General features: G+C 43.9%; 4 protein-coding genes and 1 long non-coding RNA gene across 12 annotated transcripts; 3 read left to right on the top strand and 2 right to left on the bottom strand.

The window, feature by feature from the left end:
* Positions 1-40,858: 40,858 nt before the first annotated feature.
* Positions 40,859-54,754, top strand: LOC125448929 (probable G-protein coupled receptor 142). Its single transcript, XM_059641724.1, has 5 exons — positions 40,859-40,927; positions 44,242-44,380; positions 47,917-48,605; positions 50,261-50,413; positions 54,617-54,754. The coding sequence occupies exons 1-5, from the start codon at positions 40,859-40,861 to the stop codon at positions 54,752-54,754; spliced, it is 1,188 nt and encodes a 395-aa protein (XP_059497707.1).
* An 8,841-nt stretch (positions 54,755-63,595) lies between these two features.
* LOC125449124 (uncharacterized) lies at positions 63,596-66,412 on the top strand. The gene is made up of 2 exons (XR_007246837.2): positions 63,596-63,683; positions 66,247-66,412. It is a non-coding gene; the product is annotated as an uncharacterized LOC125449124 (long non-coding RNA).
* On the bottom strand, positions 66,243-72,618 carry LOC125449093 (zinc finger protein 420-like). 3 transcript variants are annotated; one of them, XM_048524711.2, is made up of 3 exons: positions 72,115-72,571; positions 71,079-71,290; positions 66,243-68,450 (listed from the first exon to the last, which is right to left on the bottom strand). In XM_048524711.2, the coding sequence occupies exons 2-3, from the start codon at positions 71,216-71,218 to the stop codon at positions 66,785-66,787; spliced, it is 1,806 nt and encodes a 601-aa protein (XP_048380668.1). In that variant the 5' UTR covers positions 71,219-71,290; positions 72,115-72,571; the 3' UTR covers positions 66,243-66,784. The 3 variants fall into 3 exon arrangements, with proteins under 3 accessions (XP_048380668.1, XP_048380670.1, XP_048380669.1); XM_048524713.2 differs by lacking the exons at positions 71,079-71,290; positions 72,115-72,571 and adding an exon at positions 72,578-72,618; XM_048524712.2 differs by lacking the exon at positions 71,079-71,290.
* A 5,872-nt stretch (positions 72,619-78,490) lies between these two features.
* Positions 78,491-105,365, top strand: LOC125449100 (oocyte zinc finger protein XlCOF7.1-like). 6 transcript variants are annotated; one of them, XM_048524737.1, is made up of 3 exons: positions 98,877-99,203; positions 100,978-101,092; positions 103,572-105,365. In XM_048524737.1, exon 3 carries the CDS (start codon positions 103,601-103,603, stop codon positions 105,017-105,019), a length of 1,419 nt encoding a protein of 472 aa, XP_048380694.1. In that variant the 5' UTR covers positions 98,877-99,203; positions 100,978-101,092; positions 103,572-103,600; the 3' UTR covers positions 105,020-105,365. The 6 variants fall into 6 exon arrangements, with proteins under 6 accessions (XP_048380692.1, XP_048380694.1, XP_048380693.1 ...); XM_048524736.1 differs by having other exon boundaries at positions 103,547-105,365; XM_048524734.1 differs by having other exon boundaries at positions 103,494-105,365.
* On the bottom strand, positions 96,437-99,127 carry LOC125449102 (gastrula zinc finger protein XlCGF8.2DB-like). Its single transcript, XM_048524742.2, has 2 exons — positions 99,053-99,127; positions 96,437-97,982 (listed from the first exon to the last, which is right to left on the bottom strand). The coding sequence occupies exon 2, from the start codon at positions 97,664-97,666 to the stop codon at positions 96,518-96,520; it is 1,149 nt and encodes a 382-aa protein (XP_048380699.1). The 5' UTR covers positions 97,667-97,982; positions 99,053-99,127; the 3' UTR covers positions 96,437-96,517.
* Positions 105,366-125,563: the final 20,198 nt, after the last annotated feature.

The following is a 125,563-nucleotide window of genomic DNA, read 5'->3' as shown; positions in this document are numbered from 1 at the left end:
GTGACTTCTTCCAGCGATGGCGCTGTAGCTGTGAGAACTCGTGGCTGGCCCACTGGACCCATGGTCCATGGTGGAACACTTAACAAAAAGGAATGCAAAGTTGAGACGTTATCTTTATTTCTATATTGTCCTGCCTTGGCGTTGTATGTTTTGGTTTATTTTTTCTTCGTTTTGAAACGATGCCAGAGAGTGGCTAAACTGTATAACAATTCTCATTGCATTTTATAACAAAATACACGTGACAATAAGTAAATGCGATCAAAATATAGAAAGAAACATCCCCTACACCATTCAATATTCACTCAATATTAGTGATTTTCTTTTTTACACTTTGCACCCTCATCTAATGCATCATCCCACACGTCTTTGGGTTGAATTCTATTTGCCACTATTCTGCTCATCTGACCAATCTATTTGCACCTTTCTGCAGTTGATGCCTAGCCTCTCCTATTAATCATTTGACCGAGTTTTGTGAAATTTGCAAACCTCTTGATCAAACTCCTTACGTTTACATCTACCTTCTCAATGTACACCATAAAAAGCTAAGATGCCAGTGTGAATCCTGCAGAACACTGTAGGAAACAGCCTTCCAGTTAAAAAAAACCTATCAATACTGGATTTTGTTTCCGGATGCTTTGAATCAATTTAGAATGCAGTGTTCTTATTTCCTCGGATCTCTGTAAATTTTATTTTTTGACCCATTCGCCCATGCTGTGACCTTATCGGGAACCTTGTTAAAATCCACAAAGACCACATCAGCTGAATTATCTCCTTCATTCCACTTTGTTAGTTCCAATAAACTCAATAAAATTCGTCAGAGATTGTTTTTCCTTGAAAAAAAAATCCGTGGTGACTATCCTTGATTGATCCATCCTCACAGTTGCAGTAGACCCTGTCTCCCAACATTGGAAAACGACAGCCAGGCCTTTCATTATTTCATCCCTGTTTTATTCTTCACAACTGGAGGTTCATTTTATGCATCCATGGTGATTCCTACTTTTGCAAGGGGGCTAATCCAATTATAAAATGATCTCTCCCTACATATAAAATGTCATAAAGCAGACCTCTCCTCCTTACAATAGTATTACAGGAGGAGTTGAATTCCCATAACTGTTTCTTCAGTAACGAAAGAATTCATTGTTGTAAGACAAGGAATCTATGGATCATACAAATCACTCCGACAAAATAGTATTTCGTTTTCAGTTCATTAATTCACTCACCCACAAGGAAAAGTTCGTTAGATTCACCCTGACCAGTTTCCAGATAGTCAGAGCAACATAACTGTCGAGAAGTCATTGAAAAAACAAAACGTGATGCAAAATCTCAAACTTCCCGATTACAACACCAACTGTAACTGGTCCTTCAAGTCAATCGTCATCCTAACTTGGAACTATATGACAATTCCATCAGTGAACCTAGCTCAAAATCTCTTAACTCCCTTCCTCACAATATTCCGGGTTTCCCTGCATCCCAAGGACAGCAGATGTGCATGAAGGCTACTCATAGCCATTTTCTCCAGGATTGTTAGGATTGGCAATAACTGCCGGCACAGCCAGCGATCCCCACATCCTGTAATAAAATTATTAAAGCATGGACGCAGCTATAATTCTTGTGATCTATTTAAAACAGGGCCGTTTTCCCTTTAACACTGTGGCCCAACTCGGGGTGTTTCTATAGGTAAATCACGCTCTGCCACTCTAACAGCACGACTGGGACGCAAGGCGGTGAGGTGGAGCATCGATCGTGAGGCACAGCTGCAGATTATTGAGAATGCGGTGTAGAATCAGCATCTTCAAATATCCACCTTCCTTTTACAGAGTGGGGGCAGGACAATGCTGCTTATTGAGTTCTGGGTTGTGCGGGGAGCATTTCTAATGAGTAATTGTCGAATAAGCATATTCCATCGTTTCTTTCGTTTCCCGAACATCGTTTGAATCTGACTTTGAAATATCCATCGCTCTGGTCTTTTTTTTCCCCTTTTTGATCATGTTCTTCACTTCTGGGTCATGAAGATTCTGTCACTCAGGCGCTGTCTTCAGATGTTCAGACAGAAGGATGAGCGGTGAATTTAAACATTTCCTTTACCCCATCTGCAGCGACAGTTGCTGATTCTGGTACCCGCAAAGCTCAGACTCACAGCCTGAGTTTATTCTGCTGCAACACTCGAGCGTTTCTCAATACAAAGAAGATCTTGCTGGAAGCTGTTGCTCTGTCGAGCTCCAGTCAGTAAATCAATTCAGCATTGCGCTGTTTTGGGTACTGAAGGTGACGGACTGCCCAGTGAGTTACTGAGCTCTCAGATTTACAGTGATGGACAGCAGATTGAGCTGAGAGCACAAACTGTTTAAGTCTCAAATTCTAATGTACTGTGTCCATTGAAGATGAATCACAAGAGGGCAGGTCTCGGTTTACGTCACGCTGGATCCCGTCTAATACATAATTGCATTCTCCCCTCCCAGGTGTATTACCTTCTCGGCCCCTTGTTATGTCAGGAAGACTGGGTTTATGTTACTCAAATTATCTATTACACTGCAGATCATATTGCGTAGTCATGATGTAGAAATGCCGGTGTTGAACTGGGCTGGGCAAAGTCAGAAGTCACACGACACCAGATTATAGAATACCTCATTTGACGAAGCAGCAGTGCTTCGAAAGCTTCAAGTAAGCCTGTTGGACTATAGCCTGGTGTCGTATGATGCATGGGAGCATGCTTTTTGTAGGTACAGTTCCAGACCTTCTCTTTGGTCGTATGGCTCTCGTTTCTGTCTCTGATTATGTCAAGCTACACTCAATTGCTGGTCATATTAACGCTCCTTCGCCCAATGGTTAAAGCATAGCCCTTAGAAACCAGGAGTCGTAAGTTCGAGCTCTCACTGAGTCCTTTGAGGGCTTTCTTAATCCTTCTGTTTTCAACAAGAAAGTAGTTCTTATGAAACAATCTTTACATGGTTCAATTGCTTCCTTATTGTTTCTTCTTCCACGACACTCGAGCAGACAAGAAGCAGCTGAGGTGAACAATGTTCAAGTTTGGCAGGAGGACCAATATGTGGCAGAATAAGCGACTCAGTAACAGGGAAGCGGTGAGGGAGTAACAAGGACGGGAGAGCGGCCGAATGCTTCCTTTCTTTGTTGTAATCAGGTTGTGGCTTTGTACACAGAATGCCGCATGATGTAGGGAGCTGCAAATGTGGCCTAGCGGTGAAGGCGAGGTGTCTCCCTGCGCGGGTTCTCACTCCACCAACTCAGTTAATATCGTTCCTGATTTGAACCGGCCCGAAGCGTCAGCTTTTGTGCTCCTAAGATGCTGCTTGGCCTGCTGTGTTCATCCAGCTCCACACTTTGTTATCTGAGTGAAACCCTTGCTTTCTGGGGATGGCCTCTGTCAGTCTCGGGGAAATGTTTCTGTGTGTTTGCCTCTCAGGGTCGAAATGAGCTTCAGCTCCTCGAGGAGGATGTGAACATAAATTTACCACCCCGAGCTTCAGTCACATTTTGTTGTGTCATTTGAAATTAAGACATCAGCGAGAAAAATATCAGATGCAAGAGGAGATTTTCTCTCATTCGCTTTTCACCTACAGAGGAAATTACATGGAATATGAAATGTAACATCCCAAGTGCTTCAGGGAAACATTCCAGAACAAAGCCTGACCCTGAGCCACACATTAGCCAAAGTGAGAATCAGCTGGAAGAAAGAGTTCGGGACTTCAGAATTGTCTTTAAAGAGCAAAGTATGGATTTCTTGTTCCAGTGAACAGCAGTGTTTCATATCATTGGTTGAATGCGCTTTCTGTCATACAATGAAACCCTCAAGACATCGAAGAACTATTGAGATGAGCGCCAGAAACATCAGAGCACGCAAAAGTATGGGGCAAGTGCTGGAAACTAGATTTGGACTCGATGTGGGTTTGATGACGGGCATCGATAAATACGTCGAAGAGGTTCTTTCTGTGCTGTAAAAACCTGATGACTCGATCTTTTTGGATGAGACGTCATCTCCAGTGAAAATAGTTGGACTTTAAAATAAAACATTTGTTATGTCATTAAGTGTGATGCAGCCCTATCCTCCCGTCTTCCCTGGCTGTCCCATGGTTAGCATTGGGTGCTCTCAACGCTGCGGACAGGGTCATATTCCTGGTCAAGGAAAGAGAATTTTTGCTCATGTCTAAACTGTTAAAATTATCAGACGTTCTTCGCAGCGACAACAGGAAAAACAGAGAAGCTCTGCCAGAATTATTAGGGTTTTACCATAAGACCATACGACATAGGAGTGGAAGTAAGGCCATTCGGCCCATCGAGTCCACTCTGCCATTTAATCATGGCTGATGGGCATTTCGACTCCACTTACCCGCACTCTCCCTGTAGCCCTTAATTCCTTGCGAGATCAAGAATTTATCAATCTCTGCCTTAAAGACATTTAACATCCCGGCCTCCACTGCGCTCTGTGGCAATGAATTCCACAGGCCCACCACTCTGGCTGGAGAAATGTCTCCTCATTTCTGTTCTAAATTGACCCCCTCTAATTCTACGGCTGTGTCCACGGCTCCGAGTCTCCCCGCCTAATGGAAACAACTTCCCAGTGTCCACCCTTTCCAAGCCATGCATTATCTTGTAAGTTTCTATTAGATCTCCCTCAACCTTCTAAACTCTGATCAATACAATCCCAGGATCCTCAGCCGTTCATCGTATGTTAGGCCTACCATTCCAGGGACCATCCGTGTGAATGTGTTTTACATCCGAGATTAAAGCATTCCACAGGTACAGGAATAATTCGCATACAAGGTTGCCCCTAAATTCTGGCTGCAGTGCTTCATAAACTCTGTTCTTCAGTGAAACACACAAGATTCTTAGCGGGTTTGGCAGCTTGGGTGTGCACAAATTGTTTCCCCTTCCAGGACTTTCTTAGACCAATGGGCAGAATCTCAGAATAGGGATCGCATGTTTAAGACAGAGATGAGGAGGAATTTCTTCTCTCTAAGAGTTGTGAATCTGTGGAATTCTTTACCACAGAAAGCTGTCGAAACTGAATCATTATGAGTGTGTACAAGGATGTGATACATAGGTTTTTAATCAGTCAAGCGCTACAGAGTAATGGAGAACGACATAAAAATGGAATTGAGGATTATCAGCTCAGCCAAGATCCAATTGAATGGACCATGACTTAAAACAAGAAAATACATTTCACTGGACTGGATCTTAAAGTAATAGAGTGAACGTGAATAAAATGATAGGAAGTTTTAGCAGAGGCAGAGGCGTTAGAGAAACAAACACGCAAGGACAAATGTGCTTCCTTTGCCAATGAAATTCACCACTTCTCAAAGCAGACACCAATGAATTAAAGTCGTGACGGTGATTATCTTCGCTGATTGTACACGTTGTGAATGTTACCTTTCTCGTCCACATACCTGTGCACAACATTTGCAGTGCCTAGGGCTGTGGGCAGACAGTATTACAATGTACAAATGCCCCTGACTTCGGATTGGAAAATTGTAAATTTGACTCCTGCCTGTGTTGAGCTCGATTCTCAGCTGAACAGAAGGGCATCAGAGACAACGTCCCGCCATCAGAAAAGAGGGGGATGTTTTCTCGTCTATTTCTGTTCAGTCTAGTAAGTTACCTTTGATTCTGGTCCCTGAAGAGTTTCTGAAGATTCATCGAGTTGGAAATTGAATTTTCTGTTTTGCTCCTTTCACACTCTCAGGAACCACAGTGCCTGGATTTGTAAGTTTAGGAAATTAAAAGCTGCACATGAACAGATTATTGGACTGCTTCACCTGGTGCTTGTATAATAACATTGAGAAATTGCCTACGAAGTTCTCGGAGACGTTTACTGACCTATGATATCTTCCTGCATGAACGGAATTCGAGTCTCATCTCGGCTTCAAGACTTATACAAATGATTTGAACGAGACCACAGATGCCATGATTAGTAAGTTAATGGATGACACCAAACATTGGTGGCGTAGTCGACAATGAATAGAGTTTGCTAATATTGCAGAAGGATCTTGATGAATTGTGTCACTGGGCTAAAAAAAATGGCAGACGGCGTTCAATCTGGATTAGTGCGACATACTGTATTTTGGTACAGCAAACAAAGGTAGGGCCTATACAATTAATAGTAGGGCCTTGAATAGTGATGGAGAACAGAGGGACCAATGAGTTCGCGTAGATAATTCTTGCAAGTTTGTGTCACGTCGAGACAGGATGGTCAAGAAGGAGTATGGCACGCTTCCTTCATTGCTCAGTGCCTTGAATATTGGAGTTGCTACGTCATGTTGAGGCTGTACGGGACATTGGTGAGGCCTCTTCTGGAGTACTCTGTTCAGTTCTGGGCGTCGATTTATAAGTAGGATAATATAAAACTGGAGAGGTTTCAGAAGGGATTTACCAGGACTTTGCTGATGTGGAAGTTGTCAGTTCTAAAGAAACGTCGTATTGCTGCGGCATTTTTCACCGGCGTGTCAGAAGTTTAGAGGGGACCTTATAGAAGTTTATAAAATAGTGAAGGGTATAGATAGGATTAATGGTATTTGGACTTTCCCTAGAATGGGCGATTTCAAGACTCGGGGGATTATTTTGAAGGTGGGGAACGATATTTTTAAAATACATGAAGGGAATTCTCTTCCAGAGAGTGTGGCTCGTGTGTGGATTTCTAATGAAGTGGTGCATGTGGCTATAATTACAACGTTTCTTTTTTTAAAAAAATCATTTGGATAAGTATGTGAATAGGAAATGCTTGAACGGAAATGGGCCAGGAGCGGGCGGGAGGTGAATTTTGTTTAGTTTTTCATTATGTTCACCATGACTGAAGGTCTGTTTCCGTGCTGTATGACTCTGTGATTCTAGGAAAAATGATCGATCTCAATTTGGAAGTGTGGAAAGGTCGAAACTTGCACTCAAACCCGGTAGGACTGGAACCTAGAATCTCCTGATTCGTAGTCTATCAAGTCATCGTCCGATGTCTGGAATGAGATGACTTCCTTGTCGACACCCTTTCACTGCATAACAGGCCCCCATTCGTATCAGCCTCTTTGCAACCTTCCTGCAACACGTCTGCTGAACAACATCAGGTTATCGCAGTTCCGCTTGGTTCACATTGAAACCTGTGATGACAAAATGAACACTTTTGATGCTCAGAGAAGGCAACGTTTCTGTTGAAGGTAGTTCTGAAGTGAAGAGCCGGCACAAGTCATCTGACAAGGCTTTCTGTCAGCATCACTGGCTTTACATTGGTTAGGACTCAACGCTTGCATCACCCAGGGCCTAGGTGAAATATCCAGTCATGAAAGCTGCCTGGCCTGCTGTGTTCCTTTAGCTCCACACCGTGTTGTTTCTGACTCCAGCATCAGAAGTTCTCAGTATCTCTGAGTGATTTGCATTTCTTGAAAATGCCAGTGTGAATGTAATGAGTTTGCTTCCACCCAGAAGGAAAATCGCAGCAGTTTAGAGTAAACTGCCGCTTGCAAATCACAGTTGGAAATATATCACTGTTCTATCAGTGTTGCTGAACGCTCGGAAATAAACGTTCAAAAGTAAACATAACCGCTTAACTGGAAATGCCCAGGTCGAACAAAATTCATTAATCTGGACAATTTTGCATGGGAAACAATTAGAAAAGAAAAACTGTGCTTTTGAGCATCAGAAGAGATGTACTAAGCCTATCTTGCTGAGCACTAAGTTCATTGCGCTTAAGCAGATGTACTCTACCAACAAGATGCAGAAACACGGTTTCACATGTTGATAGCAAGACTGAATAATTGTTAGGAGTGAGATTTTGCCTGGACGTTCTTTTCAGGCCGGACCATCTCTGCCGTCTTAATGTCGGTGCCGACACAATGTATATGTGTCTTTTGCGGCTTCAAGCAGAGATTCGGCGTATACAGCGATCAATTCTGAGTTTGCGAGTGACTACATCTCTTGTCATTCATTGGTCAATATTTTAGCGGGATGTGTCAATTACAGTTTGAAACAACGTCGGAATGCCCGGCATAATTTCCAAGCCATTGTTACATAAACTCGTCCAACAACATCATCGGTTTGTTTCAAATATATAATGAAGGTGTAGGATCAGCTGTTTAATTGTTTCCCTGGACTATGACATAAGACATTAATGTACAATTCATTCAACATAGTGCAGAGCTTGCTCTCAGCTACACAAGAAATACACGGAGCAGTAGACGGTCGGTTTTTGGCATTTACCACACAGCCCGTGCAGTTATCAGAGTTTCGGAGAGGATTGCCGTTAACAGTTAGATAAATCATAGTTCAATCTCTTCTCTAATTTTCTTAAATCTCTTTCGTACTCTGCTAATTTACCGGGATATTCATTTATGTATTGATGTTCGGTGGCACTTTAACAAGATGGGCAACGTCTTATCGAGAAACAGTGATAATGGGAACTGCAGATGCTGGAGAATCCAAGATAACGAAATGTGAGGCTGGATGAACACAGCAGGCCCAGCAGCATCTCCTGAGATGCTGCTGGGCCTGCTGTGTTCATCCAGCCTCACATTTCGTTATCTTATCGAGAAACATCTCACTTCTTTTACCTCGTCTGATATACCCACTGTACAATATATTTTTAAACTGTATGAATATTTTTATCATTATAAATGCAATTAACGCAATTAGCAACCTTGCTCACTAATGCCTGTGCAGATTATATTTTTAAGTGTTGATTCTCCCATTGACCAGCCTACTCCACGCTCATTGCCATGAAAATTTTCACTCTCTAAGAGTGCACTATTTCTGTACGGTCATTGAAATCTAATGCCTTTGTTTGTAAAATAAAACTCAAATTCAGTCACTGTACATTGTATCATGTACGCTGTCAACCTGCATTTTAAACGTAATTTCATTTCTTTAATTGAGCTGTTAATCGCTCGGTTATTGCTGCATAAAATTGTTGCTTCGAGCGGTTTCTGCTGACAACGTTGCTGAACTATTCAAAAGCAAATGTGGTTACGTTCTGTTATTCATACTACTATTTGACTTTTATTACTCCTGCTTGTTGCCTCTTGTGCTAAAATGTAAGCAGCACATAACTGTAAATTTGTTTTGAAATTGTATACAAATATTGTATTAGTCCTGAATTTATGGTTCATAAAAAAGCTGATATGCAAGCGAAAACAATATTAAATAAGTTCGGACGTCCTCCAAATGAGCATGAACTGACATCCTTCAAACTCAGCAGTGAAAATGCTGCCAACTGAAGAGCAGCTTAATCTGTGTCCTTGTGTTTTAGTTTGCTCTCCTCAGTGAATTGTGCTTACTGCAGTCAGGCATCAGGCTGCAGTGCCAGGTCATGCTGTTTTCACGCAAATTACTTTCCTTCCTTGAGTAGCCGTCTATTTTTCAAGATTCCTGTCCCCGCGTGAATTATTTTATGTTGTTGTACAATGAACGTCATTGATAATTTCCTGGCGATTTATATTTGATGATTATCAATTTTGTATTGCATTTCCTCCTCACTCACCATTGATTTTATTAATGTGAATGAGTCACAAAGTATGAGGTTCAATATGGCTCTGATCTTATTGTCTTCTGAGCCATACAATTACAGAAACGAAAGTTGTTTTTATTGTTTGTTTCTCCTGGAAAATAGAGATTATTAACTAGTTATGGTGCAACTTCTCTGCCTGACCTGAGAACAACCTGCACATTTTATGTATGTATTCTGTTGGCGCCATCATGTATTGACTGGCTGCATTTATTTGATACTGCTAGTGTGGCTGTTGTTGCGATATAGTTTTGAGGAGAATACGGCCTCAACAAATGTGTTACTTACTACCTGATGCCCATGACGATGACGGATTTTCGGGTCATTATTTCAGCTGCGATATTGAAAGGCATTGTTGGGTCTTATTTCCCAGTCAGTTTGCTGGCTATCATTCCAGTTTTTACTGGCAACCTCATGCTTGTATATAATAAAAAAAAACAGACGTTGCTGGAAAAGTTTAGCAGATCTGGCAGCATCCGAGAAGAAGAAAAGAAAAAATCAGAGTTAACGCTTCGGGTCCGGTGACCCTTCCTCTGATTATAATTCTTGAGTTTCTGAGGGGAGGAGTGGGGGTGTGGTGGGCGGGGAGGAAGGGCTCGGTCACTTTCGCCTGGTTTAGCCTACTTGGAACTCCAGGCCAACAAAAACATAGCTGACTGCTAATCAGGCCCTGAATTGCATTAGCAAACAGTTATTCAAACAAAATTAAAGTTCGATGGGATTGCTGACATCGAACTTCTCATCTGTCATAATACCCGAGACACTACACGTGTCTCCCACCCTTTCAACTCCTCTAACCTAATAATAAAGACTAAGTGTGGTGAGCAGGTAAAGTATTTGCAATTTTTTTTCTCATCTCTGTTATCTTTCGGGGAGGTCACCTAGACGCCAAATTCTTTGGGAGCCATTCGGAAGGCAAAACTGTTTGAGTATACGATTGAGTGAAGTTACTGGTGCAGAGAACACTTAAAGAGGGAACACTGCGAATCTAAAATAAAGCTAAATAATTTTAAACAGTTAACGAAGTAGAAATGGCGGGTCAGGTGATGTGTTGTATCTGTATGATGTGGGAGCTCGCTAATCCCATTGAGAACGGCAGTGACCACATCTGCTGCAAATGCTGGCTGCTTGAGGAGCTCCGCTCAAAGCTGATGAGCTGGAACCCCAACTCCAAACACCGCAGCACATCCGGGAGTGGGAGAGATGACTGAATGCTGTGTTCAGGGAGGCAGTCACCCCTAACAGATTGACTAATACTAATTCGATCAGGGATCAGGGACAGCCGTGTGTGACTGCGAGTGAGGCATGTAGAGGGATCCTGCAGACGGGAACACGGGAGCCGCAGCCCTTGACATCGTCCCACAGGCATTTCCCTGCGTGAAAGAGGAACAGGGTTGCAGGAAGGACGCGTCAACTGACCATGGCACCATGGTTCAGGAGGCCGTTCAAGAGGAGGGAGCTAAAGGACAGGTTGCAGTTGTAGGGGATTCCATCATTGGGGGATAGACAGTATCCTTTGCAAGCAGGATAGAGGCTCCCATATGGTGAGTTGCCTGCCGGGTGCCAGGGTGCGAGCGGCTTGATAGGGCACTAGAGAGCAAGGGATTGGATCCAGTTGTTGTGGGCACGTAGGTACAAACAGAAACAGGACGAGGAAAAAAAACTGTTTCGAGATTATGAAAGCTAGGAACAAAATTAAAAAAAAAACAATAGGTCTTCAAGGGTCACAATCTCTGTATTGCTGCCCAAGCCACGTGCAAATTGGGAAGCGAGGATGAGGGAAGTAAACACATGGCTAAAAGAGTGATACGAGAAAGAAAGTTTCCTTTTCGTGGGGCACTGGCATCAGTTCTGGGGCAGGAGGGATCTATTCCGCCGGGATGGACTCCACCTGAACATAGCCGGGTCCGGTGTTCTAGTGAAAAGGGTAAATAGGGTGGTAAGTGGGGGGAAGGGAGGAGTGAGCTTACAGGGAGTATAATAATTGATGTAAGGCAGAGCAGCAGGTTAGCAGGTGACGAGGAAGCTTCACCTCCATTGAAAATTAGGAGAAAAGCTAAAGGGAGGAGACTCAAGAGCTGTTAGTAACGGAGTTGACAGGGCTCAAAAAAGAAGGTGCAGAAACTGGCATAAGGGCACTTTATCTGAATGCTTGGAGCATTCGAAACAAGATGGATGATTTGGCAGCGCAAATCATGGCAAATGGGTATGATTTAGTGGCCATTACAGAGACATGGTTGCGGGATGGTCATGACTGGGACTTAAATATCCAAGGATATTAAGCTGTTCGGAAGAACAGACAGCAAGGTAAGGGGCGTGGTGTCGCTCTGATTTTTAAGGATGATATCAGGGTGGTAGTGAGAGATGATGTAGGTTCTACTGAACAAAAGGTTGAACCCATTTGGGTGGAAATTAGGAATAGCAGGGAGAAGAGGTCACTGATGGATGTGGTCTATAGGCCACCAAATAATGACGTCGTGGTGGGGTGGGTAATGAGCATAGAAATAGCCAATGCATGTAAAAATGGTACAGCAATTATCATGGGGGACTTTAATTTACTTATCGATTTGTCAAACCATGTCAGTAATGGCAGCCTTGAGGAGAGGCTCGTAGAATGCATCCACGATAATTCCCTTGAACAATATGCAATGGAACCTATGAGGGAGCAAGCTATCCTAAATCTAGTCCTGTGCAATGAGACAGGAATAAATAATGATCTCACAGTTAGGGATCCTCTCAGGAGGAGTGATCATAGCATGGTCGAATTTAAAATACAGATGGAGCGTGAGAGGCTTACATCCAGTACCAATTCCCTGTGCTTAAACAAAGGAGACTATGATGGAATGAGGGATGAGTTAACCAAGGTAGAATGGGAGCAGAAACTTTATGGTGGATCAATTGAGGAACAGTGGAGGCCTTTCAAAACGATTTTTTTACAGTGCTCAGCAGAAGTATATTCCAGTGATAAGGAAGGACTGTAGGAAAAGCGATATTCAGCCATGAATGTCTAAGGAAATAAAGGAAAGCTAAAAGAAGTACAAAAAGCGAAGAGTAGTGGGTAACTAGTAGACTGGGAAATCTTTAAAGGCCCACAGAAAGCCACGAAAAAATTATAAAGGAAAGAAAAATGGATTATGAGAGTAAACTAGCCCAGAAGATAAAAAAAAGGCAGCTAAAGTTTCTATAAATATGTGTGTCGTAAATGAGTAGCGAAGGTAAACATTGATCCTTTAGAGGATGAGAAGGCCAATTTAATAACTGGGAATAAGGAAATAGTCAAGACATTAAACAGTTATTTTGTGTCGGTTCAAACAGTGGAAGACATTAATAACATGCCAAAAACTGAAGGCAAGAAGGTTATAACAGGTGAGGGCCTAGAAACTATCATCATTAAGGAGGCAGTGCTGGGCAAGCTAATGGCGCTAAAGGTAGACAAGCCTCCTGTCCCTGATGAAATGCATTCCAGGGTACTTAAAGAGGCGATGGAGGAAATAGCAAATGCATGAGTAATTATTTATCAAAATTCACTAGACTCTGGGGTGGTTCCCACAGATTGGAAAACAGCCAATGTGATGCCACTATTTAAAAAAAGGAAGTAGAGAAAAAGCAGGCAACTATAATCCAGTTAGCTTAACTTCGATATCTCGAATCTATCATTAAGGAAGAAACAGCAAGACATCTGGATATAAATTTTCCCACTTGGAAGACCCAGCATAAGTTCATGAAGGGTAAGTCATGTTCAACTAATTTGAATTCTTTGAGGACATTACTTGCATGGTGGACAATGGGGAACCTGTGGCTGTGGTGTATCTGGATTTCCAGAAGGCATTTGACAAAGTGCCACAGCAAAGGCTGCTACATAAGATAAAGTTGCACGGCAATACAGATAATGTATTGACATGGATAGAGGATTGGTTGACCAGTAGAAAGGAAAGAGTAGGGGTAAATGGGTAATAAAATGTGAGGCTGGATGAACACAGCAGGCCAAGCAGCATCTGAGGAGCACAAAAGCTGACGTTTCGGGCCTAGACCCTTCATCAGAGAGGGGGATGGGGAGAGGGAGCTGGAATAAATAGGGAGAGAGGGGGAGGCGGACCGAAGATGGAGAGTAAATAAGATAGGTGGAGAGTATAGGTGGGGAGGTAGGGAGGGGATAGGTCAGTCCAGGGAAGACGGACAGGTCAAGGAGGTGGGATGAGGTTAGTAGGTAGATGGGGGTGCGGCTTGGTGTGGGAGGAAGGGATGGGTGAGAGGAAGAACCGGTTAGGGAGGCAGAGACAGGTTGGACTGGTTTTGGGATGCAGAGGGTGGGGGGGAAGAGCTGGGCTGGTTGTGTGGTGCAGTGGGGGGAGGGGACGAACTAGGCTGCTTTAGGGATGCAGTAGGGGAAGGGGAGATTTTGAAACTGGTGAAGTCCACATTGATACCATTGGGCTGCAGGGTTCCCAGGCGGAATATGAGTTGCTGTTCCTGCAACCTTCGGGTGGCATCATTGTGGCAGTGCAGGAGGCCCATGATGGACATGCCATCTAAAGAATGGGAGGGGGAGTGGAAATGGTTTGCGACTGGGAGGTGCAGTTGTTTGTTGCGAACTGAGTGGAGGTGTTCTGCAAAGCAGTCTCCAAGCCTCCGCTTGGTTTCCCCAATGTAGAGGAAGGGTAAATGGGTGTTTTTCTGGTTGGCTGTCAGTGGTTTGTGGTGTGCCTCAGGGATCAGCGTTGGGGCTGCTATTGTTTACAAATTACATCGATGGTTTGGAGTTGGGGACTAAGTGTGGTGTGTCAAAATTTGCATGTGACACTAAGATGAGTGGTAGAGCAAACCGTGCAGAAGACACTGAAAGTCTGCAGAGCGAAGTGAGTGGCAAAGATCTGACAGATGGAGTTCAATGTTGATAAGTAAGAGGTCAATTTTGGTAGGAATAACAGAAAAATGTATTATAATTTAAGAGGTAAAAAATTGCTGTACGCTTCTGTGCACAGGGACTTGCGTGCCCTTGTGCATGAATGACTAGAAGTAGGATTGCCAGTGCAGCAGGTAATTAAAAAGGCAAATGGAATTTTGTCTGTCTTTGCTAGAAGGATGGATTTTAAAAATGAGGAGGCTATGCTACAGTTGTATAGGGTCCTGGCAAGACCATATCTGGAGTAGTGGGTGCAGTTTTGGTCTCCTTACTTGAGAAGGGATACACTAACACTGGAGAGGGCACAGAGGAGATTCATTTGGTTGATTTCAGAGTTGAGAGGGTCGGATTATGAGAACAGACTGAATAGGCTGGGATTGTATTCACTGACATTCAGAAGAATGAGGGGCGATCTTATAGAAACATATAAGATTATGAAGGGAATAGATAAGGTGGAGGCAGGGAGGTTGTTTCCGCTAGCAGGTGAAACTAGGACTAGAGGGCAGAGCCTCAATGTAAAGGGAAGCAGATGTAGGACTGAGGACAGGAGGAACTTCTGCACCCAAAGGGTTGTGAATCTATGGATTTCCCTGCCCAGTAACGTGGTTGAAGCTACCTCACTGAATGTTTTTAAGGCAAGGCTGGATAAATTTTTGAACAGTGAAGGAATTAAGGGCTATGGTGAGCAGGCAGGTAAGTGGAGCTGGGTCTCAAAAAGATCAGCCATTACCTTATTGAATGGCGAGGCAGACTCTAGGTGCCAGACGGCCTTCTCCTGTTCCTAGTTGTCGTGTTCTTATGTTCTTATAATCAATGAGCGCTCAGCTGATTGAGTGAACCATGCAAAGTCTTCACTAGCCACATCCAGGAAATTAAGTTCTGGTCCACAAACTGATAAAACACCCGCTTTATTGTTCGTTGTACCATACCATTCACGGAAGGGTCCATATTGTTCCATCACCAGTGCTGAAAAAAGTTCTGTCCTTCCAGTAAAAAAGAGCAAAATTTGAAATGTAATGTTGACTACAATCGGATATCAAGTACATGAGCCAAGCTGGCCCAATGACAATTTGAATATCTTCATAGCGTCAACATTGCAATGGCATTAACAAGTTATCACACTGAAGTAGCATGTACTGAATCGCACATCAAAACATCATTAAGCAAAATAGCAACGCTAAAGTTCACAGCATGATTACCACTCCAGTTCAGTATACTGATGTATTTCAATCAAAATATTGCATTTATTCCACTCATTAATGTACTGTAGTAAATTTCAGTTTTCTGCTGTAAGATGTTGCATCAGAACGGTTATATTTGAACCAGAAATTAAGCTGATGAAACAAGCCCAGAAGCAGAACTGTTAGTAAAAATAGTTAAAAAAAAGTAACAGTACGAAAATGCTGCAATGATTTACTAACGCTGTGAACTGCAGCGCACGTGTTGTCTAGACACCTGACAAATAATATGCTAACTTAGAGCAGACAACTCTCCTCTTCCTGGAGGTAATCGTCCTTACGAACAGAATAGCAAACACATTGCAATAGCCTGTGAATTCCGTAGAAAGTATGTAAAATTAAAAGACAAAATAACATTTAAGACTGTGTTACTTCTCGGGATTCTCACAACATGTTCCAAACAAGCCTGCTAATATTAACATGCGGATGTTCAGCAAATGTTCCCTGAAGACAGCAGATTGTTCCTTTTATCACAGACAATTCTTGTTGCGTTTTCCTGGGTTGCGGTGACTACTTTCAAGGAAAAGTGATCCTTATTTATGATCAGAAATTGGGGCTTCTTTTTAAAAAATGGGTAGAGACCATTCAACGCTTGACATTGCAAGATAGCTGAATTCTGGATATTGTGGTTGTTATATTAGAAGCTCGCGATTAGATATTGATAAGGAGCAATGAATAATATTGATAATATTTATCATTGTGAGCAGCATCGGCATCAGCAATAATGACTGCCAATTTTAAAGACGTAAGGATGGATCTCAAAAATAAGATGAACAGGAATCAAGCATAATTCTTCAAGTATCGTCAGTTAACAAACGAACGTGTTAAATAAATAAATTCACAAATAAATACATGGTTAGAGAGACATGCAGACATTAGTTCCGATGCAGCATGGTTCCATTTCAGAATTGAAGAAAGATCGAGAGCTATTCAATGGAAGTCCATTTAGATACTTCTTTGATTGAGAACAGGTACATGGCATAATTAAGAAGGGGGTCGAATATGGATAGTTCACCCAGATCCCGACGAAGCAAAGAAGAGAAGAATTATGGTGGATTAGGCATGAAGATAATAGGGAATCGAAAACCTTCTGTGTGTGTGTGTGTGTGTGTGTGTGTGTGTGTGTGTGTGTGTGTGTGTGTGTGCGTGTGTGTGTGTGTTTGTGTGAGAGAGAGACAAACGGGGGGAGGTTGGTAAGACGACAGTGAAGTTAATTTGGAACAAACCAAGATACATTCTTTTCAGTAATTCAAGATTCACAGCGAATATGTGAAATGAATACTTTGTAAATGTCTTCGACGAAGAAAAATTTACATTTTACATCATGAAATAGGAAGTACCTCAGACTCTTAAAGCGTTAGTATTTTAAAGAATAATGTAGTGCATAAGCTACCTGGATACACACTTGTTCATTCAGTAGTACTGGGCATGCGTTTACGAAAACATAACTGTGGAATATAAAGATGGAACATGCCAAGACATTAGCTTTATCGTTGCAATATATCTTGCATTCATATTTGATGGTGGGTGATTGAAGAACTTGGTTTAGTAACTTGAACGCATTTGAATGAAACCACTACAGAATAGCCAAGTTCACGTCGCTGGCTGTCAAGATTTCGGAAACGAATTACTTCAAAAGATGATAGTCACTGTTTAATTCCAGCCAGTTATTTCAGCATGCATCTTCCGAGGGGGAGGGGGTGAGGTGCGGGGGTGCCCGGCGGAATTACCTTGACTGAGTTTTACGTAATGTTAGCAGGGACATGTAATGATTGTACTGTGTTGGTAGATTGGACATGAATTTCAAACAAAAAACTTATGGGTTATTGTATCCCAGAACAGCCTTATTGCCAGAGTCAGGGATAATGCAATAAAAACAAAATTGGTAATATGCTTACTAAACTTTCTGGTTGTCGTAAATGACGAACATTAGCTCACCAATGCTTTCATATCAGTGAAGTTTTATGCTGTATTTAACAAGTGGTAAGTTTTAGGAATGTTGCACTTCCTCATAGATATTGACAACCTACAGATTATTACGAAGAGACTGATTTTAAAATTATGTATGACTGGACAGTTGGAGTTGCTGTGATAAATGAGGAAATTGGTGTAGAGCTACAAAGAAAATTTACAGAGCTGTGGAATGGGTGAACAAATTATATTACGTTCAGTGCACCGAGCTAAAATGAAATGGCATTTGAGAAAAAGTAAATGGAGACGCAATAACATGAAAGGATAAAGCAACTGAGAGATAAGTATCTGTACGATCTTTAAAAAAGTGCATAACAGGGTTTTTCAATTGTGAACTAAAGCCCAAAACGAAGCACGCTACATCAAACATGTATGACCTGCCATCAAATGCTCCATATAGAACATTTTACAGCTCAGTACAGGCCCTTCGACCCTCGATGTTGTGCCGACCTGTCATACCGATCTGAAGCCCATCTAACCTACACTATTCCATGTACGTCCATATGATTATCCAATGACGACTTAAATGTACCTAAAGTTGGCTCCAGTTCGACATTCTTTAATAAGAATGTGATTTCATTTAATGGTATATCAAAACGCTCCATGAGAATGTTTTCAGGGATAAAACAATTAAGGTGCACAGATCGGAAAGGACCGGGCTGTTATCCTTGCAATCCTCGGAATGTTCAGACGAGATATGACAGAGATTTGCAAAATTAAAAGTGTTCTGGGCAAGTAGAACCCATTGACATTCGTGAAGTATCAAAATAGAGAGAGTAAATAATTGAAAAAAATCTTGCAAATTAGGCAAAGACAACATCAGGAAAAAAAGTACTGCGCACAGTGAATTGGAAAATCCTGGAATGCACTGCCTGTGATAGCGGTATAGGCAGAGCTAAATGCAATTCTGAAAGAGCTTTGGTGATCAATTGCAACACCAAAGGACAAGCCGCACAGGATCACAGGACAAAGGCAAATGAGTCGCACAAGACAGATTTCTCATACAAACAGCTGTTACTGAGGAAATGTGTTGAATGGGGCTTTCTAGGTATAACACATTTCTAATTTCACTTGGCCATGAGGAGTCTCAGGCTTGATTAATGCATTCGGCTTCCACAATCATCATTGACTTCCATTGCAACATTCTGGCTGATAAGAAAGAAGAATGATCTGTCGAGATTTCGCAGAAAACTGTCGAGGGCCACAAATTCAGAGATAATGGGAACTGCAGATGCTGGAGAATTCCAAGATAATAAAATGTGAGGCTGGATGAACACAGCAGGCCAAGCAGCATCTCAGGAGCACAAAAGCTGACGTTTCGGCTCTGATGAAGGGTCTAGGCCCGAAACGAGGGCCACAAATTGTTTGATGTCAAGAAGGAGTTGTATTTTATACTTTAGGCCGGACGGATGAAACTGTATGAGGGAAGTCGGAACCAGGCTATTGAATTCATCAGTCTTGATCGTAACGAAGGATAGAGCAGGCTAGAATGGACTAGATAGCCAATGGCTTCTTCTATTTCGCATGTTTGCAAGCTGCCAACTTTTAAAAGCAATTGCGATCACTGTTGAAAACAGGGAAAGTTATTCAGAAGAGATGGGCTTCACTTGCGCAGCAATTAAACGAATCAGTTGGCTCGGGGAGCAAATCGTGCTTATGGGATGGATTTAAACTAGTATGGCAGGTTTGACTATTGGATCTAGCTTTTGAATTACAAGAGAGGCAGGAGAGAAGGTGCAGGACAGGGCAAAAAAAGAGGCAAAGGAAGTTTTGGCAGTAAACAGAGAAATTTTCGCCTTACAATACCCACACAAGAGATACCTGTATGGTTAAATTTTGGAAATGCAAATCGCAGGGCGTCCTGAACAAGATTGGGGAACTGGAAGCAGCGATTGTTCTTGGGGAAATTACACAGCAGCATTGACAGAAACGTAGCTCAAGCCAGAACAGGAGTGATGCATCACGTTGTGTGTTACAACGCTTTTAGTTAAAACATGGTAGGTGATAAGGGAAGAGGTAAACCATTTTGACCAGAAGAGGAACATCTTTTCTCTTGAGCGAAACGCAGTTCGTGAATTAGAACTTATTCGATCGGAGCTGAGAAACGGGAAGGAAGCAGTGACCTCATGAATCATTTATTAGAGACGTCCAAATAATGGAGACGAAGTAGAAAAGAGCACTTGAAGGCAGATTACGGAAATCTTCTCAACAAGTAGGGCTGCGATAGTTGGCGATATCAATAATTCTAGCGTAGTATGGGAAAAGAATGTAGAGTTAGCGAGTTTTGAGAAGATTTGTAGCTCAGGTTGAGGTTCTGGATGGGAGTTTGCTCGCTGAGCTGGAAGGTTCGTTTTCAGACGTTTCGTCGCCATTCTAGGTAACATCATCAGTGAGCCTCCGACGAAGCGCTGGTGTTATGTCCCGCTTTCTATTTATCTGTTAGGTTTCCTTGGGTTGGTGATTTCGTGATTTCAAAGAACTCCACTATACCCCAGTGCAAGAAATCCAGACCAGAAATGGTCTTGTCTATTCTTGGTACTGTGCGGATCCGCCAGTGTGGACCAGACCTAGTCCCGATAACCCCTGCCCTAATTATTCTGCTCTGAGCCTGCTGCTCATTGTTATGTTACGTTTATTTTGCTAAGTAATTGACTCTGTGTTAATCGATTGCCTGAACTCTTTTGGAGAATGTAATGCGCGGCAATGATCTAATTTGATAATGATGACAGATAGTGAAATTTATTGTGTGTTAAATGTCGCTTAGTCAGAGGGAGTTGGTTACAGTTTGAAAAGAAATTAATAATCACGCAGTTGGAAATTAAAAAAAAACAGAAATTGCGGGAAACCCTTAGCAGGTCTGGCAACATGCGTGGAGAGAAATCAAAGTTAATGATTCGGGGTCCGGTGAGGTACATTGAACCAAATAAAGTATTTTTTTGTGCACATCTTCCGGTCGCATTATAACAATTACACAGAAGAATTCGAAATCAGAAAATACCGAGTAGAATCTTCAGAATGGCAATTAAAAATGGAATCTTATCTCTCACGTTTTTAAACATCTTTTTATTATCTTTGATAGAGACATCAATTAGTCTTATTGGTCAGGATTGAAGTAATATGCAATTTAATTACGATTATTGTCAGGTGTTATCCACCCAAATATTGATCAGCCATCGGGATTGACTGCCAGAATCATTCTCGCCACTCTGTGGAAGATGTAGCTCGTCAGAGGCCATTCATGGAGAGATCTTGTGCAAGAGCACATCTGTCGAATATAAAGAAATTGTACCTTGGATCTGAGGCAGTATGAGACAGCAAAAGTGGAACTTTAAAGTTCAGTGTTAGAAATAGGTTGCACTTTCAAATTCTTTTGAGTTTAGTTAAAGTAACAAGTAAGGTCAGTGGATATTTGACTCCATTCATTAACTCGCCTCTAAATTTACTCTGGATCCCAGTATAAATAAAGGGATTGATACCGGAACTCAAAAACTGAAGCATATACCCAGCTTCTTCAAGTATATATGATGACTTATTGAAATCAGAACCTGAGAAATAAGTCACCTTTGCAATTCGAACATAAAGGATTGTAACAAAAAATAACGAATATAACAGGATAAAACTGCCTGAAATAGCAAAGAGTAAAATAATCGACTTCCTCCGCTTTTCCATCTCTTGGTCCCTCTGATTCTCTCCATTACTTTGTGTCTGGAGTCTCCTGCGGGCTTTGTTGGCCATTAGAATATGCCTGACGGTGAGGGCATTGAGTAGTAAAATCAGGATGAATGGGAGTAGAGGAGTTAAAATAGAACGAATCAAATCATATGCAGCCCAAGCAGGTGATGTATAAGTTATTAATTTTGGGACACAGAACCAAGGTATGTTGTTAGTTACATGCAGAGGTTCAAATATAAAATACAAGAAAACATTTTTTAGACAGCTCAGTATAAAGATGATTCCCATAACGCGCGCTGCTGTCCTCTTCGTGCAATATTTTATCTTCAGCTTCTGAGAACAAATGGCCACAAATCGATCAAAAGTGAAAGCGACTGTTAACCAGGCCGAGCTGTCTATGGCTGTGTAGATTAGGACAATGCGAAGGCTGCATATTGGTGTAATGGACAGGAAAGTGAATGGGAAGTAAATGCCAGCAATCCGGTTTAATATCACAGTGGTGCTAATGACCAGGAGATCTGCCACTGCCATGGAAACTACATAGCAGATGATACATCCTGAGAGACCACATTGTTTTCGACACAGTATAACAATCACTGCCAAGTTGGCTGTGGTAGAGAGAAGAAATATACAACGGTTAGAACTCATTTGTATCAGAGTAATCGATAGCTGGAAACTTATTTGTCTGAATGACACCAAACTTATTAGTTTTAACAAATTCTACGTCCAATGTACATCCGTGATATCTTGAGAAGGAATCTCTACCTTGTGTGAGGACAAATATTATTGTCCAATTTAAAATGTTAAATAATGTATGCATATGAAAACAGTTAATTCTCAGCTGGATGACACTAAACTACCTCAGACCCCAGCTATCATTCGTGAGATTGGTTTGCATTTCCATTCTGCTGAACTCTTATCTTTCTTAAATTAGCAGACTGAAGCTATAAACAATACAATACACGGGGTCTCGCCAACATCCTATGCAGCTGGGAAATCACCCTAACGTTATATTCTATTCCTCACGCAACAAGTCAAATCATGCTGTTTATTTTCCTAATCGCATGCTACATTTGCTAGTTAACTTCACATGATTCATTTGTTTGAACGCCCAGATCCATCTGTACTTCAGGGCTGTTCAATCTCTGTCCGTTCAAAGAAGCATGTATTGAATTATTATTCTTCCTACCAAAGTGAGCAATTCATATTTTCCCAACATTATACCCTTGCTTTGAGATTTTACCCACCGATTTCACCTGTATATGGCCCAAAGCAATCTTATTTTATGTCTTTACAGTTGCCTTTGAACCTGTCAATGCATCAACAGACAAAAAGGAGCAATACTTTCATTTCTTCTTTCCACGGCATGATTATAAATAGGTAACAGTTGAGGTGGCAGCACGGATCTCTGAGATAAATGAATTGCCATATCTTGTCATCTTCATTGGCCCAGTATCCAAACGTTTTGTTTCCTATTCTATAACCAATCCTCCGACTTAAAAGAAATTCGGGTTAATCACATGGGGTATGCAATAACATAATTAACTACTTTGGAGAAGAAGAAGGCATCAGAGAAGAACATGGAAGTAAACATAATGATATCACGAATAAAATGACATGATGGAAAATATTTGTAGAAAACATTCAATATGGCAGAAGAAACAATGAACATCGGCTCGAACTACAATAAGAATTGTAGAATTGTTGCAGTCCAGAAGGGAGTTCTTTGTATCGTCTTGTCTGCGTGTCCTCACTGAGCTCTTTAACTTATTGCAAATATCCTGCCTTAGGTTCTCGATCCTCCTTAACACTGTATGTTCTATCGGGATGTAGAGAGCTGTCTAATGCCATCTTGTATCAGCCAGCTGTGCCTACCACCAACCATTTCCAGGCAGGGCTAATCACACGCTAAACATTAGATGATGAAAGTCTTTTTATTTCTCACCTCACAATTGATTCACAATTGCAAACATGGTACGCGTGCGTCCTTTAGCTCCCAGTTCTTTTTAACGAGCACAAACAATTTATCCTTTTCTGCTTTACGGACAAGTTATGATTTTCACAACATTTATCAAATCTGAACCTTGTGCTCTGCAAGTATAACAATTCCAGCTTTTCAGCCCTGGATCCATTCAAACTTTGTCTTCTTTCAAACGCTGGTAAGGGATGTTGAGGAAGTTTAAGGGAGACCGAGAAAGACGTAAGGGCAGTCGAATGGAATGCCTGCCTTGTCACATTTGGGGATTCACAGACTCTACCGGCGTCCAGGATGACCACTTGTGCAGGAAGTTTTCCCAACTGCTTAAATTTGAGCTTTGGATTTCGGAGCTCGAGTGGGGCCTGGAGATATTTTGGCGTGTCCCTGAGGCTGAGGGGTGAATGTTACATTTAGAGGGGCGCTAACAACTCGGCTAAAGGAACTGAAGGAATGAAGTGAATGGGTGACCACCAGGCAGGTAGTCCCCGATGGTCCCAAGCACATGCCAGCTTTTCATTTCAGAAGGTGATGAGGGTGCTGACACAGATAGAGCCATGCTTTGGGTATCACGGGCTGCCTGACTGTACAGGTAGAGAGAAAGAAGATCAAAGAAAATTTAGCGATAGATGATCCATTAATTAGGGGAAAGAGACTGGTATTTCTGTGACTGCAGACGTGACTTCAGGATGGTAAGTTGCTTCCCTGGTGACAAGGTCAGGGATGTTACTGAGCAGCTGAATGGGAAGAGCGAGAAAACAAATGTTATGGAACATATTGGCAACAATTATTTTGATGGAAAGAGGGATGAGGTCTTGCATTAAGAGTTCACGCAACAGCTTAGGAAGTGGGAAATAGAAGTTGTAATGTTGGGACCTCGCCTAGTGCCCCGGGCTAGCGACAACAAAACTACCAGGTTATAACGGGTGAATACGTGGTCCAATGTTTGGCGCAGGAGGTAGGTGCTTGCAACATTTCTGGGAAGGTGGGACTTCTACAAGTGGACCCGTCTGCCGCTGAACCAGAAAAGATATAATATCATTGCGGGAGAGTTTGCTGGTATGTTTGTGCGGAATTTAAACGAGTTCAGCAGGAGCAAGGTCCACAGTGCCTTAGTTCAACAGCAACAGTGAACAAATTACAAAAAGAACCAGGCAAAGCGAATTCAGTCATTTGACTTCTCCACAGAGTAATGTGAAACTGGACGGTCTTTAATGCCAGGTGTAAGAGAGGTAAGACAGATGAGTTATGGGTATGGAATAATAAGTGGAATGTGGCTGCCACCGATACATGGTTTAAGTAGACAAGACTGACGACCTGACATCCCGTGGCACTTACTCTTCAGAAAGGATAGAGGAGGGTGCAAAAGTAGAGGTGGTGTCGCCTTATAGTTTAGGGAGTCGGTTACAGCAGTGAGGAAGGATGCTATTTCGGGAATATCGTCAATTGAGGCTTTGTGAGCAGAAGTGAGAAATTAAAAGTAGGAGTCTATTAAAGACCCCAATCAACAGGCAATTGAAGTACAAGTATGCAGTCACTTCCGTAAGGCGTGTAAAAATAAATATCTGGCATTTTATTTTACGGAAGTTTAACGATCTCAATATTAATTTTGACTGTAGGGGGCAGATTTTTTGAAGTGTATGGAGGGCATTATTTCAACACGGCGTGGTCCTACACGGGAGCGTGCAATGCTGGAAATAATAATGGGGAATGAAGTTGAACAGGTGTTCGATGTGACAGTGGTTGAAGATTTTCTTGATGGCGGGCACAACAACATACAAAGCAGTGGAAACATTCAAAAAGGTAGTCGGAGAGTACAGACCAAACATACCCTCTTTTGTTGAAATGCAGGATCAACAAGCTCTGGGAACTATAGATATCTAGAAATATTCTGGACCCAATAAAAAGGAAAAGGGACAAAATAATGGACGCCTGAAAGGAGTATAGTAAGTGCAAGAAGTGCTCTCAAAAATGCTGTCTTGAATTAAACCGTGCATGACAAATCGCTTCCAAGGTCAGGCAGAATCTCACGGCATTCAACAAACATTTCTGGGTAAAACAATAAAGATGGGAAGATTAGGGCCAATGAGACAGCAAGGGATGGTGGGGGCAGGTGGCGAGGGGAAGCGGGGTTTACGTGTGAACAGAGACGGCATTGATAGAGAATTAAATGAATATTTCCCATCTGCCTTTACTCGGGTCAAGAAGCATGTAAGTGCAGAATTCGAGAAGATGGACAACAAGATTTTTGAGCAGTCTGATATAAGAAGAGAGATAGCAATGGGGGTTTTGGAAAATTTAAAACTGAGCAATTTCCATGTTCCGATCAGATGTATCGCAGGCTGCTGTGGGAGGCGGAGAAAGTTAACCATGCCGTGAGTCAAATTTTCATACCATTGCTTGCAACAGGGGAGGTACCTGAGGACTGGAGTACAGCTAATGCATTTCCAGATTATACGAAGGATCGTAGAGATAGACCAGGAATCTTTAGAAGAGTAAATGCAACATTAGTGTTAGGGAAACAGTTGCAGAAAATAATGGAAGAGAAACTTAATTTCCATTTATGGAGACAGAGATTAATCTGGGACAGTCAGCATGGCTTTGTCAGAGGGAGATTGTGCTGAACAAATCTGGAGGACATTTTGAACGTGACCCATTGCTAGATTGAGGTAAGGACAATTGGTGAACTTTATGCAGGCTTCAACAAAACCTTTGACAATGTCCCACAGGGAAAACCGTTAAAGAACATAAAATCTCCCAGGATCGTGGCAACTGGGCAAGTTGCATCCAGCATTTCGTTAATGACAGGAGACAAAGGATGGGGTAGAAGTTTATTTGTGAGGCTGGAGACTGTTCTGCTGTGGTATACCAGAGGAACCAGTGCTCGGCCCCTTATTGTTTCTGATATTCGTAAACTATATACATGAGAAGGTTGGGGGTGGAGGGTGAGCGAGATAACGATAAGTAAGATAACAAAGTATGCAGCTGGATGAACACAGCAGGCCAAGCAGCATCTCAGGAGCACAAAAGCTGACGTTTTGGGCCGAGACCCTTCATCAGAGAGGGGAAAGGGGTGAGGGTTCTGGAATAAATAGGGAGAGAGGGGGAGGCGGACCGAAGATGGAGAGAAAAGAAGATAGGTGGAGAGGAGAGTACAGGTGGGGAGGTAGGGAGGGGATAGGTCAGTCCAGGGAAGACGGACAGGTCAAGGCGGCGGGATGAGGTTAGTAGGTAGGAGATGGAGGTGCGGCTTGAGGTGGGAGGAAGGGATGGGTGAGAGGAAGAACAGATTAGGGAGGCGGGGACAGGCTGGGCTGGATTTGGGATGCAGTGGGGGAAGGGGAGATTTTGAAGCTTGTGTAGTCCACATTGAAGCTTGTGAAATCCACATTAGGCTGCAGGGTTCCCAAGCAGAATATGAGTTGCTGTTCCTGCAACCTTCGGGTGGCATCACTGTGGCACTGCAGGAGGCCCATGATGGACATGTCATCTGAGAAATGGGAGGCGGAGTTAAAATGGTTCGCGACTGGACCGCAACTTTCCCCCCGCAGTGGTTGGGAACGCCCTTGACCGCGTCTCCCGCATTTCCTGCAACACATCCCTCACACCCCACCCCCACCACAACCGCCCAAAGAGGACCCCCCTCGTTCTCACATACCACCCCACCAACCTCCGGATACAACGCATCATCCTCTGACACTTCCACCATCTACAATCTCACCCCACCACCCAAGACATTTTTCCATGCCCACCCTTGTCTGCTTTCCAGAGAGACCACTATCTCCGTGACTCCCTTGTCCGCTCCACACTCACCTGCAACCCCTCACACCGGGCACGTTCCCCTGCAACCACAGGAAGTGCTACACCTGCCCCCACACCTCCTCCCTCACCCCCATCCCAGGCCCCAAGATGACTTTCCATATCAAGCAGATGTTCACCTGTGCATCTGCCAATGTGGTATACTGTATCCACTGTACCCGGTGTGGCTTCCTGTACATTGGGGAAACCAAGCGGAGGCTTGGGGACCGCTTTGTAGAACACCTCCACTTGGTTCGCAACAAACAACTGCACCTCCCAGTCGAAGGTTGAAGGATCAGCAACTCATATTCCACTTGGGAACCCTGCAGCCCAGTGGTATCAATGTGTACTTCACAAGCTTCAAAGCCTCCCCTCCCTCTACCGCATCCCAAGACCAGCCCAGCCTGTCCCCGCCTCCCCTCTAACCTATTCTTCCTCTCACCTATCCCTTCCTCCCACCTCAAGCTGCACCTCAATTTCCTACGTACTGACCTCATCCCACCTCCTTGACCTGTCCGTCTTCCCTGGACTGACCTATCCCCTCCCTACCTCCCCACCTATACTCTCTCCACCTATCTTCTTTTCTCTCCATCTTCCATCCGCCTCCCCCCCTCCCTATTTATTCCAGTTCCCTCTCCCCATCCCCCTGTCTGATGAAGGGTCTCGGCCCAAAACGTCAGCTTTTATGCTCCTCAGATGCTGCTTGGCCTGCTGTGTTCATCCAGCTCCACACTTTGTTGTCCTGGTAGTGTAGGGTTTTTCTTTTCAGTCTGGAGGACTGTGATCAGTGTTGTTCTGCCGGGATCAGTGTTATGTTCACTGTTGTACGTTATTTGTGTCAATAATTTGGATAATTTAGGAGGTATGATCCGTAAGTTTGTGGAAGAAATCAAAATTTGTGTGGTACAGTCAACAGCAGAGACAGTGATCTAAGGTTATGAAGGGGTTTTGATCAAATCTGACAATTGGCTGTGAAAGGTGGAGGGGGTTTCATTTGGATAGATGTGCGATATTACATTTTGGTAAAAACCAATGAAGGATCGTAATGACAAAATTACTGGTAGGGCCGTGGGTCGTGTTACTAAAAAGAGAGACCTCGGGGTTTGGGTGCACAATGCTTTCAAAGTTGCTCAGAGGTGGATGTAATGGTAAAGGAGGCGTTTGTCAGGCTTTTCGTCATTGCTCAGACCGTTCCATTTTGGAGTTAGAATCTCAAGCTGAGATTTTACAGGCCACTTTTGGAGTATTGTGCACAGCTTCTGTCGCCCTGCTATAGGAAGGATATTATTAAATTACAGAGCCTTCAGAAAAAAAACGTATAATACCAAGATTTTCCTGTGAAATAGAGAGATTGGCTTATAATGAGAGGCCGGAATTTTTTCCCCTGGAGCGGGATCATCGTGGTTTAATAAACCATCGGGGCAGAGTTACGATAGGGGAGTTGAAAACTAGAGGGCATAGTTCTAAGGTGAGAGGAGAAAGATTTGAAAGAGACCTGAACAGCAACATTTGCACACAGAGGGCAATTTATCTCTTTATAATGAACTGCCGAAGGAAGTGGCAGCTGCGGTTAAAAACAAAAATTAAAAGTCGTTTGGTCAGGTACATGAGCAGGAAAAGTGTCGAGGGATATTGCCCAAACGCAGGCAAGGGGGATTCATTTCGTTCGGGAAACTCAGTCAGCTTAGACGAGCTGGAATGAAGGGATCAGTCTCCGTGCTGTCTGATTCTGTGACTCGATAAGTCATTTGTGTGACATTATATCAAAAGCCTTTTGGTATCTGCCTTTTCCACATCAACAAGCTTGCTATCATCAACTCTCTCATGTGAGAGAGCCCATGAGAGTCCAGCAGTTTAACTGTTCGCGCAAGTCCAGCAGTTTAGTTTTGTTTAAAATAAACAACTCTTCCAAATTAACACAAAATTCTCCATGTATCTATAAGCTGCATTCTCAGTTTCTGGCAGTTTGTCCAGCACCGAAGTCAAACTGAATTCTTTGTAATTGTAGTGACTACCTTCACAACCTTGTTTGCGCTCTTCTTCAGTCCACTGGCCCAACAGCCGGAACGACGAAATTCAAGGCTCATTACCAGTGCCTCAGCAATTTCCACCCTCTCCTCACGTCGGATGTTTGGCTCCTTCCACTCCTTGTTTCCCGTAAAGAAAAACGTATTGCACCTCGAAGGTTGCAGGAACAGCAACTCATATTCCGCCTGGGAACCCTGCAGCCTAATGGTATCAATGTGGACTTCACCAGTTTCAAAATCTCCCCTTCCCCTACTGCATCCCTAAACCAACCCAGTTCGTCCCCCCCCCCACTGCACCACACAACCAGCCCAGCTCTTACCCCCCACCCACTGCATCCCAAAACCAGTCCAACCTGTCTCTGCCTCCCTAACCGGTTCTTCCTCTCACCCATCCCTTCCTCCCACCCCAAGCCGCACCCCCAGCTACCGACTAACCTCATCCCACCTCCTTGACCTGTCCGTCTTCTCTGGGCTGACCTATCCCCTCCCTACCTCCCCACCTACACTCTCTCCACCTATCTTCTTTACTCTCCATCTTCGGTCCACCTCCCCCTCTCTCCCTATTTATTCCAGTTCCCTCACCCCATCCCCCTCTCTGATGAAGGGTCTAGGCCCGAAACGTCAGCTTTTGTGCTCCTGAGATGCTGCTTGGCCTGCTGTGTTCATCCAGCTTCACATTTTATTATCTTGGATTCTCCAGCATCTGCAGTTCCCATTATCTCTTGCACCTCGTCATCCGCAATTAGTCACAACTAATGAATGACCGATCAATCATTCATTCTGACAGAACTTTCTTCCATTTTGATCTAAAACATTCTCAGCAGCGAACGACGACCAGAAAAAGGGCGTTTCTCCAAAAAAAGCTTTGATCACGTCGCCTCTCCAATTTCTTTATCTGTTAATCACTTGGAATCTTCGGATTAGACCTGACCCATTCAACTCATTCATATTCAGATCTCAGTTGATGAGGACTCACCGAAAATGCTCTGTGCCCTCAGTGCTGCAATGCGTTGGCAGGATAGGCAACTGACTGTCTTTTCACGCATGTTTCAAGTCGGAACTTTGCGCTAATCAGAGAAATATCCTCCGTTAGTGAGTCTCAAAAGAATGGAGTTAATCGTGAATTTGGAAAAGGTGCACAGGACTGGCCAACGATAAAAGCAGAAAGAACGACTGAAATTGGCAGTCGGTGATGTAAAGCCATCAGCCGCAGCACTTAATTGGAGGCGGGCAAGTATGGTAAACAAGGAATCCTCTAGATTGAAGGCAATATCAATGATATTCGTCAATTAAAGGCGAAAGTCTATCATTTACCATAGAGAGTAGTTACTTTCGTCAATTACTGTCAATTATTCCGGTCATTTCCAGGGCTCTCCAATGCATTTCTGAATTAAATTCATTAGAAGTTATTCAAAGTTTAAATCCATTCAAACAATTGAGCATTTGTTCGAATTAGTCAGCTGTTTACAATGTCAATAAAATTCTACGTCTAGTCATGCCCTGTGAAAATGGTTCCTGTTTGCAGCAGCAACAGCAGGAAGAAGATGGTAATTCATTTTCCGCAATAATTTATTAACGTGATAACGGTGCAGCTTTAACCAAAGAGAGGATATCCGTAACACTGACAATTGGCAAAAAGTGGAAAGTAGAATAAATAGCCAATGAGTAAGGTAATGATAGTTAAGCATGGTACTTTACCTGGAATTCCGATACCTGCAAGGGCCGGATAGTAAATGGAAAACAACAGACCTTTTGGTGATACGTGCATTTCTATCAGGAACTGTGGCGCTTTGCTCGCTACACTGTACTCACTGGTTTTATATATGATGTCAGGCTCTAGGGATAACACTGACTTTTTTCACATTAATCATGTTTATTGTAACCAATAGGTAGTGTAGCTGATCTGCAGCAGCTGATAGATTTTGATAGAGTGTGGTTCTTTTTCATGACGCAAGTGTGAAATGCCCAGAAATATCCAAGTCTCATTTTTTTATTATTATTCATTGGATGTGGGCGTCGGTAGCTAAGTCAACATTACTATTCGCCCGTTAATCAAACACATTGTTTTGGGCCTAGAGTTGTATTTTGTAAGCATGCTCCTTCCCTAAAAAGGAGATAAATGAAGCATTTAGAACTTTATAACAATTGATAACGTTTACCAGTAAGTTAGGCTTCAATTCCAAATTGTTCAAACATCATCAGCCACCGTGAATGCATTGAAAAGCATGTCCAGGAATATTAAGTTGGGCTTCTGGCCCTGTTACATAACTGCCTTCCTCGCTCTAATAACTATTGCAGCCTAGCCGTTGAGTTCAGACCCGAAACAATGGGGTTAATTTCCTCGTCACACCGAGAGGTCTAAATTTGTCATTTTTTTTTAGTCTGCAATGTGCATTTCAATCTCAACATTATACATTGTCGACCAAACAACGTTTTGATGAAGTCGAAAAACGAGGTGAAATCCAGGGGTAGAACATATCGTTACCTATCAAAAATAATGCAGCTCACATGCCTTTTTAGCTCTTAGCCACCTGTGTATTTTCTAACGGCATAATTTATTTTTTTTTCTAAACAGAATAATGAAAAGTTACTCGTAGAATTGTGAGAGCATTGAAACTGCACTGAACCAGCCATGTACAGACTGAACTCTGCTCAACGGCAGAAGGCAGTCACAAACATGTATGATTGTCCCCCTAGGAAACTGCTCGCGGATGCTATGCGTTCTTGAGTGGCTTATGAGCGCAAGCCTAGGTCCAAATCTCCAACCATACATTTGCCAGGTCTTTCTGGGAGGTGGAAGTGAGTCTTTGGCCTTGAGATCGTTTACATTCCTTTCTCCAGATCCTTTTCCATACGTCCACTTCGCGTCGGGTTTCCCCTAAAAACCGTGCCCCTTAATACAAGAGTTCCTCTCAGTCGGTTCCTCTTGATGAAGCGTCCTCTATCTGTTGACGTCGATGCTATATTTTCTTTTACAGGAAAGCCTTCACGGAGATTTAGAAACATTTCCAACGTCGTCCTCTCATTTGGGTGCCTTCCATGAGCTGGGCCAAGAAGGTTTGCTTTGACATTGGGAACTCAAACATGCTAAGCACGTGCCGTACAAGTAGACTTGGTTTCGGATTGTCATGGTCTCATTGCTCGTGCTGTTTGCCGCCTCAAGGACCCAAAGATTAGTACTGTTGTCTTCCCAGCTGGTGCAGAGAGTCAGCCTTAAACAACATTGATGGTTCTCCTCAAGAGTCTGAGACGATGTCCATATGTCGTCCATGTTTTGGAGCCATAGAAAATAGTCAGAAGCATGACCACCTGCAAATCCAAAGATCTCGACAAGAGGATAGATATCAGTCTTAGTGTAGGCACTTATCCTTGTGTATCCAAAGGCCGTGCTTGCAGATTGCATAAAATATTGAATCTTTGCATCGATGTCAGCCTTAAATATCATGTTTCTTCCCAGTAGGGGAAAGTTCCATTCTTGGGATGATTTATTCGTTGACCTTCATGGAGTGATGGCCTTGAGCTTGCCCTGGGTGCGATGGTAAAGGATTTGAGTCCTAATGAGTTTGATGCTAAGACCAATTCTTTGGAAAGCTTGTGTGAAGCCATTATGCGAGGCTCAAAGATTCTCTTCTAAGAGACCATAGATGTCATCCACATGCAGAAATTCCACAAGTGAGGTCTTTTGTTTTGGTTTTGGATTTCAACCAATAGAAGTTGAAACGTTTTCTAGCTATCTTGCAGACAATGTCCACACCATTGGGAAGCTTATTGTTGACAAGATAAACAGGAGAAAAGCGTGGGCGCTGATATATCCCTGTTTGACCTCAAATATATCTGTCTATAACTATTGATAAGGTCTGTGTGGACAACTGTTCATGGAGGCGAAGGAGAATGTCGATGAATTTCACTGGAGAGCCAACCTTTGGCAAGGTCTTCCGTAGAAATTCCCGGGTGACTAATTCAAAAGTCTTGTTCAGATCCGATTAATGCTTTATAGAGTGCTGGTTTTGTTCCAGGCATTTCTCTTCAATTTCCTGGCCAGAGAAAATCATATCTATAGTTTTGTGGTTTGTTCAGTAGTCACACTGGCTTTCAGGAGTGTTTTCCTCAGACACTGCAGGAAAGAATTTTACTAGGCTTTGGATAATGAACTTCTGAGTGATGCAGAGTACAGAGATTGCTTGCTAACTCCCACAATAACATTTCTTGAAGTCATTGGCAACAGCAACATGCCAAAGATCGGCAGAGATTTCTTCTTTGTCCAAGATTTTCAAGCAGGGTTAATGTGGTCAATGAAAATGTTCTGTTTCTAAAGTTTTGGAAATCTCAGATGGATCCGTGTGTACTCCTACTCCTTATACATTCTTCATGGATGTAATGGCAGCTTTACATCAATCACAGTAGACGGGAGTCCAAGATCAAATTTGTTAGGGATTCAGTGCTTTCCCTCCTCAAACACATCCTCGGTGATCATTATTTCACGGTTTAGGGACTATTTGAAATGTTCCCTCGATCAGAGACTGATGTTTTGTCTATCTCTCCAAAACAATTCCACCCTTACACTGCAGCAATTTGAACGCGTTTCTATATATTTTCCCGGTCGTGCAGAAAAACAAAATGAGTATCTTGCTTTTTGGAAAGGAATTGCAGCTCCTTAGATTTCTGTGTCCACCGTTGGCTCTTGATTCCCCTGGGTCTTTGTAACTGCGCCTTTGCTGTTGCTGAGTTATCCTCCATACCTCACAGGTGATGTTGTTTGCCAGGTACAAAGAGCTTTCTTTTTCTTGTGATGAGGTCTCAGGCGATGCGATCATTCCCGTTGAACTAGTCTCAGAATTTCCTGGTCTTTTGGTTGATATATTCTTCGCAGCATGCGTTGATGGCTTTTTCTAGATTCCCCCATTACATTAAAATGAACTCTTGGAGATTGTGGTGCACAGACGTTTGTAAATTCGCTCGTCTGCTTAGCTGTTGAAGCCTCTCATCTTTTCTGAACGGTGGTTACTTTAGCAGATGCTTCTGGTCACATTTAATAGCCATTGAGAAACTGATACGCGAATGATTTGCCCAGTAATCGATTGACTTGTTATCATTTTGCAATGAGACCATCTGTTTGATTTCAGGGTCGAATGCTGGCACAGCTGGTCGAGTGCCAATGCTTTGATCATGGGTGTCTCTAAGAAGTCTTGAACTTGTATTTTTGGCAGAAGAGTTTGCACGCCATCGAACACTAAAGCAGAAAGTGGTGGACAAATGCATCATGACTGGTAGCAACTGTAGGAAGAAAGCCAAGTCAATATTTCTGATCCAGTCGCTGGAAACTTTGACCCTGCTTTCTGTCTACTAATGCTGCCAGGCCTGCTGAGTTTCACAAATAATTTCTGTTCTTGTTTCAGTTTTTCCACAGTTCTTTGGTTTTGTTTTGTCTATTGATGATGACCGGATGGTGCTCCACACATTTGATGAACAAGATAATCACGTTGAAGCTGCAATTCCTGATTCTCTCCATCTTTACGGGTCCTTTTCCACGATGTGAGTCCTTTCCAAGTATGCTCTTGAAGTCCTTAAGAATGCTAAGTTTATCTTCCTTTTTCATGTTGGCATGGTGGACTGGGCGGAATAAAAACATATTGGGACTCGTGTGTGGCACCAGGTGGTCGTGCATAGACATTCACAACTGTTTTCCGCTGGTTCTCGTCAGGTTGTAGACATAGAGACATGTGGGAGTCAAGAGGCGAGCGTTGATGCCAAACGGGAATTCCCAGATTTAGTTGACGAGTTGGTTCTAGGTGTTGAATCGAGTACCATTCATCCTAGACTTAAACTCCAGATTTCATCTGCACAAGAAAGTGTAAAACCAACCATCTTCCCTCTGCTGCCTGTCTTCCAGTCTCCTGCAAGGCAACGATATCAAAATTGAAATATCTGAGTTCACTAGCAATGAGGACAGCTCTTTACTCCAGGTGACTGTTTAGCTTGTTATTCATGAGGGTTTGCACATGCTAATTCCTGATATCGAGTGTCACTATCGTTTTCAGACCACAGGCAGTTAAGCTCACTGGAGACGATTTTCCAGCTGTGTTATGCTGGACTAGACTGATTTACGGGCATGTTTCTAGCCTCGTCACTGCGTCGGGTGCGTAAAATGGACTCATTCGAGAAAAACGTTGTCTAAATTCTCCGCCTTTTTTCAACCCACGAGTAGATCCTGGTCCGGTGCTAAGCAAATCTCGATGCCCTCCAAAACGGACTAAACCTTCATAGAACATAGAACATAGAACAATACAGAACAGAACAGGCCCTTCGGCCCTCGATGTTGCGCCGACCTGTGAACTAATCTAAGCCCCTCCCCCTACACTATCCCATCATTATCCATCTGCTTATCCAAGGACTGTTTAAATGCCTCTAATGTGGCTGAGTTAACTACATTCGCAGGCAGGGCGTTCCACGCCCTTACCACTCTCTGAGTAAAGAACCTGCCTCTGACATCTGTCTTAAATCTATCACCCCTCAATTTGTATCTATGCCCCCTTGAAAAGCTGAAGTCATCATCCTCGGAAAAAGACTCTCACTGTCCACCCTATCTAATTCTCTGTTCCAATTTACCAAGCACAGGCTTAGATAAATTGCAAGGAGATTATAATCTCATTAAAACTTCAAATCATATTGACACAGTTTCCGAATGAATCAACAATAAAAATTACACACATTCCCACAATAGTTCCTGTGCCAAATTCTTTGGTTTTGTAACTAGGTGACTGCCATGAATTTGAAACTGATCCCCATGACATTTACGTGAGGCAGTGACACGTTTTCTATTGTTTGCCGGACATGTTTATAATTTAGTTCAATGTAGACATTCTACTGGGATTGAGACTGTTCTTAGAAATGGATCAATGTGCGCTGTTACCAGAAGATGGAAGGAGAATAGCACAAGGTGAGCGCCATTCAGAGAGCCATTGCAGTTACAAAGGGCAGAAGGTAACATTCTCCAAATGTGTAATAATTCTATAATTACAAATAATGGTGGAAAGGGAGTAGTGTGGATTTTAGAACTTTTGTTTTTGGAGGTTTTCCATGTGATTTCCCTGTTTCTTCTCGAAGAAAGCAGAAAATTTTCATTGGACATTACATTTTGCACTTCTATAGTCAAAAAGGAAGTCGAAGAAAGGGAGGAGGATAGACGCAGACACATGGAGTTCGTCAGAGCAGCCTGTTCCATGCTGGGGTCCGGACAGGGATCTTCTCAGCAGTGCTTGGAGTTCGGGAGAGTGATCTGTTTCGCGCGTTTGTTGAGGGTTCATCAGCAGCGTCCTCGGTAGCAGTGGAATACCGACGGAGAGCAGGGTTCCTGGATCAGTTATTTTATAAGTCTGAATCCAGGAGTCGGTGGGATCGGCATATGTTCCCTCAGAGCCGGAGAGGGTTGAGCGTTTGCTTAGAATCGCTGCCTGATAGAGGGTCTAAGAGGGACGCTGTTTTGGTGGCTGGGGGTTAAGCTCAGTTTTGGAATTTAAAATTTCAAACTCCTTTATTACTGTTGCATGCATAAACATTAAAACTGCAGGTAAGAGAAGGGTAAACATTTTTAATACAGTTGTATTTCGAGCTACTTCGTGTAATCCTTGCGATATAAAATATAGGTAATAAATTCTAGTGGCGCAGAGCATCAACAGTAACAGTGCTGCACAAACTCTGGATTTGAGCAAAATGAATGCCTTTTTCGGCAATTTTAAGTTAGTTAATGTTTAAGGGTCAAAAGTCGCCGTCAGTGGAGTGGTATGCTCCTCCTGTCCAATGTGGCAGGTTAGTGAGTGTTTGACTGTGCCTGGAGACTATATCACATTGATCGGATTGTACTAAAGCCAACCTCCCCCTACAACCCCCTCCCTCAACGTCCGCAGGAAATTGAGGAACAAATATATCGGGATATCTGAAATTTGTGTAAAAATAATCCGGTTGTAATTGAAAGGGATTTTAACTTTCCAAACATAAATTGGGATTGTGTTAAGGCTTAGATGGAATGAACTTGCTAAATGTGTTTAAGAAAAGAAAAATTCTCAATATGTAACTATACCTACCAGAGAAAAGCAAAACCTGACCTTCTATTGTGAAATAAGGCAGGGAAAGTAACTGAAATGTTAATGGCCGAGCACTTTGAGATGAACAATCAGAGTTCTGTTAGTATTAAAATAGTTATGGGGAAGGATAGCGCTTGCAGAAAAGTTAAAGTCCTATTTTAGAACAAGGCCATTTTTGTCGTAACAAGACAAGAACTTTCAAAAGTTGGTTGAGTGAGGCTGTTCGCAGGTAAATGCTGATAACTGGGAGGCATTCAGATTGAGATAACAAAAGTTCAGAGTATGTTTCTGTTAGAAGCAACTGTAAGGCTTGTAGCAGTAGGGAAACCGTATTAATTGAGATAATGAGGCTCTGATTAAGTATAAGAAGAAGACATCATCATTTACACACAACTGGAATTAAGTGAATCTCTTGAAGAATATAAGGGAAGTAGGGACATTCTCAAGAGGGAAATCAGGGGACCAAAACTGGGGTATGACATAGCCTTAGTAGGAAAGGTTAAGGATAATCCAAAGATATCCCGGAAGTACATTAAGGGCAAAAGAACAATTAGGCAGAGAGAAGGGGCCCTTCAAAATCAAAGAGGCTGTCTCTGTGCAGAACCACAGGAGGCTGGAGACATACTAATATTTCACGTCAGTATTTAAGAAAGAAATTGAAGCTAGATAACTTGGGGAAATAATGGATTTTGTTTTGAAAACAATCCAAATTACAGAAGAAGAGGTTCTGGAGGTTTTAAAAACATGAAGATATCTAGATCTCCCGCACCTGATTATGTGCATCACAGAACATTGTAGGAAGCTCGGGAAGAAATTGTGTAGGCCACAAGTACAGATATTTAAATCTGCAGTGAAGTGTTAGGTGCTGGATGACTGGAGGGTGGCTGTTAGATTTCATTTACTTCAGAAAGTTTGCAAGGAGAAGTCTGGGAGCTGTAGGTCAGCCAGTCTGACGTCAAGGTGGATATATTGTTCGTGGGAATCCTGAGAGATAAAAATTTACATGCATTGGGGGAGGTGAGAACTGATTATGGATCGTCGTGATTGTTTTGTATGTGGGAAAGCATGTCTCAAGAACTTGAGACATGATTTTTTTAAAAGTGTACAACCAAGCTAATAGATGGGGGCTGAGAGATAGACATTGTCTATATGGAGTTTAGCAAGGCCTTTGCAAGGGTTTCACAGGGTGCATGGGCTAGTAAAATGACATCACACGGGACTCAGGGAGCACTTGTCAATTGGCTTCAAAGTTGGCTTGATAGTAGGAGTCAGAGGATGGTGGTGGAAGTTTTTATTTCCCCGACGGAAATTCCGTGATTAGTGTTGATTTGCAGGGATTGGTGCTGTGACCACTCTTGCCTGTCATTCATATCAACGTTTTGGATGAGAATTTATGAATCTTGGTTAGTAAGTCTATGGATCACATCAAAATTGGTGGTACACGAGAGAGTGAAGAAGGTTGTCTAAGTGTACAAGTGGATCTTAACAAATTGGGTTAATGGGTCGAGGAGTGACAGACGGAGCTTAATTTGGATAAATGCGAGATTATGTATATTTTGTTAAGAAGCACAAGGGCAGTTCATGGTTGGGTTCTGGGGATTATTGTAGAACAGGAAGACATGTGGATTCAGGTGAAAAAAGTTCTATGAAAGTTGTGTCACTGTTAGACAGACTGGTTAAAATACTTTACACATTCTTGCCCTCATTGCTCATACCAATGACTACAGGAGTTGGGACATCATGCTGTGGATGTACAGAACGTTGGTTAGGCCATTTCTGGGGTACTGTGGTCGCCTTGTTATAGGGAGGAGATCATTTAATTGGAAAGGGTGCAGAAAAGAATGATCTTATAGAAGGTTATAAAATAACGAGTGGCAAAATAAGGTTTAATTGCAAAGGTCTTTTCCCTAGAGGAGGGGAGCTCAAAATTAGAGGCTATGGTTTTAAGGTGACAGGAGAAAGATTGAGATAGGACCTGACATAACATTTTCGCACCAAGGTTCATATGTGGAATGAACTGCCAGATGAAGTGATAGATGTGATATTTGAAAGACATTTGAACAGGTATATGAATAGAAAAGGTTTACATGAATATAGGCCAAAATCATGCAAATAGAACTGGTTTGGTTGGGAAACCTAGTTAGCATAGATAAGTTGGAATGAAGTGTTTCTTTGCGCGTTGTATGCCTCTATGACTATAAGACCCTGGCGTCAAAAATGCAGGATCGAAGATTAGACAGCACATTACACTCGAGAGGGTTATTAAATGGCAGAATAACTGTTCAGGGTGTCTTAAAACTGCTTCATTACCACCCACATTACACTTTTATGATGACCTTGGTAGATGTTTTGCAATCTGTCACAACACACCTCTCCGCGAGCGCACTTTCTCTCTGGCTTTAGTCCTGATGTCTGATATAAAATTTCCAGTCTTACAATTTCAATTGTATTTTGAAATTAGTAATTGCTAGCAGGGGAAAATAGAACTGCTTTCCTTGGACATTTGGCCCTGGAACACCTATTCCAAACTGAGAATAGAACCCAGACTACATAGTTGAGGGTGCCAATTCTAACAACTAAATCACCAGTAAAGACGATTGGAACGTGCAACTCGTCTATCGACCCACTGAAGCCATTTCTTTTATTCTTCTCTTTTCCTCTACTTTCAGTAGAGAAAGGTTTATACTACAAATCGAGGCACTGAGTTGGAACAGAAGCAACTACCTCAAAGTGTGCAACATTATTGTTGTTCATTGGAGCATTCTTCTCCTTCAGGACAGTTTGCAAAACCTGTACTTTCGGACAGAGCTGTGCCTCGCATTCCCTAAGGATTGCCTCATTGAAAGATTGTGTAACGCAATGCTCCTGGGAAACAGTCTTTGGATGTTTCATCGGTTAAGGGCAGTAAATCATAATGACATGTCTTTATGAGATGTATAGAGGAAATGTCAAAACTTGCCCTTGCATTTTATAACCCTGATTATTTATTGTCCTCTGTCGTATTTTAATACGTATATAAAATGCCCCGTAGTGCAGGTTTAGGTAGCTTAATCATGGTAAATGTGGTGTGCAGGGAATAGTTCGAGGGGTATTGCGCTGGGTTCTGGGTGGAATTCACTTCAGAGGGTTGGTGCAGGCTGTCTATGCCGAATGACTTCTAGCTTCCCGATAGTGGCTCTATGATTATATGAAGACACCCAACTCATGTGATTGAAGATCAAGATGGAAAAAATGATTTCATACCCCCTCAGGGACCCGCGCCTCATTGAAGCCCGCAGACAGAAACTCAGAGCTACGTGCACCAACAGTGAGAGAGGCCTGAGGAAAAATAGACAGACAGAAGGAAGACACCCAGAAAGACAGGATGTCATAAACATGATAATTATCGTCCCATTACCATTTTCTGAATACTTAGAAATTCGGAAATGTGTGTTTGCTTCGACTTGATTTCTTCCACGTAGTCGGTAATATCTTCCATCAGCACGACAGAAAATGTAGGAATGTTGAGGAGAAGCGGGGAGAATTTCATGGGAAAATGTTTACTGATTCAGAGGAGTCAGCCATTCCAGGTGGAATCCCATTGTATGCGCATTTCACAATTCTTGATTTGAACTACATCCCGACAGAATTAATTCCTCTAATGTCGAGATCACAACTCAAAGTTTTTTTTTAAAGAACAGACAAAGTTAATCGGGGCATGAAGATGATGAATAGTCAGATTCTCTTTCCTAGGGTGGAAGTATCAAATTATGGGCGTAGATTTAAGGTGAGCAGGGGCAAATGTAAACGAGCTGTTGGGGGAAAGTTACTTTTCCACAGAAAGTAGCAAGCGCCCATAAGAGAAGCAGATACAATAGGCATTTCTAAAAGGCATTCAGACAGACTTATGAAAATGCAGATAATAAAGGGTGCAAGGAGATGGTAGAACGTTAGAATAGTATCACTGTCAGCAGACATATATGTGCTGACGGATCTCTTCCTGTGCTGTATTGCTCATTGTTCTACATGTGCTTGGCTCTGGGTGAATTAAATTAGTGGTAGCCACTGAGTCAACGTGGCGTCCTACGGTAATGCGGTTCCTAATTTTCTTCCTAGTATTAAACGCATCATGAAAATAAGATGCGGGGAAATTTACTGTCGCAAACAAATGGTTTACATTTGCACCATTAATCTATACGGGATTGGCAATAAAATTCTGGCCCAGCACGCGACATACCGTGAATGAAAAAGAAAAGTTCATTCCCTCAACACCAGAATTGAATGTGTTTATTAATGCAAATAACCAGCTAGTGATAGTCACAAACAGTAACTCATATTAACACGTGCTGCGAAGGATATACGAAGAAACAGAGCGCACTCTCTGCACAGTTGTAACGAGCCGAGTTTTTGTGGGACTGCAGCTGAGCGAGACAAAGACTGAATCACTTTGGATTGACGACTACTGAAAAATGATTCAAAGTAGAAATTGAATACAAGGTGGGGAAGAAATGCTACACCTACGAGTTACTGCAATATGTAAGCGTGTCTGAGCAAGAAGGGAGAGGATAAATGGTTTGGGTCAAAAGGCTTCCCGCCAGCAGAGTAAAGTTATGAATCAGTGTGAAGCGAGTGCTGGGACGCAATGTAATTGAGGAGTGTGACTATTGAAAATTTCCGGTCTTTCAGGTGAAAAAATCACATTGTCATTTTATGCCTTTGCCTCCAATAGTTTTCTCTCCTTTTTGTTAAAATGACTGTTTAAATGCCAACTTGATACTTTTCTTGTCTGTGTCTGAAATGGTAAAAACAAAAGTCAGTACAGTGAAGAGTTTAGGGTATTTAGGTTATAAATTAAATGAAATATGATAGTGATGGCAGAACGGATGATGTTTTGCTGTTCCAACATGTGAAACCTGCTGCAATGTGACCAAGAATGAACGCAACTGCCGAAGATGTTTGCCGCTCGAGGATCTGTGGAACTCGAGTGTGAGCTGCAGACATTTTAACACATCAGGAAGGGGAGAAGTTTCTGAAACTTTTACTCCACAGTGCTTTCAAAAGTTTCAGATCAGGGACAGACCGTCCGTGACTGCAGATGATGAAGGTATGCGGACATGTGAGTCAAAAGTAAGGAGACTCAGCCTTGCAGAGATAATGGGAACTGAGATGCTGGAGAATCTGAGATACCAAAGTATCGAACTAGTGAACACAGCAGGCCAAGCAGCATCTTTGGAGTCTCACAGCTGCCTTGTCCTTGCAAGCTGTGAGGACAAAAATGGGGATGGAATGAACATTGAGCAAACTGACCATGGCAGCGAGGTCAAGAATTGAGGTGAGGAAAAACAAATGGAGTTGTGCGAAATTGTTTAGTATATGGGAAAGGATTCTAGGGTAATAAAGGAAGTGATGTTGAAACACGTCCATTCATTCTCCAGTACTTATTCATCAACAATCGAGGCCCCTGCAGAAATTCCAAAAAATACAACAGCAACGTTTCAAGACCTTGTGAATGTGAAGGAATATTCCATTACCGAGGATTGGTCGGCCAAGATATCTTTGTCTGGCCTCACGATGAACTTTCATCGAAATTGCATCATACAATGCACCTTGTTGTTGTTAATGGAGGATAATGTGAGCAATATATATATATCCGGTTCAAGTATTTGAATCATGGGGCAGAGTATAGTGGAAGGGATAAATGGGTTAATGAACGGAAACTGTACACGAAAAATGGAAGCTAGCTAAACAGTTCCTGTTAAAATGGTATGTTTTACTTTATACCGGACTGAGCCTTTCAAAACTGCATGCACTCGTACTGTACTGTATGTAACAGCATTGCATTATAGAATACAAGGAAATAAGCGACACAAAATTGAAACACCAAAGATACATTCGTGTGCATGAACATCAGTCAGCAGCATTAAGGTGGCATCCACTGCCAGAGTTCCGTCAGTGTTGCTGAGCCAAAATCCTTGAATTCTCTCCCTGAGGAGATTGTGTGTCGACCTAGAGCACATGGGCTGTAGCGGTTCAACAGGAACTCACTACAACCTTCTGAAGGACAACTAGGGCCAGGCATAAATGCTGACCCGCCATCAGTACTCACAGCCCACAAGCGAATATCCTTTTTTTTAAAAAAAAGTCAGGAATCATACTTGGTTCTCCTTCCTACCGCAACTGAAACATGATCATGCTCATGAGTGACGATTTTAGAACATAGAACATAGAACAGTAAAGCACAGAACAGGCCCTTCAGCCCACGATGTTGTGGCTCTCCCTTCAGAATATCTTTGATAATTAAACTTTATTGTAAAACTACTTAATCATTATTATAGTTCTGGATGTGAGTTTGCTCGCTGAGCTGGAAGGTTAGTTTTCAGATGTTTCATCACCATTCTAGGTAACAACATCAGTGAGCCTCCGACGAAGCGCCGGTGTTATGTCCTACTTTTTATTTATCAGGTTCGGTGCCCTTGGGTTGGTGATGTCATTTCCTGCGTTGGTGATGTCATTTCCTGTTCTTTTTCTCAGGGGATGTTAGATTGGCTCCAAATCAATGTGTTTGTTGATGGAGTTCTGGTTGGAATGCCATGCTTCTAGGAATTCTCGTGCATGCCTCTGTTTGGCTTGTCCTGGGATGGATGTGTTGTCCCAATCAAAGTGGTGTCCTTCCTCATCTGTATGCAAGGATACGAGTGATAGTGGGTCATGTCGCTTGGTCGGAGGCTCACTGATGATGTTGCCTCGAATGGTGACGAAACGTCTGAAAACTAACCTTCCAGCTCAGCGAGCAAACTCACATCCAGAACCTCAACCTGAGCTACAAATCTTCTCAAAACTCGCCAGCATTATTATAGTCTTTTCAATCTTCGCGCATCGTTTTCACTGTTACCACGATTGCTAAAGGTTATGAATGTCTGGTTAACATTTCTGTGAAGTACTACTGGTATCACAGTGTAGCTGTTGGGTATTTCACTATCGAGGCGTGTCAGTATGTCTTGAGATACTTAATTCTATCTGCTTGATTGCAGCTCTGTTGAAAGGAACGGTTCAATTAGTATAAAGCAAACTGAAAATAAATTGTCTATTTATTCCCGGAAGACGGACGTCATTTATAAATATTATAACGTTTCAGTGTTGTTCAGAGCACAGCCTGAACTTCTAACAAAAATGCACGGACCTGCAAAAGGATTGGTATTTGCAATTTACTATCCTATTCTTGCGGCTTTTGGTATCCCAGGTAAAGCGTTGTAGTTAGTTAGCTTTACGTGCAATCTGTGAGCTGTATCCCACCGGCGTGCTTTTCACAGTATTATTCTTGTTTCTATCCTTAGAGGGCAAAATGACATTACTCCAATTGGAAATTGTTTTGCGTTCAATTGGTATATTTAATCATGCTTTTAAAGACTCATTTCTTCCGCCTTAACTATATGAAGTCTGAATTATAACAATCCAAATTAACTTCCTCGCTATTAGGTTGCCCCCACCCCCACCCCCGCTTATCAGTGCTATTACAAGTACCTTACACAATCCAGTCTTACTTGAACCATTGAGGGTATTATTTATCTTTTTTTTGGAAACAGCCATGACAGGCTTCACACTGCGTAAGACCTCATATAACTTATGCAATTTCACTGTATGAATGTAGTTCTGTTGTGATCGTGATGCCATCAGAATATAAATTATCAAATAATTATTATTGTATAAATCTATTTCAATTCTTTTTATTCTGCACTGTGGTAATGGGTGGAATTAACACTCCTCATTGCGTTAACGTTGATCTCTCGTATTCTCGACAATGTTACGGAGGGTGGACTCCCGCCCTTCTTGCAGTTTAAATGTGATTTATTTGTATTATCTACAAGGGATGTTTCCTTTCTGCAAAACGAGTCACTACTTTAAAATGAATTAACGCATTCATTCGGAATTTGCAATGTAAATAGATGTAACAGTCTCAATAATTGGCTTTTATTCTTTAATGAGTTAATGCATCGCCGCATGCTGCCATCTGCTCGCTATCATTCATCGTCTTTGAGATGATGGAGGTTTGTTTTCTTCTCGGTCGTTTTCTCGTGTCGGTACCTTGTTGGGAACGCAGTTCCAGAATTCTAACCATCACATTGTGAGGTCGATAGTACAGTTCCAACTCGAAATAGTACGTGGCCTGAAGGATGACTTGGATGGCAATATGAGCGTAATCCCTTGCACGGTAAAAGTGCTAAAGAGTTTTTAGAATAAGGAAATGAGTTAGACGCGGGAATCCATAGCATCTGTCCTATTCTTGGAAACAAAGTTTTTGTTTCAACGCTGGAGTGTTTCAGTCACTGCTCAATGGTAACACCAGAATATTAAAGTTGGGAATTCCTTGGTAGCCATGACATTACATTTCAAGTGGCCGGTGGGAAATAATTAAATTTTCTCTTGTTGGAGCTCGCCATCGCTTGGCGCTGGTATGGCGTGAATGTGCTCCTTTACTTCTTACCTAATGGTTATCCGGACTCTGTTGTTTATGGATATTGGGCTACTTTAGGATCTGATGAGTCGTGAACGGTGCAACCATTAGCGAGCATTTCCATTTCTGAACCTAGTTGCATAATCAAACAGAGGTTAGTATTTCAGAACTCGCTCTTTCACTGCTGCTAACTGCTTTCATCAAATTAAACTGTTGTTGTCATATCTAAAATAACGGCTACTTGGTCTGGGTGTCCCTTCTTCTCCAAACACCGGGCACCTCCCCATTTTGAATGTCAGTGTAGAGTCAATCCCTTGACTTTAGATCTGGAGGTACATGTGGGGCAAACCTGATAGGATGAGCAGATTCTGTCCCCGAAGGACGCTCCTGAGCGTGGTGGAGTTTCAAATAATTCGGTCGCTCCATGAAAATTATTGCTGACACTAACAGTTGCTTTCGGACTTATTGGTTCCTTAATGATGAATTCACCCCACAACACATTTTGGAAGTATGCTTCGAGAGTTCGGGCTTCTGGATTACTAGTCCTATGATAGGGAGTACATAGTGTTCAAAAAAAGAACGCCAGGGTAAATAGCCCGGCGCATTCCTCCTTAAAATAGTTTTGCAAGCCAGAAGTAGGCAACTCGCCATGAATTGTTCACGACAATGTGTACTGATTTACTAGCAACCAACATGTACCAGGGGGTTAAAGAATAAACGTGTGTTTTGTCTGCATTTCATTCTGCAACTTTTAAATCCGTATGTTTATTTTAAATTATACACAGTTTCTAGTGCGAGTCATGGTGCAGGGACGGAGTTTCAAATTAGTGTTGGGGGTATCGATCGAAGCGAGCCATTTCATCGTAGGTGCTACTTTTATAATTTCGGCTGCGAGGAAGCATCAATGTGTAGGAAAAAGATTTTCTACAAAGCGCTTTCATCATCTGAAATGCTGTTGGCTCAGACCACACGAATACTTACGTGTAACTAATAGGAAAAACACTCAATATGTCACTCGTCCTTCACTGCATTGCGTTTACAGTTTAAAACAAAGCATCGGCCGTTCCTTGTTCCTGTTGGAGGATATAGCGACTATTTCGATTAACAATTTTTAACATTAAAAACGATACAGTAATTGTTTTAGTTCGGGCGTTTTCCGTCTTCGGAAGTGTATGATCGGTTTTAAACTCGTTTATTTGTCGAACATTCTTCGGAGTTTTCAAGTTCACTACTGGTTGTTTAATTACTTTCACATTTAAATATCTGCAGATGTGCATGTCATGTTTTACCTGTCTCTGAGCGAACAATGAACCTCAGTGAAAATGAGTGTAGAAGGCACGGAATATTCCTCAACCCAACAAATCCACTCTTTACTTCCCAAAATTATTCCCAAATATAGTAGTAAAGGGAAACCACACTAGTTGCACTTCTGTTAATTTAATACTGCTCTTAACTGAAACTCATTACCCGGGAATGGTCAACTGGTCAGCTTCTGTGCTCCTAAGACGCTGCTTGGCCTGCTGTGTTCATCCAGCTCCACACTTTTTTTTAAATCTCGGATTCTCCAGCATCTGCAGTTCCCATTATTTCTGATACAAGCTAACAAGTTCCCTTGTTTCTTTGTTGTCTCGAGCACGATTATTTTCTGAAGGTCAATAAAGCTTGTGTTTTCAAATAAACCTGTTAGACTATAATCTTCTATCGTGTAATTTCTGTCCCTGTCCATCCCAGTCCAAAACCGAAAAAGCCACATCATTCTCTCGAGATGCGTTGCAGATTTTCAATCCTCTCTGTTTAATTGCCGAGCCTCTTAGCGCCTTCTTCCAATCAGAGACGTCTGTGTCATGTTGCTAAGTGCTGGGTCTTCAATCAAGCATCAGGACTGCATTCCTCCTCCTTATTTGATCCCGGTAGCGGCCATTTGTGTGCGTGAATGTTACCACCTTCACCTTTTGATAATTCTTTAACCTGAGTGACTCGCACTTTCTCCATCAAGCTTTGACCAGTTCTACAACAAATATTATTTTCCTTTTCGATTTCCTGCCCCTATGTCGATTTAACTGTTTTTATTGCTATCATAAGCACTTTTACCTTTTGCTTCACTATTCTACCGGTGTGCCAATGTTGGTCTTAGGTTTGATCATAATTTTTATTACAAACATAGGTGATGGCAACAGCACAAGTGATGTGTTCCAGCTCAGTTTCATGTGCCAGTGGTCAAAAGGCACGTGTAAATGTCATGATTTGTAGCTTCCTTGTCATAGATGTAAAAACAAAACTTCATTTTTCATCAAAATCTCTCGATCTCTCCCTTTCAATTACAGCTAACTTGGCAGTGATTATGATCTTGGCACGAGGAAGATGCGGTCTTTCCAGATGTATTACGTATTATCTGGTATCCATGGCAGTGTCAGATCTCCTGGTGATGATCACGGCAGTGATATTCAATCGGATTTCTGGTATTTATTTCCCAGTCAGCTTCCTGATGATCACACCAGTATGTAGTTTCCGTTCAGTGCTAAACTACGCTATCATAGACAGTTCTGTGTGGTTAACTGTCGCTTTTACCTTCGATCGATTTATAGCCATTTGTTTCCAGCAGCTGCAAATTAAATATTGCACTACAAAGACGGCAGCTCGTGTCATAGCTGCAGCTTGTACACTAAGCTGTGTAAAAAATACATTCTTGTATTTTATATATGAACCTCTGTACACAATTAACAATGTTCCCTGGTTCTGCAACATAAAATCTATATTTTATACATCACCAGCATGGACTGCATATGATTGGATTCATCACATTTTGACTCCTTGTCTCCCATTCGCTTTAATCATACTGCTAAATTCTTTGACTATCAGGCACATTCTAGTGGCCAACAGAGCCCGCAGGAGACTGAGGATCCAGACCAAAGGAAAAGATCAGATTGACTCTGAAATAGAGAACCGGAAGAAATCGATTATTTTACTGTTCTGTGTCTCAGGCAATTTCATCCTGTTATACTTGTTGGTTCTTGTAACGTTTCTCTATGTCAGAATTGCGAGAGTCACTTATTTCTCAGGTACAGATTTTACCAATTCTAATTTTATTCTAGATGAAAGTGGATTCATGCTTCAGTTATTGAGTTCCTGTATCAACCCTTGCATTTATGCAGGCACCCAGAGTAAATTCAGAGAAGAGTTAAAGACTGTGATGAACTATCCATTAAATCACATAGTTAAGTTATTTAAACAATAAAGCAGTACAGCTATTATAGCTACAACCTTTTATATCCAATCTCTTCTCGTTCTTGACCATGTTGCACACAGCCTCTGCTCCCAGAGGCATAGTCACACGAGTTGAAATCTTTACCCACCGTGTGAATGTAATGCTTCATAAATGATTGAGGCAGCAGATTCCAATAGCGACCATTTGCCTGCCTTCACCCTGAAATCCACATTCTGACTGGATAATTCATTCTGAGGAAGGGTCAATGGACCCAAACCGTTAAATGTGATTTCTCTTCACAGATGCTGCCAGACTGGCTGAGTTGTTCCAGCAAATTCTGTTTTCAGTTCAGACTAGATCAAAGGGTCTGACGTCTGGCCTGTGATTGAATATCAACGTTTAATGATTCAATGATGGAATATCATTCTCATTCCCATGTAGGGAAAGTGTGGAATTTTACAGGTAACCTATCTCATGAAATGAAGCTTCTGAACTTTTGAACTTTCTTCTAGTCAATAAAGAACTGAACCTATCCATATTTCTGGTTCGAGAAATATCGAATCAAAGGGAATTATTGAAAAAAAATGACAAAACAACTCTAAGTTGACCTTCTAAGCTTTTCAGTGCAAAATTGCAATACATGGAGGGTTTATATATAGAAAGTAGACATCTGATATAATCCTTGTAATTGGAGTCACAGGTAGATAAGATCATGAAGAAGGCCTTTAATATGCTTGCCGCTTTTGGTCAATGCATTGAATATAGGAGTTGGGAGGTCATCTTCTGACTGTACAGGACACTGATTCGGCCACTTTTGGAATATTGCGTGTAATTCTGTTCTTCCTGCTGGAGTAAGGGTGTTGTAAAACTTGAAAAGGTTCGGAAAAGATATACAAGGGATGTTGCCAGGTTTGGAGGGTTTGAGCTGTATGGAAAGACTGAAAAGGCTGGGGTTATTTTTTCCTGCAATGTCGGAGGTTGAACGGTGACAGTACAGGGACTTACAACATTATGAGAGGCATGGGAAGGTTAAATAGACAAGATATTTTCCGAGGGATGGAAGAGTCCCAAACTAGAGATGACAGAGAGTGGTGCATGCATGGAATGAGCTGCCAGAGGAAGTGGTAGAGTCTGGTGCAATTACAACATTTAAAAACACTAGGATGGATATTTGAATAGAAAGGGTTTAGAGGCTTATGGGCCAAATGCTGTCAAATAGAAGTAAATTTATCTCGGGTATCTGGTCGGAATGGACGAGTTGGAGTGAAGGGTCTGTTCATGCAGTGTGCATCTCTATGACCCTATGACGTTTCTTCCTATTCCATAAATACACGGTGTGTAAAGCAAAGTTGTATATATAAACATGTAAAATTAAATGAGGACATTGCTTTCACTGCCAATAATGAACTCGTACATACTGTATTCTTCTCCATCACTCTGGATCTACTGGAATGATATGACAGCAATCAGTCGCTTCCAGCACTCTACAGCAGACCCAAACATCGATCGAGAAAACCTCAATAATGAAGAGCTCTCTTGAAGAGTTCAAATCATGTCACAGCAATCGCATGCAACGAATTATTCACAAGTTGTATGCCCAGGTGTTACTTCGCAAAGTAAACCTATTTAACATTCATTTGGTAATGAAATTCAAATGCTTGCACACCACATTATGGCTGTTCCATCGATCGACTGATTGGCTGTTGCACTCCCCCTCCCCGCCACCCCCGCCACGTCAATTCCAAGGTGAATACAATTATTACAGCCAGTTCTGTTAAAGTGATCTGCTTATTTATTATAGTTAGTTAGTTTAACACACTCGCATAAAATTGCATCGGGTTACAAATAAAGCTGACTCTGACTCAGTACTAGGACTTATGTATGACCTGCGCCTGTGAATGATAGCTGCCCAGGCTTCAGTCACTCAGCTTTATCCATCTTTCTCCTGTGAACCCGATCTCGGGGCACTGCTCCTGTGACAGATGTTCTCCGGTTATGCTGTCGAGGCCCTAAAAAGACGTGTTTTAAAATGCTTCCTCTTGAAATTTCCAGGAAGTTCCAATCATACCTAACACCATTTTGTAACTTCTCAGATGTTGAAGCAGCCCATATTCAAATGTAATAAGATTTGGACAATACCCAGGCTTGGGTTGACAAGTGGCAAGTGACATTCACGCCACACCAGTACGAGACAATCACTTCCTGACTCCTAAAACCCTGTCTGCCATCTACGAGGCACGAATCAGGAGTGTGATGGAATACTCCCCACTTGCCTGGAGTGCAGCCCCAACAACACTCAAGAAGCTTTACATCATCCAGGGCAAAGCAGCCCGCTTGATTGGCAATACAGCCACAAGCATTTACTCCCTCCATCACCAAAGGTGAGCACCAGCAGTGCATACTATCGACACGATGCACTGCGGAAATTCAACAAAAATACTTGGACAGCACCTTCCAACCCATGAGCACTTCCATCAGAAGGGCAAGGGAATGAGACATAGAGGAACACCATCACCTCCAAGTTCCCCTCCAAGTCAGTCATCATCCTGACTTGAAAGTATATTACTGCTCCTCACCTGTCGCTGGGTCAAAGTCAAGGAATTCGCTCCTTAGTAGCATTTTGGATCAACCCACATCAGGAGGACTTCAGCACTTTGAGAAGGCACATTACCATTACATTCTCAAGGACAACTGGAGGTTGGTAAGAAATGCTGGCCTGCCAGTGACGCCAACATCCCACAAATGAATAGTAGAGAAAGCCCTGCCATTCTGAGATCATCCACCCATGGTCGCTTTGGCAAAATAGGTCAGTCCTCTCTTCTGTCTTCAATTTAGTAGACTTGAAAGCTAACAATTCCACTACCCCATCACCATATTCCTACTAAAGTAGCAGTGCTCGTTTCTGCCTTGCTCAGTAGCCTATTGTTCCTCAGTCACTCTTTCCCCAATATCCTTGTACAAATTCATCTGTTAAAAATGTTGGGACTGTGTAACAATTAAATTGCAGCCTTTCGTGACATATATAAATAATAGAGAAGAAAATGTGCGCGTGTTAGGGGGCGGGGTGGACAGTGGTGAGAAAATTACACTTGTAGATGACACGACGATTGGTCCCTTCATTGACGGTGGGGAAATGTCACAGCCGTATGCGGCATCTGAAAACGAAATCTTGAAGATAGCTAGAAGATTAATGGACTAGTTCAAAATTCGCACAGGCGCGCTGAACTGGACCAGTCCACACAGAATGGAACAGTCAGGAACAATTCCACATTCTCTCAAAATTTTGGCGTGATCTATGCCTTCTGTAATGTGGACTTATTCATCTCATCTCTAATGTACCAGACATAAAATACATTACTCAGCTGCGAAAAATAAATCCAAGAACAAAAGAATTAAAAAGACGAAGTCACCAGAATACGATCAAAATGTTTAATAGAGCCTCTAGCATCCGTGGAAATGGACGCTGCTGTAACTGCTGTAAATGCACAGCATTTGATTCATTTATTTTCGAACAAATATAACCTCAATGATGTGGGAAATCATATTATTTCAACATGGAAAGTTGAACAATGAAAACAATAGTGCCGAAATGATCCTATCACCTTTACAGATTTGTATATGGCAGAGGCATCTTTGAGCAGAATATAACCAGAAGTAATTGGACCCGTTCACAAAGAATCTACAGTTGCACAGTCTCGAGAAGATGTGAGTTTACCTTATTTTTCTTTTGAAGATCACATCGACGCAGTAATGTAAGGAGTGAGACCTTGTCTGCAATTATTCAGGAAAACTTACCTTCTGAGTGTGGCAGGAGTAAAGAGATGAAATACAGGCTACTAGAGTAGGTGGGATTGAGGTTCACAAGGAAGAAGTATTAGAAATCCTTCAGAGGGTGAAGATAGATAAGTTTCCTGGGCCAGATGGGATTTATCCTAGGATCCTCTGGGAAGCCAGGGAGGAGATTGTCGAGCCTTTGGCATTGATCTTTAACTCGTCATTGTCTGCAGGAATAGTGCCAGATGACTGGAGGACAGCAAATGTGGTTCCCCTGTTCAAGAAGGGGCGTAGAGACAACCCTGGTAATTATAGACCAGTGAGCCTTACCTCAGTTGTTGGTAAAGTGTTAGAAAAGGTTACAAGGGATAGGATTTATAATCATCTAGAAAAGAATAAATTGATTAGGGATAGTCAGCACGGTTTTGTGAAGGGAAGGTCGTGCCCCACAAACCTTATTGAGTTCTTTGAGAAGGTGACCAAACAGGTAGATGAGAGTAAACCGGTTGATGTGGTGTATATGGATTTCAGCAAGGCGTTCGATAAGGTTCCCCACAATAGGCTATTGTACAAAATGCAGAGGAATGGGATTGTGGGAGATATAGCAGTTTGGATCGAAAATTGGCTTGCTGAAAGAAGACAGAGGTTGGTAGTTGATGGGAAATGTTCATCCTGGAGACCAGTTACTAGTGGTGTACCGCAAGGGTCAGTGTTGGGTCCACTGCTGTTTGTCATTTTTATAAATGACCTGGATGAGGGCGTAGAAGGATGGGTTAGTAAATTTTCAGACAACACTAAGGTCGGTGGAGTTGTGGATAGTGACGAAGGATGCTGTAGGTTGCAGAGGGACATAGATAAGCTGCAGAGCTGGGCTGAGAGGTGGCAAATGGAGTTTAATGCGGACAAGTGTGAGGTGATGCACTTTGGTAGGAGTAACCGGAAGGCAAAGTACAGGGCTAATGGTAAGATTCTTAGTAGTGTAGATGAGCAGAGAGATCTCAGTGCCCGTGTACACAGATCCTTGAAAGTTGCCACCCAGGCTGACAGGCTGTTAAGAAGGCATACAGTGTTTTAGCTTTTATTAATAGAGGGATCGAGATCCGAAACCAAGAGGTTATGGTGAAGCTGTACAAAACTCTTGTGCGGCCGCACTTGGAGTATTGTGTACAGTTCTGGTCAGCATTATAAGAAGGATGTGGAAGCTTTGGAAAGGGTGCAGAGGAGATTTACTAGGATGTTGCCTGGTATGGACGGAAGGTCTTACGAGGAAAGGCTGAGGGGCTTGAGGCTGTTTTCGTTAGAGAGAAGAAGGTTGAGAGGTGACTTAATTGAAACATATAAAATAATCAGAGGGTTAGATAGGGTGGATAGGGAAAGCCTTTTTCCTAGGATGGTGACGGCGAGCACGAGGGGGCATAGCTTTAAATTGAGGGGTGAAAGATATAGGGCAGATGTCAGAGGTAGTTTCTTTACTCAGAGAGTAGTAAAGGAATAGAACGCTTTGCCTGCAACGTTAGTAGATTCTCCAACTTTAGGTACATTTAAGTCGTCTTTGGATAAGCATATGGATGTACATGGAATAGTGTAGGTTAGATGGGCTTGAGATCCGTATGACAGGTCGGCACAGCATCGAGGACCGAAGGGCCTGTACTGTGCTGTAATGTTCTATGTTCTATGTAAATATCATTGTTTCTGGCAAGAACTTAGTGCCCAATTACTAATGTTATCTTCTTGGGAATAAAAGTCTCAGTCTGAAGTCTCTGGATATCTCATTTTAGTGCTTTGCATTAAAATGCACTTCTTCAGAACATAAAGAACGGAAAAGCATCCGCTGCACTAATATGCACTGATAATGCAAAGATCAGATCTTTTGATTATTTCCTTTTGGAATAAATCTTGTGGAAGTCCTCCCTCTAACATAATTGCATCCCCTCTGCATCTCCACCTCGATGAATTTCGACCATGACATGACGTTGAACTTTTCTTCCAACACCTTCACCTCTGTGCCGATTAACTTGGACAAAGGTCTTCTTCCCGTCCATAAGGCCTCACTAACTGCCTCCAATATTCTCCCTCCACCTGGTCTCCTCTCTCAGGCCTCTTACCGGCACCCGAGCTGTTCATTGAAAACTGTCGATGTGACATCAAACTCCTCAATTGCTCTGCCTTCCTCGCATTTTTGAACCTATGGCCCTTGAACTGACTGAACCCCAAAAAGAGCGGACATAACTATGACCCCAGCTTCTACCAATGGCCACCGCTTTGTTCTGAACAGAGTGAGAGGACTTAAAAGAAGTTATCCAAAGTGAGGGCGAACTCGGCCAGGTGGAGATGGGTGCTCGTGGAGATGTGTGCAATTTCAACAGCCCTGACCAGTGCCTCACGTTCAGTCCATCCTCAACTAGAATTGCAAAATCAATAAAAACCCTGCTGTCTAAGTGCTTCTCTGCACACCCGGCCCCCAAACCGCACCCACTTCACCTGATTAAATCTACTTGTAAGAATCTGCATCTTGGATTTGCGAGTCCTCAGTCAGCAATGGCTGCGGTGGAGCTCGGCCTGATATCTGACAGCTGCAAGGTCCCTTTAAAAACGTATGCTTTCTTGCTGATGAACGTGCCGGAATGGACGACTCCCTGAGGCCCCAGCACTGCTGCAAAACAAGCCTTTGAAAGGGCAGGTGTCTGTTTCTTATTGTACATAATCTTTATTTTAATAATCAGGTTAATCTTGCCTCGATAACCAGCATTGTAGTGCATTAGTAGTCACGATTCAGTTACATTAATAATCAGAATCCTGTTGTATCAATAATGAGGATCCTGTTACATCAATGCTCAAAGTCCAACTACTTGAAAAGTCAGCTTCCTATTACATTCATAATTAGAATCCCATTCGTCTAAGATTCAAGAGACGACCGCATTAACGATTGGGACGCAATCACATTAATAACCTGGTGCCTTTTGTGGCAACAATCAGGATCTTATTGTAGCAATAATCAATGGCCCGTTACATTAAAAATCAGGATTCTGTCATATTAATCATGACCCAATGATTTACACAGCTCCTGTTGCATTCATAATGACATGCTTACTCGATCAATAAATTATTGAACTAATAATCGGGATGCTAACAGAAATCAATTCAAAGTTTTTCTAATTAATAATCAGATTTCTACTCCATCAATAATCAGGATCGTATCATATCAAAGTCTTTCTTGGCTTATAAAATGAATATTTCGGATGTTATTGGATTTAAAATATGTCCAAATACATGAAAAATCTGATAATAACCGCCGCCTGCTTCTACCTCCCCTCACCCATTCTCATACCATCTGCCTCAAAAGCTTATTCTGGGGACATACAAAGTCTAGGACATTGATACAGTGTCACATCAGGAAAAGGTTTTGGGAAGCAATGATTTAGTACAAGCACTCAGGGACTTTAATTCTTCATCTCGCTATTCGCTGTCTAACCTCCGTGAGAGAAGTAATTATCTATGGCGTTCAGGTACTACAGTAGGTTGTTGATTTTGGTGCATGTTTCACTGTTTTCCTTACCTTGAAACTGTCAGACTTAGTGTTGTCAGACTGTACAGTGGTTGTGGTCTTGAAAGGAGCGTGCTATAGAGTTCCAGAGGCCTGCAACAGAGAAAAAGACCTTTAGGTACATCAAGCCTGCACCAATCAAAAATAACCACCTTACCATTCCAATCGCATTTTCCAACACTTGCCCCGTAGCCTGTGTGCCCTGGTATTGCAAACATTCATCGAAACACTTCTTTAATGTTATGAAGGTTTCTGCCTCTGCCATCTGAACAGGCAGCGACGATCAAACGCAAGTGGACAGCCAATTTCCCCCAAAATCTTGTTGAGTTCTGCCCTGCTGATGGTGTTGACTGCTTTAGTAAGACCTACAATAGTAAGATAAGAAACTAAATCCCGGGCCCTACTCTTCTGTCCCATGTTGATCCGCCAGTACAGGGACTGCACTGTGTTCCTGGACATTGCCAGTCTGCAAGGTGGCTGAAGCTATTTTTAACATGATCCACAGGGAAGGCTTTCCTCGTGACACTGAGTGAGATATCGCTGTGGATGTTGTAATCTAATCTGGCAGTTTGGGATTTTGTACATTGGAACAATTTTTGCACCACTCATGTCCTCGGGAATAGCCCCAGCAGAGGTGGAGGAGGTCACAAAGCTGCAGCAGTAATTTTGAATTTCTGTGCTTCTGAAATTCAGGGCAAGTCCTTTCGCACAGGTGGCCTTTCTGATTGTTAAGAAACTAAAGTCCCGTCTAAACTTCAGTTTTCCCCCGCGCAACTTAACCATGACTGGACGCTATAAGAGATAATGGGAAATATCCAATTTCTGAGAACACAGCTCACAATCGTGCTCGTTGCAGTAGGACATCTGTTTGTTTCTACCAGTGAGAACGTCACTGGCCAATTTCCCTAATGACAACTCCCCTAATGGTTGGGCCAAGTGCTCTCTTCACCCCATCACAAACAGCACAAAGATTTTTACTATTATAAGTGGTTTGGATTTCTTGTGTACACAAGTGCATAGGAAATAAGAGCAGGAGTTTCAATTCAGCCACTGGATCCTGCTCTGCTATTTGGTATGATCATGGCTGATTTCATTTCGGCCTCAACTCCATTTTCTGCCCGCTTGACTCTTTGAGAATTAGTAATTAAAAATTTGTCCTGAATCTTGTTTTGGTCCATCCAACCTTTGTTTGCTTAGGATCTCCCTCTCTTTTGCATAACTGTCTTAGGTAGTTTCATGTTGTGCAAAGTGTTATTGCATTCATTTCATATATAAGGCCAGCTTGATTTCTTTTGTTTCAGTGACAGATGAGCAGATCTCAAACCAAACTTTGTAATGGCTTCTGCCTTTCCCAAATGTTGCTGCTCCAGTGTCACACATGATTTGACTCAGTGACTTCTAAACTCTGTCAACATCAATGTTGATTGATGAAGCTTTTATATCTTCTGCCTGCAAAGTAGTTCACTATTCCGGTTTGTGATCCTTGGGAATTGAATTTCAGAATGAAGTTGAGATTGTGATGAATAATGCAAGTAAATAAGAATTGTCAGCTCTGATTAATTTTTCACTGGAGATTTTAATCAGTTAATCTTTTAAAAACTGACTTATAGGTTAAGTTTCAAAGATAAAGATAAAGTTAAGATTGAAGAAAAGGTTTATAGTTTTATTGTAAACAATTTCCTGTTGGCAGTACTTAAATAAAGGTGAAAGTACGTCCAAAAATGGTCATTTCAGCCCTGAACATCTGTGAAAAATCCAGAATATAAACACCAGCCAACAGAAGGGATTTTCATACGAGCAGCGACAAACCAAAAGTTATCAAACTAGCCATCATGGACCTGATCAGCATCAGAATCAAAGTCTACAGACCTCCATGATCTTGCTTATGTTTCATCAGTTCAGACAACTGAATGAATTCCTTCCCACACAGGGAAGCAGGTGAGCGCTGAAAATACAGTGTGAGGGCATTGTTGTTCTGTGAGGAAAGAGAACTTACTAAATCCCGTCGCACAGGTCACTCCCCTGTGTGATCCTGTTTGTCTGCATTGAGGTCAGAAGGAAACCTGAACATCTTTCTACAAGAAGGGGAGTTGAACGTTTCTCCTTGGTGTGGATTTGCTGGTGTGACACGACGGTGGATGGCCAAGTGAATCCTTTTTCACAAATAGAGCAAACGAATGGCCTCTCCCCGGTGTAAAGTCATTCGTGACACAAGGCAGGTTGACTTTGCAAATCCCTTCCCACACATGGAGCACTGAATGTCCTCTCCCAAGGGTGACTGTGTAGATCTATTTCCAGCTGCGATGGAAATAGAATCACTTCCCACAATCCTCACAGTTCCATAATTTCTCCCCGGCGCTGGACTGAACTCGACCGCGCTGAAGGGTTTCCAGTTGGGGCAGAAAATCGAATCCTACCTTGCAGTCGTTACATTTCCATGGTGTCTCCATGGTGATGTGCCCAATATGAGTGCGTTGATATATATCAAACCATGATTGATAATTAAATGGTTTTCTACATAACCCACATTTTCACAGTTTCTCCATGGTGTGGGTGTTTTTGTGCCTTGCCGGATTGGATGATCAATGTAAGCCTTGTCTTTACACAAAACAAATATGTGGCTTATTTGTTCTTTGGAAATATTTTAACAGACTGTGAAAATAGCTCAATCTATTTCCGCAGTCACAACACTAAGACACATTTGGATGTACGTGTGTCTCAATACATTTTCAGTCTCACTAACATTTGAAATGTTTGTCGACAAACAGAATGAACGCCTTCCCTTCCACATCCAAGGAACAACGATATTCAGATTAGAATAGATCAAACAACTTTCAGATCTGGAGATGGAATTCAATTTGAATGTCTCAACTGCAAATTCCCCCTTCAGTAGCCATGCATCGGACAAAACAGAAGTCAACACTATCAAAACAGGATCGAAATTCAGAATTATAGATTGAATAGCTTTTTCCATTCTGTTCCCTAAAATCTGTAAACTCTCGTGCCACACACACTCTCTTTCCTGAGCTGAAATCCAAACTGATCTTCCCACTTCCACTCCCAGCTTGCTCCCTCCCCCTCCACTGTGTGGATTCAGTTCTCCAGCTCCTTTCTACAGACCAATAATCAAATCAATGATTCTGATTCAGAGTTTAGGATCTCCAGTGGCTGTTGGTGAGTCCTCCCTGAACACCTCCCAGGGTTTCCTTCCTGATCATTGCCTTATTCATTTTCAGCCCCCCAGTCGAGAACCACTTATTTATTTTCCCCGCATCTTCCTCTGATGTGAACCATCCTTCGGACGCTGTCCCAGAATGAGGTCCATTCTGCTGGGTCCTGCTCCCAGAGGGAGGGAGCTGCCAATGACAGAAAATTAATTCTAGACATAGCCTCTCTCTCTAGCACTTATCCCTCCTGCGCATCCTCCAACATTCAAATAAAATTTGGACATTGGCATCAACTTGGACAAAGCATTTTTCAGGTCTCAAAGCTTTCCGGTCGATTAAGGCAGGTGCTGGCTAACTGAATGGAGGGGGCGGAGCTGGAGGAACGGGACAATGTGATTGTGAACTAAGTATGAAAATGGGGAAATTGGGGCATGGACGGTTTATTAAGGACAGGGTCAATAGAACAGCAGGAGGGCCTCTTTGAAAAACTGAGCGATGGGAGTATGACAGGGGAGATAGAAGAGGAAGGTTCCATTTCGAGTTTCCTGCAGGAGCAGCTGGAAACATTAGCTTGGTGTCCTGTTTATATTTTCTAATCAGCCTGTTCAGAGATGTTACTACCTACCTCTGTAGAAGATGGGACTTGAACCTGGGCCTCCCGGTCCAGAGGTGAGGACAATACAACTGTGCCACAAGATCCCTGTTGGGCTAGTGGAGAGTGAGAACATTTTCTCAATTTCAGTGACAAGGAAAATCCATGAGCACCTCACACTTGTTGTCTGTCGTGGGGATGGAGGAGTCAGGACAGAAGGGGTGGGGATGGGTAGGAATAACGTTTCAAAAGGACCTCTCATGTTGGAGACATGAACAGGACACCTGGTAAAAACACTGGTAATTAATACAAAGCTGGTGTATTTGAATTTTATACACCTATGACCGGGTGGAAATTTATCAGCATCAACAACGTACAGAGCTAATCACTGATAATCAAGTTCCCATTAGTGCGGTTGCTGGTGAACTTGCTGGCGACTCAACCGGTGGGATGCCTCTGAATTTCTTTCCACACTCAGAGCAGGAGAATGGCCTCTCACCAGCGTGACACCATCTGTGTCTCAGGAGGTGGAATGAACAAATGAGTCCCTTTCCACATTGGGAGCAGGTGGCTGGTCTCTCCCCAGTGTGAGTGTGCTGGTGTCTAAGGAGGGTGTATCACTGATCGAATCTCTTCCCACACTCGGAGCAAGTGAACAGCCTCTCCTCAGTGTGGACTCACTGGTGTGGCAACAGGTTGGATGTGTGACTGAATTGCTTCCCCCAATCAGAGCAGCTGAGTACCATCTCCCTAGTGTGAATCTAGTGGTGGCCCATGAATAAATACAAAGAAATTGAAATCAGTTTCACAAGGTGTAAAGAAAAGGAGCATTTGCAGTTGGGGAAGCTCAAACCAAACATCACATCAGGATCTAATGAATTCGCCCAATCTATTATAGCTAGAATAACTTTAGATTTTGAACATGTAAGGAGAAAGCACCCTGCAGAGCAGAGAGGAACGTGTTCTGCATTTAGAAAAGCTTCAGCTGATCATCTAACCTGTCAGAGCATATATGCAGTCTCAAGATGAAGAAGATTGGGCAATGTGGAAATGTGTTGACTGTGGGAAGGGATTCAATGTTCCAGCTAGGTTGGAAATTCATTGGTGCATTCACATTGGGGAGAAACCATTCACCAATGTGGGAAAGGATCCACTGTCTCCTTCAGGTATTCAGGTTCTGCTGAATCTTGTGACCCTGTAAGATCCTGACTTAATGTTTCATTTGAGATTCCCATCTACCCCTCAATGCCCTCCAAAATGAGATCTCATTTTATACATTGGAAAAAGACTTTCTCAACATCAGTCTCACTATCAGTCAAGGATACATGTTAAAAAGACATCATTCTAGTTTTCGTGGAAAATTCTTCCCCATTTCAATTCTCCAAATATTGTTCAAGCAAATTCGAAGAAAACAAAATCTGCACAAAATGCCCAAGGAAAGTAACAGGAGCCTTTCCAACTAATCCAGAAAGTTATCCCCAGAGTCTATGCTTCAGCAGTGCTCAATGGTTATGAAGGAATTAATCATACTCGTGGACATGGCATGCTCCCTCTCCCAAGCTACTTGGGCTCAGACAAGACCACAGAAAAGACGATAGTTACAAGAGTGAATGCCAGTTTCTTGTTGCACATCTGTTCTAAATTAACACATTGCAACTCCAAGAGAAGTTCCTCTTATTTACCCAGCCCCCTCCCCATTGGGCAGTCAAACATCACAGATGTGGTCCATGGCCCCAGCACCTCTAGAACACCTGATATGATAAATCAATGCTGTTCCAAGTGGCAATGCCTACGATCCATCAATAAATATTTCGAGAAATTTAAGGCCCTCTGCTCAGCAAAGCCTCAATTTTAAAATTTCCATTCTTGTTTTCAAATTTCTCTATGGTCTTTGCTCCCTATTTACACATTTTCCACGTCTGACCCACAGACAGAATTAAACTCAATCCTTCCACAGTCAGGGCCTGATCCCATACACCTTCTGATTGTGCTTGAGCGCTTGTTGCGGTTCTTCTTTGTCAAGAAAATTCACAAACCCTGTGCTCTCACATAACCTAGACGAAAATGAGGCTTTTGAAACTGTTCTCCCTTTCCTCTGATAATAAAGTGTGAAGCTGGATGAACACAGCAGGCCAAGCAGCATCTCAGGAGCACAAAAGCTGACGTTTCGGGCCTAGGACCTTCATCAGAGAGCAAGGGTCTAGGCCCGAAACGTCAGCTTTTGTGCTCCTGAGATGCTGCTTGGCCTGCTGTGTTCATCCAGCTTCACACTTTATTATCTTGGATTCTCCAAAATCTGCAGTTCCTCACTCCCTTTCCTCTATGGGGTTTTGGAGGGGTGCTGTGCAGAGCAGGCGGGGCGGCTGCTGCCAATGCTCGGGCTCGACCTGTCTCTTTCTGGAGCAGCAGTCGGCGCGGAAAGGGGGCGGAGCAGCTCCCCGAGCGGCTTCTCGCTCCGGCCCGAGCCAGCAGCCGGTTGCCCTGGAAACGTTGTTTCCCGGCGACGGAGTGGGTAACAATGGGTGGGGGCGGGGCTCCTGCTTCTGCGCGGCTGGTCTGCAGCCTGGACCAGCGGTTCCTATTGGCTGCTTCAGGGAAGGTCCATCCCCAACGTAACAATGACAAAGTCTTCCAGCGATACGAAAGAGACTCGATCCTCTGCAACATCAGGCAGCAAAGCAATGTCTCCCCCTTTTCATTTTTTTCCTCATATCCTCCGACACTTCCGCCATTTACAATCCGACCCCACCACCCAAGACATTTTTCCATCCCCACCCCTGTCTGCTTTCCGGAGAGACCACTCTCTCCGTGACTCCCTTGTTCGCTCCACACTGCCCTCCAACCCCACCACACCCGGCACCTTCCCCTGCAACCGCAGGAAATGCTACACTTGTCCCCACACCTCCTCCCTCACCCCCATCCCAGGCCCCAAGATGACATTCCACATTAAGCAGAGGTTCACCTGCACATCTGCCAATGTGGTATACTGCATCCACTGTACCCGGTGCGGCTTTCTCTACATTGGGGAAACCAAGCGGAGGCTTGGGGACCGCTTTGCAGAACACCTCCGCTCAGTTCGCAACAAACAACTGCACCTCCCAGTCGCAAACCATTTCCACTCCCCCTCCCATTCTCTTGATGACATGTCCATCATGGGCCTCCTGCACTGCCACCATGATGCCACCCGAAGGTTGCAGGAACAGCAACTCATATTCCGCCTGGGAACCCTGCAGCCATATGGTATCAATGTGGACTTCACCAGTTTCAAAATCTCCCCTTCCCCCACTGCATCCCTCAACCAGCCCAGTTCATCCCCTCCCCCCACTGCACCACACAACCAGCCCAGCTCTTCCCCCCCACCCACTGCATCCCAAAACCAGTCCAACCTGTCTCTGCCTCCCTAACCGGTTCTTCCTCTCACCCATCCCTTCCTCCCACCCCAAGCCGCACCCCCAGCTACCTACTAACCTCATCCCACCTCCTTGACCTGTCCGTCTTCCCTGGACTGACCTATCCCCTCCCTACCTCCCCACCTACACCCTCTCCACCTATCTTCTTTACTCTCCATCTTCGGTCCGCCTCCCCCTCTCTCCCTATTTATTCCAGTTCCCTCCCCCCATCCCCCTCTCTGATGAAGGGTCTAGGCCCGAAACGTCAGCTTTTGTGCTCCTGAGATGCTGCTTGGCCTGCTGTGTTCATCCAGCCTCACATTTTATTATCTAGGAGGGAGAATACTGTTCACTTGCAGCAACGGAAGGGAGAGGAAGTGAATCCAGACAAGGAGCGTACACTGGAAAATCTTGATTCAGGTATGTCTATCAAGTATATTGTCATTGTTTGCTCTCAGCTTCATATATTTATTCGCCTGGCGAAAAGGGTAGTCTCTTTCTTCATCTTCATGATTGCATGTGTTTTTTTCAGAGATGGTCAGGATTTAAGGGGCAATGAATTATTTCGCAATTGGCCTCCAAAATTCCATGTTGTTTCGTAATTTGCAACACCCACACATTAGAAGCTGTCTTTTGAGGCCTCACTGCGTGGCGCGATCAACATTTGGCGAAATTGTCTTTCTGCCAAAATTCCCGTTGACAATCCAGAACGGTGTCATGGGGTATGTTGATGGGCAAAATAAATAGGCTTCCTTTCCTGGCTGGTCTACAAACTACCAACCTTTTGGTTAACAGCTGAATGGAATGATCAGTTATCCTATCCAAATATGTCACTTCTCACTGATCCAGATTAAATTCCATTTATTACTGATCAGCCCATCTGACCAGTCAGTCTATATCCTCCTGTAAGCTAAGGCTATCCTCTTCACTATTTACCAGCCATCACTTTTGCATCATCTGCAAACGAATTGAACAACCCTTCTACATTCAAGTCTAATTCATTTACATAAGCCATTAACAGCAAGGGCCCAACATTGACCACTGTGGGACTCCACTGGACATAGGCTTCCAGTCAGAAAAAGAATCACTCGACAATCACTCTCTGCTTCCTGCCAGTCAGCTGATTGTGGATTCAGTTTGCAAAATTTCAATTGATTCTTCGCTTTATCATCAGTGCCCCATGTGGGACATTATCAAAAGCCTTGTTGACATCCATTGAGGCAACATCAAAAGTATTTCACTCATTGATGCACCTGGACACCTCTTCAAAATATTGAATCTAGTTGGTCGGATATGAAATCCCCTTCAATAAAATGCATGATGACTGTTTTTGATTAATCCCTGACTCTCCAAATACAAATTAATTCTGACCTTCAGAATTACTTTCAATAGTCTCCCCAGCCTCAAGCTGAGGCTGACTGGCTTGCAGATTCTTGGTTTATCTCTTGTTCCCTTTTTGAATAAAAGTTCCACTTTGACTGCTCTTTGTCCTCCAGCACCTTTCCTGTGGTCAGAGAGGAATTGAAGATATTACATGCTATTCATCCCTAGAACTTATTGTTCCAGCAATGTAGGATACATTTCACCTGCTGCTGGAGTTTAATCCACATTTGAGCCTGCCAAACTACTCAAAACCTCCCCTCTCTCTCTATACTAATTTCTTTAAATTCCATCACAGATCTCCTCCCTGATTCACCTCTGTCACTAGTGAACACTGACATAAAGTCTTAATTTACAATTTAGCGTACATCCTATCAATCCACACACAAATCACTGCTGTGGTCCTTAATTGTCCTTTTTTTTGCCTGTTATATTTTAACCATTAATATACCGGTAAAACAACTCAGAATTTTCCTTTATTTTGCCTGGCTGTATCAACTCTTGTTCACCTTTTAGCTCTCAATGTCTCCTCATTTATATTCCCTCTTGCATTTTTATGATAACTGTCTGCAAAATGCTCCACCGTTGATACTTCAACCACGTGTCCCCCTTTGTCACGTAAAGTTAAGCCCAAGACCTCCCCCTTCCTTGTTGGGACTTCTACATACTGGCTTCAAATGCTCTACTGGACCTATTTTAAAAGTTCCTCTGAACATTGCACACCATGATGACCACAGTTAATGTTGGATAATTTGAAATTCTATGCTATCATGCCCCTACTACTTTACACTGCTCTGAAATTTGTCTCCATACTTGCTCGTTTAGTTCTATACAGACAGGTTTGTTCATGGAGTTTTCTAAGATGCCATCTTTCCTTATTGCTGCAATAAATTTCCTGGCCATAATTGTGACACTTACCCTTCTTTTGCCTTCTGTCTCACGTGAATATCGTGCATCCTGGAGTATTCAGCTTCGAATCCTGTCTCTCACTCAACCATGTCTCACTGACAGCAATGTCATCATACCCCATTTTAATTTGTTTCCTCAACTCATCTGCCTTGTTTGTCAAATTGTCGCAATAAAAATCAATGCCATTCAACCTTTTTAAACTCTCTTGGAGCTGAACTGGCCTGTAATGTCGATGCCACAGCAATGAATATCTGGGATTAACAATCTAGTGATGACTATGAATCCATTGTCGATGGTCAGGCAAAACCCATCTGGTTCACTAATGTCTTCAGGGAAGAAAACTGCCATCCTTACCTGGTCTGGTCGACATATGACTCCAGACCCAAACCAATAAGCCTGACTCTTACTGCCCTCTGGGCAATGAGGGATGGGCAATAAATGCTGGACTACCTAACAACGCTTTCATCTGGTGAATGAACAAAAAAAAATTGTTGATTTTTTTTCTTACCATTTTGGACATTGTCCCTGGATTCCAGCATTACAGACTATATCTCACTCTGGATGTGCCGTCACGCAACTGCTCCTGCGAAGGGTACTGATTATTTTATCTTTTAAGACCCTCAGAATGAGACAAAGACTTGATGCAGCATTGCTTTTTTTAAAAACTGATTTGTATTATTTTTATCCCATACAGGTAACTGAACCTGTGCTGTTTACAAACATCAGAGAAAGGCCCAGAATACAAAACTGTTTGGTTATAGAATCAAAATCCAACGGTGACAGTTACTAAGAAACTCATTTTTGTTTAGCCCCTCCTGAGGAACCACAAAATCGCTTTATAAACAGTATGCAGATCTTTACCTATTGTAAAAGTGTTTATGTACAGCACCATTGTGATTATTTCTAAAACCTAGAGGTAAAACATTGATACAGTTGTGTATCTACAATATCAACACCTTTAATACAGCAGGGTTTAATAACATCAAAATAACTGTCCAATGATCAAGGTTCATTCCTTGGTGTGGGTAGTAGTAAAATCCTTCACATTAGGCTCTGTGTGAATTTACTGGGGTGCTAGCAAACAGCAAAGCCTTTCACACAAACACAGCAGGCGAACAGAATCCACCTGGTGTCTTCTTACTGGTGTCCTAACAGTTTGGATGATGGAGTGAATCCCTTCCCATGTACAGAACATGTGAACAGTCTCTCTTTAGGGTGAACAGGTTGCTGTATCAACAGGTGAGTTGACTGAATGAATGTTTCTCCCCAGCGTGAACTCTCTGATGTCTCCGCAGGTTGGATGATTGGGTGAATCCCTTCCCACAGTCGGAGCACGTGTAGGGTCTCTCTCTCCTGTGAATTCGTTGGTGTATGAGCAGGATCGTTGACTGCGCGAATGCTTTCCCACAATCAGAGCAGATGAATGGTTTCTCCCCAGTGTGTACTCGCTGGTGCCTCAGCAGGTTGGATGATTGGGTAAATCCCTTCCCACAAGCGGTGCAGGTGAATGATTTCTCTCTGGTATGAACCTGTTGATGTTCCAGCAGTTTAGATGAGCGAATGAATCCTTTTCCACATTCAGAACAAGTGAATGGTCTCTCCCCGGTGTGAACTCGCTGGTGTTCCAGGAGATTAGATGAGCGAATGAATCCTTTTCCACATTCAGAACAGGTGAATGGTCTCTCCCCTGTGTGAACTCGCTGGTGCTCCAGCAGTTTAGATGAGTGAGTGAATCCTTTCCCACATTCAGAACAGGTGAATGGTCTCTCGCCAGTATGAACGCCCTGGTGTTCCAGTAGTTTAGATGAGTGAATGAATGCTTTTCCACATTCAGAACAGGTGAATGCTCTCTCTCCTGTATGAACTCCTTGGTGTTTCAACAGGCTGGATGACGAAGTGAAACCCTTCCCACAGTCAGAGCAAGTGAATGGTTTCTCCCCAGTATGAACTCGCTGGTGTATCCGAAGGCTGGATGACTGAGTGAATCCCTTCCCACACTGGGAGCAGGTAAACGGTTTCTCCCCAGTGTGAACTCGTTGGTGTATCAGCAGGTTGGATGACTGAGCAAATGCCTTCCCACAATTGGGGCAGGTGAATGGCCTCTCCCCCGTGTGAACTCGCTGGTGTATCTGCAGACTGGATGACCGAGTGAATTTTTTCCCACAAGCAGAGCAGGTGAATGGTCTCTCCCCACTGTGAACTCCCCGGTGTTCCAGCAGTTTAGATGAGTGTGTGAATCCTTTCCCACAATCAGAGCAGGTGAATGGCCTCTCTCCATTGTGAACACGCTGGTGTTGCAGTAGTTTAGATGAGTGAGTGAATCCTTTCCCACATTCAGAACAGGTGAATGGTCTCTCCCCTGTGTGAGCTCCCTGGTGTTCCAACAGTTTAGATGAGTGAGTGAATCCTTTGCCACATTCAGAACAGGTGAATGGTTTCTCTCTCCTGTGAATTCGCTGGTGTATCAGCAGGTTGGATGACTGCGCGAATGCTTTCCCACAAATGGAGCAGGTGAATGGTCTCTCTCCAGTGTGAACCCGCTGGTGTTCCAGCAGTTTGGATGAGTGAGTGAATCCTTTTCCACATTCAGTACAGGTCAATGGCCTCTCCCCTGTGTGAACCCACTGGTGGATCCGCAGGTTGGATGACTGACTGAATCCCATCCCACAATCAGAGCAGGTGAATGGCTTCTCCCCAGTGTGACTGCGTTGATGATTTTCCAGCTGGGATTGGTAAAGAAATCCCTTCCCGCAATTCCCACATTTGAAAAGGCTCTCCCCAGTGTGATTGTGCTGTTGTTTGGACATCTCAGATGAATCTTCATAGACTCTTCTACACACGGACGATATGTGTTTCTCCCCGGTGTGAATGGAGCTATTTCCTTCAATGTTCAAAATCCTGAGAAAATTAGATTTGATAAACAGAGTGACTGTTGGATCTGGAGATGGTTTCACCTGAAGTCTCTAATTACAAATCAACCTTTCAAACAGAAAATAACTGTATCAGGAAAACCAGAACAACACACAGGTTGTGAACCTGACAGCAATTAATCTCTTCAGTTGTGGAAATGACATCGAGGGAAACTGGGATTATCATTAAAACTGAACTGGTTCGTAAAGCTCCTTCTGGGAAAAGAACCAGTCTGTGTTGGCACAAAAAAAACGTCAGAAAGAGATAGAGGTGGAAGACGTACACATGAAGGACTTGAATTTTATAGATTTACAACTCAACCCTGTTCCTGTTTTCTCCCCATACACTACAACCCCTCTCAAGGATGAAGAAGTAGTGCATAGTTCTTTGAAAGTGGAGTTGCAGGTAGACAGGGTGAAGAAGGTCTTTGGTACATTTCCCTCTACTTGTCAGTTCACTGAGTATCAGAGGTGGGAGCTCATGTCATGACTCGATAGGACACTGGTGAGGCCAATTTTAGAATACTGTACTCAATTCTGTCTCCCAGCTGTAGGAAAGATGTTATCAGGGCAGGACTTAGACAGTTAACGGTAAGGTTCTGGGGAGTGTTGCCAAACAAAGACTTTGGAGTGCAGGTTTATGGTTCCTTTACAGTGGAGTCTCGGGTAGATAGGACAGTGAAGGCGGCCTTATTTCTCGGTGAATTAATTATAGGAGTTGTTGTGGCTGTACAAGACATGGGTTAGGCCATTTTTGGAAAACTGCATTCAGTTCTGGTCTCCCTGCTATAGGAAAAATGTTAAACTTGAAAGGGTTAGAAACAAGGACGTTGTCAGGGTTGGAGGTTTGAACTACAGGGAGAGACTTAATGGGTTGAGGCTATTTTCGCTGGAGGCTGAGGGGTGACCTTCTATAAGTTTATAAAAACTTGAGGCACATGGATAGGGTGAATAGTCATGGTCTTTTTCCCAGGCTAGTGGAGTCCAAAACTGGAGGGCCTAGATTTGAGATGAAAGGGGCAAGATTCAAAAGGAAGCTTAGGGACAACCTATTCATGCAGAGGGTGGTGCGTGTATATAATGAGCTGCCAGAGGACGTGGTGGAGGCTGGTACAGTTACAACATTTAAAAGGCATCTGGATGAGTAGGCATCACCTGAGTAGGAAAGCTTTAGAGTGATATGGGCCAAATGCTGTTCAAGGTGACCATATCAGTTCAGGATATCTGGTCAACATGGTTGAGTTGGACCGAAGGGTCTGTTTCTGTGCTCTACAACTTATTACTTTAAGTGCAAAAGCAAAACGGTGGAAATCTGAAATAAAAATAGGAAAATGCTGGAGACATTCACCAGGTCTCACAGCATCAGAAATGGCGACAGATGCAGGAATTCTTCCAACTTTGAAGAAGTGTTTAGATGATCATAAAAGGCACTACAATATAGGTTACACACTGAGTGCCAGAAAATGGAACGGGAGTAAATAGGTGCTTGATGACTAACATGGATACGACGGGGGACATGGTGTGAAACAACTTTATATCTGAGACTGTGACCTCAGTTTGTTCCATGTTTCTCTGTGACTGCTTCTCTTAGGAAGGAAGCAGTGAAGAATGCAAACGATAGTGACAGGATTTGAGTACAGGAACTGGGATATGTTTCTCTCAGGGCTTTGGTGAGACCACACCTGAAGTATTGTGCGCAAATTTGTTCCCGTTTCCCAAGGAAGGATGCCCTGGCCATTGAGAGCGTGTAAACAAGGCTCATCAGGCTGATTCTTGCGAATGTCAGGAGTGATGTATGAAGACAGAATCTATCCTCATTTAATCCTCCATTTTTTTGTCTTTGAGCTGCTGTTTGGATCACTAGCTATTATTCTGCATCTCATGTCCTGATCTAGATCTGACCCATATAAGCCTACACTTTGGTTCTGATTCCCCTGCCATACTAGTTTAAAACCTCACCGAAGGAACTAACAAAAGGCCCCAGAGGAGATCTGTCCCAGCTATGCCCAGGGACAATGGGTCAAGCTTGTGAAGGTCCAACCTTACGCACAAACGGTCTCAATGTCTCAGGAATCTGAACCTTTCTCTGGTACACCATTTCTCCAGCCCCACATTCATCTGGTCTATCCTCTTATTCCTGCTCTCACTAGCACAGGGTACTGGAAGTAATGATGATTTTATTACCTTTGAGGTCCTTCATCTTAACATATCTCCTATCTTCCTATCTTCAGCTTTCAGGTACTGATATCTTTGTCTAGCTATGTCATATGTACCTATGACCACTGGCTGTTCAGTCTCCAGTGCGAGAATGTCAAGTAGCTGCTACATGTTGTCTCGGATCCTTGCACCAGGCAGGTGACGTTCCATCCCGGATTCATGTCTGTAGACACAGAAGTACCTGCCTGTGCCTCGGACTATTGAATCGCATGTCACTACAGCCGTTCTGCTTCTCCTTCTGAGCAGCAGAGCCAACTGCGGCACCATGAACTTAGCTGTTGCTGATTTCCCCTGAAAGGTCATCCCGACCACGCCCAACAGTATCCAAAGTAGTACATCTGTTCGAGAGGGGATGACCGCTGGGGATTCTAGCCCTTATCTCAAGGGCCTTTTACGTTACCTGATGGTCACCAATTCCTTTTTGGCCTGTGTAATTCGCAGCTGCAGTATGACCACCTCGCTAAGTGTGCTGACAACAACATTGTAAGCGTCACAGATGCTGTACAGTAAGTCCATCCACACCTCTAGCTCCAAAAACATTAGCCAGTAGCTGCAGATGGGCACACTTCCTGCATACGTAGCCAGCAGGGACACTGGAAGGTTCCTTATTCCCTACATTGAACAAGAGGAGCACACCACAGGTCACAGATCTCCTATCATGACTTCTCTGTAGATTAAGCTAGTTACTCGCTTTAAGAAATTTTATTGAGCTAAGGATCTTCCTTCATTTCAAACAATTCTATTATAATTGAAATTCCCTTTCTGTACTTCAGCTGAACATTATATTTTAAAAATTGGAAGGAAATACACTGCGGGTATCACTTTCCAGTTGGCTCTTTCCATTGGGACCATGTCACTTTCTGAACTGCCCGAATAAAGACAAAGCACCACACTCAGACTTCCAGCTTCATCTTCTCCCCGTCTTGCCTCACTGTCTGCTTTCACCCAACTCCAAAGCGCTCTCATTGTGCCAAGCAGGACTCACAGCACAGCCTTGTCATTTTATTTGTCTGCTCATACCTACACTGTCTTCAGTATCGTTTACTGTTAAACGCAGCTCAATGGGAGCACAGAGGAAAGCATCTCATCTTTCAATTTAGCACTTTACAATGCTTCAGGCTCAAGGATCTAGAATGATCCACCTGAAGGGGTACGCAGGAATTTAAAGGGAAGTTTACAGGAATGTGAGAATGAGGAAATTATAGATTAAAATCATGAAGTAGGTGATTGGGATGAAATATGATAATTCTTTCCAAGAGTTGAGGTGTTATTCAGATAAATCTGCGACCCCCTCAAGCCAATATCTCCATCTTCAGCTGCAGGGCCCAGAACTGAACACTTACTCCAGGGCGATCTAAGAACGAATTGAAATATTCTGCTGATTTTCGAGTTACACACATATCAGAATTATTTTCCCGCAGAGAGAACAGACAAACCTTTCTCCTTCCACAGTGAAATGCCAATGATATTCAGACCCTGATCATTTCCGCTGACTGTCAGAACTTGTTTTAAGATCCTGGTCTGCAAATCATTCTCAATCCATATCCTGTAAAACGAGCTCACGAAAAGTCACTGATAGTCCATGACAGAAATTAGAAAAGCAGACATTTCTCTTGTTTTCAATTTGAGGAAACACTCCTCTTCGTTCCGCTCCACCCCCACCCAAGAAGAAACATGCGCATGCGTTCTGCTACACTTTGCCCCTAATAAAAATGGCGGCTGCCCTCACGGGCCTGTCCCAGCCTGAGGCCCGTAATCGCTTTTCTGTTGCCGTAAACGCAGGACCTATAGTTTCTAATTTTGATCTAGAGGCGTATACTGGATGTTTATAAAACATCCCAGTCCAGACTGGCTCTATTTTTCTCCTGGTCTCTGTTTCTCCCCCAGTACGGTACTAACCTCCCGCACCCAGGCGCCAGTCATAGCGACACTACACCAACTGCGCATGTGGTCACGTGCCGCACGGTTTTCTCCGCCCCCATTCACACTGATTGGTTGAAGGACCAGCCGCGCCCGCTTGGTCCTCCACCCTTTCCCCGTCCTCCTATTGGCCTATATCTTCCGTCAATCAAGTGGGCCCCGATGTGCTGTGAAATGCAGCTTTCCCCTGCGCTTCCCTGGGACAGCTTCATCTTTCACAGTGAATGGAGCCGTATTTCAGAGCACAGGGAGGGGTTTGTGGCCATTCAGCCTATTACGGCTGTACCCTCTCACTCGAGAATCACCATAAATGATCTTCTGGTCAAATCGAGCCCAACTCCCCTCCGCTTTGCCATAAGTCTGCAAATCTTAAACCTCTTCTGAGCAACTTCTAAATCTGCAGACAGCAAGAACTCCATATGTTGGAGTCAAAGTCAATCCAGTGTGGTGTAAACCCGAAACGTCCACCTCCCTGCTCCTCTGATGCTGGTTGGCCTGTGTTCCTCCAGCTCTACACTGCATTGCTGCTAAGTCTGCGTTTAGCAGACGTTTAGGTTCTTACAGGTTCACGTAATCTTTACATTTTCACCTGGTATTATTTGCCAATTATCTGAAAGCTGTATTCTGTCGTTACCAAACATTGTGACAATATTAATAATGTCTCTCTCTCTTCCTGCACATGAAATACCCTGGAAACAAATCTACACCTGCACCAAAATCACTGATCTCGGCTCCAAGGAGAATTATCTGAGCTTCTGCTACCTCTCCATAAAACAGAAACGGATCTTAATTTTAATTTATGCATCGTTGCCCAGACCAGTATTTATTCCACAAATTGATTTGACTTGAACAAAGCCGTGGATAACTGCCATTTTAAATTGTGCATTGCATGTGTTGTAAGTACTTCAGAGCGCTGTTTGGATGACAATCTCCTGCAGTCTCCCGACCCTCCTCATCTCTGTAAACTACTCCAGCCTTACAACTGTGTAGATTTGTTTCCAGGGTATTTAATCTCCTCCATCCTCAGAACTATCTATAGTTCAGAAGTTTGCAAATGACACCAAAATTGGTGGTGCAGCGCAGAGTGAAGAAGGTTATCTCAGAATACAATAGGACCTTGATCAGATGGGCCAACAGGCTGAGGACTGGCAGACGGAGTTTAATTTAGATAAATGGGAGGTGTTGCATTTTGATGTGGCAATCCAAGGCATGACTTAAACAGCTAACTGTCGGGCCCGAGGGAATGTTGGCTGAACAAAGACACTTGGGGGTGCAGGTGCATTGTTCATTGAAAGTGGAGTCAGAGATAGAAGTATGGGGAAGCATGTGTTTGACATGCTTGTCTTCATTAGCTAGTGCATTGAATACAGGAGTTGGGAGGTCATGTTGTGGCTGTACAGGACATTGCTGAGCCCACTCTTAGGAAACTGCATTAAATTCTGGTGTCCCTGTTACACGAATGATGCTGTTAAACCTGAAAGAGTTCAGAAAAGATTTACAATGATGTTTCCAGGATTGGAGAGTGTGAGATAAACGGAAAGGCTGATTAGACTGGGGCATTTCCCCCCGGATAATCAGACCCTGAGGGGTGACCTCATAGTGGTTTACCAAATCATGAGGGACATGAATAGGGTGAATAATCAAAGCATTTTCCCTATGGTAGGGGATTCAAAACTAGACAACATAGGTGTAAGGAGAGAAGAGAATTATTTAAAAGGAACCTGGGGGCACCTTTTTCTGAAAGGGTGTGGTTAATGTGTAGAACAAGCTGCTAGAGAATGTGATGTAGGTTGGTACAATTACAAATATTTAAAAGATGCCTTGATGGGTATATGAATAGAAAGAGATCAGAGCAATATGAGCCAAATGCTGGCAAATGGGATGAGGTCAAATTGAGACACTGGTCTAAACAAATGCACATTGTTGTTTTGACATGACAATGGTCACCTCAGGAAGGTCACAGAAACATTTGAAATCTTTGCACCAAAATTACTAGTTATTTTCAGATCTGAATGGAGCAATCCAGAGAACGTTTACCAAACAAATAACAGGAATTGGATGGTAGTTTTACAAAGAAATGGTGAACAGACTGGGTTTATTTGCACTTAAGTTTATAAGATTCAGAGGTAACTTGATTGAGACTGATGGGTCTTGACAGAGCCCATCTAATGTGTCCTCTTGTCAGACTCTGAACACAATCATAAAGGAGCCTTCTTTCTGAGCCTACCTCAGAGCCATGCAGGAGAGAGGCTAGGACATATTCCTCACAATTAACCCACACATAGGGAGACGATGGCCTAGTGGTATTATCACTGGACTATTATTCCAGACACTCAGCTTTCTGGGGACCTGAGTTCAAATCCTGCCATGGTAGATGGTGGGATTTTAATTGATTAAATATCTGGAATTAAGAGTCTAATGATAACTGTGAATCCATTGCCAGTTGTTGAAAAAAGCTATCTGTTCACTAATGTCCTTTAGGGAAGGAAATTTGCCATCCTTACATGGTCTGGCCTACATGTGACTCCAGAACCACAGCAATGTGGTTGACTCTGAACTGCCCTCTGGGCAACGAGAGATGGGCAATAAATGCTGCCTAGCCAGCGATGCCCTCATCCCTTAAAGGAAATGGGGCTTCTCTGCTGTATGAATTTTCTGGTGCAGCAGCAGGATGAATTACCCAGTGAATCCCTTCACGCAGCCACAGCAGAAACATGGCCTCTCCCCAGCATGAGTTGATTGGCGTTTCAGAAAATTAGGTGGACAAGTAAATTCCTTTCTGCAAACCCAGCAGGTAAATGGCTTCTCTCCAGTCTGAAAGTATTGGTGTTTCTGCTGTTTTTAAAGCTCATATTGCAGTCCGAACATGTAAACATTGTCGCATCAGAGTAGATAAAGTGATATCTCAGCAACTGGATAAATGAGAAAATCCAGTCACAGGTTCAGTACAGGTGAAAAGTCTCTTCCCAGTTTGAATACACTGATGAATTCCCAACACAGGCAGACACTTGAGTACATTAAAACAGAACATATATTTCAAAGGTTTCTCCGTGGTGTGGGTGTCATTATGTCTGTCCACCTTAGGTGGTCAGTTGTCATCACATACACAATGTAATGTTTATCAGGCTGTTTAACTGGTCCTTCCACAGCCAGTCCAGTGGAATGCTCTCATTTGGGTGAACATATCTGTGTCTTGGTGCTACTCCAGTCATGCTACTGTTTGAAATTGTTTTGCAAACCATTTCTCCTTCTACATTCAAAGGCCAATGATCTTCCTCATCTGATGATTAACACAATTTAATCAATCTCAAAGTGAGTTTGGCTTCAGAATCTTGTTTGCAAGGAGATAACAATGTTAGGATCATGATCAACTCGGACTGAGACACTTTTAGTTTCTATGGAATATTCATTCCTCTCTTGTTCCCCAAAACATGTGATCCAGGCAAACTAAAAGAAGCTAAATTCATCAACAAAATTCCCAAGGTAAGCTAAGGAAACGTTTCAAGTAAATCAGAATGTAGCTCCAGGTGTTAATGGAATATTCTGTATTCTAAGATACCAACCAGTTGTGGTCAGCACCAATGTACCCAGTGATATTGTGTTCTCCCTCACCAGTATTGTCCAGGCATATGGGAGAATCCACAATCAGATCAAATCTTAATGTGTCACAGAGCAGGCTCAATGGCCTATTCCTGTACCTATTTCTTAGCTTCAGCCATAGAAACCCTCCCCATTCAAGCCCCCGACCCCACAATTCACAAAGAGGTCCTGCTCAAATAAACCCTACAAATCACCGTATTAGCACAAGCAAATCTAGGTAGAAATCCTCTGATTTACCCAGCCTCCTTTTTATGACCTCTTCTCTCCTCCGACCAAACTGCACAATTGAAAGACCAGGATTGGGAGGCTGCAGTGTCACTCATCGTTAAGGGGCAGCCCTTTCAGGTAACTCTGCAGTGGTCCAGCCTCTCACTGATCAGAACCATAGCCTGGGATGGCTGAAGCTGCCAACTATCTGTTAGGGATAACAAAGTGTGGAGCTGGATGAACACAGCAGGCCAAACAGCATCTCAGGAGCACAAAAGCTGACGTTTCGGGCCTAGGCCCTTCATCAGAGAGGGGGATGGGGAGAGGGTTCTGGAATAAATAGGGAGAGAGGGGGAGGCGGACCGAAGATGGATAGAGGAGAAGATAGCTGGAGAGGAGAATTTCCCAGACCTGTTTTCCCAGTTCCATTTTAAACTGACATTGAAACCGTTCCCTTTCAGGCAGTGCATTCCCTACAACTCACTGCATTCAAACAGAAATACCCCTCATCTTCTCCTCTGGGGCTTTTCCTGATTTCCTTCAATCTGTTTCCCCCCGGTCACTGACCCCACCTGCTCCTGGAAACACGTTCCCTGATTTACTTGAACGCGTTGATTAAATTTCTCTGAACCTTTTCTGCTCAAAGCAGAACAATCCCAGCTTCTCCAGTCTCTCCATATTCACTGAAGTCCCTCATCCCTTCTCCCATTCCAGTAAATCTCCTCCACACCCACTCCAAGACCCTGACATCTGTCCAAAAGAATGGCTCCTAGGATTGGATGCAATTCTCCTGTAAGTTTAGGAAGGAACTTTATAAATACAGGACTTTATGAACACTGGGATAACAAGGTGTGGAGCTGGATGAACACAGCAGGCCAAGCAGCATCTCAGGAGCACAAAAGCTGACGTGTCGAGCCTAGACACTTCAACAGAGAGGGGGATGGGGAGAAGGAACTGGAATAAATAGGGAGAGAGGGGGAGGCAGACTGAAGATGGAGAGAAAAGAAGATAGGTGGAGAGGACAGTATAGGTGAGGAGGTAGGGAGGGGATAGGTCAGTCCAGGGAAGATGGACAGGCCAAGGAGGCGGGATGAGGTGGTAGATAGGAAATGGAGGTGCGGCTTGAGGTGGGAGGAAGGGATGGGTAAGAGGAAGAGCAGGTTAGGGAAGCAGAGACAGGCTGGGCTGGTTTTGGGATGCAGTGGGGGAAGGAGAGATTTTGAAGCTTCTGAAGTCCACATTGATACCATTGGGCTGCAGGGTTCCCAAGCAGAATATGAGTTGTTGTTCCTGCAACCTTCGGATGGTATCATTGTGGCAGTGCAGGAGGCCCATGATGGACATGTCGTCTGAGGAATGGGAGGGGGAGTTGAAATGGTTTGCGACTGGGAGGTGCAGTTGTTTATTGCGAACCGAGCAGAGGTGTTCTACAAAGCGGTCCCCAAGCCTCCGCTTGGTTTCCCCAATGTAGAGGTAGCCATACCGGGTGCAATGGATACAATATACCACATTGGCAGATGTGCAGGTGAACATCTGCTTGATGTGGAAAGTCATCTTGAGGCCTGGGATGGGGGTGAGGGAGGAAGTGTGGGGGCAAGTGTAGCATTTCCTGCGGTTGCAGCGGAAGGTGCCGGGTGTGGTGGGGATGGAGGGGAGTATGGAGCAGACAAGGGAGTCACGGAGAGTGTGGTCTTTCCGGAAGGCAGACAGGGGTGGGGATGGAAAAATGTCTTGGGTGGTGGGGTCGGATTGTAGATGGCGGAAGTGTCGGAGGATGACACGTTGTATCCGGAGGTTGGCGGGGGGTGGTGTGTGAGAACGAGGGGGATCCTCCTGGGGCCGTTTTGGCGGGGGCGGGGTGTGAGGGATGTGTTGCGGAAAATGCGGGAGACGCGGTCAAGGGCATTCTCGACCGCTGCGGGGGGAAAGTTGCGGTCTTTGAAGAATCTTAGATTCTCCATTATCTGCAGTTCCCATTATCACTTATATCTGTCATGTATCACCGGGCGCAAGGACCTTGTGGTATTGGAGGCCCTGAAGTCCCACCCACTGTGCGACACGGAGCCAATTACGCATGCGCTGAACACAAGGCGGAGCCAAGATGGTGACTGTTCGTCAGAACTTGATCTCGCGTAAGGCCTCATGGATGTAAACACGTAACTTGAGGGTGGTTAATCGACGTTTGATGTGCCTAATAAATGTATATTAACACTTCTTGTCCTCCCATGGCTCCGGTATTCCTTCCGTGATCTCGCAGCCTAACCGTCCGCGGACGAGAAGAAAAACAGGTCTCTGCTCATTGTTACCACAGTCACTCCGTGTGTCCTGAACTCTAGGCGTTACTGCGTCTGCACAATGTGCCCCTGTGACAAACATATAGGACATGCGTCATCGCTTTGGATTATGGGTAAAGACACTGCCATTGGTGAGCTTGTTCGCTACGATGTGAGAGTCGAGGAGGGAATGGCAATCAATAAAAGTAAGAACTAATCACTGCGGAAATAATGCGAGCTTAAAGAACAAAGATTCCCAAGATGTTTGCAGGAAAATATATTACAGCATTGTTTTCTGGATGTAGAGGATTTGGGCCTTTCTGACTGTGCCAGCATTTATTGCCTGTCCCCAAATGGCCTCGAGCTGTTGTAGATTTGATCTTCAATTTTATCATGTGGATTTATCCGTTTGATCCTACAGCTTAGCTCCTTCTTAACAGTGGTTTTGATGTCACTTCACTCCCCCCCCGCCCCGCCATGGATCAGTTGATGGAGAAGGAATGGGTGGTTGTTCTTTGTGTGCCTGTAGCAGGGAGGATGCTAAGGTTTGTTGGAGATTTGGAGAAACCACAGAGTCATGAGTCTCCTGAGTAGTAATAGGGAGTGGGATCCCAGGGGGAGGACCATTCTGACGTGGTGGAATTGTCTTGAGCTGTGAAGTAAAGTGATCAGGAGTGGAGAGTTTGGTGATGAAACACAAACAAAAATTGCAGTATTGAGGAAGGGTCACCTGACACAAAACGTTAACTCTGATTTCTCTCCACAGATGCTGCCAGACCTGCTGAGTTCATCCAGAAACTTCTCTTTTTGTTTCTGATTTCCAGCACGCACAGTTCTTTTAGTTTTTACTTAGTTTGACTATGTAGTCAGCAGGCAAGGCAGTGGACTTGAACAGAAGATCAGCTCCTTTCATGATGGCTTTCTTCACTGCTGTTTCTCCAGACTGCTGAGAACTGTCAATAATTTGACTGGCATTTCAGTGTTTGAAGATGTGCAAATGTGATATTACTTCTGCTATTGCATTGTTTCTGTGTTAACTTAGCTCCACGTTAATAATGCCATGGTAGGATATGGGATGTGGAGATTTATTGATTTAAACTCTGCAGTACTGTGCTTAATTAACCAGTGAACACTTAATATATGCTGAGTACATTATGTTATTGATCAATCCACAGTGTTGAATAAGTCTGAGAAGTAACCAAAGGGAAAACCTTTCCATTCTTGCCTTATGACAGTAGATAGGCCTTGTTTTGACAATAGGATGTAGGATTAATTAGATAGAACATTCAAAGAGTCAACACATTGAATATTCACTATCAGGGATAGAGAAGAAAATAGAAAAATTGGAATTTAAGTCACTTAGAGTCAATACCTTCAGGGAAGGTATATGTGGGGAACCGGTGGGGAGAGTTGAGACAGAGAGATGTACAGCACGGATAAAGACCCTTCGGTCCAACATGTCCATGCCAACCAGAAATAAAACAAAGAACAACACAGAACTGGCTCTTCAGGCCTGCAATGACACATTTTGCACTTCTATGCAAAAACTGTCTTCACTTACCGGATTCCTATGCCTCTATTCCCTTCCTCTTCATGAATTCATCCAGGTGCTCCTTCAATGCTGCTCTTGCATCTGCTTCCACCACGTCCTCTGGCAATGTGTTCCAGGCACTCACCACTCTGTGTGTGGAAAATGTGCCTTGCACATTTCCTTAAAAATGCACCGCCCCCACCCAACCCCCTCCTTCGCATCTTGAGCCTGTGTCCCCCTTCACCCTGGGAAAACTCCTCATACTTTTCACTGTATCCATGCCATTCACAAACTTACAAACTTCTATCCGGTTTCCCCTCAACTTTCTACATTCCAGTGAAAACAAACCCAATCGGAGTCCTGACGAAGGGTTTTGGCACGAAACCTGACTTTCCTGCTCCTTTCATGCTGTCTGACCTGCTGTGCTATTCCAGCCTCACATCTATAGACTCTGGCTTCCAGCATCTGCAGTCCTTATTGTCTCCCAGTCTATCCAACCTTTCTTAATGGCTAAAATCCCTCATACCAGGCAACATCCTGGTAAACCTTTTCTGTACCCTCTCCAAAGCATCCACATTCTTCTGGTAGGGTGGTGACCAGACTGTACTATATTCCAAGTGTGGCCTAACTAAAATTCTATAAATCTGCAGCATAACTTGCTTATCCTTGTACCCAATGCACCTTCTAATGAAGGCAAGCATGACATAGGTGTTTTTCTTACTACTTTATCTACTTGTGCCAGTGCCTTCAATAATCTGTGGACCCGCACACTCAGATCCCTCTGCTAATGGTTCTGCCATTCACTGTGTAAATTTCACCCACAATTGACCTTCCAAAATGCAATTTGTCTGGATTGAGCTTCATCTGCCGTTTTTTCTGCCCACACCTCCAACTGATCTATGCCTTGCTGTATCCTCTGACAATCCTCCTCACTATCCGCAACTCCACCAGACTTTGTATCATCTGCAAACTTACTAATTAGACCGGCTAAGTTTTCTCCCAAATCATTTCTCTAAACCACAAAAAGCAAAGTTCTCACACTGATCCCTGTGGAACAGCACTAGTTACAACACTCCATTCTAAAAAGAATCCTAAATTAATCCAGTCCCATTTGCAGCTTTTGGTCCCTTTCCCTTTAAACCCTTCCTATTCCTATAACCATCCAGAAATCTAATCTCAGGGTATTTCCACAAGGAAGAGAAGTGTCAAAATCACTTTAAAAGAAGATACATGGCAGAGTAATCATTAATGATGTGGTGGACAGGGGATAGCGGGGTAGGGAATGGAGCCACGGTGAGGAAGTTGGGGTAGGGCAGGTGAGGAAAGGAATGGAGGTGTGAGTTGGGGAGGCCTGAAATACTGAATTAGATGCTGAAGGAGCCATGCTTGCAGCTGCAGGGCATTTTCTGGTAAACAGGTTCAGGGGGAAACCAGTGGACACACGATCCACTTGATGGTGTCATATGAGTGGGTGGGGCGTCAGGTTCCCAGTGACCAGGAGACGGACAGTGGGCGAAAGGTCAATCCTCCTGATTCCCTCCCTCTATAATATACTGACTACTGCCTCATTCTCTTAGATTCCCTTTTATCCTCTTCCTCGCTCCCTCCTCATGCTCTCACACCGATTCCCCTCTCTGGCTGTCGCACACTTCACATTGTGGCCACCCTTCTCACAATCTGGCTCCGCTTCCCGGCTACACTTTCTCTCATCGCTGCTGCACACATTCTGTTCCCCTCTGTACTTTCTCTTTGATTCACCCCTCTCATACACTCTTTCTCCCCAGTTCTCTCTCTCTCTCTTTCTTGTTCTCCCTTCTCTCCTTCCACCGTTGAAGCCAAAGCCTTGTGTAGTCCAGACTGGGTGGCATGTTTGTTTTCTTTAACAAACTGGTAGCTTTTGTGGTCACTTCTTTCTAGTGTCTGCCCCAGAAATTGCCAGACTCTTTCAGCTCCATTTCATAACTTCCCTTTGTGTTTTTGTCAATTCTCTTCTCTTTCACACTATTCTGTTCTAAATAAACTTCACAGGGTATTAGAGAAGGAGGATTTGCCATCAGGAACCTCAAACCAAACATCACATCAGGATCTCAGAGAGGCACCACATTCGCCATAATCAGAAATTCATCAGATTTTGAACATGGAATGGACAAGTCCCGCTCACAGTGGGGAGAAGCCGTACATGTGCTGTGTGTGTGGACAAGCCTTCAGTCAATCAGCTGGCCTCACAAATCACAAATGCAGTTATACTGGCGTGAAAGTGTTCATCTGCTCAGAGTGTGGGATGGGATTCACTCGGTCAGCCCATCTTCTGCGACACCAGTGGGTTCACATCAAAGAGAGACCGTTAATCTGCTCTCAGTGTGGGAAGGGATTCACTCATTCATCAAGCCTGCTGAGACACCAGTGGGTTCACACTGAAGACAGACCTTTTAAATGTCCAGAATGTGAGAAGTGTTATAAAAGTGCCAGCAGTCTGATGTCTCATCTACGTGTTCACACTGATGAGAGACCTTTTCAGTGTCCGGACTGTGGCAAATGCTTTAAAAGTTCAGGGGAACTAATGTCCCATCAACGTGTTCACACAGAGGAGAGACCGTTTAAATGCCCAGACTGTGAGAAATGCTATAAAAGTTCAGGAGAATTGATGTCCCATCTACGTGTTCACACTGATGAGAGACCTTTTAAATGTCCAGAGTGTGGGATGTGCTTTAAACGTTCCAGCAATCTCACATCCCATCAACATGTTCACACTGACAAGAGACCATTCAGGTGTTCTCAATGTGGGACTGGGTTCAGGCAATCATCTCAACTCACTAAACACCAGCGAATTCACACTGGAGAGAGACCATTCACCTGCAGCGATTGTGGGAAGGGGTTCACTCAGTCATCCCACCTTTTCACACATCGGCTGGTTCACACTGACAAGAGACCTTTTGAATGTTCAGACTGTGGGAAGTCCTTTAAAAGTTCCAGGGTACTGATTCTCCACCAACATGTTCACACAGAGGTGAGAGCATTTGCATGTCCAGACTGTGGAAAGTGTTTTAAAAGTTCTGGTGAGCTGACACGCCATCAGCGTGTTCATACTGAGGAGAGACCTTTCAGGTGCTCTCACTGCGGGGCTGGGTTTAAGCGATCATCTGACCTCATTGTACACCAACGCAGTCACACTGGAGAGAGGCCATTCTCCTGCATGGATTGTGGTAAGGGATTTACTCACTCATCCAACCTGCTGAGACACCAGCGAGTTCATAAATGATTGCATGTATTGAATTTTGCTCTTAACTACTTCCTGGAAACAACCATGCTCATTGATATTGATAACTCCCATTATTATGTGTTAATACACTGAATAAAAGTCAAATAAATCAGCTCTGTGTCAGTCTGCTAAATTTTCACCATAATTCATTTTGATGGGCGCTCCCTCTCACCACCATCCTCACCTCCAACAAGTAGGAGGAGTTCATGGACCTTCTTTGTCACTGAATTTAGACAATCTAATCTTCTGCTCCTACTCTTTCCCTCCCTTCCAATAGCTCACTGGGCCCAGAATTCCCATTATCCTCCAATTACATTTTGTCCCTTCATCCTATCAGAGCTTGTCTTGCTGACAAGATGTACTTCCTACTCCTCTGAACCTATTCCCACTAACATGCAAAGTGTCCAACCTACACGTTCGCCAATATTCTGAACAGTTTCTGTCTTGTCATTTTGTCCCTCATGCCTTTAAATCCCTCAACCTTGTTTGAAGAAAACTTGACTCTCCTGAGCAGGCTAACCCTCCACTTCAGACATTCCTTTCCTCTCTAAGTCTTAGCTCTGATATTGCTGACCTGCATGCTGCTGTCAGGTAATGTCATCCAGAAGTAACACGATCATTTTCACATTGTCAACTTCCAGCTTCAATTCAGTACCATTTCTCCACCGTTGCTAAATTACCAGACTGCTCACCCCACTTCTAGTACTGCATGATTTGAAATTTCACAATTCTCTGTCATGTTTATGTAAATTGGATCATGTGTTTCCTGTGAAACAGTTCTGTCCTCCCGACAGAAGCTGAGGCCATGAGGGTGTGATAGTAGATGGGACTTTGTGTGCTTGATTAGTTCAATTGGAATTCTATCCTTTGAAGCGCCTCTCTGCTTGCAAAGAGACCATTTTCAACCTTCACCCAGCTTTCACTTGTCCAACTCAGAAATGACAGGAACCTGTGGGAGAACATAAATGGGGACTGGGAAAACTCTGTTCCACAGGATTACAGCTCCCAGTCTCATGTAACTGAGTGAGACATCCGTCTACTCCTGCAAGTGGGAGATCTGGTATTTCCTGGTTTCAGGTGGGCAACTTTGGTGATGGTTGGATCAAGGACAATATTGATCCTATTAGTATAGCATATAGATCTTCATTGTCACAGACAGTTTGGATTTCTTGATATAACCTTATCAAGTGCATCTTGAATAGATCTCAGACCAGTTTTTGATTCAGGTTCCATCTGATAAAAATGTTTGCTTAAAAATTGAATCTGAATCATTTCCATAATATTAAACTCTTGCTAGGCATAGCTGTTTTTAAAATCAGCAAAAAATAATCCAAATATTATCAGACTGTCATTTCTGGATGTGATTAACAGCAGAATTGAAGCCTTGCTGACATGTTATCTGATTAGATAACTTTTCAACTCTTCCCACACAGAGGGCAGGTGAATGGCTTCTCTCCAATATAAGTAATTTGGTGTGCAGTGAGGATGGAAGATTGAGTGAATTTTTTTCCCAACAAAGTACAGGTAAATTGACTTTCCCCAGCGTGGCATCACCGATGTCTCAGCAGGATGGATGAATTGCTGAATCTCTTCCCATACTTGGAACAAATGAACTACGTTTTCCCAGTGTGAACTCACTGATGTATAACGAGGGTGGCTGGCTTTGTGAATCGCCCCCCATACACAGAGCAGGTTTCTCCCGAGTGCAACCGTGTCGATGATTTCCAGCTCAGATGGGCAATCGAATTCTTTATCACAGTCCTCACATTTCCCTGATTCCGCTCCAGTGTGACTGTGCTGATGGATTTCTAACAGTTTTGGATAATTAAATCCGTTACCACAATCCCCACGTAGCCACAATTTCCGCACGTTGGAGGATTCGTTGTGTCTCTTCGGGGCGAACAATCAATTAAAGTCTCGTCCTCATATGGAACATGTCAGTGTTTTAAATGCGTCTGTGAAGTGCCGGCTGTTGTTTTCTGTTTGATACCCACATTGATTAAAAAATATATCTCAAACTTGAACACACTTCACAACCAAAACTCGATAGGTTGTATGGTAAGGAAATCCACAGAATACCACCCTTTGCGAGAAGAAATTCCTCCTCCACCCCAGTTGTCTCACTCTCAATCCTCCGCCTGTCTCGTCGTTACCAGCTCTGACCGGTTTCTCCAGCAATTTCTGTATTTTCTACTCGAGCTTCGAGATATCTACCAATGAACCTGTCCAGCGATGCTGTAATACTGAAAGCAGGGACACAAAAGCTGCACAAGACCAAGAATCATGTCAATGAATCAATCAATGAATCAACCTTGGTCACATGCATTATGCAGGTCCCGCCCATTTGTTTACGTCGGCAAGGGTATGGAACGCAGGCGCACAACACCGAAACAGGCTCGACCAGTTCCTTGGGAAACCCGAGGGACTTTTGTCAAAAGGGACAACCTGAGGTTTAGGTTCGAGGTTGGCTGTCTCCCTGTGACGTGAATGAACTGTTCCCGCCCTCCTTTAGAGGAACACTGGAAAATTTACAAGGCCAAATGCTGAAAAATGGTATTAAACAAATGGATGTTTGATGACATTGAGGCCATACTATAAAAAAAACTCTACGAGTGACTGTACTGACAAGCACTGATGGTAGAGACAGTGGTGAGAGAGAAAATATGGATAGTCATAGGATAGATTTTACTTCCAGCTGTTTTCGCTGGCACAATCTCACTCCTCATCAATGAACCTCAACTGCTCTTTCAAAGCAGCTTACCAGGTCCAATGACCTCCATCTTTTTCCTGAGTTTCTTCTCTTGGTTAGTTGCCCCTCTGCTAACACGTCCACTGAACTGGCCCATGAGATGAAATGGTTGACATGGAGGTGAGATAAGATGTGCCTGTTCTCTCTCGAGTTTTGGACAACATCTTATTGAGTTGTCTAAAATTCAGAAATAGTTTGACAGTGTTGTTGCACAGAAGGTGTTTATCCCTGAATGGTTTGTCCAGAAATGGCCTTACATTCTCTTCATCATGTGTAAGCCATTTAGTATTAAAAGTGGGGCATAATTTTCACTCAAATTGCTGTGAATCTTTGGAATTCTCTAATCTGTGAATCCTCAGTTGCTGAGCGTACTGATTGCTGAGATGGTGACATATCATCCCTCTTCTGATGAAGGGTCTAGGCCCGAAACGTCAGCTTTTGTGCCCCTAAGATGCGGCTTGGCCTGCTGTGTTCATCCAGCTTCACACTTTGTTATCTTGGATTCTCCAGCGTCTGCAGTTCCCATTATCTCTGATCACATATCATCCCTCAATGTGTACTCCCTGGATTGTCTGTGTGGTTCTCTGAGTTTGGCAATATTGCTCAGTTCTGAGCGGATGGTCAATCGTTTACCACTCCAACTTTCATTCACGTTAGTTGTGCAACTTCACACTGAAAGGCTGCAAAGAACTGTAGCAGATTTCGAGTATGCAAGAGGTGATTGCCTGTTTATATTGTACAATAACAACTTCGATCACCCTTTTAATATCATGTAAAGTCTTAAGATGCTTCTCAGGAGCATTAAGTAAGAAAGTACAACATCAGCCATAAAATGTTTAGTCAAATAAGTGTTTTTCAGAAAATTCTTGAAGGAGGAATGTGAGGTAGTGACAGGGAGGATATAGAGAGAGAATTCCAGAGCTTAGGCTCTCAGGAAGTGAAAGTGGAGCAATCTCATTGGAATGCAGAAGGGATCAGTATTTGAGGAGTGCAATCTGGATATCCGTGAGGGTCAGCAGGGTTACTGAGGTAGGAAAGGGTGAGAAATGGAAAGATTTGAATTCATGAATAAGGATTTTAAAACAAGGACACAGCTTAACGAAGAGTCAGTGGAGATCAACAAGTGTGGGAGCGATGGAGGAATGAGTTTTGCTTCAAGGTAAGGCATAGGCAGCAGCTTTGGACCTCAGCTTCACAGAAGGTGGAATACCCATCTACATTCCAGAACCCACTTTGTGGTTAATCTTCACTGACCTGTTTCCAGGATTGATATTGATTCTTGAAGTCACAGTGGGAACAGTGCATGGAGAGCGCACTGGTGATGGACAGATGCACAGTCGAAGAGAATGAGGTCGGTCAGAGGGAGCAACTGATCCGGCAGAGAGATGGGGGTTCTCCACAGAAAAGACACTACCAGTTCCCTGTTAATTGAGAATGGGGCCCCGCGACTCACAGTGGAAAGTGCAGATTATTGGACTTAACATGAAAATTTGAATGGCAGTGCCCTGCAGATGGCTGGAGACTTTTTTTTGTATTATTATACCCCTGATGCCACGATTGGTAGATCGGAAGTGGGGATAGCAGCGGACACTGAAAGCAATAGCTTCAGTCTTCGTCCTGATTAAATGGAGGAAAATGTCCCTTTAGTTTGTCTCCTGCTATTCCCAGCTCTCTCTCCTCCTACAGAGACCAGAATCTGGTATAAGTTCAGACAGGTGGCAGCTTCTCTTTCCTGAAGGCAGTTGTGAACAAGTTGAGTTTCTACAACAGTCCAACATCTTTCATTGTCACATTTTCCAAAGCGTGCTCCCCAAATTACCAGTTTATTGGCTTGATTTCACAGCCTGCCTTGTGTTTCTCACTTCCCACTTTGGTTTCAAATACAGTTCACAGGATATAGAAGGAAATGACTTGCAGTCAGCAAAACCCAAACCAAATATTGCATCACCATCTGAGTTAATCAGTTCACCAGGCCCTGAATATCATCAGCCTTTGACCACAACAGATAAAGGCACCAATCGTTCTGAGAAAAAAAACCATGGAAATATGGAGATTGTGGGCAGAAATTCAGTTACCCATCAGAACTCTAAACTCATGTAACTCAAGACTGCAGTCACACTGGGGAGAGACCGTTCATCTGCCCAGAGTGTGGGAAGAGATTCACTCAGTTATCCAGACAGGTGACACACTGGCAAGTACAGACTGAAGAGATGCTGTTCTCTTGCTTTGAATGTGGAAGAGGATTCAGTCATCCCCACATGCTGATACACCAGCATGCGCACACTGAAGTGAGACCTTTTAAATTTACAGACTGGGGGAAGCATTATAAAAATTCTGGAGAGCTGATGTCCCATCAACGTGTTCACACCTAGGAGGGATATTCAGGGGTGTCAATGTGGGACAAGGTTCAAGTGATCATCTCAACTCACTGTACACCAGTGGGTTCACACTGGGGAAAGGCCAATGACCTGCTCTGAGAGTGGGCAGTGATTCATTCAGTCAGCCCAGTTGCAGAGACACCAGCAGATTCACACTGACAAAAGATCGTTTAAATACCTAGACTGCGGGAAATGCTGGAAATGCTCCCAGAATCTGAAGTCCCACCAACATGTTCACACTGTGAAAAGACGGCTCAGGTGCCCTCACTGTGTGGTTGGGTTTAAATAATCATCCCAACTCACTAAACCAGATAATTCACACTCGAGGGAGATCTTTTGAATGCCCAGACTGTGGGAAGTGCTCTAAAAGTTTGGAGAATTGACATGTCATCAATATGTTCACTCTGACATGAGGCTGTTCAGATGCTCTCACTGTAGGACTGCGTTCAGGCAATCATCTCAACTCACTGCGTGAGCATATTGGGGAGAGGCTGTTCACCTGCTCTGAGTGTGGGAAAGGATTCACTCAGTTACCTCCTAACACACCAGTGAGTTCTCACTGGGGACGGGATTCTGTTCCAGTTTCCTCCATTCTCATTTCCAACAAGATAACCTGAATAGCAAGAGTCTTTTCCCTAGGGAGGGGAGTTCAAAACTAGGGAGCTTTTTTTTTGAAGTTAAGAGGAGAAAGGTTTAAAAGAGAACATGCTGGGCGACATTTTCACACAGATAGTAGTTCATTGGTGCTTTGAACTGCCAGAGGAAGTGATGTTTGCACTCTCAGGCTGAAATGTGACAGCCTTTGGCTTGTCATGAGTTTGTAAAATACATTGCAAGAGGTAAAGTTGTATTGTCTTGGGATCGCTGCAAACATCCTTACTGAGTTGCAGGAGAAATGTGTTATCAACGGAATGACACCTAATTTTTTTTAAAATTATCCAAATGTCTTTTTATTTATTGGAACTCTACCTGCATCCACCACTTCCTCTGGCAATTCATTTCCACATGTGAACCATTATCTGTGTAAAAGAGAGATAGGTCCCGTATTGTTCCATTGATGGCATGTTTTTCCTGGAACCCAATAAAGGATCCCATGACAATATCATCTGATCTCTTGTCAATTATTGTGCAAACTGCTCATGACAAGACAAAGGCTATGATGTTTCACCCTAGAAAGTGCCCTGTGTACCTTAGATTACCCTGTATTATCAAGTTATCTCAAACATTTGAGCATCAAGTGAAGCCAGCTGATCCAATCTGCTGCTACAGTTAGGAGTAACAGGATTGGTGTTCAATACTAACAGAATGCTGCCAACCAAGCAAAGAAAGAGTTCGACCTATCACATAGATGGACATGATATTCTGTCCCAGTGTGATACCAGGCATGTAGGCCATAATCCTGAAGGTTGCCTGATCATATCAAACATTATGTCCCTTTGATTCTTTGCAATGGCAAGGTATTGACCATACTCAATCAGTCCATTCTCGCAAAATTCTGAAAACTGTGTCCAGCATTAAATGCAACTTTGAATTGGTCAACACTTTCAAAGTATTCCATTGTTACTGATTACAATTACTAATAGCTGGGAATTAGAGTTGTTAGTCCAGCACATGATGTGGTGCATGTGGAAGCTATGTGTGTTCGTACACAAGCCCCTGATATTAGCAAACAGAAAGAAAATGTACACACATTGCATCTCTTTCAAAGCAACAAAGTGGAGGTCAGCCATGTAGTTATTAATTTCTCAGGGCAGTGCCAATCACAGGGAACTTGCTTAGCTTAAAAATTAAACAATGCTGCAAAATGTCTGCTCCAGCCTCACAGAGTTCCATCTGTTTAAAACCACAAACAACAAGATCCAGAGATAGTAGGAACTGCAGATGCTGGAAAATCTGAGATAACAAGGTGTAGAGCTGGATGAACACAGCAGGCCAAGCCGCATCAGAGGAACAGGAAAGCTGACGTTTCGGGCCTAGACCCTTATTCAGAAAATCTGAAAATGTTGTAAATGCAAATAGCCCAAACTGAAATCCCTCAGATATGAAATATTTCTGCTGCTGTCATAATTCACAAGGACAAGGAAAGTAAATGTTAAACCACGAATATCACATAAAGGGATATCTTGTAATAACCATGAAAGTCTGAAGCTCTTTTCCTTAGAAAAGGCTGAAAGATTACATATTAGCAATGGAAGGCTTTTGTTCATGTTTTCTACTTACCAATGAACCTATTAATTCACTTCCAGTCAGAAAAGGTCATATTTCAATGCTAATCTGCGATTTGATAGCACTTTTTCAGCCTTCAGCGTTGTTATTTCTGACTCTAAACACAGTTGTAAAGGATCATCTGGCCAATGTCTAGGACCCCTAAACCATGGAAGAAAGCGGCTGGGACATTTCTTGCACTGCTCAGGTATAACTTGCTAGTTCAGTCCTGGCTATGATGAGGGCAGTAAGATCACTAGAATCAAACCCCTATCGTCAACTGCGGACTCACTGATATTGCAGCAGGTTGGATGGCTGAGCGAATCCCTTCCCACAAACAGTGAATAGCCTCTCCTCGATGTGAAGCCATTGGTGTCTCAGAAGGTGGGATGCACAAGTGAATTCCCTCACACGCATGGAGTAGGTGAATGGTCTGTCCTCAATATGAATTTACTGGTGTGTCACCAGGGCAGATGACTGACTCAATCCCTTCCTACACAGAGCAGGTGAATGGCTTCTCTCTTGTGTGAGTGTATTGGTGTCTCAGCAGGTTATTGCTGCTGTTAAAACTCTCCTCACAGTTGGAACATTTAAAAATTCTCATCTCAGTATGAACTCATCGGTATCTCAACAGATTGGATGAATTAATGAACCCCTCCCCAAAGGCAGCGCAGATGTATGGCCGCAACCCAGTTTTGGGTGCACTAATGTACAGAGAGTTCTGATGATTTTCTGAATCCATTCCCACAGAGAGAGCTCTTGAAAGGGAATTTCTGAGAGTAGCGACTGAATGGATGCAGAGATTAAATACGTGGGCAAAAATTGCAGCTGGATGAAATGTGTGAAATGAGAGATCATACACTTTGGCAAGGAGGATAATTCTTCCAGTGGAAAGGGAATGCACAATGTTGCAGTTTTGAAAGAACTGGATGCCCTGATACATGAATTACAACAGTGACGATATCATGAACATACTGAAAACATGGCTTAAAGAGTGGGAGCATAGCAGCTGAACATCCCTGGATTTACAGCTGTCAGGCAGGAAGGAGAGGGGATTAAGGTAGGATGTTGTATTATTGTCTAATGAATCATAACTGAGATAAGGGAAGATATAATAAACAAATCATAGCATAATGTTGTGTCCCACAGAACCATACTCCTTCTTCAGGTGTAAGTGAGAGAGGTAGTATCAGACACTGAATTTATAAGCAAAAGATGACAAAGGGTCACACCACTCATGAGGATTCCCCCAACAAACCTAAAATGTTATTAAATCTTTAATCAGTCAGAACATTTTAATTGATTAATATGCATATGTAAATCCCCAAATTCCTTTGAAGTCACTTCCTGAGAAAACTAAAGGTTTTATCAGTGGAAAAATGTGGCATTTTAGGTCAGACAATGCATGTCAGTGTGAAGTCTTGTTTAGAATGTTTGAGTTTTAGTTTGGAGTATGTTTTTAATGTAGGAATGACTGACATTGAGTGACTGTCCACGAATTGTGTGCTTTTTGAATAAAATAGAATGTATCTGCATAATACAAATTCACTCCATAGATTCACGTGAGTGTGCAAGAGAGAGAGAGTGTGTTTGTATGTGTATGAGAGAGACAGTATGTGTGTGAGGGAGAATGAGAATGTGAGTGTGTATGAAAGTGAGTGCCCATGCGTGAGTCAGAGTACGTTTTTGTGAGTGAGAGTATGTCTGTGTGTGAGAGAGAGTGTTCTGTGTGCACGAGAGAGAGAATATGTGTGAGATAGAGGGAGAGTGAGAATGTGTGTGTGTGTGTGGGGGGGAGAGTAGGCCTCTGTATGTGATTAAGGAAACCTTGCAACAGATACTCTCCCATACACACGTAGTCTCTCAAGCACACATACACCTTCACTGTCTCACACATACACTGTTACTTGCCCACAAACTCACACTCCTACACACAAACATACTCTCCCAAACACACATCTCTCTCTCACACACACAATTCTCCTGCACTCTCTCTCTCACACACACAGATACAATCTCTCTCACACACACACACAATTCTCCTCCACTCTCTCTCACACACACACAGGTACAATCTCTCACACACACACACACACACACACACACACACACACACACACACACACATTCTCACACACTCTCTCTCTCTCACACACACATACATTCTCTCACACTCTCTCTCTCACACACACACATACATTCTCTCACACTCTCTCTCTCACACACACACATTCTCACACACTCTCTCTCTCACACTCTCTCTCACACACTCACATTCTCACACACTCTCTCTCTCACACACTCTCTCACACACACACACACATTCTCACACACTCTCTCTCACACACACTCTCTCTCACACACACACATTCTCACACACTCTCTCTCTCACACACATTCTCACACACTCTCTCTCTCACACACATTCTCACACACTCTCTCTCTCACACACTCTCTCACACACACACACATTCTCACACACTCTCTCACACACTCTCTCTCACACACACACACATTCTCACACACTCTCTCTCTCTCACACACACTCATTCTCACACACACTCTCTCTCACACACACACATTCTCACACACTCACACACACATTCTCACACACTCTCTCTCACACACACACATTCTCACACACTCTCTCACACTCTCTCTCACACACACACATTCTCACACTCTCTCTCACACACACACATTCTCACACACTCTCTCTCTCACACACTCTCTCTCACACACACTCTCTCTCTCTCACACACATTCTCACACACTCTCACACACATTCTCACACACTCTCACACACACTCTTTCACATGCACACGCTCTCTCTCATGCACACATTCTCTCTCTCTCATGCACACATTCTGTCTCTCTCACACACATATTCTCTCTCCCTCACACAGATTCTCTATCTCTCTCACACACATTCTCTTCCTCTCTCTCTCTCTCTCTCTCACTCATACACACACACACACACACACACACACACACACACACACACACACACACACATTCTCTCCCTCTCTCATACAAACACACATTCTCTCCCTCTCTCACACACATACATTCTCTCTCTCACACACACACATTCTCTCTCCCTCACACACACTCTCTCTCAGACACATTCTCTCCCAATCTCTCTCTCACACACACATACAAACACACACTCTCTCTCTCTCTCACACACACTCACACATTCTCTCTCTCTCACACACACATATTCTGTCTCTCACACACACATTCTCTCTCACACAAACACATTCCCTCTCCCTAACACACACACTATCTCACACACATTCTCTCTCTCTCACACACACTCTCTCTCATAGTCTCTCCCTCTCTCACACACAGACACACTCTCACATTCAAATACACAGTGTCTCTCTCTCACACATGGATACACTCTCACACTCACAGATATTCATACACAGTCACACTCACATTCTCTCAGACACATTTTTTCTCTCCCACACACACACTCTCACATACACACAAACTCTCACACTCTCTCTCTCTCTCTCTCACTCACACACACACACACACACACACTCTCTCATGCACACACATACGTGAATCTACGGAGTGAATCTGTCTTTATAGATACATTCTATTTTGTTGAAAAATATGCTGTCAGTTAATGTGGCATTTTATAAATTTCTACACTAGAAATAAAAGCAGTGTGACTCCAAACCAAAACACAAACAGATTTTTCACCAGGCCTCACCTCTGACATGCATTGTCTGACCTAAAATTTACACTGATAAAACCTTTAGTTTTCTCAGCACAGTGACTGCAAAGGAATTTGGGGATTTACTTCCACATATAAATCAATTAAAATGTTCTAACTGATTAAAGATTTAACAGCATTTACTATAAAACAAACCTGTTGGACTATAACCTGGTGTTGTGTGATTTGTGATCTTGTCCATCCCAGTTCAACAGCGGCATTTCCACACCATCGAGCCCACCAATTTGTCCTGAAACAGAAGCTTTAAACATAAATAGCTGCTACATTTTAAAATATCACTGCAATGTGATCTGTGGGATGCTGCACTAACCCTGTGCCCAGATGTTTCCACTAGATAATGGTCCGAGATATATTTTCTGCCAGAAGTGAGATGCACGGTTTCAGACCGGCAGCAAAGAAACAGGAGGTTGTGCTGTCTGAGAATGAAAAAAGTGTTCAATTTCATGTTATCGGCACAAACAGACTTCCTGGCTGTGAGGGTGACTTCACACTGACAGCATCAAGAATGAACACACAGATTTTAATTCATTTTAATTCAATACCACCTTTGATTCACTCATGTCATTGCCATGCCTCTCAGCCCATACCATGCAGTCTCCATACTTGAGCTCAACTGACATCACTGTTGTCTTCCTTGTCATTAAAAAATAAAACTGAAGAGCTTTTGAGAAGCAATAGCAGTGTCCCTACCTGTGCCAGAAGGTGCAGGTTTAAGTCTCACCAGCCTCAGAAGTTTGTCATAGCCTGTCTGAAAATGTTGATGAAAAGTAATTATAAAAAGCAGCAACTGACACAGAAACAGTGTAGAGTCAGGAACTACATATGTGCAATACTTCAAATCTTTAAAAGAAAGAAATATAACCTATTTCTCTATTCAAAATACTCAGAGATGTTTTTACACATCTCTGGAGCAGGTGGGACTTGAACCCAGATCTCTCTGTGTGGGGGAATTACACTACCACTGCATCACAAGAGGACCATTCACCTTAAGTGAATCCGGTCAGCTATTTTAAACAACTATCCAGCTGTTCCACTTCTCCAATCTTTCTCCAAAGCCCTGAGAAACGTTCCTATTCAAATATACTTCCAATTTCCTTTACAAATTTCCTGTTGAATTTGTTTCCTTCAGACTTTCAGGGAATGCATTGTAGATCATATTAACTCACCTGCTGGGATGTGGTATATTTAAAAGACAATGTGTGGGAAGCAATATTAATAAAAGAGGAAATTCCTGGGTACAATGCAGGCCCCTTCTAAAAATCTGGAATCAAATACTATAAAGACACCTACAGATCTAATTGTACACCCCCATCTTCAACTTTATTACAGATTTTAACTCATACATTTTAAATGTACTTCTGGTCAATAAATCAGGATTGTAACACAAACCAGTTTAACTATTGTGGAATTATCAAGCGCCATTTTCAGACTTGAAAATTAAACGTGCTGTTTCACTTTCAGTCAAAACAGATAAGAAACACACACTTCCATGTGTTTCTGATCTCCAGCACCTGCAATTCTTTGTTTTGAGTTCCAGAACAGATCACAGTTTTGACACTAATTTTTCGGCATGTTTACAGCATTCATCATTATTCTTCCTGACTCTGAACACGTTTGCAAGGGAGCTGCTTTTGCATGTGTCTGGGGCTCTGAACCAAGGAAGCGAGTGACTCAAATCTATTTGTTATGCACCTCAGCACTGACATTATGAGAACCCGTTATGGGTGAAGAGAAATGAGAGACTAAAATCCCATTTGTCCCTCTAGACTGTATCCAAGTTAAAGGTCTGTTTCTGACATAGCATGCTCCTCCCAGAATGTCTTTTCTGACTGCGGACAGGTGATGTTAAACACTCAGGTGGGAAAGAAAATGGTCCAAAACTGTCTTGAGAAAAGGTGATTAATTTTACATTTATACAGAATATACAAACTCATCAACAAATCAGGATCATCGGAGTGAACATGGTTCAGTCCTGGATATGTTTAGCAGCATCAGCAAGTGCAGAATCCAAACACTGCAGTTGCTTATGAACTCGCTGGTGTGTTAGTAGATGGGACGACTGAATGAATCCCTTGCCACAGACATTACAGGTGAACGGCCTCTCGCCAGTGTGAACTCGCTGGTGTTTCACCAGGTAGGATGAATGAGAAAATTCCTTCCCACACTCAGAGCAGGTAAATGGCCTCTCCCCAGTGTGGATCTTCTGGTGTGTCTGCAGGTTGGATGACTGACTGAATCCCTTCCCACACGTTGGACAAGTGAATGGCCTCTCTCCAGAGTGAACTCGTTGGTGATTCATTAGGTTGGAGGATCGCGTGAATCCCTTCCCACACACAGGGCAGGTGAAAGGTTTCTCCTTTGTGTGAACCTGCTGATGTGTCAGAAGGTTACATGAACGGGTGAATCCCTTCCCACAATCAGGGCAGGTGAAAGGTCTATCTCCTGTGTGGAGTTGCTGGTGTATCAAAAGGTTGGATGAATTAATGAATCCCTTCCCACATACAGAGCAGGTGAATGGTCTCTCCCCTGTGTGAATCCGCTGGTGATACAGCAGGCCAGATGGACGAGTGAATCCCTTCCCACACACAGAGCAGGTGAATGGCCTCTCTCCTGTATGAGTATACTGGTGTGTCAGCAGGTCCTTTTTGCTTTTAAAGCTCTTCTCGCAGTTAGAACAGTTAAAAAGTTTGTTATCAGAATGAGCCAGTTGATGCGTCTGAAGGTGGGATGACTGAGTGAATGCCATCCCACAGACTGAGCAGGTGAATGGCCTCTCCCCAGTGTGGATACGTTGATGTATCATCAGATCCTTTCTGCATTTAAAACTCTTCTCACAGTTTGGGCATTGAAATGGTCTCTTATCAGTGTGGACAAGTTGGTGAGTCACAATGTGGGATGATCGAGCAAATCCCTTCCCACACACAGGACAGGCGAATGGCCTCTCCTCAGTGTGAACTCGTTGGTGTGTCAGCAGGTTGTATGAATGGGTGAAACCCTTCCCACAAACAGAGCAGGTGAATGGCCTCTCCCCAGTGTGACTGCGGCGATGAACTTCCAGTTGAGATGGGTAATTGAATCCCTTCCCACAGTCACCACATTTCCATGGTTTCTCCATTGCACAACGTCCTTTTTTCTCTCCAGTTTGGATGATCAGTTGAAACCTCACCCACACATGTACAGTTTCTCTCTGCCGCAAATATGTGACTTTTTTTCAGGATGTTTAACAGAACACTCTCACTCAGGTCTGTTTATCAGTTTTGTTGCTTTTCTAGTCAGATTGACATTTGATATCTTCTCCTTTGAAGAGAACAGAAACCATTTCTTCTATAGTCAGAGGCTGATAACATTCAGAATGAATAAATCGAGTGATTCTCACAGGTGTAGGTGTGACGCTTGGATTGAATATCCAGTCTGCAATCTTCTTCCAGTACCTTGTGAAACAAGATAACAAAAGCCCTCACTATCGGTACAAAACAGAAAATCAGAACAGACAATTGCAGTTTCATTGGAACATTCCTGTTCTTCTAGAAACCTGATCCAAACAAACCAAAATAAGTCAAAAGAGTAACAAAACATTAAGAGGTGCAAAAGGAACCTTCCTAACAAAACCAGAATATTTATTGTGTGCCGTTTTGGTCACCACACTACCAAAAAGATTTGGAAGCTTTGGAGGCAGTAGAGAGAAGGTTCACCAGGAGGTTGCCTGGTCTCCAGGGCATTGACTATGAGGAGAGATTAAAAAGACAACGGTTGTTTTCACCGGGAAGACGGTGGCTGAGAGGAGACCTTATAGAGGTCTACAAAATTGTGAGAGCACGGACAGTCAGCTTCTTCACGGGGTTGAACTTTCAATTACAAGGGGCAGAGGTTCAAAGTCAGAGGGGGTAAGTTTAAGGGAGCTTTGCGAGGTAAGTTTTTCACGCAAGAAGTGGTAGCAGCCTGGAATGCACTACCAAAAGAGGTGGTGCATATGGGCACAATGGTGACATTTAAGAGGCATCTAGATGGGTAGATAAGTAGGGAGGGAATAGAGGGATACAGATCGAAAAGTGGCAGGTTTGTTTTTATATTAATTTGGGCAAGATGATTGGCACAGGCTTGGACGGCCTGTTCCTATGCTGTACTTTTCATTTCTCCATTATTCCCAATGACTATAAGACACTCCAAATCGAAGTGACCCAGCAATCGTGGAAGCTATCACGTGACGACTCAGTAGCTGGGGGAGACTGTGTTCTGGCGCAAGGACCCAGTTGAAAACCCAGACAACCAAAACCACGCCCACTCGATGCGACGTCACTACACAAGGACGTCAGCGCGCCGCTCCCCGTGGATCTAAGATGGCGGCTGTTATCCTGAACTGTTGCCCAGGAAAAGGCCCCGGGTCCACGAATCCGGGACTTGCACGTTGTTAATCGCGGTTTGATGTATTTAATAAATGCTTATAAAGCCTGCCCGTCCTCCCCCCAGCTCCAGGGTTTCCCCCGCAGTCCCGCAACCTCACCGCTTGCCGATGAGAAAAAAAACAGCGTCTCTGCCCATTGTCATCTCTGTCACTGCGCATGCTTCAAGCACTGGGTGGGACCGCGCCTGCGCACGTGACCTGGATCTGGAACAGGCACCACCGCGGGGCATGTTGGGGGTTTCTTGTGTTGGTGAGTTTTGTTTGCTCTGATGTAGGCTGAGGATGATAATCAATAAGATTAGGAAGAAAATTACACTGAAATGTGCTTGCACAACAGGACAAGACTTCCTAAAACGTTTTCAGGAACATATTCATAGCTTACGTTTGTTTGTTTCGGAGGACCAGGCCTTGCTGAATTGGCCAATATCTATCAGTCATTCCTAATAGACTTCGACGAGGTGTTGGAGCGATGTTTTCTTGCATCACTGCAGGCCATTTGGTGTGGGTCGGCGACTCTGTCCCAGGTTGTGATTTTAGTCCAATGTGAAAGGAGGCAATACTGGACGTGGTAATAAAATGTGAGGCTGGATGAATACAACAGGCCCAGCAGCATCTCAGGAGTACAAAAGCTGACATTTCGCGCCTAGACCATTCATCAGAGAGGGGGATGGGGTGAGGGTTCTGGAATAAATGAGGAGAGAGGGGGAGGCGGAGAAGAGGGTGAAGTGTTAGTTGGGCATTTAAGAAGTGATAATCATTGTGTCAAAAGTTTTTGACAGCTAATTATGAAAATGATGCTGAACAATGCAGTGTACAAATCATTAACTGTGTAAAGCCAATTCAGTCCTCTTAGTCGATAATAATGGGACATAATTTTAAGTGAAGGGCTTAAAAGGGATTTGAGGGGAAAATGTTTCCCCCAGATGGTGGTGGGTGTCTGCAATGCACTCCCTGGGAGATGAGTTGATGTGGGTAACCTCACAACTTTTACAAAGTACTTTGATGAGTGAGTGAAATGTCATGATGTTCAAAGCTCTGGACTTGGGACTGGACAGCGTTACAAGTGTTGATTTAGTTAGATCTGATATTACTGACTTGATGACCAAAGGGTCTCTTCTATCCTGTATGGTCTCTGAATCTCATTTTTAATTTAGTAAGAACAACGCTGTGCCAAAAATAATTGAGTCAAATGTTGCGAGGAAAAGAATGTAATTGAATAATTGACTACCTTTTGAAAAAGAAGTATTTCAGACACAATCAAAAAGTAGGGCAAAGGAAGTTAGAGCTTTATAAATGACAAGAGATAAAAATTAAGACAGCCAGAAGAAGTGTGTTTGTTACAGACAGGAGAAAATACGGTTGAGAACCTTATTGAAAATCGATGTTTCAGAGAGATTGGAATGAATGGTGGAGAGGCAGAAAGGGAGTATGGAATGATACTAACAATTAATTTGCAAGGGAATACCAATCTTCTTTATAAATATATGAAAAGAGTGGCAAAATAGAGTTTTCGCAGAGGAAGTGATATAAATAGTTGTGACCCTCAGGGTCGGTCATGGGACCATTTCTCTTCTCAATAGAGCAAAGTGATCTTAAATTGGGTGAACTGAGCAGAAGATTAAAATTTCCAGAGAACACTAAAGCAGGTACAGTGAGGATTGCTATCAACCTCAGACAAACCCCAAAATTATAATTTATATGATATCAGCCACAATCTTAGGTTGTCACCCTGCACTTCACTGGACAGTGTGGAGAAGGACCATATGGCAGGAACAAAATTTCACTCTGCAATGCTTCTTTATCTACCTAAGGTAATCAAGTCTAAACTTAGACACATCTTTCAAATTTTCCCTCAACCTGACCTTGCAATTAAAATTTCTCTTCCTTCAAGTCTTTCTGTGATTCTACATTCTAGCTTCAATCTCGAAACTTCTTTGACAGCGCAAGTTTCAACCAAGAGAAAATTTTGTCTCTGAATTTCAATTTTGACTGACACTTATGATTTTTGGAATCTCATTTTACAGGGAGCTGAAGATTTTTGACAACTGGGCTTTTATCTCTTACAATTCTTGGGCTATTTTTCCAGTTGCAACATTCAACAGGAGAATTTAATTTCAAAGCAATGAAATTGTTTCAGAAGTGAGTATTGTTGCGCATCCACCTACAGTTTACAGCTTTTTGTGCTATGCTGTTGCTCCATCTGTCTGGATGTGTTGTGAGTCTATTACAGTGTTTATGAAACCAGGTCCATTGCTTTGTTTCACCACTCTCACCCTGATCATTTCTTTGTCATTGTCCAAGTTGATCTACCATTAATACTGGTTTATCTTAACCCTGTTTAGTATTTTGCTGGTGTGTTTACTAATTGTTTCCAAATGGGGTTTTCATTGTTACTCATCTGTTGACTATATGTGGCTGATTCACTGGTTTTGTCTTCCCACAGTCAGCAATTTTATTTCCTGAATAAGTGATCAATTCTCTTCTGAGCTAATGTGAACCATCATATTCTGTACTATTTTCATTCACTGTATTCATTCTGCACATCCTGAAATGTTAATTCTGTGTTCCCTTCACTACAAATACTGTCTGAGCTGCTGGGTTTCCAGCCTTTCATCTTTGTTTTAGTTGTCCAGTATCTACAGTATTTTCCTCGATTTATTCCAGGACTTGTTCAGAAAACTGAGTCCAGAAACACAGACAGACTAATTAAGAGCTAATTAAGGTTTAGAGTATGGCAGTTTTGGTTCCAGAGATTTACTCTGTGTCTCCAGTTCACATCCTTTTTCACAGACTCACGGAATGATCACAGAACAGAAGGAGGCCATTTCGTACATAGTCAGAGAAAATAGCCAGTGAGTTTCACTCCCTTCCCTTACATTGTAACCGAAGGAGGTTTCCCCCCCACTGAACCTCGTTCTTGGGCAATGAGCAGGGCGAAGTATTATTTGAGATGTTAAAGGATGATAATCGTTGTTTCAAAAGGTTTAAGCTGTTGTTTATGAAAATGATACTAAACAATCCATTGTACAAATAATTAACTCAGGAAGGCCAACTTTGTCCTCTTAGTTGAAGGGTCAGTAATAACAGGGAGCAATTTTAATGTGAAAGGCTGATACTAGATTTGAGGGAAAAATATTTCACCAAGAGGGTGGCGAGGGTCTGTAATGCACTTCAGGTGCTTATCCAGTTCTTTTGTGAAAGCATTTGATGAATTAGCTTGAGCTGAAATGGATATGGAGGAGGAGCTGCTCGGTTTAATCCTGAGGCCTTTGGAACCAGTCAATTCCAGGAATTTCCGATCTCTAATTGTCAGCAGATTGGCACGTTTTAGGGGAGATCAGGTTGTGAAATGGACACTGCATTCAAAATAATGAGATGATATTGTTAGGAACAAGCATTTCTGCAGATGCTTTTAATCCATTTTTATATGTATGATCCTGTATGAAAATTTAAATATTTTAAAAATTTGATCTTGGGCTTTCAGAATCACCACCAAGATCAGCAGATTATATTGTCATCCTGTAACAACTTGTGGCCCTGCTTGAATGCTGCAGTCTGTGTGGTGATGAGAAAACATTTCAATTAAGCGGTGTGTTTTCGGCATTATCTTGAAGAACAGTGTGACCTGGAGAAATTTAAGGAGGAATTTCCAGATCCTCCGCCAACGGCAGCGAAATTTATTTAAAAACGGCCATTGGTGGAGGAATGATTTAAAATCTGGAAAGTTCAAAAGTTGGAATGGGCTGAACACAGATATATCTGACTTTTGTGCAGCTCAGAGAGATTAGAGAGGTAGAGATGATTTCAGCCAGGAAGGGACTTAAAAACAATGCTGAGTTTTTTTTAAGTTTTGGTGCTTTGTAAACAAATAGCATAGCGGTAATGGGTGAACAAGGTTTGGTGTGAATAAAGTCTGAACAACAGAATGAGGATAACCTTGAGATTACAGGAAAGATCAATGTGGGAAGTTTGCCAAGAATGTGCTAGAACATTTAAGTCCACGAGTAACAAAGAACTGGATGACAGTTCCAGAGGAGTTGAGACCAGGGCAGAGTTAGGTGATGTCATTGAGGCGGAAATGGAAAGCCTTAGTGATGAGTCATTGCCCCCACGCTCTCTTATTGCTATAATTCCCACTCTTGCCCCTCGCTGTCTCCGTCGCCCCTCATTCTCTCCCTCACCTCTTGACGCTGCCTTCCTCGCTCCCAAGCTTCCTCCCAATCGAGCCACCCCCCCCCCCACTTGCTCGTGCTCCTCTGCTTTGTGGCCTCTGCTGTCACCCAAGCTCTCTCTGTTCTCCCATGGATGTCAGATATTTGTCGTCCAGACTGCATGGCAGTTTCCATTCCCTGGAGGAGATTGGTGACCTGTTGGTTTTTTTGAGGGAAATCTGGCAGATTTCATGGTCACGGTTTCCTTGTGACCTCCCCATAAACTACTAGATTCAGTCAGCTTTGTTTCTAAGCTGGTTTTTGTGATTTTGTGTTCCTTCTGTTTTGAATCATTTTTTTCTGTTTCTGTTCTCATTAAATTTTACAAGTGTAATCAAAGGTAGGATTCACAGTCGGAAATTCAAGCCAAATATCATTTCAGAATCTCACAGAATCATCTGATTTAGTGTAACCTGAATACGACTGGATTTTGAGCATGGAAAGAGAAAACACTATTCTCCCTGGCGAGAAGCTATACGCATGTCCTGAGCATGGACAAGGCTTCAGTCAGTTATCTGACCTCACAAGCCACAAGCGCAATCAGACTGGGAAGAAACCATGGAAATGTGGAGATTGTGAGAAAGGATTCAGATCCCCATCGGAGCTGGAAATTCACCAACACAGTCACACGGGGGAGAGGCCATTCACCTGCTCCAAGTGTGGGAAGGGATTCACTCAGTCATCCACCCTGATGTCCCACCATCGTGTTCACACTGAGGAGAGACCTTTTAAATGTCCAGACTGTGGCAAGTGCTTTAAAAGTTCGAGCAATCTGATGTCCCACCAAAGAGTTCACACTGATGAGAGACCTTTTAAATGCCTGGACTGTGAGAAGTGTTATAAAAGTTCCAGGGAACTGCTGTCCCATCAACATACGCACACTGGGGAGAGACCATTTAGATGTCCAGACTGTGGGAAGGGCTATAAAAGTTTTGGGGAACAGATGCGCCACCAACGTGTTCACACAGGAGAGAGACCCTTCAAATGCCCAGACTGCGAGAAGTGCTATAGAAGTTCCAGCAATCTGATGTCTCATCGGCGTGTTCACACTGACGAGAGACCATTTAGATGTCCAGATTGTGGGAAGGGCTATAAAGGTTCCAGTGAACTGGTATCCCATCGACGTGTTCACACTGACGAGAGACCTTTTAAATGCAGAGACTGTGGGAAGTGCTTTAAAAGTTCTGGGGCATTGATGAACCATCAACGTGTTCACACTGACAAGAGACCTTTTAAATGCCCAGAATGTGGGAATTGCTTTAAACGCTCAGGGGAACTGGTACGCCATCAACGTATTCACACTGAGGAGAAACCTTTTAAGTGCCCGGACTGTGGAAAGTGCTATAAAAGTTCAGGGGAACTAATGTCCCATCAACGAGTTCACACTGATGAGAGACCTTTTGGATGTTTAAACTGTGGGAAATGCTATAAAAGTTCAGGGGATCTGATGTCCCATCAACAAGTTCACACTGACAAGAGACCTTTTAAATGCTCAGTGTGTGGAAACTGCTTTAAAAGTTCAGGGAAGCTGATTTCCCATCAACGCATTCACACTGACGAGAAACCTTTCAGATGCTTCCAGTGCGAGAATAGATTCAGGTCATCATCTGAGCTCACTGTCCACCAGCGAACACACACTGGGGAGAGGCCATTCTCCTGTACAGAGTGCGGGAGGACATTCGCACAGTCATTCAATCTGCTGACTCACCAGCGGGTTCACACTGGGGAAAGGCCATTCAGCTGCTCCAAGTGTGGGAAGAGATTCACTCAGTCATCCATCCTACTGAGGCACCAGCGAGTTCACACTGGGAAGAAAGCAAACCATTTAAATGTGACACTGCAGGAAGTGCAATAAAGGGTCTGGGGCTCTGATGTCCCATCAATGTGTTCACGTTGCTGAGGGACCATTCAAATGCTCTCACGTGGGGACTGAGTTTGGGCAAACATTTCAACTCATTGTACCCAGCACGTTCACTGTGGAGAAGCCTGTTCGTCTGCTCTGAGCGTGGGAAGGTATTCATTGAAACTTTTCACCTGCTGAGACACCAGTGAGGTCAGGGGTGACCTTGGGATTGGATTTTGCTGCTTTTCACATCCAGGGTTGAACTGTGTTCATTGATGTCTTTTTCTTCTGATGTCATTAATTCCACTTCAATTTTTGATGTTAGTTTTCTGAATAAAAGTCACAAATCAGATTTTCATTGAACAGTGTTGAGGATTTTCAGTATCTCTAACACAAGCAAGTTCACACTGACAAGATCTTCTTAATGCTCTGTCTGTGAGCAAGACTTTAAAAGTAAATAGGATCTGTGGTGACACACCAGCGAGTTCACACTGGGGACGGGCCAGTCACCTGCAATGTGTTGGGGAAGGGATTTACTGATTCACCAGGGAGTTCACACTGGGGAGAGACTGTTCACTTGCTCCACATGTGGGAAGGGTTTCATTCAGTGATTCCAGCTCAGTGAACATCAACATATTCACACTGATCAGCGACTTCTGAAATGTTCTGAAGAGCTTTCAAAATGAAAAATACCTGCTGAATTACCAGCAAGTTCACACTGGGGATTCACCGTTTATCTGCTTCGTGTGTGGGAGGAGATTCACTCACTCATCTCTTCTGGTGATGCACAAATGAGTTAATTTGCTCTGTTGTCCTGTTTTTTCAGGCAACATTAACATTAGTCTCTGAATTCCAGATTTTTGTAAAAAATGGAATCAAAATGCTACCGTCTGCTGTCACAGGATTTTTACCTGCTTTCCCAGGGTCTCTGCTTCATAGTCTAGTGATAATATCACAACGCCATTGCCTCCACCTTGTTTTGGTTACAAAAAAAGGTTTCAGATAGCAGTGTCTGTTTCCATCTGATCGCCAACCTAGAGATGAAGGAGGTGGGGGGGAGGCAATAGCCTACTGGTATTATGGCTGGACTGTTTATCCAGAGACCCAGATAATGTTCTGGGGACCAGGGTTCAAATGCCACCTTGGCAGATTGTGGAATTTGAATTCAATAAATATCTGGAATTAAGAATCTAGTGATGACCATGAATCCATTGTTGATTGTTGGAAAAGCCCATCTGGTTCACTGACATCCTTTAGGGAAGGAAACGGCTATCTTTACCTGGTCTGGCCTACATATGACTCCAAACCCACAGCAATGTGGTTGACTCTGAACTGCCCTCTGGGCAACTAGGTATGGACAATAAATACTGCCTGGCCAGTGATGCCCACACCCCATTAATGAATAAAGAAATAAAAAGATGAATTACTGTAACCAGACTGGGGATGAACACTATTAATGTGATCAAAGGAGGGATTTTAGGAAAACAACCCAGATGGAAAACTCGGTTCCAAAGAAGTGCCAGATTAGACTGGAGACTTTATCTTTTGTTTTTCTCTCTCTACAGATGCTGTCAGACTTGCTGAGTTTCTCCAGCAGGCACCAATGTCTGTCAGCAAGCACAGGCGTGATGGTTGAGTTGGGCTTCATGTGGAAAAACACCTGGCAGCAGGGTTTTGAATCATCTCATGCATCCAGGTGAGAGGCTGTTCAGGAAAGCATTGCAATGGTCACGTCTAAAAGTAACATGGGTTTGAATGAGGGTTACACCAGCAGCTGTGCTCAGTTGGCATTGGATAACATTGTGGAAATTGAAATATCTGGGACTACTGTTAATTTTATGTGCTGTGAGAAGCTCATTTTGTGGTTAAATATGAGACCAAGATTGTGAACCATGTGGTTCAGTCTCATAGTCCGAAAGGAGAGGGAGAGTCAATTCAGAATCACAATTTTGTAATGATGACTCAAGAAAGTGGCTTTGATCATCTCAGCTTTTAATTGAAGGGTATTTCCTCTCCTCTAATACTGGATGTGGGATAATCGGTCTGATCACTCAGTGACAGTGGAACAATGCAGATTGGTAGTGAGGGTGGAGCTAGTTTTTGTCAGTGTAGATGTAAAAACTAACGTGTAGTACTTCTCGATGGTGTCACCTCATTGACACCAGAAATAGGAGGAGCAAAGGATACATGTGGGGTGGCTAAGTCATTACTATTGTTATCTCACAGCACCAAGGATCTAGGTTTGATTCCATCAGTGTGGAGTTTGTATGTCTTGCTCTATCTCCAGGATGGTGGACTGGCCATGCTAAAAATTGCCCTGTCGTGTGCAGATTAGGTGGGTTAGCCATGGTTAAAAATCCCATGAGGGCTGATGAGGATGGGGTGGGTTTGGATGGGGTGTTGTTTGGCTCAATGGAGATTGATGGTAGTGAGGGTGGAGCTGGTTTTTGTCAGTGTAGATGCTTCTTTCTTCTCTTTTGAGATTCTGTGACCCTCGGGGGGACACTGGGTTTGAGGAATGGGAGATAGAGGATTGTGTGGTGATTTGGTTAGACAGTGTAGGTGAAGCCTTTTTGTTTTGAGCATGGGTAATAATGTGGATTTCAAGGTGAGACGGATAGAATAAGAGAGAATCATTAACATTAGCAGCTAATGTGGAGAACTTGTGTGGTCAGCAGTTTCATGAGATAAGAGTTTAAAGACTTTAGGGTGGCTCTCATGGATGTAATGAGATTTGTCAGGGAGATTAGAGAGAAGCTGGAGAAAAATGAGAGCTCAGGTTTCATACAAGAAGGACCTATAGAGGCAGTTTTCCCAGTGATGTAGTGGAAGGGAAGCAACAGAAACAGCCAATCAGATTGTCTCAATTTCAATGAGAAAGTAGCTCCGTGATCTTCTCACACGTATTGTTGGTGACGATGGACAATACAAGAGAGACAGACAGCCCTTCCAAACTAAGTTGCTCAGAACAAATGTATGAGAGATATTAAAATAATATCCCATTCATGTTTAATGATAAAGCTGGTTTATTTTTTTTAATCCAGAATGTTAACAGCTAAAACTGAGCTGCAATTTATTAACCAATGAACATGGTCCAGTCCTGGATTTGACAAACAGCAAATTCTAACTACTGTTGTTTCGTGTGAACTCACTGGTGAGTCAGCAGTGGGCTTTTCAAATGAATCCTTTCCTGCACTCAGTGCAGGTGACCGACCAATCCACAGTGTGAATTAGCTGGTGCTCAGCGAGGTTAAGATGATCGCTTGAATGCTGTTGCACACTGAGGGCATCTGAACAGTCTTTCTAGAGTGTGGACATATTGGATTATCATACAGTGAGAATTCTTATAGGACTCGCCGTAGTCTGGGCATTTAAAAGATTGGTCCCCAGTGTGAAAGTGTTGATGGGACATAATCTCCTGAGAACTTTAACAGTATTTCCTGCAGACTGGACAGTTGAGAGGTTTCTCCCCAAAGTTCACTTGCTGTTGTGTCATGAGTTTGGATGATCGAAAGATTCCCTTCTCGCACTCTTTGCAGGTGAACAGCCTGTGGTGCACAGATGATGCCTTGAACCCTTTCCTGTAGTGAGAGCATCTGAATGGTCTCTCCTCAGTGTGAATAACTTGATGAGGCAGCAGTTCCCAGAACATTTTTATAGCAATTTCCACAGAATGTGCATTTAAAAGGTCTCTCCCCATTGTGAACTTGCTGGTGGGTTGTGATTCGGGATGACTGAATGAATCCTTTTCCGCCTCGGAGCAAGTGAATGGCCTGTCCCCAGTGTGACTGCGTCAACAGATAACCAGTGAGGTAGATATTTGAATCCTTCATGACAGCCCCAACATTTCCATGGTTTCTCCCCAGTGTGACTGGACTTGTGTCTCGACGGGCTGGATGATTGGCTGAAGCCTTGTCCAAACACGGTTAAGGTGTCTAAACATGGGTTAGGTGTCCACACATGTTGGGTTTCTCTTCACTGTGAACTGTCCTTGTTCTTTTCATGTTCAAAATGTAATTACATTCTAGTTGTGATAAATTGGAGGTCTCCCTCGGATCATGAGGCGCTGCTGAATCTGTGATCCCTGACTCTAATTCCTCCTCCTCTGGCATCCCCGAAACTGTTTCAAAACAGTAAAACAGAGAGTGAGATAACACTGACAGAAACACAAAGGCTGTGACGTTGAGCTGAGCGAATATGGTAATTTGTTGGCCCAGCACTGAAAGAAATTCATCATGAAACCTGCCAGAATGTCGTAAAAACAAAACTCTTTCACTAATGTCCATCGGCAAGGGAATCTGCCACCCCAGGATGAACATGGATGAGATTCTGGCCTCATGGGATGTAACAAAGAGAGAAGTGACTGAGACAGATGCAATGGAGAGTGATTGTGTGTACTTGCAGCTTGACCAGAACTTGGATAGAATTTCTCAAACTCTCAACTTTCACTGTCTAGAACAACAAGGGAGGAGGTGTATGTGCACACCGTCACCTCTACGTTCCTTTCAAATCTCACACTATCTTGACTGGTCTGACATCCAGAATGGGATGAGCAGAAATATTCTCCATTGAAATGCTAGAAAGATGAAAGCAGCTGCTTTTCAGTCTTTTGTTACAAACTCCAGTTCTCTAGTGCCCAACATCAGCCCTCCCTCCTACAGCTGTGTGATGCTCAAGTCCACCAGTCACAATAACAGTGTCATGCTCAACCTGAACTAAATCTCAGGCAACCAGCTTGTAACTGATGTCCATTTCAAGCCCACCGACTCCCACAGCTACCTAGAATACACCTCCTCCCACCCACCCTTCTGCAAAAATTCCATCCCCTATTCCCAATTTCTCCGCCTCCGCCGCATCTGCTCCCACGACAAGACATTCCACTCCCACACATCCCAGATGTCCAAATTCTTCAAGGACCGCAACTTTCCCCCCACAGTGATCGAGAACGCCCTCGACCGCGTCTCCCATATTTCCCGCAACACGTCTCTCACACCCCGCCCCCGCCACAACCACCCAAAGAGGATCCCCCTCGTTCTCACACACCACCCCACCAACCTCCGGATACAACGCATCATCCTCCGACACTTCCGCCATCTACAATCCGACCCCACCACCCAAGACATTTTTCCATCCCCACCCCTGTCTGCTTTCCGGAGAGACCACTCTCTCCATGACTCCCTTGTTCGCTCCACACTGCCCTCCAACCCCACCACACCCAGCACCTTCCCCTGCAACCGCAGGAAATGCTACACTTGCCCCCACACCTCCCCCCTCACCCCTATCCCAGGCCCCAAGATGACATTCCACATTAAGCAGAGGTTCACCTGCACATCTGCCAATGTGGTATACTGCATCCACTGTACCCGGTGTGGCTTCCTCTACGTTGGGGAAACCAAGCGGAGGCTTGGAGACCGCTTTGCAGAACACCTCCGCTCAGTTCGCAACAAACAACTGCACCTCTCAGTCAGTCGCAAACCATTTCCACTCCCCCTCCCATTCTTTAGATGACATGTCCATCATGGGCCTTCTGCAGTGCCACAATGATGCCACCCGAAGGTTGCAGGAACAGCAACTCATATTCCGCCTGGGAACCCTGCAGCCTAATGGTATCAATGTGGACTTCACCAGCTTCAAAATCTCCCCTTCCCCAAATGCATCCCTAAACCAGCCCAGTTCGTCCCCTCCCCCTACTGCACCACACAACCAGCCCAGCTCCTCCACTCCACCCACTGCATCCCAAAACCAGTCCAACCTGTCTCCGCCTCCCTAACCTGTTCTTCCTCTCACCCATCCCTTCCTCCCACCCCAAGCCGCACCCCCATCTACCTACTAACCTCATCCCACCTCAGCTTTACACTGAATTCCTAGCTGGGCAGGAAGCTTCAGGGCAGTGCCTGCATACCGATGTGTAGGTAGATAAGACTTTACTTCTATAAATTAAAGTCTCTGTATCGGAATCAAATGCGGATAGAAGACTTTAATTTATAGAAGTATAGAAATCGATGGGATGTCATCACATTAACATCTCAACTTCAGAGTACAATGGGACCTTGATCAAGTGGGCTGAGGGGTGGCAGATGGAGTTTAATTTAGATAAAGGTGCTGCATTTTGGAACGGCAAATCAAGACAGGACTGACACAGTTAATAGTAAGGTCCTGGGGAGTGTTACTGAACAAAGAAACCTTGGAGTGCAGATTCATAGTTCCTTGAAAATGGAGTCGCAGGTAGACAGGACAGTGAAGATGAGATAGTGGGAACTGCAGATGCTGGAGAATCCAAGAAAGCAAAGTGTGAAGCTGGATGAACACAGCAGGCCAAGCAGCATCTCAGGAGCACAAAAGCTGATGTTTCGGGCCTAGACCCTTCTTCAGAGGGTCCTGAGATGCTGCTTGGCCTGCTGTGTTCATCCAGCCTCACACTTTGTTATCTAGGACAGTGAAGATAGTTTGTACGCTTGCCTTTATTGGCCAGTGTATTGAGTATAGGAGTTGGGAGGGTCATGTTGTGGCTGTACAGGGCATTGGTTAGGGCCTCTTTGGAGTACTGCATGCAATTCTGGTCTCCCTGCCGTAGGAAGGATGTTCATAAAAGATTTAGTGGGATGTTGCCAGGGTTGGAGGGATTGAGCTGTAGGGAGAGACTGAAAATATCCTTTAGGGAAGGAAACTGTCATCCTTACCTGGACTGGCCTAAATGTGACTCCAGACTCACGGCAATGTGGTTGATTCTGAACTGCCTTCTGGGCAATTAGGGATAGGCAATGAATGCTGCCTGGCCAGTGACACCCTCAGCCTTTTAATGAATTTAAAACAAAAGGCTGGGGCTATTTTCCCTTGAGTGTCGAAGGCTGAGAGGTGACCTTATCAAAGTTTATAAAATCATGAGGAGCATGGATAGCATAAGTAGGCAAGATCTTTTTTTCTGAGTTATGGGAATCCAAAATGAGAGGACATAGGTTTAAGGAGAGAGTAGAAATACTTAAAATGGACCTAAGGGGCAACTTTTTCATACAGAGGTGGTGCATGTATGGAATGAACTGAAGAAGATGTGGTAGAGGCAGGTATAATTACAACATTTAAAAGGCATCGGGATGCGTACATAAATAGTAAGGGTTTAGAGGGGTATGGGCCACGTGCTGGAAAATGGGACCAGATTAATTTAGGATTCCTGGTCGGCATGGATGAATTGGACCAAAGGGTCTGCTTCCACTGCTGTACACGTCTGTGATTCTAAACAATACAATTCACATCATCACCAAGACTTTGCACATCAGTGATCATCACCCAACTCCCCCCTTGTCTCAGCTCATCTGGCTTTGATTCTTCTCAATTCTCTTATTATCTCTAGACTTAAACATCTTCCTGCACCCATCAGGGGAGGCAATGGCCTCATGGTATTGTCGCTGGACTATGAATGACATAGTACCGTCATGGTGATATCCTGTAAAAACATGGGTTAGAATCCATCCATAGCAGATGGTGGAATCTGAATTCAACAAAAAGAAATATGGAATGAATTAACGATGACCACAAATCCGTTATTGATCTTTGGAAAATCACATTTGGTTCACTAATGTCCTTTAGCCAGTGCCACCCTCATCCCGTGAATGAATATTTTAACAAAAACATTCAGCTGGCCTCACACATTCAATCTCTCAGCAATTTTGAGGTGATCTGAAATTCTTGCACTTGATGTCAATGTTGTTTCTAGACTTGCTTGTAAATTCTGCAGATGTTGGAAACCTGATACAAAAAGAGAAAATATTGGAAATAATCAGTTGGTCAGGCAATACCTGTGGAGAGGGGAAAAGAATGACATTTCAGAATGTGCTGAATAAATTACAGGGAATAAAAATGCTGCACAACGTGACTGTCTACGTCAGCTCAGAAGCAGAATAAGCTCCAGTGGAGGAAAAGCAGTTACTGATGATGGGAAAGTAAATCAGCAGCAGCACACGGCTTGGGCAGTGGAAACTTCATTTAGACACAATCTGCAGAATCAACAACACAATACTAAATGTGGTTGAACTAGAGACACTCTGTCGTGAGTGTCAGTAAAAGACATTACTTTAGAGGGGACATTAATTTCCATAGGTTTGAGTTTGCAGTGTTTTCTCTTTCTCTTCCCTCCCCTTGCAAGAAGCATTTCTAAATTTTCTGCCCATCAATCCAAGACAGAAATACACAACATGAGCTTTCTGCTTCCTTGGTGAGGATAGTCACACATACACATTCAGTTGGCAACTGTCAGTCCCTCAAGTTTCTCAATGATTTTTCTCACAGTAGAAAACAAAAGTATCTTGGAAAATAATGAGCTGTCAATGGTCTAAAAAAATGAGTACATTAAAGAAATCAGTGCAAGCAAAAACAATGTAGAAATTCAACTAAATTACAAGAAACCCCTGGACCAAGGAGCTCCATTCTAGGATTTTAAAAAGTGACCTGTGGAGAGAGTGGTTGCTTTAGTTTCGATCTTGCAGAGAGTCACTGCGACACTGACACTCACTGTTCTCTCATCAAGCCACCCACTGATATGAGATGGATAAGAAAAAAGCCGACATATGTGAGTCATTCGTTCGATCACAACTTGAGTCCTGCGAGCAGACGGTCACCCCGCTACAGAAAGTTTGTAATTGTACCCAGTCTCAGCAATACCTTCGACAGGGCTAAAAATCCTGGAAATCGCTCCCCAAGGGCATTGTGGGACTATCTACAGCACAGGGATTACAGCAGTTCAGGAAGACATAGAAACATAGGTAGGAGCATCATGATCATGGTTGATCATCCAACTTTATAGACTATTCCGGCTTTCTCCCTATAACCTATGATCCCATTCGCTCCCAAATGCTACATCTAGCTGCCTCTTGAATATATTCAATGTTTTGACATCACCTACTTCCCGTGGTAATGAATTGCACAGGCTCACCATGCTTTGGGTGAAGAAATGTCTCCTCATCTCTGTCCAAAATGGTCTACTCTGAATCCTCAGATTATGACTCCTGCTTTACCATCGGGAACATCCTCCCTGCATCCACCCTGTCTAGTCCTGTTAGAATTTTATAAGCCTTCATGAGACCACCCCCCCCCCACAGCCGATTTGTCTGAACTCCAGCGAAAACTATCCTAACCTAGTCAATTTCCTCTCATACATCAGTCTCACCATCCCCAGAATCAGCCTGGTAAATCTTCATTACACTCCTTCAAGAGCAAGAGCATCCTTCCTCAGAAAAAAGACACCAAATCTGCACATAATATTCTAGGTGTAGCCTCACCAAGGCCCTGTATAACTGCGACAACACATCCCTGCTCCTGTGCTCGAAATCTCTTGCAATAAAGGTCAACATAGCATTTGCCTTCTTTACCACCTGCTGCACATGTATGCTTACCTTCAGCAACAGGTGTACAAGGACACCCAGCTTATCAGCACCACCTCAGTGGAAACCAGGGTCGTGGGAGAGGGTGGTGTATAATTGCTGGTTTAGCTGTGATGCCCCCAATGCCACATGTTTTGTTCAAGTTCTGTCTGCCATGGAGGTGTGTCATCTCATGTCTGAACAGACTGATGAAAAGGAAACGTAATTGCATTGGTATGGCGATATTTGGCAGGACAGGAAAGTTGCAGCTATGCGGAAGGGTTGTCTAGGCTGAGATTGTGTCCCCTGAGACAAAGGGAACAAGGAAAAGATTAGATTGAGGTGTAGTGATTGTAACAAGGTCAGCCAGGTGGACCTCTCGGGATTGCGTTCCTTGATTGGGGCTGCTTACATGGTTCAATCGTGGAACCCTGGTTAACAGATAAGAACAAGAGTGTCAGACATCCTGTTTACTCTGAGAACTGACACTGAGTGAGCTGGATCACGTATAAATAATGTTTGACTTGCTGACAGGAAACGGGCCTCTGACATGCTATTTCATGAGGTATCCAAAGTTGTGAGTGTGAGAGATAAGGATGATTAAACTGCAGTGAAAAGAATTACTCAGCTTTGAACAAAAAGACATCTAGTACTGAGCCGAGTGATAAGAAAAGGAGGTGAGGGCCAAGTGGTTAGAAACCAGAATGACCCGGCCCAAAACTACTAGCAGACACCCAGAGGGTGAAAAGGTTAAGCTTTGCACAATAGACATAGTTGAAGCGCATGCCTAATGACAGAATGCATATTAACTTTTACACCCATGCTTGCGAAGCTGCTTAATTAGCATAACATGCTTTGTATGAAGGGGGTGGGACAAGGGAAGTAACGGGAAGACTGTGCACCTTGGAGCTCAGATTGGACGGAGCTAAAAGTGGAGGATCTAGCCGGATAAATGATGTATAAAAAGGGGAGGCTCCCTGACCTGTGTGTGCGTCAGGCAACGGGGGCATCCGATTCTGCAGACTCATAATAAAGCTTTGGTCACCTGTTTCCAAGACTTTTTCTCCACTGACTCTGTGATTGTGAGCACGTGAATCTATATCTCACAAGCTTGGGGGCTCGTCCGGGATCCACACTCTGAATCGTCCGCCGGTGGGATCAGAAGAAGGGAAGGCGCGCCCCGCTGAGTTCAGCGGTCCCAGATGTCCTTGCTTGCCATTGGGCGGCTCGAGCGAGTGGTATCCGGATAGGAGACTCTGGAAACAAGTAGGTTTAGGTTAAGGGCCCTTGGAACAAAAATCGATCGAGCAATTCTTGTGCACAAGACCCGGGTAAGAAAATTGCCTATTAAGTATTATCCGGGCGATTGGGGGTAATCTGTCAAGGGAAAATATTCAACAGGGATGGGGGAATCAGCGCGTGAAAGCTGCAAGACTCCGGGAAGAGAAGGGGCCGGGACAAAGGGGTCCCGAGATTCCGCCTGATAGTCCATTGGGGCGGATGTTAGAAAACTGGAAGGGAGGAAGGACTAGGAGTAAGAATAAAAGAGTACAGTTAAATATTGTTACTAAGGATGAAACCCCGACAGCTTTTTCATAGAGGTTGTGGAGAAATATGAAGCAAGTTTCAACAACTGAGAATTTGGACAACAACTTCTGAGGACAAATTTTGTTATCAAATCCTAGACCAATATTGAGTGGAAATTAGAAAAGATGAATGATTGGAATAAAAAGCCTCTGGACGAGTTATTGTCCGACGGGAAGACGAAAACCAAAAAGGGAAAGCAAAAATTATGCAAGCAGTAGAGCAAGTTGTTGAAAAGAAGTGGGAACGTGAAGGGTGATGGAGATGTCGGTGATTGAAGGAGTACATGTAAGATATCGAGGCCGGGAGACAGTAGAGGACCTGATTCTAGTCCCACAAGCCGGGGTAAACCTCATGGGACGGGATCTACAAATCCGTTTGGGGGTAGGGTCCGCCCCCATGGAAGGACACATTGTGATCCAGCTATACCACCTAAGGGAGGAAGATGAAAAAGAGATCAAGGACCAAGTCTGGTCTGAGGAAGAGAACAGAGGAGGCCTGCAGATACCACCGCTTCAGATAACCCTGAAGGAAGGATGTGGTCCAGTACGAGTTAGACAATATCCCATATCGATAGAGGGATGGAAGGGGCTCCAATCGGTTATTGAAAATCTCTTGCGAGATGGACTGATAGAAGGATGCATGTCTCCCTATAATACCCCAGTCCTACCAGTGCGGAAGGCCGATGGGACGTTCCGCCTCGTCCAAGACCTCAGAGAATTAAATAAAATTGCCCAGACCCGACATGCAGTTGGCCCGAATCCTTATACCATCATCAATCGGATTCCTCCCAATCATGAGTGGTTCAGTGTGGTTGATCTGAAGGACACTTTTTGGAGTTGCCCGCTCACCGAAGGGAGTCGGGACCTGTTTGCCTTCGAATGGGAGGACCCCCAGACCGGGAGGAAGCAACCGTACCATTGGACAGTTCTTCCCCAAGGATTCACTGAATCCCCTAACCTGTTTGGTCAAGTCTTAGAGCAGGAATTAGAGGAATAGCATGGGGCCCCGGGTACCCCACTGATACAATATGTGGATGATCTTCTAGTCTCAGGAGAAAGAGAGAGAGAAGTACAAGATTCCACTATAATGTTATTAAACTTCCTGGGAAGGAAGGGGTTGAGGGTGTCTCAGAACAAGCTGCAGTTTGTCGAGCAGGAGGTGAAATACTTGGGTCATTTAATCAGTCAAGGGAAAAGAAGAATAGGTCCGGAAAGAATCGCTGGAATTACTAGTATGCCCCTACCGAAGTGTCAGACAGAAATTAGAAGGTTCCTAGGGCTCATTGGGTACTGTAGATTGTGGATCGATGAATACGCCCGACGAGTCAGGTTTTTGTATGACAAACTAGGAGGAGAAGATGAGAAGATAACATGGACTCTGCAGGAGCAACAAGAGTTCACTCGTTTAAAAAACAGCCTGGTAAATGCTCCGGTTCTGGCTCTACCCTCAATCAATCAACCCTTCCACTTGTTCGTGAATGCCAAGAACGGGGTAGCCTTGGGGGTGCTAACTCAGAAGCGAGGAGGGCAACAGCACCCCGTGGCTTTCCTCTCGAAGGTTCTGGATCCAGTATCCCGCGGCTGGCCGGTGTGCATTCAAGCAATTGCAGCCACAGCTATCCTGGTTGAGGAAAGTCGGAAACTCACTTTTGGAGGAAACCTGGTAGTGTCCACCCCACATACTGTCAGAACGATTCTGGCCCAGAAATCTCATCGATGGCTGACAGATTCCAGGATATTGAATTATGAGGCTATTTTGATGGAAAAAGATGACTTAACCATCGTCACAGACAAGAGCTTAAATCCTTCCCAGTTCCTATATCCGCCTGAGGGAGGGTAAGAATCTGGGAACCCGGAGCATGATTGCAGTGAGGTAATAGAGCTACAGACAAAAAGCAGGGATGACCTAGAGGAGGAACCTCTTGTAGAGGGGTGTAGGTGGTTTATAGATGGGTCATCCCACTGCATTGATGGAAAAAGATACAGTGGATACACCATCATCGATGGGACCATGGAAACCAAAGTAGAGTCCGGGAGACTGCCTGGAGGTTGGTTTGCCCAATCCTGTGAACTATATGCTCTGATGAGAGCGTTAGAATTATTGGAGAATCAAGAAGGTACTATATATACTGACTCAAAATATGCGGTCAGGGTAGTACACACTTTTGGGAAGATCTGGAAGGAACGAGGAATGATTACAGCAAGAGGAAAAGAGCTAGCTCATGAACAACTTATTGAAATACCTTGGAAGCTCTATTAAAACCTGAAAAGATTGCAGTGGTGCATGTCCCGGGACATTAGAAGGGATATTCGCCTGAGGCTAGGGGCAACAGATTGGCAGATGAAGTGGTGCGGCAAGCCGCCTAATCTGGGAGTGTGCGGATGATGTCCCTTATTCCCCTGAGAGAAGGGGTAAAGAAGGTGCCGGTGTTCTCGGTGTTCAATAAAGGACGAATGGAGGAGCTGGGAGCCAGGATGGCAAGAGATGGGAGGTGGTAGCTCCCTGATGGGAGACAGCTGTTGAACAAGGAGATCACCAGAGAACTGTTGGGAGAATTGCACTCCCAGCCGCACTGGGGAGCCCAAGCATTATGTGATGCTGTCTTGCGGGTGTATGCCTGTAGGGGGATCTTCACCCTGGCAAAGCAAGCGGTCTCTCGATGTATAATTTGTCAGAAGATAAATAAGAAGGTGATGAGAGCCATGCCAGGAGGGGGGCAGCTGTTGGCAATCCGACCGTTCCAAAGAATACAAGTGGATTTCACCGAGCTTCCCAGGGTCCAGAGATGGAAGTACCTGTTGGTGATAGTCGATCACTTTACCAGGTGGGTGGAAGCCTTTCCCGCTGTCAGTGCCAAGTCCCAAGTGGTGGCCAAGATTCTCTTGGAACATGTGATTCCCAGATATGGGATAATAGAGTCTCTAGACTCGGATCGTGGAGCACATTTTGCTTCCAAGACACATGAACTGATTTCTGACGCTTTAGGGATGAAATGTAAGTTGCATGCACCATGGCACCCACAGAGCTCGGGAATGGTCGAACGAATGAACGCCACTCTAAAGACTCAGATAACAAAATTGATGGAAGTAGACAAAACTTCCCTGGACTAAATGTTTGCCGATAGCTCTGCTCGGGATATGCACCGTTCCATGCAGAGATATAGGGGTGTCCCCTTACGAGATGTTGTTCGGGCTCCCATACATGGGAAAGATAGACGGGGTGCCCACTATTGAGGGTAATGATGTATTTCTAAGGAACTATTTACTGGCAGTCTCTCGTTCCCTTACAGAGTTAAAGGCCAAAGGGCTGTTCGCGCAGAGTCCTCCTCTTGAATTTTCTATCCACTCGGTCAAGGTGGGAGACTGGGTTCTGGTCAAGTCATGGAGGGAAGAAAAGCTCCAGCCACAGTGGACTGGTCCACACCTGGTGCTGCTGACAACAGAGACAGCAGTCCGAACGAAAGAAAAAGGGTGGACGCATGCGGCATGGATAAAGGGACCAGTGGATCCGCTGGCTGAGGAAAAGTGGGAGGCATGGGAGGGGGATAACCCATTGACGTTAAAATTGAAGAAGAAGGTAATATGAAGGGTTTACACTACTGTTATTTTATTGTCAATTGTAGCCTGGGAGAGGGAAAGAATCATTTTTACCACTTTATGTCAAAACTATGCTAGACAAACGGGGCATACCAACTGCTGGGTGTGTGCTGCGATTCCACATCATGGGGAGTCCGGAATTCCTCTTACCGTTGTACCTCTGACCAAAGAAGAAGTAGGCGAGGTGCTGCAGTTTGACTCCACTTTAAATGATACGTGGGAATTGGTCAGGGGTGCATGGAATTCTAGTTACGGGAATTGGTGGTCGCGTTGGGGAAGGTGGAACGGGAGCAAGGGGAATTATAGTTTCAAGGGATGGTTTCCTCGGCCGGCCCCATGGACCCAAGGTGCAATTGATGGTCTCAGAGTTTCGCCACCTGGGGGACAGGTTAACTCAACATGTTTCTGTAACTGGAATGATAGAGCCCTGTTCCAATTGGGGAATTTGTCTTGTAAACTAAACATTCTAGCCTCAGACACCACCCTACTCTGAGTTTTGCATAGGATGCGGTGGGTTTGCGATAAAAGGCGTATCCATATCTACCCGGGGACATGCACCAACACCGAGGGGAGGAGGGGTTCGGGTGGGGGAGATCCTTGCCTATGATCAAAAGGGATAGAGTGTCTGTTGTTACCTAGCCTATTTGGTTCCACATATGAGACTCCTGGGGCGGGCCCCTAAGCTAAACCAGAGACAAGGAGGAGGGAGACGTAACCTCCGAAAAGTAACTGAGGGGGATCGTCTCCTCTGGACCCTATTACCCATGTATGGGACTGCCCGATCAGGGAGAGAGATACAGAAGCTGGTGGCCTCTCTAGAGAAATTGGCCAACGACACTGCTGATGCGTTAGTCGATACCCAATCCCAGGTGGAGGCCATAACCACTGAGATGATTGCCACTAAGCTAACGGCTCTTCAAAATCGGATGACTCTAGACTTTATTCTAGCCAAAAAGGGCGGTACCTGTGCCCTTATTGGGGTAGAACGTTGTACATACATACCGGACGCCTTCCCCAATATTACTGATATCTCCCAGCACGTGCAGGACCAGATCGCCAAAATAAGGTAAGCCGGTAACAGGTACCAGAACGAAAAAGAATGGGAATGGGGAAATTGGGGATTGACTGGTTGGGGAAGTTGGCTGGTCACTTTGGCCATTTATGGATTGCTGATACTAGTGGGTCTGGTGGTGGGGCTCAATGTCCTGAAATGTGTATTGAGTCAATTGATGACATCCCTCGAAAGGGGCGATCCAGGTTCAGCGCCAAGGGCTTCTGCAATGGGAGGATAGTACGCAGCAGAGAGAGATTCAGAGGATGCTCTGGGGGTTCGAGGGACAGATCCCAAGGTGCAATTTAATCATAATGTGTAGCAAAAAGAAAAAGGGTGGATTGTGAGAGACAAGGACGATTAAACTGCAGTGAAAAGAATTACTCAGTTTTGAACAAAAAGACATCTAGTACTGAGCCGAGTGAAAAGAAAAGGAGGTGAGGGCCAAGTGGTTAGAAACCAGAGTGAACTGGTCCAAAACTACTAGCAGACACCCAGAGGGTGAAAAGGTTAAGCTTTGCACATTAGACATAGTTGAAGGGCATGCCTAATGACAGAATGCATATTAACTTTTACACCCATGCTTGCGAAGCTGCTTAATTAGCATAACATGCGATGTATGAAGGGGGTGGGACAAGGGAAGTAACGGGAAGATTGTGCACCTTGGAGCTCAGATTGGACGGAGCTAAAAGGGGAGGATCTAGCCGGATAAATGATCCCACGATAAGACATTCTACTCCCACACATCCCAGATGTCCAAGTTCTTCAAGGACCGCAACTTTCCCCCCACAGTGATCGAGAACGCCCTTGACCGCGTCTCCCGCAACACATCCCTCACACCCTGCCCCCACCACAACCGCCCAAAGAGGATTCCCCCTCGTTCTCACACACCACCCCACCAACCTCCGGATACAACGCATCATCCTCCGACACTTCCGCCATCTACAATCCGACCCCACCACCCAAGACATTTTTCCATCCCCACCCCTGTCTGGCTTCCGGAGAGACCACTCTCTCCGTGACTCCCTTGTTCACTCCACACTGCCCTCCAACCCCACCACACCCGGCACCTTCCCCTGCAACCGCAGGAAATGCTAGACTTGCCCCCACACCTCCTCCCTCACCTCTATCCCAGGCCCCAAGATGACATTCCACATTAAGCAGAGGTTCACCTGCACATCTGCCAATGTGGTATACTGCATCCACTGTACCCGGTGTGGCGTCCTCTACATTGGGGAAACCAAGTGGAAACTTGGGGACCGCTTTGCAGAACACCTCCGCTCGGTTCGCAACAAACAACTGCACCTCCAAGTCGCAAACCATTTCCACTCCCCCTCCCATTCTTTAGATGACATGTCCATCATGGGCCTCCTGCAGTGCCACAATGATGCCACCCGAAGGTTGCAGGAACAGCAACTCATATTCCGCTTGGGAACCCTGCAGCCTAATGGTATCAATGTGGACTTCACCAGTTTCAAAATCTTCCCTTCCCCCACCGCATCCCGAAACCAGTCCAGTTCGTCCCCTCCCCCCACTGCGCCACACAACCAGCTTAGCTCTTCCCCTCCACCCACTGCATCCCAAAACCAGTCCAAACTGTCCCTGCCTCCCTAACCTGTTCTTCCTCTCACCCATCCCTTCCTCCCACCCCAAGCTGCACCCCCATCTCCTACCTACTAACCTCATCCCACCTCCTTGACCTGTCTGTCTTCCCTGGACTGACCTATCCCCTCCCTACCTCCCCACCTATACTCTCTCCACCTATCTTCTTTTCTCTCCATCTTCGGTCCGCCTCCCCCTCTCTCCCTATTTATTCCAAAACCTTCACCCCATCCCCCTCTCTGATGAAGGGTCTAGGCCCGAAACATCAGCTTTTGTGCTCCTGAGATGCTGCTTGGCCTGCTGTGTTCATCCAGCCTCACATTTTATTATCTCAGATTCTCCAGCATCTGCAGTTCCCATTATCACTTATAAAAAGGGGAGGCTCCCTGGCTTGCGTGTACCTCAGGCAACGGGGGGCAACCGATTCTGCAGACTCGTAATAAAGCTTAGGTCACCTGTTTCCAAGACTTTTTCTCCACTGACTCTGTGATTGTGAGCATGTGAATCTATATCTCACATGAGGATCCTTGATGGAGTGGATGAGAAGCAGCTTTATCCCTCAGCAGAAAGCTCAGTGACTAGGGTTGGAACAGAGACTGAAAGTGATTAGTGCAGTGACCAGAGGGAGGGGCAGAGCTGGATCCTCACTCGTTCAGTTATGGTCTTCCTGCTACAGAAAAGATGTTAAACTTTAAAGACGGCAGAAAACATTTGCAAAGATGCTGCTGAGGTTGGAGGGTATGAACTATAAGGAGAGGCTGAATAGGCTGGGGCTATCATCCGTTGGCCGTTGGAGGCTGAGGGCTGACCTTACAGAAGTTTATAAAATGCATGAGAGGCAGGAATAGGGTGAATAGCCAATGACTTCTTTTTTTCCCAGGGGAGGGTAGTCTAGAACTAGAGGGCATAGGTTTAAGGTGACAAGGGAAAAATATAAAAGGAACCGAACAGGCAACTTTTTCATACAGAGGCTTGTATGTGTATGGAATGAGCTTCCAGAGGAAGTGTTGGAGGCTGGTACAATTACAACATTTAAAAGGCATCTGGATGGGTATATGAAGAGGAAGAGTTTAGAGGGATGTGGGTCAAATGCTGGCAAATGGGACTAGATTAGTGTGAGCTATCTGGTTGGCATGGACCAGTTGGACCAAAGGGCCTGTCTCCATGTTGTATGACTGTGTAATGTCACAAAGGTGGCTGTTTCCCTGGGTAACCCTGACATATCACTGGGGAGACCCCAGCATGTTCGTCCATTCCTCAGCTCGTGGCCAAGAGCTGTTGCGTCGTGGTTTATCTCTGCCCACGGGGTAAATATGGAGTCTGAGGGACTCATATTTGTAGCCCTGAAGCCTCCCCCAGGGATTTGCTTATGATTTATAAACTTCTCTAAGATCACCTCTGAACCTCTTAAACTCTAGTAAAGTCCCAGCCAACCCAGCCTCTTCTCAAAGCTCAAATGCACCATCCCCAGCAATATCCTGTCAAATCTCTTCTGAACTCTCTCCAACTTAATTATATCCTTTCTATAACACGGAGGCCAGAACTGGACACAGTACTCCAGAAGAGGCCTCAACAACATTCGGTATAACCCCAACAGAATGTCCCAACCCCTGTAGTTAAAGATCTGAGCAATGAAGGCCAGTGTGCTAAATGCCTTCTTAACCACCTGATCCATATATGATGCAAATTTCAAACAATTACGTACCTGAACCCCCTTGGTCACTCGGTTCTGCAACACTACCTGAAACCCTACTTTTCATTGTTATCAGTCCTGCCTTTGTTTGTTTGCGTGGCAAGTAAACAACAGGTGAGGTGGAGACAGAGAAAAACAGTTGGATAGACATTGGTCTGGGGAAAGGTCAGTTTGGGAGGATATATAGCTGCTAATGTGGACTATTAGCAGCCAACAATGGCTTGTGCATGGTAGCAGCCCATGTGATGACAGGCCTGTTGTGTGCGGTTTGGAGTGAGGAAGTGGGAGAAGGTGCTCAATCCCTAAAATGGTTGAACTCGATTTCGAGACCAGTAAATTGCAGAGTTCCCAAGTGGGAAATGAGAGGTTCTTCTTCCAGCTTGCACAGAACTTCCCTGAAGCACCGCCCCCTCGTTCACTCTCATTGGCTGGAGAACCTGCCCCGCCCCTCATGCACTCCAATCAGCTGGAGAACCAGCCGAACCTGCTCGGGCGTGTAACCCCGCACCCCTGTTTCCGATTGGTCCGGAGCTGCTGCCACTCATCAGGGTCCCATTGTGATCTGCAACATGCGCAGTGTCGGCCCTCGCGGTTGCACTCAGACGGCCGCATTTGTGTTTTTTCTGGGTGTGGGCCCCTCGGAGGAACCGATTGGTGGGTTACTTTGATTCAGAAGCGTTCCCGAGACGAGAAGACAGCGAGGGCAGAATGAAACCCACATTGAAGGCCTTTAATCAGGCGGCAGTTTCTTAGAACGTCGCTGTCACAGAGGACCCGCATTCACAGTCGCCACCTTCACAGAAGCTGGGCGACAACATGGCGCGTGCAAAACGCTCGTGAGGACTGTCAGCGGCTCCGTTTCACTCCCATTGGTTGGGGACTGTCCCCGCCCCTCATTCGCCCCCATTGGTTGGAGAAACAGCTCCGCCCCCGCCGTTCATTCCCATTGGCCTCCAGAGACAGCCGTGAGTGAGGAGCGATGGAGCGGGCGGTTTCGCCTGATCTGATTTACTATTGTCACTTGGACCGAGATACAGTGAAAAGTGTGATCAGAGATAATCAAGCACATGTTCGCCTGCACATCCGCCAATGTGATACACTGCATCCGCTGTACCCGTTGTGGCTACCTCCTCATTGGGGAAACCAAGCGGAGGCTTGGGGACCGCTTTGCAGACCAACTCCGATGGACAACTGCACCTCTCAGTCGCAAACCATTTCAACTCCTCGTCCCATTCCTTAGACTACATGTCCATCATGGGCCACCTTCAGTGCCATAATGATTCCAGCCCAAGGTTGCAGGAACAAATTGCCACCCAGGTTGACAGGGCTGTTAAGAAGGCGTACAGTGTTTTAGCTTTTATTAATAGAGGGATCGAGTTCCGGAACCAAGAGGTTATGCTGCAGCTGTACAAAACTCTGGTGCGGTCGCACTTGGAGTATTGTGTACAGTTCTGGTCACCGCATTATAAGAAGGATGTGGAAGCTTTGGAAAGGGTGCAGAGGAGATTTACTAGGATGTTGCCTGGTATGGAGGGAAGGTCTTACGAGGAAAGGCTGAGGGGCTTGAGGCTGTTTTCATTCGAGAGAAGAGGGTTGAGACATGACTTAATTGAGACATATAAAATAATCAGAGGGTTAGATAGGGTGGATAGGGAGAGCCTTTTTCCTAGGATG

Source organism: Stegostoma tigrinum, chromosome 43 (genome assembly GCF_030684315.1).
Source record: "Stegostoma tigrinum isolate sSteTig4 chromosome 43, sSteTig4.hap1, whole genome shotgun sequence".
Taxonomy (NCBI): domain Eukaryota; kingdom Metazoa; phylum Chordata; class Chondrichthyes; order Orectolobiformes; family Stegostomatidae; genus Stegostoma; species Stegostoma tigrinum.
The sequence above is the reverse complement of the archived record's forward strand: the minus strand, read 5'-3'. Positions and strand labels throughout refer to the sequence as shown.

Coding starts and splice junctions, on each gene's coding strand:
- LOC125448929 (XM_059641724.1), top strand. CDS start 40,859: ATGAAGATGATGAATAGTCAGATTCTCTTTCCTAGGGTGGAAGTATCA. Junction 40,928..44,241: donor ATTATGGGCGTAGATTTAAG/GTGAGCAGGGGC, acceptor TATTCCCGGAAG/ACGGACGTCATTTATAAATA. Junction 50,414..54,616: donor CCCAGGTGTTACTTCGCAAA/GTAAACCTATTT, acceptor CCCGTCCATAAG/GCCTCACTAACTGCCTCCAA.
- LOC125449093 (XM_048524711.2), bottom strand. CDS start 71,218: ATGTTTTTGGAGCTAGAGGTGTGGATGGACTTACTGTACAGCATCTGT. Junction 68,451..71,078: donor AAGGAATTGGTGACCATCAG/GTAACGTAAAAG, acceptor TAATTTTCTCAG/GATTTTGAACATTGAAGGAA.
- LOC125449102 (XM_048524742.2), bottom strand. CDS start 97,666: ATGGAGAAACCATGGAAATGTGGTGACTGTGGGAAGGGATTCAATTAC.
- LOC125449100 (XM_048524735.2), top strand. CDS start 103,601: ATGGAAAGAGAAAACACTATTCTCCCTGGCGAGAAGCTATACGCATGT.